The sequence below is a fragment of the Nicotiana tabacum genome, chromosome 20 (genome assembly GCF_000715075.1).
Source record: "Nicotiana tabacum cultivar K326 chromosome 20, ASM71507v2, whole genome shotgun sequence".
Classification (NCBI taxonomy): Eukaryota; Viridiplantae; Streptophyta; class Magnoliopsida; order Solanales; family Solanaceae; genus Nicotiana; species Nicotiana tabacum.
The window spans coordinates 66204984-66348460 of NC_134099.1; the positions used below are offsets into that span (position 1 = coordinate 66204984).

At 38.3% G+C, this 143477-nt stretch overlaps 4 protein-coding genes and 1 pseudogene across 4 annotated transcripts; 3 read left to right on the forward strand and 2 right to left on the reverse strand.

Moving 5' to 3' along the window:
• Nucleotides 1–13755: 13755 nt before the first annotated feature.
• Nucleotides 13756–63014, reverse strand: LOC107823120 (ABC transporter A family member 11-like). Its single transcript, XM_075241383.1, has 16 exons — nucleotides 62467–63014; nucleotides 60574–60808; nucleotides 60233–60450; nucleotides 59657–59842; nucleotides 59466–59561; nucleotides 59200–59385; nucleotides 58913–59072; nucleotides 58569–58822; nucleotides 16091–16208; nucleotides 15917–15993; nucleotides 15732–15821; nucleotides 15044–15187; nucleotides 14667–14969; nucleotides 14509–14586; nucleotides 14261–14437; nucleotides 13756–14140 (listed from the first exon to the last, which is right to left on the reverse strand). Exons 1-16 carry the CDS (start codon nucleotides 62842–62844, stop codon nucleotides 13973–13975), a joined length of 2868 nt encoding a protein of 955 aa, XP_075097484.1. The 5' UTR covers nucleotides 62845–63014; the 3' UTR covers nucleotides 13756–13972.
• A 2722-nt stretch (nucleotides 63015–65736) lies between these two features.
• Nucleotides 65737–82964, forward strand: LOC107826885 (ABC transporter A family member 8-like; annotated as a pseudogene).
• Nucleotides 82965–83573: 609 nt separating this feature from the next.
• LOC107826883 (vacuolar protein sorting-associated protein 29-like) lies at nucleotides 83574–85929 on the reverse strand. Its single transcript, XM_075241102.1, has 3 exons — nucleotides 84767–85929; nucleotides 84538–84675; nucleotides 83574–84081 (listed from the first exon to the last, which is right to left on the reverse strand). Exons 1-3 carry the CDS (start codon nucleotides 84782–84784, stop codon nucleotides 83791–83793), a joined length of 447 nt encoding a protein of 148 aa, XP_075097203.1. The 5' UTR covers nucleotides 84785–85929; the 3' UTR covers nucleotides 83574–83790.
• A 332-nt stretch (nucleotides 85930–86261) lies between these two features.
• LOC142174720 (uncharacterized) lies at nucleotides 86262–90013 on the forward strand. Its single transcript, XM_075240842.1, has 4 exons — nucleotides 86262–87284; nucleotides 87481–89231; nucleotides 89319–89437; nucleotides 89527–90013. Exons 2-4 carry the CDS (start codon nucleotides 88586–88588, stop codon nucleotides 89941–89943), a joined length of 1182 nt encoding a protein of 393 aa, XP_075096943.1. The 5' UTR covers nucleotides 86262–87284; nucleotides 87481–88585; the 3' UTR covers nucleotides 89944–90013.
• Nucleotides 87492–88583, forward strand: LOC107826884 (uncharacterized). The gene is made up of 2 exons (XM_075240181.1): nucleotides 87492–87879; nucleotides 88009–88583. The coding sequence occupies exons 1-2, from the start codon at nucleotides 87492–87494 to the stop codon at nucleotides 88581–88583; spliced, it is 963 nt and encodes a 320-aa protein (XP_075096282.1).
• Nucleotides 90014–143477: the final 53464 nt, after the last annotated feature.

The window sequence follows — 143477 nt, forward strand, 5'->3', positions numbered from 1 at the left end:
CGTACTTCTCATGCATCGCATTTATTTGTACATGTACATTGACCTATAACCAGACAGCATTATATATGTATATATATGTATATGGGATATGGAAAAAGATTACGGTGTTATATACGCACCACCACCTGATCAGCTGGTATACGTTGATGATTTGACCATAGTGACATGATATGATGGGATGCCCTTAGAGGCTTGATGATGTTATGAACACATGTACCTATGTACGACATGACATTCATACGTATATACATGAAATTGTAAGTATTTCATGATTTACAGAGTTATCCAAACTTACAGGTTGAGACATTTACTCGGTATTTCTTCCATGTCTATTATGTACTTATTTATGTTCCTTACATACTCTGTACATTATTCGTACTGATGCCCCTTTTGCCTGGGGACGCTGCGATTCATGCCTGCAGGTCCCGATAGACAGGTTGAGAGCCCTCCAAGTAGGCTATCAGCTCAGCGAATAATGTTGGTGCGCTGCATTTGCTTCAGAGTTTCTTGTTTGGTTAGTATGATTTAGACGTGTATTGTTTGGTATGACAGGACTCTGTCCCGATCTTTATGCAAATTATGTATTCTTAGAGGCTTGTAGACATATATCATATACGTAAAAGATTGTATGGGCTTATCGGCCTATGTTCAGTACACGAGTGATTATTTTGGTCTTATATGCACGTACTTCATATGTATAAGTTTGTGTTGCCTCATGCTTTACTCTGGTTCATTTACCTATGATAGAATGATATGAAAGATACGTTATGTTGGTACTCGGTTGAGTAAGGTACCAGGTGCCAATCGCGTCCCATCAGTTTGGATCATGATACAACTACGGGTCCAACCATACCAAAATTACTCAAATCCAATACCAAAATCTCGCTCAAATCCCCAAAATTCGGCCTAAGAAGTTTTCTCCATTTTTCCCAAATTTTCAACCCAAATCACTAATTAAATGATGAAATAAAAGATATAATCATGGAATTTAACCAAAATTAAGTAAGAATAACTTACCCCAATCACTTCCTTGAAAATCTATCTAAGAATCGCCCCCGACCAAGCTCCCAAAATCCAATTGTGAAATAACCTCAAACCCTCATTTTTGGGACTTTTAATTCTGTCCAGCTATTCTGTAAGGCCCCGTAAAATTTTACTTGAAAATTTGGAATTTCACGATGCCGAGTTAGGCTTATGTGTTAAAAATAGTAGAGATCTGTGGACTTTTTGGGCTGAGCAGTGTATTGGTGAGCTGAAGCAAATTTTCGGAAGTGTAGGGTATTTTGTGCGGCCAATTCTACGACCGTAAAACTGATATGCGGATTGTAGATCTGCCGCAGAGTGACGCAGATATTTGAGCTAATTTTTGGACCAAATATGCGGTCCATTATGCCGTCACATAATCTTTCTACGGTTCGTATAACCCATCGCAAATCCCCAAATAGAAATTCCCGAAGAGATGTTCTGTGGTGCATTATGTGACTGCAGAATAGGTCTGCGGACCACATACTAGTCGCAGACCGAAGCAGAAAATGATAGTTCCTGAAGGCCATTATGTGGCCCATTTTGCGGACCGCAGAAGCGTTATGCGGTCGCATATGCGATCGCAGATCCTAATTTTCTAATTTTTAAACCCAATCCTATTTATTTAAATCATATGTCATAGTCCATTTTGAGCTTCTTCTTGATACTTTTTAGAGTGAGAAAGAGTTCTTAGAGTGGGGGAGTAACCTTCAACCTAGTATCCAATAATTCTTGCTCAATCCTTGAAGATTATCAACTAAAGCTCACTAGGTCTTCATCCTAAGAGGTAAGAATCTATACCCTAGCCCTTCATTTTGAAAATGAACTAGAAATAGGTAATTAGTAAGATGGTTCATGGGTATGAAAGTTGTTTATTTTGCATGCATGTGTGATAAATGAGTGTAGGGAGATTGTGAGCTAAAAATGATGATAAATGGGTTGTGGGATGATGAAACCTTCCATGAAAAGGACCTTGAAACCTTAATACACACTTAGTGTTTTATAAAATGCTCAAGTGAGTCAGAACCATGATCATTTTCCTAATTTTTGGTTCAATTTGTTATATTGCTAAAATAGATTGAAGTGGCTAAGAGTTCCAGAATATTGTAGAGTTTAAGGAAGCTCAATTAAGGTGTGTATGGCTAAAACTCCCTCTTCTTAGAATTGAACCTGTTGGTGTTCATATAATCGGTGTAAGTCCCAAATTGATCGTTATAGAAATTGCTATTTCAAATGTGTTTGCATTGAAAAATATATGTGCAATATGTGTTCCCCCGCTTTCATAATGTTATCTTATCATTTGAGGATGTGTTAAAAATATGGAATATGTGCTACAAATGCCTAGACTTCAAGTCAAATTCGAATAAAGATTGTTACGCGAAATTGTGTGAAAAGCCTCTATGTACCTTAGATTCTAAATTGCTCATGTGTATATTCAAAGTATTGAATGAAAGCCCTTGTTGCTGTTGATATGATAATAATGCGGAATGTGGAAAAGAACTTGAATTATGAAATTTGGCCAAGTGCCAAGTATGATATGCCAATTGTGGCTACTAGTGCCAATAAACTAGAAGACTTGAAAGAGGTATGAAATGAGATGATTGATAGAAAATGGTAATGTCTTGGGTGAGACGGCCTAGCCTATCAGGTCGTGATCGGACACCATGTTGCACACGTGATGGTAATTGTGTTGTAAATTGAAACTAAAAATTGAGAATGAAATGGTGATTATGGTTGATGTCTCAAATGAGACGACCTAGCCAATCGAGTCGTGATCGGACTCCATGTAAGAATGCGGTGGTATTATGGATGATGGTGTATCAGTATTAAAGATGTCCTAACATAAATCTATGGAAATTTACTTGGAAACTTATGTGATTCTTAAATTGATGTTATGGTGTTGTTCAAAGCTTTTATCGATTTTATGAGTATTTCCTTCTTGTATTATTGTTCATTCTAATGAGATGGTGTTTAGTTATACATACTAGTACCATTCAACGGTACTAATGTCCCTTTTGCCGGGGGCACTGCGTCTTAAATGGATGCAGGTGGTTCTATAGCAGGTAGTATTGAACAGCGGTAGCAGTACATCCTCCTCCCAGCAGTCTTGGTGAGCCCCAATTCACTTCGAGGTCATGCATCTTTTGTTCTCTATGTATTGTACTTGAGGTATAGTCGGGGCCTTGTTGCTGGCACTTTTGAAGTACCCTTTTGTATCCGTTAGAGGCTCTGTAGACATAATGTGGGTTATATGTATATGGGTGCTGAGAAGTCAAACGAATTAGGTTATGTTTGAATTATGTATTCCACTTCATACTATGATATGGTGTGTATTTTGTGACATTAACTACTGAAGTAACTAAGGAAAATGACTTGGAATTGTATTCATGATCTCCTTAATAACTAATTAATGAAAAATGTGATTTTTCTTGATGCACGAGCGAGTTGGATAGAAAAAATCTAATAGGCTTGCTCAGTCGGGTTCACTCGTTTGAGCGTCGGTCACGCTCCTCGAGTTTGGGGCGTGATAACTACTTAAGAGGATTGATATGGAAAGTGCTAAAAAATTTGATACTCACATTGTTATTGTAACTAGGTTGGATATGAATGAATCTGGTAAACCTATTAATGAAAAGAAGTACATAGGTATGATTGGTTCCTTTCTCTGCTTGACTGCAAGTAGACCCGATATTGTGTACAATGTGAGGTTGTATGAGAGATTTCAGTATAGTCCAAAAGAATATCACTTGAAGTTTGTTAAAAGAATCTTGATATACCTCAAGGGTACTCAAGACCTGGTTCTTTGGTACCTAACTGGAGACTCCTTTGAATTGATTGGATATGTAGACGTTGACTATTCTCGGTACTTGGTGGACAGGAAAAGCACATCAAGAATAGTCCATTTTCTTGGATAATGTTTAATCTCATGGGCATCCAAGAAATAAAATTCTATGGCCTTATCAACTGTTGAAGCTGAGTATGTAGTGACTGTATCGTTCTGTGCTTAACTGCTATGATAAAGCAATAACTAGAAGACTATGAGGTCATGATTGAAAAGTTACTCATATTTTGTGACAATGCAAGTGCTATGAATATAGCCAGTAACCCGGTCCACCACAAGAGAAACAAACATATTGATGTAAGACACCACTTCTTGAGAGACAATGTTAAAAAAAGGTCACATCACTATGGAGTTTTGCAGGACAGATGACCAAATTGCTGACATTTTTACCAAATCTTTGAGAAGGGATCACTTTGAAAAGAACCCCTTGAATCTTGGTCTAATCAAGATGGATTAAGACACTCTTGACTTCTCTCAATGATTGGCTATACTTTAATAATTTGTTCAGTGAGTAAATGTGTTGACAAACGTCTAACTTAGTCTTATACTGTAACAGGTATATACATATGACATGGATTCTAGGGCATGGATGAGTAATTTGTTGACAAAACTTTGGACAAGAAAAGGTTTCACCTCCAAGATTAAGGAAATAAGCCAAAAAACTTAGTTGTTTGATACCCAGGTATGTAACCCCTATCCAACTGATTGTTGTACTTAATCATTAAACTTTCACATCATTTTAACTAGGTTCCCACCCATTTTGCTGTACTCCATGAATCAGTCTCTCTAACCCTAGGAAATCAAACTTGGATTAGGTTCCAAAACTATCAAGGCATTGCGTAATCATGATTAACTCTAGTCCATGTGCAATCAGGACCAGTTTCTGAAACTACCTGCATATGTCACCACCGCCAAATTAAATCACCTAACCACCAATTTTATAAATTTTAAAATTGTAATAGTTACCCATTCTCTCCTAATTAGAGCTGGATTAGGATCAATTAAGAGGAAAAATCAAGGCCGACAAGCTGTCAAATCACCCCTATAAATCCCTCTTTTTTCTCCATTTTCCCCCATTCTGATAAAAACTCGTAAAATCAAATTTCAATTTTTGAACAAAATAAGAAACCTTAGTTCTCGTTTTCCTGCAAAATCATAAAATTCCACTACAATATCAACTCACCTAGCAAGATTCCTTCTGAAACTACAACTGAAAATCCAAACCCTAACCCCACTACACTTGTTTCCATAACCACCAAATCCCAATCTAACCAAGAACCATCCTCTCTACCAAAAGGCCCAAAATCGTTCACCGGGTTAGTCGATTATTTTGACAAAGAAGAGAGTGAAGGATCTAATAGTGAAAATCGATGTTGTGGACGAGCCACAACTTGAGAGGGAAGCAAATATCGATTGTGTGCAAGCAGTTAGTGTTGAACAGATAGAAGTAGTTGCTAGTGAAAAAGCTAATGTGGAAGAGGGTGTTGGGATTTGGGAAGAAGTAGTGGTGGATACTGGGTTGGTCACAGAAAATGAGAGTGACAATATTGCTGATGATATGAGTAAGGAGACACCAGAGGAGGTACTGGGATAACCTGGGGAGAGTGTTAGTGCTGGAGTAGAAGTACCAGAAGCCCCTGCACAACAACTAGGTTCTTCTGTTGCTGGTGAGGGAGGACTCGTTGCAGTAGAAGATGTTGAACTTGTGACTGAACAAGAGGAAAGTCAGTTTCAAGAAACAGGTTCTTTGAATACTGACCCTAAAAAATCTAAGTCCCTTGACTGGACTAACACTGAGGAAGAAGAGGAAATTGAAGGAGAAGCAAAAGCTGGGAAAGAAAGTAGTGATAATAGTGATATTGAGGCCTTGGTGAATCTGATTGCTAGGTTGAGAGAGAAATTGCAAGCTAAGGAAAAATCTATCCCCAAAAAGGTGAAGGTTGTTGCAAAGAAAGTAGTATTGCCTCCCGCGTCTGTAAATTTAGGGGGCAGAACACATGTAACAAAAATAAAAAGTAAGGCATCACTTCAGAAGTGCTGGAGGAGAGCAAAAAAAAGAGAAGGGTTAAGACTACTTGATGATTCTGATGTAGAGGAAGTTGATTTGGTGAGCGGAGAAGAGTATGAAAAAGAAGAAGAAGAGGATGAGGAAGTCCCTCTTCAAAGAAAGGGAAAGAAGAAGGCTGAATCATCTCCAGCCTCCCAAGGAAAAATAAGCCAAAAGGAGAAAAGTTGCAGTCTCTAACCCAGAAGTGAAAGGAACCTGTATCAAACGCAAAAAAAAAAGACTTAGAGAAAAATTACTATTGTTGGCAGAGAGAAAGTGTTTGTTGGGTTGATGATGCTGAAGGATAGAGTGATTGCCCCTGCTGTAGTAACAATGTTTGGGATGAAGCAACTGCTAGAAAAGTTGGAAGTTCAGGGGTGGACACACTTGTTCCTTTTCCCACTCTATGTCATGTATTGTGAAGCAATGATTCAATTTTATATGAATTTCAAAGTACAGGAGAATGACATAGTGAGTACTAAAGTTAGGGGACTAAACCTGGTTCTTGATGCTAAGATACTGGGGGAAATTCTGAATGTATTAGTGGAAAGATTTGATACTTACGTGAAGCATGAGTGGCTTGAGTCGGGGGGAAAAGGAAGATTCCACTTGACCAACAAGCACACTCGGAAGAGGGAAAATTGACTGCTAGGAAGGTAGGAAAAGAGGAGATGGAGCCATTTTACAAACTACTATTTAAGTTAGTGAACAAATGTTTACTGTCTCATTCTAAAAGGAGGCATGAAGAAATCTACCGGGATTTGGCTGCAATGGAGGTCCTTGATCAGAACAGGCCAATCAGCCTACCATCTCTGATGTTGAAGCATATGGCAAGGCCTGCTGATCAGGAACTAGGTACTCATGTTTTGCCCTATGGGTTTGTTTGAGCACTTTAAGGTTCCCCTCAGAGGTACCAAAAATGGAATAAAGAAGGGCATGTTTGATGAGGAGATCCTAAGGGAATATGACTGTGTTTTCTGACCACCTAAAACCAAAAGAAAAATCATGGTCACTAACCTAGTTAAGGAATTGGCTGCTACCAATGAGGAAAAGGAGAAGCTGAAGGAAGAGATTGCCTCACTGAAAGAGGAAAACATAAGGTTGAAGGAGGAGAAGAAAGGGCAAAAAGCCTCTGCTGCTAAAATGGATAGGCTTATAGGGCTAATCCAAGGAGAACCCTCTTCCACCAAAGAACATGGTCCTCAGCCCTCTTAGATCCCCAGTTTACCGTTATTCAACCCCTTGTCCTACCCCCCCCCCCCCCCAATGACCAGTGTCAAATTTCTTTTTGTGTGTTTAATCTAGTTGGCAGTTTAACGAGTTTGTTCAATAGTCTTTTGGTTTGGGCATAATGTGGTACATGACTTAAGAAATGAAAATCTATAAAATGTCCTAACTTTTGGCTTATTTTATGTGTCTGGGCTGAATTTTTAATTGATCACTCATATATGCTCCTGATGACATGTACATGTTAGTGTAGCCATAATGGCCATGAGTTTGACATTACTACATTCTCTCATTGACTTTTTCTTTTTGATGATGCCTAAAGGGGGAAGTTAGGTGTGTGCTTAATATAAACCTGGTTCTTGAAAGTTGGTTGTACTAAGGAAAGAAGATACTCTTAAGTTGTCTATTTGCAAGTTTTATAATGAATCATTCCTAGCCATTTATAGGGTAGCGATGAATGAAAAGTGAGACTCTTACACTTGTGAAAACATGAACAAACTAAAGAACAGTACAGTGAAGGAAACTGGTTCGTGTGCTGAAGACTGATGAGTATTAAGCAAGATGTTGAGTGATTTGCACATGGATTTGCCATAATCAAAAAAGGGGAATTTGTTGAGCTGGGCAAGTATTACCTTTTGATGATTAACAAACTTTCTCTGAGAACCAAATTTCATGTTCCAGTTTTGCATACAGCTAGACTGTTGTGCAGATAAGAAAGATGAAAGTCAAGTGAACCACGTTTGCAGTAGGCCAACTGAAGAAAGCTAGTCAGACGCGAAAAGCCAGCATTCCCATACAAATAGGGATTCCTAGGAGATCTTATCCGTTTCAAAACGAATACGCATTTGAGTGAATTTCGTGTAATAAAAGGAATATATATACATGGAAAATACTCATGGGAAGCAAAAAAGGTTGCAAAGTTGGAATCAAATAAAGAAACTAATCCTAAATAAGAGAGGACTTCCTTAACCGAAATATTCTAGGTTTTGGAGCATTAATTGAAAAAGACTTTTGGCCAATCTTGCACCTATAAAATAAGATCTTTTCCATAATTCAAGACCATTTCTATTAAGAGAAATCGTGAGAATACTTCTGACAATAGCAAGCAAAGAAGTAAGTTACTTCTATAGATTAAACTCAATCAACTGAAGAATCAATTTTTGAAGCTGAAGCTATTCAAGTTCTTTAGTTGTTAGGTTGAGTCTAATGTTTTGAATTATAACCTATATGCTTTTATAGAAGTGTAATAATAGGGTATTGTTGAGACATTTTTTTTGTAAGATTTCTAGGCTAGAGTTAGTCTAGAAAGGGGTTGCTACAATTAGGTTGATTGTAGAGGTTAGGATACTAGAATTTGTTCCCGTGGATATTGAGTTGTAACCTAAAAATGTTCTTTGAAGTTAGTGGAAATTTAAGGAAAATGGCATTGGGTGTGTTGTGGTTTTTTACTCCCTTCAGCAAGGAGATTTTCCACGTAAAATATCTATATTGATTACTTTTCTGCAATTATTCTTGTTTGTGTCTGTTCAAATAGCTCAAAGAATCATGTTCTTTGGAAACGCAAAAATCAGGCAAGACACAATTCGACCCCCTTCTTGTATCTAAGAGTAGTCTAAAATAACATAAAACAACCTTGTAATTCTGCTTCAAATATTTATTAGGTAGACTCCTTCTAAATCAAGGCTAAAGAAGTAGTGTAATCCACGGGTTTTACCAACAAATTTCTGGTAATAAGTTGCAGTATCATTGACAAGGAGACCCAATAGAAAGTATAACCAATGTTGGAATGTAACGACCCGATAGATCGTTTTGAGTACTAACTCCTTTTCTGTGTTTCGAGACCTCTCATCTTATTTTAATGATATGACTTGGTGCATGGTCCGTGTCATTTTCGGAAAGCTATTATGTAAAATTTTAAATAAAATATGATTTTTGACTTAAAATGAGGCTTGAGATGACCACGGCAAACGTTCTTGGTAAACGACCTCGGATCGATGCTTTGACAATTCTGGTAGGTTTGTATGATGTCTTTGGACTTGTATGCATGTTCAGTTGGGATCCTAGGAGACCCGCGCATGTTTCATCGCATTATGTAACAATTGGCAAAAGTTTAGTTTCAAGCTGAAAATTTTGAGTCTTTATGATGGATTCTTGATGTTTGATGTTATTTTAGTAATTTGAGTTAGAGAGAGAGTTTGTATGATGTAATTCAATTTGTGTGAATGTTCGAATTGGATCCCAGCAAGGGAGGACTTGGGTGAGTTCCGAGTGAGTTTTAGTGTGATTTATTATAGCTAACTATCAGTTGTTGCTAGTGTGAGCCTGCAAATCTTGCATTTGTGAGGTCTAGCTCGCATCTGATAGTACCTTTTTTGTGATCAAGGAATCAAATTTGCGAAGAGGGCTGCGATTAAGGCACTTCGTATTTGCAAAGTAGGATCTGTATTTGCGAAGGCTGGGTCATCACAATTGCGGCTAGTGTGTTGCATTTGCGATGCTGGGCAGTTTCGCAAAAGTGAAGCTTAGTTCGCATATGTGCAGGAAGAGACATTCGTAAATGCGAAGGCTTTTTTGTATTTGCGATATTTCTTAGGCTCAGGAACTGATTGCAATTGCAGTGATTTGTATTTGTGGACATCGCACTTGGGAACAAGTATTCACAATTGCGATGCCTATAGCTGGGCAATAGTTAGAAAAATTGGGAATTAGCTATTATACACCATTTTTCAACCCTAGACTCCATAAAGGAGATTTCTTGAGAGTCATTTCTTCGCAAATTTGTTGATAATCAAATTTAATTTTTTTTCATGAATTTCTACATCAAATCAACAAATTTCAAGGTACAAAATAGGGGTTCTGGGTAGAGTTTAGGAATTTTGTAAAATCGAGGTTTAGACCTCGAATAGAGATTTAGACATCAAATAGATATCCATCCACATTGGATAGTGCACTGGGAGATTTAGAGAACTTTCTTTCACTCTTACTTTCTACTCTGTTAACGGTCAATTCAACCCCCCCCCCCCAAAATCCCGTTGTGACTTCACCTGCGACCCCCTCGCCTGTGTCACCGCCAGAGTAAGGCCGAAAATCAATAGTGAGTATTACCCTACCCTTTTCTCTCTCGATTTTCCCTCTTCACTTCCCTTTCTCCTCCTCCTACTCTTCTTCTCTCGTCACTATACCCCCATCAGCAGTCCCTCTTTATCCATCTCCTCTCTCTCTCTCTCTCTCTCTCTCTCTCTCTCTCTCTCTCTCTCTCTCTCTTTCCTTTCTTGCTCCTATTTCCCATTCCCTTCTCCCCCTCTTTCTCAGGCTACCTTTGCCAAGATCCGAATAGGGGTAGCACTTCAGCAGCATTTTCTAGTATTTGTCTCTTTTTATGGCCCAAGAGTCTGCCTTCTTTTGAGTATTTCAGGTACCTATCTACAAGAGGCTATCGGAGAAGGTGAGCGTGAGGCAAACATGCAGGCGGATGTTTGATTTGCAACTGATGGCAGTGAAAGTGGTGGCAGCGTGTGGAAGGTCAGAATTGATTTATTGGGTGCAACAGAGTAGCCCCAACATTGGTTGGTGTTTGAAAAAGGCCGGTGGGAGTTGGAAGGAAGAACCTCAAACTCTGCTACCTCAGATGCGCACAAGTTGAATTTTCAGGTTCTATTCTCAGGAGTTGGTACCTCCTGCTTTCCTATTTCTCTTTTTTGTGTTAGTTACATTGTTGTTATTTTAGTCCGCATTAGTTAATCTTACTATTAGCGTGCCTGTAGTAACAACTTGTTTTATTCTAGTTTGGTCTGTTGCTTTTTTTGTTAGTAGTTTTCCTTAGTCTGTCGTAGGTATAGTGGTTATGGTCTGGGATAGTAAAGTAAGGTCATGTCCTCGGGATGGGCGGGGGTGGGGTGGGTAGAGGACAGGGGGTGGGACGGGAGGCAAGGAGGGTAAAGGGAACAAGGGAACCTATAGGTTGAGAATTGGGTCTTGGATCATAGGTACATTGACGAGTAAGTCTATTGAGTTGGCAAAGATTCTCCAGAAAATGAAGGTCAATATAGCCTTTGTCCAAGAGACTAGTCTCCCCCTTTAAAATAGGTTTAAGCTTCTTTTTACACGAGTTGGGATCGTGTAGGGCCGTAAAAACTAAGTCCTGTGCAAAGTAGGAAAAGTCCCGCCTCAGTGTCCAGGGCAGCACGACGCGCTGGCCTTGCGTAGGTTGAGTGCCCGAAAGTTTTCGCTTCTGGTTTTTGCGTCGCGCTGCCTGAGGCAATTTTCTTCTTTTCTCTACTTTTTGCTTCAAATCGTACTCTTCCGTTCCACATTGTTTTCGGATGACTCTTACATACAAAAGACCATAAATTAACATAAATCAATCATTACACATATAATTTCACGAAATTCGAATAAAATGTGAGGCGACATATATGTAACTATACATACTTTAAGCGAAATATCAACTTTAAGCGAAATATCAACAATCTTGAGGCCTAGAGATCTTATGCGGCCAAACACCTCAATACGCAGAGCGGTGGCCCCTTATATGTTGTGAACTTTACGTCTTAAATTGTCTGTTTTATACGTTTCAGGAATGTTCTTACGCACCTTCCGCCTGCTACTCCACCCTTTGCGTTTCAAACACTTTTATGTTTAAAATTTATTTAAGTATCTGACTATAACTTATATGATATGTTTTATAATTAAGAAGTTCATGAGATAAAATATTATTGTGTAAATATATTATTACAAATGGATAGTCACGTCGATTTTTCTTCACGTATTGTTTTCTTTGAATCCTACACAACTTTGATTACATTTTTCTATAATTTCTTATATTTAATCTATTTTAAGTGCCTATTTTAGTCTATTATAAAAAATAAAAATAAAAACTTGGAACTTACACCTTGTGTCTTGGGGTTTTCTGTCGCATGATAAAAAATTGGTAAAAACTTACCTGCACCGAGTGTTTACACCCAATGTTGTTAAGTTAACCATATAAGATAAACTAAGGTCTTTTAGGAATTTTATTTAAAATAAGTTAATAAAAATTAAAAACTTAAGGTTGCTGTAAACTTCCTCGTTCTTCTTTCTTTTATTCCTAATCTTCTTCAAGTGTTTGGCTAAATTTCAAAGTACCGATTATTTCTGATCTTCTTCGAGCGTAAAGCATAATTCCGAAATAACAACATATGTAGTTGGGAATTAGATTAAGAGCCAAGCCATGAAGGTTTCCGTTCTTTTACTAGTATGTTGCTCGATTAGTCTTGCACTCTCAGACTTGGGAAGCATAGATTATGATAGTAATTTATACATTTTATTAATAAGTTAGATTCGATGCAAAATAATAAATGGTTTTCAATGGTGAAATTGATGGTATGAATTCGTATAATTTTAAATTTCTTGCGAGAAATAATGTTTGTCAAGAAATAGAGTTGAGAGATAAAGTAGTTTTTGCATAATTTTTGTGAAATTTGGGAATATATTATTTGGTAATGGCCTGTGATACCATAAAGACCATAGACTATATATTAAAATTTTCAATATTAGTATTATTAGTATCAATATAATTAAGTATTGATAATTATAGTTAAAAATACTGACATATGTCATTTGCTTATTGGTTGGGTGTAAACACCCCGGTGCGGGTAAGTTTTTTCCTAAAAAATGTGATCCACAGCTTGCCTCATTTGGACAATATTTGCTTGAAGTTGATTAAAAGGGTTTTTGGTATTAACATTTTATGAGTAAAAATTATTATTTCACTTGAACTAGTTTTCACATAAGTTTTTAAACTTCAAATTTTTTATTTTAAGTTGAAATTAAATTGTAAAAACAAAATTATACAATAATGATTCAATATTTGCCAATAATGTTTGATTTGAAGTTATGTCTCAATGCCTACTTCGTCTTTTCCACATGATGTTCTACGAAAAGTGAGGTATTAATTTAAACATTTTAAATCTTCACCCAAACTTATCACAGTGACAGAATTTGGAGCCAGCAATTTTCCCTTGCATTTTGGCACGTGGATTATGTCTTGGCAAAATGGAAGAAATATCGTAGTCTCCTTTAATTCGAGCATGCAAACTATAGTTTTGTTTAATTCATCACAAAATTCAGTTTTTAGATGTAGAATTTTTTTAAAAAAAATAATGTAGGAATTAGAAGAGGAAAGTTTGATAGCAGAGGTTCTAAATAATTTTGAAAGTGCAATATCATTTTTATAGGATAATTCTGAATTTTGATAGGTCATCAAAGCTTATCTTTTGGAAGTTGATATATTAAATTTTAGGGATAAACATTGCATTTATTTATCTAAAAGAAAATTATTACTTAGGAATAACGTTGCATTTATCAAATAGTTTAAGAACCTTTGGGGCCATTAACTCTAAACGGAGTTCTTCAGGAAAAAAATTGAGTGTAATTTAAAAAGAAATACCACTTGTTGTAGATGTCGATGCTTTTAAATGTCTGGAGGGGATAGAGAAACAGAAATGACATTAATGATATTTAAAATAATACAGGTGAAAAAACAACTAAGAATGATACATATTTAAATCGTGAAAACTTTGTTATGATATTAGCACAAAACGAATTACTATAAGTAGCTAGGGTGAAACAGACTTACTTTGCCAAAAGAAAAATATTTGTCTCCATGAATATCACTGTTGGAAACTTATAAATATAATTCATTCTCATTATAAGAAATCAAGATTTGTCTGCATGCACTGCTCATAATAACTAAAAATTGAACTCTTTTGTAATGAGGCTAGGATATATTATACAAAGCATTACGTTAACAGAAGCAATTCCTTAAAACTGGTATACAATACAACCTCTCTCTTTTAAGTTGTTAGTTGAAGACCTGGTGGAACTGGAATTTCATTAGAATGTCCCGAGATGCAGAGATTGCCATGATTATCCTGTTCCCAATAAACCTCAACCATAAGCCCTCGAGGGTTCTCTGAGGATGTTGTCCCTGGGATCTCTACATACTTCGATCCTAAGGGTACCTTCATTGCATTGTAAGGCCAATTAGTGACTTTGTTTTTGAAAATTTTCATCTTTTCTCAGAATGCTGTTTAGCCGGTTAACGATATAATCTTCATCCAAATTCAAATTGAAGCACTTACCTGGAGAGTGGTTCCGGATGCTAATGCCAGTGTCTTGATGCTTCCTTCAGATTTGGCTTCCTCTAGCTCTGCCTTCTTTGCAATGTTCATAAACACTTCTTCTAGCGTTGTAAGACCTATCTGGATATTTAGTATGCCAAATTCCGTTTTCCTGTTTTCTAGCTTGGAGAAAAATTTCTGATGCAGGTGCACCAATAATATCAGGATAAAGTTTGACTACTCGTACAAATGTTATAATAGTTACTTACTCCTAGTTGATTCTCCTTCTCGTGAGGAATAACAAAAGTCAAGGACTTATCTTCCTCTTTTGGTGTGGCATCCAGGTGCTGTAAAACAGATAACTTAAGTCGAGAGCATGAGTTTATTAGTTAAAGAAAATCTGAAAAAAGCGCTCCTACTAAAAGACCTGTCTGAAGTATTCTTTGACTGCCTCACGTTTCCTGTCTATCACATTAGCAGCTGCAGAATTCACATCTTCAGCAACTTTATTCAGACTAACTTTAGTAATAAAACCAGCTCCAAATTGAGACTTCAATGTGGTTGATGTCCCAAGGCAGCGAAGTCTTCCCTTTGCCATAATTCCAATTCGATCCGATAAAATATCAGCTTCCTCCATAGAATGTGTTGTCAGAATGATTGAACGTCCTTGCTTTGCAGCCTCAATTACACTCCAGATATGCCTCCGAGTTACAGGATCCATACCAGTTGTCTACAAGTTGAAGAAATTTACTTCAGGATATAGAAAATACACGCATATTATTAAAGTAGTAAAGATTCACATACTGGTTCATCCAAAAAGAGAAGCTTCGGATTTCCAATCAATGCTATTGTTAAACTAAGGCGACGTTTCATTCCACCACTATAGCCACTGACTCTCACTTTCGCTACATCATCAAGTTTTACATCAGCTAATAAGCTTTTAGCTTCCTGTCATTCAAGTAAATGAAGAAGATCTTAGAGACAGATATCATCTGGAATGGCTGCACGATCAAACAAATTCCAGCATGAATGCAATTTTGTGTTAAGCTACTTCATATAAATATATGACTGCAGAATATAATATAGAACTGATGAATATGTAGATATTACAAATGCCGGATGGCAAATTCTTCCTCCCAAATGAGAAGTATTGAAGCTAGAGGATGTAGAATATCTATTTTTTTTTCCAATGATAGATAGTAAGTTGACACATGATATTTATTTGTGGTAACTTAAAGATGTAAAGGGGAGGAATCTTCCCTTCTTAATTCTATTTTCCACTTAAGCAATTCCTTTATAAGGATCTCACGACGTATAGAATTAGACTTAATTCTAACTTTGCTTTTGAGAAGATAAGGTATTGTGTCCCCCTCCTTCAAGTATTTATGTCTTGGTTACCTGTATATTGTAGTTGTCTAGGCCAAATCCCTCCTCACTACCACCAACACAAGGTGCATTTTATTAAAATACAGAAAATGCTTCATGGGCTCACCAATCTTTTTGAAGTTGCAGATAATCCTTTGATGCTGGCGAAGAGTTCAAGGTGCTCTTGTCCAGACAATGCATCCCAAAGAGTGTCAAACTGCAATAGGGTATGCAAAAGTTACTTTATGCTTTCTAAAAGTAAGCACCACAGAACTTGAATTGACTAGTAAATGGATACGGAACTACGACTACCTGTGAGCAGACTCCAATTAGCTTTCTTATGTTTGAAATGCCAACCGCACTTCGGATAGAGTTTCCATATATTAATGCTGTTATAAAGAAAAATGTATCAGTTATACAATTCTTTTTTTTTTCACACTCAAACCATAAAAATCATTTGTAATGTTGAACTATTAAAGATATTACCATCTCCACGAGTCACTGGGATTATACCCGTTAAGCAACTAATTGCCGTCGTTTTGCCTGCTCCATTGGGTCCCAGGAGACAGAACAGTTGGTCCTTCTCAAGATTTAACCAAAGACCCTGAATTAAAAAGTGCACCTTTCATCACTAAACATATTCCATTACATGTTATGGTCAAATGCTGGAAGAAAGGACAAGAGTTTCCTGTGTTTGCTGGCTTTTGATATTGAAACTGGCACGCTATGTAGCAGGGGATCAGGCTCAGCCGAAAGGGGAAGTGCGTGATGGTAATCAATTCTAGATGGTGACGTCTATTATTTCGTGTGCCGATGCTATGTGATTAAATAGTTGTTAAAGACTTAGATTTTGTCAGAGAGTATTTCAATATTAGATTGTATGTTAGATTGTGTCTGATGGTATAGTCAAAGATTGTGGGTAAAAGCCATGATCTTAGGATACACTCTTGAAATTATGTCTCTAGCTTTGTGTATATATTCTAGGAGTAATCTATCTTTTGCAGTATGAAGTGAAATACACTTACATCATTCACATGGTATCAGAGCCTCTACGATCTCGGTAGAGACTCGAATACTTTTTCCAATTGCTTTTTCTGTCAGTCACTACTCCGGTGGATTTTTCCGACCACCTTTTCCGGTTGCTTTTTCCGACATCCACTTCTTCGGGACTTTTATTTCAGATACGTGAGGTCGACCATTTATTCCGGTCTTACCCATCACATTCTCTAAAATCTCCAAAGTAGTTTACGGTCAGATCTTGTTACTCTCTGACCCGACTCTATTAATAAGCTCCTTTCCCCGCCAGATCTTGTGATTTTGGTGAGAGGAAAAGAAAACTATTCTGTTAGATAGAGGGGATTTTTCGTTTGAAGCAGAAGAGTAAAACTTTGGTTTTGAAAAGCTTTTTCAAAAGTAAAGCTTTCTTTATTTCAAGTCATACTTTATTACTTTGTCTTTACATGTGGGGGTCATTCTTACAAGCTTTCTTGTCCAACAAAGTCTTCTATTTCATTACACAGTGCTCTTACTTTTGTCCTCTTTCCCATACTATTTTGTACCCTTGCCTTCTTGAAATTTAATATCAAAATGACAGGTGAGTCATCCACAACAGAAGAAGTCAAACCATTTTTCTCTTCAATTTCGAATCCTTCCACCATTACTACTGTTAAATTACAAGGTAGTAATAATTACTCACCATGGTCTTCTTCAGTTGAAATGTGGTTCATGGGACAAGGATATGAGAATCACTTAGTCAAAAATGCTAGTAAAATTGGCACTAGTGAAAAGACTAAGTGGACCCGAATTGATGCACAATTATGTAATTTTTTATGGAACTCTTTGGATCCTAAATTACTCAACTTGTTTCAATCTTGTAAAACTTGCTATAAAGTTTGGACTAAAGTTAAAGCTTTGTATACGAACGATATACAATGAATATACAAAGTAGTTTCAGATTTAGTCCAACTTCGGCAGAACAATCAAGATATGGCGAGTTATTTAGGACAAATAGATACCTTGAAAGATCAATTTAACTCACTCATGCCACTTACTGCAAGTGTCACCACCCAGGAGCAACAAAGAGATAAGTTTTTTATGGTTTTGGAACTGAAAGGACTTCGATCTGATCTCAGCCCTGTAAAGGATCAGATCTTGGCAAGCTCTGTAGTTCCTTAATTAGTTGAGGTTTCAGCTCGACTATTGCGTATTGGAACAGAAACACTTGATACTAATAAAGTGGAGACACCTGTATTAGCTGTGCAAAATGAAAATCCACAAGAACAAAATGTCTCTCAAAGAGGAAAAGGTAAAAGCACCAGACCCTACTGCAATTACTGCAACAAGCCAGGCCATACTCGACAAACTTGTTGGAAACTGCATGGTCGACCATACGTACAAACAATCGCAGTACAGCCCACATGGTTCAAAATGGTGGTGAAACAGATGATCAACATGCTAATTTTATTACTTTATCTGGAGTGGATTAGAGTGATTACCTACAGTATCAAGCGGCTAAACAACAATCACTCTCATCTGGCACCTCAAAAACTGGTAATTCCTTTGCTTTTCTGAGCAGGTCTTCACCCAATTGCTCGTGGATACTGGACTCGGGTGCATCTGATCATATCTCCGGTAATCAGAATCTTTTTTCAAACCTTATTCCTTTCTCAACCCTCCCTGCGGTTACCCTTGCTAATGGCTCGCGAACTGCAGTAAAAGGAATAGGAGAAGTGCAATTTCTTCCCTCTATCTCTATAAACTCAGTTTTATTTGCTCCAGAATGCCCATTCAATTTGATTTCCATTAGTAAATTAACCAAAAGTCTTAATTGTTCTGTCACTTTTTTTGCTAACTCTGTTGTTGTGCAGGACTGGAGAACGGGGAAGACGATTGGAACAGGATATGAGTCACAGGGACTATATCATATATCCAGATCACAACCACCAGTTGCCTTCACTTTCGTTGCGTCAGCTGATCTACTCCACGGCCGTTTAGGTCACCCGAGTCTTGCAAAGCTTCATAAATTAATTCCTAGTCTTTCCACATTGTCTTATTTTGAATGTGAATCTTGTCAGCTTGGGAAACACACCCGCACTTCATTTCATAAAAGAGTTAATAATAGGGCGGCATCTATGTTTGACATTGTTCACTCAGATGTTTGGGGTCCTAGTCGTGTTGTTTCAAGTTTAGGATTTCAATATTTTGTTGCCTTTATTGATGACTTCTCCCGTTGCACATGGGTATTTTTAATGAAAAATCGTTCTGAATTATTCTCTTTTTCAAAACTTTTGCGTTGAGGTAAATAATCAATTTGGTGTTTCAGTAAAGGTATTACTTAGTGACAATGCAAAAGAGTATTTATCATTCCCTTTCACTAGTTTCATGTCATCTCAAGGAATCACTCATCAGACCTCATGTGCATATACTCCTCAACAAAATGGAGTTGTCGAACATAAAATCGGGATCTCATTGAAACTGCTTGTACCTTACTTATCACGTTCCTCTTCGTTTTTGGGGAGATGTTGTTCTCACTGCTTGCTATCTGATCAATAGGATGCCTTCTTCTGTGTTGCAACATCAAAGTCCACACTCAATTCTCTTTCCAGGTCAAAATCCCTATCATTTACCTTTGAGAGTGTTTGGATGTACTTGCTTTGTTCATGATCACAGTCCTGGAAATGACAAACTCCAACCAAAGTCAATTAAGTGTGTCTTTCTTGGATATTCTCGTTACCAGAAAGGTTATAAATGCTATGATCCAAAAGCACATAAATATTTGATCTCTGTGGATGTAACCTTCTTTGAGACATCTCCCTATTTTTCACTAAACACTACAAACAGAAATTTGATACCTCAAGTTTTGCCAGTGCCTACATTTCCTATACCGCAGGTTAGTCTTACAGACAGACCTCAAAGCTCTCCTCCTCTCCAAGTATACTCCAGACGTGCCCGTCCTCTAGCTAATACTAATGATAGCACTACAACTGATTCGGATACATTGGTAGCTCCCGATGACTCATTTCTTGCTCCTAAGTCACCTGCTCCAGTCATGCCTTCATCAGATGCAGTAACTCCACCAATCGCCATACGCAAAGGTATACGCACTACTCAGTGTAAGCACGTGATTTTTGCCCTATATGAGAATTACTCCAAAAAAATTCAAAAAATAAAATAATTTTTCTTGGTGTGCAATTTTTGTGATATTTTGTGTAACTATTTGTATGTTTGTCTATACATGTTTATTTGTTAAATTAATAAAAAAATACAAAAATAGGCATCTTTTGCATTTTTAGCATTTAATGTCCAAATGAACAATTTTATGCTTAATTATTACTTAATTGTGCGTTAATTGTTATTGGAAGTTAATTTGCTCTTTTATAACTTAATTTAGTTCTTAATAATAATTTAAGTACTTTTATAATTTAGTTTTAGAAAAATAAAAGAAGAAAAGAGAACAAAAATACAAAGAAAAATCGGATTGGGCCACTTCTTCAATTTCAAACCACAGGCCCAAATAATTGCCCAACTTTCCCCATGACCCGGTCCGTTTCAAACCGGGTCGACCCGGTCCGCTCCATTAACCCAACACCCCATCTACATTTTTGTCCAACACAAAACAAAACCAAAAAAATAAAAAATAAAAGGTGAATTATCACTATTAATAGTTTTATTTTTTGTTTTTTTATATATAAAAAAAATCCGAAATTTTTTTATTTTTATTTTTTTATTTTTTTTAAAAAAACATATATAATAATTTCGGGAATGTTTTTTTTTAAAAAAAAAAGTAAAAGAATGTAGAAAATTTTTTTTAAAAAAAAAAAATTAAAAGTAAAAGAAGGTTGGAATTAAAAAATAAATATAAAGGTATCTGAAAATTTAAAAAAATTTAAAGTAATTGAAAGTAGCATTTTTAAAAGAAAAAGAAAAGATAGTGGTTTGTTTTTTAAAGAAAAGTTAAATAAAGTGAGATTCTCTTTTAAAAAAAATAAAAAGTGGGATTTTAAATAAGATAAAGTAATTAAAGTTGGAATTTTAAAAATAAAAGTAAATAAAGGTGGGATTTCTTTTTCTAAAAAAATAAAAGCAATTTGTAAGTGGGATTTCTTTTAATTAAAAAAATAATAAAATAATAAAAAAATAAATCTGAAAATTTCGAAAATTTTGCTATAAATAGAAGAGAAAATTTAGGAAGAAGGGTGGAAAAAAAGAGAGGAAAAACTAGATAGAGAGAAGAAAAAAAGAGGGGGCGGAGTGAGAAGTATACACCCGATATACATTCTGGATACACTGAATATACAGGGACAGAATTCATTTTGGAGAGTTTTGAAGTTGAAAAGAATAGTTACTGTTTCATTGCCTCGCTTAAGATCTGAAATAGTCAGAACCTTCCTGCCTTTTACTTCTTCTCTATACTTGGAGTCGTTTATAGTCTCCTGGGTTTACTACTATTCCTACTGTTACTGGTCTATTCCTGTGTTGCTGGACTGTCGTTGTTGTGCTACATTGTTACTACTGTTGCTGCTTCTCAGCTTCATCTTCTCTTGTTTTCCAATACCAGGTACATGTCTTTTAAATTTTAAGTTGGAAAGAGATTCAACATGACTCATCAATGAAGTTTGAATTGAAATTCTGTTTTCTATTTGTCCAAGTTCATCAATTTAAATTTCATTTTTGTTTTATGTTAGTTAATTAGTAGTGAATTCAATTTGATAGCTATGAGCTAATTGTCTTACTTTAAAAGTTCGTATAAAGATTTGTAATAATATTAGCTCATTATCTCATTAGTTTAATCATATTAAATTGTCAAAGTAGGGAATATGGCATGAATGTTGGTCATTATTTAATTTTGTTGTTAGCTAAGCAAGAAGTGATGTAGAAGTGCCAAGAAAATTACAGTAGTGATATTTATTGTTAAATAAGGTTAAGATGGTGTTGTTGGTATATTTTTATAAGATAATAGATGTGTGTATAAACGTTGGCGAAAGGTGATATGATGTAGCTTGTTACAATGTTAAAATGTTATGAATGTTTACGATATACAGTTAAGTTGCATGTAAGGTAATTTTATTGAATTAACTTGTATAATAATTCCTTTCTTATAAACTCGATACCTATATACCTTCATAAGACAAATTGATCAAATAATTAGGCTTATTAGATTAAAAGCGATTATATGAGAATGAAACGAGATGTATAAGTACCAATTGCAACACTTGATATCAATGGTAATTAGAAATAGAATTTGCATTAAGTAAATCATGAAAAAAAAATTTGGAAAATATTTCCTTCCTTTATGAATCATTCATTTTCAGTTTTATATGCAATTTATTCTTTGATATATATATATATATATGTCATATTTGTTTTTTTTTAAATAATATTAATCATATTTGTATTTATATATATATATATATATTCATTTTCAGTTTTATATGCAATTTATTCTTTGATATATATATATATATATGTCATATTTGTTTTTTTTTAAATAATATTAATCATATTTGTATTCTGTCCTTTGAAATTGAATAGTTGAAATGAATATAACTTATATTCGGAAAATATAATCAACGGTCAACATTTAATAAATTGTAAATTCTTTTCAAAGAATTTAAGGGCACCTTAAATGGGAATTTATCATGATTTTCACATAAAAATGTATAGATATAATAAACAATTTGTGGAAAATCCCTAATATCATTACGAATATTTTGCACAATTAGGGATACGTTCGCGTACCCTGATTATATTTTTAAAAGCAAAAATTCGGATTATGCGTACGCGCAATTTCGAACGAATATTTAATAAAAGGATTTTTCCAAAAGGCGTTAAATCAATTTCATAAAAACCCGAGATGTACGGTTCATTATTCAAGAAAAACAAATATTCTTGATCCAACACAATTTCGAAAAATGATTGCTTAATAAATATATTATAAAAAGTTATTGTGTACACGTACGCGTGACACAAGTCCGCAATTTTTTTAACACGAATATACGTACGCGTAATTCGATTCAAAGAAGGGTCATCAATAAGCGGTAGTAAAAACATGTAACATCAATGTATTTAATAAAATCAAGGTAATTAAGCCAATAATAAAAACAGTTAAGCGACCGTGCTAGAACCACGGAATCCGGAAATGCCTAACACCTTCTTCCGGATTAACAGAATTCCTTACTCAGGATTTCTGGTTCGCAGAATAATAAACAGAGTCATATTCTCATCGATTCAGGGATTATAATTGGTGACTTGGGACGCCTTAAAATTCCCAGGTGGCGACTCTAAAACAAATAAACAAATCCCGTTTCGACTGTCCTTCAATTGGAGAAAACTCCCCACGCGCCCCGCGGGCGCGGCGAAAAGGAGGTGCGACAGCTCTGGCGACTCTGCTGGGGACTTTGTGTTATCTTAACCCAGAACCGTTGGTTCAGGGTTTAAAGAATTCGAGCTTAAAATATCTGTTTTATTGGCTTACTTACTATATAATTTTCAACTGTTTATATGCTAATATGCTAAATGTTTTTTTTACCGCTTTAATATTATTTGAATTGTGAATATATACAACTGCTACGAAACCCCCTTCTTTCTGAGTCTTCTGAATTTATGGTGTACACGTGCGCGTGACCCACCTTTCTGTTAAAGTCATACCAAATAAGACGGAGTTGGGACAAGTAACTAGGCCGGGCAGACTTTCGTGCTCCCGGTACGTTGCCCCCGCTTCGGCTCAAACTGTCCGTTTGGGTAAGCCAGGTTTAGAACAATCAACCTAAGGTTTTACACTTAGAATAACTCAGCCATATACCGGATCCCTAGTAGGAACGAATATTTGCATCATATGCATTTGCCCTTGGAGACTCAACACAGGGGTTGGGTCTGTCTAGGACAGGCGAACCCAAAAATTAAAAGACTATCATGATGCATCCTACTTGCTACTTGTGCATTCATTTGCCTCGAACATGCTTGTTGACCAGTTTAAATAAAATCATGGTAAGAAGCAAGGAATAAAATGAGTTGCCTTAAAATTTTCGAAAAATATAGTTTTAATTTTTTTAAAAAAATAAAAGAAAAAATTTCGAAAATGATTTTAGTATAAATTTTGACTTTATTAAAATTAAATTTCAGATACAAAATGAGCACTACACAAAGCCCCTCATCCACAAGTACGGAGGAATTTTTATGTCAGCTTCAAATGTGGTGGTATGATTTAGGCGAAGACGGTCAAAAATGGGTCGTCAAGCATTTGGGAAATCTCACGGACATTATGAAAGTTAAGCCTCGGGATGATCTGATTACGGCATTAGTAACTTTCTGGGACCCTGTACACAATGTTTTTCGTTTCTCTGACTTTGAGCTTACTCCTACATTAGAGGAGGTAGCTGGCTATGTTGGTTTTGACGGAAGTTTAAGAAATCAAAGTTTGATATTCACAAAGGCTCCTTCAATACATCGATTCTTCGGTCTTCTGAACATCAGCAGTCAAATCAGGAAAAGCAATGTCATCAATGGATGTTGTTCCTTCAACTTTTTGTATTCCAGATTTGGAAAGTCAGATGGGTTCGAAATTCATGAGAAAGGCCTTACTAATAAGCAAAACAAAGACACTTGGCAGATACACCGACGATTTGCTTTCATGGTGGCTTTTCTAGGAGTCATGGTCTTCCCAAATAAAGAGCGAACAATTGATATTCGCACCGCAAAAATTGTGCAAATCCTCACCACTAAAGAAAATCACACCCTTGTCCCCATCGTTCTGTCAGATATTTATCGGGCTTTGACTTTATGCAAATCAGGGGCGAAGGTTTTCGAAGGATGCAAAATTTTGTTGCAAATGTGGGTGATTGAACATCTCCAACAACAACCCAAGATCATACAGTATGGGTCGAACAGAGCTAATTGCATCGAGAGCTATGAGGAAAGAACAAAAAATTACCAAGCTCCAGAAGGGATAGAAGCATGGGTATCTCATCTAAAGGCTTTAACGGCAAATCAAATTGAATGGACTCTGGGATGGCTCCCGATGAGAGAAGTAATACATATGTCAACCTCAAATAGTTATCTACTACTATTAGGATTGAGAAGCATTCAGCCATATGCACCACTAAGAGTCCTAAGACAACTAGGGAGATATCAAATAGTTCCTGATGAGGAAGATTTGAGTATGCAAGTAATCGAATTACACCCAGAAGCCACTATTCCCGAAGCTCTACTTCAGCAGATGTGGAATGGGTGCCGATACTTGAAAAGTGATACTCAAGTCCTAGACGCTACCAAGGGTGAGATAAATCCTGGATATGCAAGGTGGTTCGAAAAGCGGTCCCGCGTGGATGATGTACCGGAACCTGAGCTAAAAAGGCCAACAAAAAAACCCCATGTTCAAAATTTCAATGATAAAATCCGAGAACGGTTAATCTGGGGAGAAAAAGAAAAAGGGTACAAAGCCACTATCCATGCCCTAAAAGAAAATCTAAGAAGCCTCAGTTTGGAGAAAGATTTGCAAGAACAAGAAGCCAAAGGCGAGAAAAAGAGTCTAGCTTGTGAGAATGAAAATCTTCATGCTCGATTCCAAAAAATGAAAAGAATCTCTGAAACGCCAAAGAGAAGCTGGAAAGATCAAAAAACCATCGCCAATCTCTTCGAAAAAATGCAAGATTTTGACTCTATTCTTGCAGAAAACGAAAGGGCATTGAGCAAAGCAAAAGAAAGGATCCAACAATTAAATGAAGAAGCCAGATCTAACAAGGAACGCCAGGATAGGCAATCCGAAAAAGACAAGGCTCAATTCAAGAAGGAAAAAGACTATTGGATGCGATCAGAAGACCAGCTTCGTGCACAACTAGAAGAGGCAAGAAGATGCAACAGAGAATACCAACAAGCAGACCTCGATAGGGAAAGATCACAAGCAAGAATAGAGCAGGCCAGACTCCGAGCTCTATTAGAATCAGCTTTAGATCGTGAAAACCGTGTCAGAGACATAGCCACCACTCGTCAGCAGCAATTGCAGGACCAAGACCAACGTCTCCAAGGTTTCAGGGCACAAGTCCACGACTTGGCAGTCTTCACATCTCAAAGTTATGTAAACTGCCAAGGAATGGATTATGAAAGGTTTACAGAGCATGCGTCCACTTTTGCTCATCATCTAGCAATAGAGTTGGAAAGGATGTATCGTACGCTGGGAGGCCATCCAGGTCAAGCCCCACATTGAGCAGATAATCCAATATTAGAGAACAAAAGTGGAAAGTGGGGCATTTTGTGAGATGTTATAAATTGTATCTTTTATTCTGATTTAAGTGTGTGTGTTTCAAGCTATTTTCTTAAAGTTTTCGAATGTAATTCCATCTTTGTGTAATAAATAAACATGATTAACTTTGGTCCGAACTACACAAGGTCTGATTTATGTTTGACATAATACATAGGCAATCTCTAAGAGTCGACCACCACGATAAAGATATCTGTAATAAATAAAAGTGAATAACAATAAAAAAAAATTCAAAAGCTGGGACGATACAAGCAACCGAGCGAATGCATAATAGAAAGGGATTATTTGTCTAGGAGCATTGCATCTCAACGTGTGATTATATATGTGTTAAACTCTCGAAACTAACAAGTTTGTTCATTTTCAGAATTCAACCAGTTAGTTTTTCTAAAGAGTATACTGGCATATTATCACTATCACACAAGATCAAAAGGACCAATACCCGAAAGTATGTCTATCCCAGATGTTGACACAGGTATGGAGATAGAAGAGATGGATGTCGGGAAAATGAAAGAAGAGATGCTTAAGCTCAAGCAGCAAATGGCTGAAATGTACCAAGCTTGGTCTACAGGACAGTTACCCCCATCTTACCCAAATAACCCTGCTCCATCAATGATCCAAACTCAGGATAATATCACCACTGAATTATCCCCAAGTTTCCCCATTTATCAGCACTACCGAGGCACCACCTCTCAGACACCACAGTCTCCACCTCCAAAACCAGTTTCGTACCTTCCTCCACCTATGACTCCTGTTTTCGTAGCACCTCCCCCTGCTACATTTCACAAATCTCCTAGTGAGCCGACATTTCAGGCCCAAGACAACCAATATTACCCCCGGAGCCCACCTTCAAAGCCTCCGAAATCAATTCAACTGCTCCTCGGTTTGATCTCCCAACCGAAATTGACAAGCCAGCCAAAAATGCTGAACAAGAAGAGATGTTCAGGAAGGTCAAAAGTCTAGAACAGTCGTTCCGAGACATGCGGGGATTAGGTGGGCAAGTCAGTGTAGCATACAAAGATTTATGCTTATTCCCTAATGTACAATTGCCAGTTGGCTTCAAGATGCCCAAATTTGACCTATACAGCGGGCACGGCGACCCAGTAGCCCACTTAAGGGGTTTCTGTAGCAAGATGCGAGGAGCTGGGGGAAAGGATGAATTATTGATGGCTTACTTCAGTCAAAGTCTAAGTGGATCAGCTTTGGAGTGGTATACACGCCAGGACCATGGAAGATGGTACACCTGGGATGACCTGGCACAGGCATTCGCATACCATTTCCAATACAATCTGGAAATCATCCCAGATCGATTATCTTTGACCAAATTTGAGAAGAAACACAATGAAAGTTTCAGAGAGTATGGTTTTCGGTGGAGAGAACAGGCAGCAAGAGTGGATCCTCCTATGAAGGAGAGCGAAATGGTAGACTACTTCCTCCAAGCCTTGGAACCAACTTACTATGCCCACTTGGTTTCAGCAGTTGGAAAATCATTCAACGAGGTAGTGAAGATAGGAGGTATGGTGGAAGAAGGCCTCAAGACAAATAAAATCATGAGCTATTCAGCAATTAAGGCAACTACTCAAGCTATTCAAGGCGGGGTAGGAGGAATCGGAAGAAAGAAGAGGGAGGAGGCAACCGTAGTTGATTCAGGAATTTGGCCGGGACCTAGAGGTTCACCGCTTTACTATAATCAACAACGACCTCGCCAATCAGCTTACCACCATGATTCATCCCAACACTACTATCACTCTTCAGAGCCTCATTTTGCCATTAACCATGCTCAAGCATACAATCAGCCACCTGTTCACACCAATTGGCGTGCTCCTGTCACACCAAATACTTACCCACGAGCCTATCCCGGACCAGGTTTCAGGCCTAGGCCAGCATTCAGGGGAGAAAGGGAACAGAAAAAGAAAACTTACACTCCATTGGGAGAGTCTTACACTAGTCTGTTCCACAGGCTGAGACAGCTAGACATGCTGAGACCAATACAATCCAAACTACCCAATCCTCCTCCAAAGAATCTGGATTACACCATTAGCTGTGAATATTGCTCCGGTGCACCAGGCCATGATACAGAGAAATGTTGGCATTTGAAAAATGCAATACAAGAGCTGATTGATACTAATAAAATCGAGGTTCAAAACCCCGAAGCTCCAAATATCAATAGAAATCCAATGCCAGCCCATCAAGAGGCTAACATGATAGAAATCATACAAGCTAATGGGGAGACAAAGAAGCCGTCACAAACTGTCATGATGATCAAGTCTCATGAAACCAAGCCAGATAAGCAGTTAATGGAGGAAAAGCCGGTGTCTAAGCATAACAAGAATGGTGGTGAACCGTCTATGATAGTCGATGAGGGATCATCGAACAAAGTTGCCGCAAAACAAGAGAGGACAAAGGTGATAGTACCAGGGGTTGCTAACAAACCCGTCGTAATTGTGGAAGGAGCACGTACAGATCGAGTTATTATTGCACCTGTAATTCAGCTGCCAATCATCAACAACAAAGCCATCCCATGGAACTATGAACGGGTGACCATAATGTACAAAGGCAAAGAAATCAAGGAAGAAGTGTGTGAGGTACAAGGCTTGACTCGTTCGGGAAGATGTTTTACTCCCGAAGAGCTGAGAAAAACTAAAAACAAACCAATGCCAACAAAGAGAGCTGTGACGGAAGAAGAGGCGGAGGAGTTTTTAAGAAAAATGAAACTCCATGATTATTCTGTGGTGGATCAATTAAAGAAGACCCCCGCTCAAATTTCATTATTGTCCTTACTGATCCATTCAGAGGAACACCGTCTGGCGTTGATGAAAATCCTGAATGAAGCTCATGTTCCTGAAAAGATCTCTGTAAATCATTTGGAAAAAATAGCCAATAGAATCTTTGAGACAAACAGAATTACATTTGCCGATGATGAATTGCCTGCGGAAGGTACCAAGCATAATAGAGCTCTTTACCTCACCGTGAAATGTGAAAACTCCGTAGTAACCCGGGTATTGGTTGACAATGGGTCCAGTGCAAACATATGCCCTCTCTCCACTTTAAACAAATTAAAAATTAAAGAGGAGAGGATCCAAAAGAATAGTATCTGCGTACGAGGATTTGACGGTGGAAGCAGAGATTCATTTGGCGACATAGTATTGGAACTAACTATAGGGCCAGTTGAATTCACCATGGAATTTCAAGTGTTGGACATGACTGTTTCTTACAACTTGTTGTTGGGTCGACCATGGATCCATGCTGCTAAAGCAGTCCCATCAACACTACATCAGGCTGTCAAGTTTGAATGGGATCATCAAGAAGTAGTCGTGTATGGAGAAGAAAGTTTAAATGCTCACAACAACACCATTGTACCGGTCGAGAGAACAGAAATTGACCAAGGACCATGGGTATACCAAGTGTCCGACACGGTGTCGGTAGAGAAAATTCCAGAGGGGAAACACCTTTCGAATCCAAAGATATCCTCTGCATCAGTCATGGTAGCTTATGAAATGCTGAAGAATGGCTTTATACCCGGCAAAGGTCTGGGCTTATCTCTGCAAGGAATTGTACAACCAGTATCTCTCCCCGAGAACTGGGGAACATTCGGTTTAGGGTTCACACCTACCGCCAATGACGTGATAAGGGCCAGGAAGTTGAAACACCAAGCATGGTTTCTTCCAAAACCAGTACCACAGCTGTCGAAGTCTTTTGTCAAGACCGGTGCTAAAAATCGCCCGATAACAACAATTCCTAAATCCCAGGTCAATCCTGAGGAAGAATTAATTGAAAGGTTCGAGAAATTGTTTAGTGATGTGAATATGTTGGAAGGCGGAGAAGGGTGTAGCAACGCAGAAGTTCAATTCGTTGGACCAGAAACAAAGCTCAATAATTGGAAAGCCACTCCTCTCCCAATTCGAAAGGAGTCTTGGTAGTTTATTTTGATTTTTCTTTCAGTTTGTTTGGGTTATTTCAAGGTTGTAATCCCAAAGTTTATCTTACAGTTTGGTTGAAGTGTGCAAACCTTGTTATTTTTCATCATCCAATAAAAAGCAGTTTCCTTTTTATTATCGTTCCTGATAGTTTTCTTTTCTTTTTCTTCTTTCCTATACAGTTCCTTTTACGCTGGCTCTAGTGATATGGCATGCATGAGGAATCCTCAGCCCAGTCTTAAAAATCAATCTGGTTCCGAAATAATAATTCAAGAAATATATTGTGATTATGAATCAGAATATGATGAAGATGAGGTTTTTGAAGAGATTAGTAAAGAGTTAATTCACTTTGAGGAAAAAATCAAACCTAACTTGAGTGATACCGAGGACATCAATATAGGGGACACGAGTAATATCCGAGAAACTAAAATAAGTGTCCATCTGGAGCCAAAGATCCGAGAGGAGTTAATTAAAGCACTCATAGAATTCAAAGATGTTTTTGCCTGGTCGTATGACGACATGCCGGGCTTGAGCACTGATTTAGTGGTCCACAAATTGCCCACCGATCCAACAGTGCCTCCTGTCAAGCAGAGGCTGAGAAAATTCAAGCCTGAGATGAGTATGAGAATTAAGGAAGAAATCACCAAACAATTGGAAGCAAAGGTCATTCGAGTCACTCGATATCCTGTTTGGTTGGCTAATATCGTTCCTGTACCAAAGAAAGACGGCAAAATTAGAGTATGCGTCGACTATCGCAATCTCAACAAAGCAAGTCCAAAGGATAATTTCCCATTACCCAATATCCATATTTTGATCGACAATTGTGCCAAGCATGATATAGGGTCTTTCGTGGATTGTTATGCCGGATATCATCAAATTCTAATGGATGAAGAAGATGCAGAAAAGACGGCATTCATCACACCATGGGGAACTTATTGCTACCGGGTAATGCCATTCGGTTTAAAAAACGCCGGAGCAACCTATATGAGAGCAATGACCACAGTGTTTCATGATATGATACACAAGGAGATTGAGGTATACGTGGACGATGTGATCATAAAATCAAAGCATCAGGCCGACCACGTTGAGGATTTGAGGAAGTTCTTCTTAAGACTTCGCAGGTACAACCTCAAGCTTAACCCTGCCAAGTGCGCATTTGGAGTTCCATCCGGAAAGTTGCTGGGATTCATAGTCAGTCGACGAGGCATTGAGCTAGATCCGTCAAAGATCAAAGCCATCCAAGAACTGCCACCCCCAAGAAACAAAACTGAAGTAATGAGTTTGTTGGGAAGGTTAAATTATATCAGCAGGTTTATTGCTCAGCTCACAACAACCTGCGAGCCAATTTTCAAATTGTTAAAAAAGGATGTTGCAGTCAAATGGACCGATGAGTGTCAGGAAGCGTTCGATAAAATAAAAGGGTACTTATCAAACCCACCCGTGTTGGTCCCGCCAGAGCCAGGAAGACCTTTGATTCTTTACTTGACGGTTTTGGAAAATTCATTTGGTTGTGTATTGGGGCAGCATGACCTCACTGGCAGAAAAGAACAGGCCATCTACTACCTTAGCAAGAAGTTCACAGCTTATGAGGTTAAGTATACTCATCTGGAAAAGACATGTTGCGCCCTAACATGGGTAGCTCAAAAATTGAAACACTATTTGTCATCCTACACTACTTACCTCATTTCTCGTTTGGATCCCTTGAAATACATTTTTCAAAAGCCTATGCCAACGGGAAGACTTGCAAAGTGGCAGATATTGCTCACGGAATTCGACATCATCTATGTGACTAGAACTGCAATGAAGGCTCAAGCACTGGCCGGTCATTTAGCCGAAAACCCGGTCGATGAGGAATATGAGCCGTTGAAGACTTATTTTCCTGATGAAGAAACAATGCATATCGACGAGGTGGAACAAATCGAAAAACCTGGCTGGAAACTTTTCTTTGATGGAGCCGCCAACATGAAAGGAGTCAGAATAGGAGCTGTAATCATTTCTGAAACAGGGCGTCACTATCCTGTTACGGCTCAATTGCGATTTTATTGCACCAATAATATGGCTGAATATGAAGCTTGCATTTTGGGGTTAAGGCTAGCTGCAGACATAGGTATCCGAGAAATCTTAGTCATGGGAGATTCGGATCTTTTGGTACATCAAATTCAAGGAGAATGGGAAACCCGAGACTTGAAGCTCATACCATACCGACAATGTCTACATGATCTTTGTCAGCAGTTTCAATCAGTGGAATTCCGACATATTCCAAGAATCCATAATGAGGTAGCCGATGCATTGGCTACCCTGGCATCAATGTTGCACCATCCGGACAAAGCTTATGTAGATCCGATACATATTCAAGTCCACGATCAACACGCTTATTGCAATATGGTTGAAGAAGAATTTGATGGTGAACCATGGTTCCACGACATCAAGGAGTATATCAGAATGGGAATATATCCCGCACAAGCCACAAGAGATCAAAAGAGGACCATTAGGCGATTAGCAAATGGATTCTTCTTGAGCGGAGGAGTTTTGTATAAAAGAACACCAGATCTTGGATTGTTAAGATGCATAGATGCCAGACAAGCTACAACTGTCATGTCTGAAGTACATTCAGGAGTTTGCGGACCCCACATGAGTGGATATGTGTTGGCAAAGAAAATCCTCCGAGCTGGTTACTATTGGCTTACCATGGAGAGAGATTGTATCAGTTTTGTATGCAAGTGTCATCAATGCCAAATACACGGAGATTTGATTCATTCTCCACCATCCGAGTTGCACACAATGTCGGCACCATGGCCTTTCGTTGCTTGGGGCATGGATGTGATTGGTCCAATTGAGCCGGCAGCATCCAATGGACACAGATTCATTCTGGTAGCTATTGATTATTTTACCAAATGGGTTGAGGCCAAGACATTCAAATCAGTAACCAAGAAAGCTGTGGTCGATTTTGTCCACTCAAATATCATATGTCGATTCGGAATCCCGAAGGTGATCATCACAGATAACGGTGCTAATCTCAACAGCAACTTAATGAAAGAAGTATGTCAACAGTTTAAGATTACACATCGTAACTCTACCCCATATCGGCCCAAGGCTAATGGAGCAGTAGAAGCAGCCAACAAAAACATAAAGAAGATACTTCGGAAAATGGTAGAAGGTTCAAAACAATGGCATGAAAAATTACCATTTGCATTATTGGGATACCGCACTACTGTTCGCACTTCAGTAGGAGCAACTCCTTATTTGTTGGTATACGACACTGAAGCAGTAATTCCTGCAGAAATTGAGATTCCTTCCCTTCGGATCATCGCCGAAGCAAAGATTGATGATGATGAATGGGTCAAAACCCGTCTAGAACAGTTAAATTTGATTGACGAAAAACGATTGACCGCAGTATGCCATGGTCAATTATATCAAAGAAGAATAGAAAGAGCATACAACAAAAAGGTGCGTCCCCGGAAGTTTGAAGTAGGTCAGCATGTGCTGAAACGTATTCTTCCACATCAGGTTGAAGCAAGAGGCAAATTTGCTCCGAATTGGCAAGGACCATTCATTGTGACCAGAGTATTATCGAATGGTGCACTATGTTTAACAGATATTGAAGGCAAATGCATAGATATGGCGATCAATTCTGACGCGGTAAAGAGATATTATGCATAACTTTTTGAATGTTTGTATTTAGCACTATTTCGAAGATTGAAATGACAAAGGCAATTTATTCTGCTATCCAAACACTATACCATTTGCTTCCCCTTTGAGCCATACTTGTTTCTTTCCTACCCTCTCTTGGAATCAATAAAAAAAAGATCAAAATCTTCACTATTATGTAGTGAACTACGTTTGACCTGATTCCTCAAAGAAGGATACATAGGCGCCTCACGGCTCGGTCATAGGGTGCACAACATGCACAATGTGCACGGAAAAGAAATATTAAGAGACCCCAAGCAAGAAACTGGGGCAGGAATTGTATTGGAAATAAGAAAAGATTCCAAGAGTTGTAATTTTAAACCCATACCAAAGCTATTTAGCTTTTAATACCTTTTCCATTCCTAACCTTAATACCAAAAAGACCTTTTGATCAATCTTAGAAAAATGCTGAGGCAAGCAAATGAAGTGGTTCATAACACTCTGGTACAAACAAGGAAAGAAAGTAAAATGAGAGAGTCTTATAGGTGAAAACCCACACGGGCACCATAAGGCGACGGAGGTTGAGAGAAAAGTAAAATGAGAGAGTCTTATAGGTGAAAACCCACACAGGCACCATAAGGCGAAAAGGAAGTGAAGAAGTGAAAAACGAGGAAAATTTATCGGTGAAAACTCCTTGAGACAATTGAGAGGAGATGGATTAAAAGACTGGGTTGATTAATCCGAAATGCATACCCTGATCATTGGTGCCAGTAATTCCAATCAGATAAGTCCTTTATTCCTTTTCCAACAGTCATCCAAAAAATTGGATTTTTCTTTTCATTCTATAATTATCGAAATCAGCGTATTTCGTTACTAATAATCTTACTTTCTCCAAGTTTTGAGATAAGTTTTATTCCAAACAAATAAGAAGGAATGTCAAGGTATACTACCAAGATTCAAGGTTACAAAATACAGCCACGAAAGGTGGGAGATAAAATACGGGTGTAAGAAAGATGAAATCAAAAGTGGATCAGCAAAGTCAGAAGAGGCACATGATTACAGTTGAAAGGTTTTGAAGGAAAACACACAGAGGGGAATCCTATAGTCAAGGATCAATTACAAAGACAAAACAGTCTTTTCAATCATTCCAAGGCAATAAAGAGAGACGAAGAGAAACATCACCATCTGCAAGAATACCACAGCCAACCACCCTGCTTTAAACTAACGAAGTTTTCTTTGATTTAAAACAGGGGCAAAAACAATATTTGTGTCAGGAAATACCTGGTAAAGAAAAAGAAGAAGTCAGGCGTCCACCTGGAAAATGAGGATGAGAAAAAGAAGAAGTCAGGCGTCCACCTGGAGAATGAGGATGAGAATTAAAAGAAGTCAGGCGTCCACCTGGAGAATGAGGATGAGAATTAAAGAAGTCAGGCGTCCACCTGGAGAATGAGGATGAGAATTAAAAGAAGTCAGGCGTCCACCTGGAGAATGAGGATGAAGAATTAAAGAAATCAGGCGTCCACCTGGAGAATGAGGATGAGAATTAAAGAAATCAGGCGTCCACCTGGAGAATGAGGATGAGAAAAAAAAGAAGTCAGGCGTCCACCTGGAGAATGAGGATGAGAAAAGAAGAAGTCAGGCGTCCACCTGGAGAATGAGGATGAGAATTAAAGAAATCAGGCGTCCACCTGGAGAATGAGGATGAGAATTAAAGAAGTCAGACGTCCACCTGGAGAATGAGGATGAGAAAAAGAAGAAGTCAGGCGTCCACCTGGAGAATGAGGATGAGAATTAAAGAAGTCAGGCGTCCACCTGGAGAATGAGGATGAGAAAAGAAGAAATCAGGCGTCCACCTGGAGAATGAGGATGAGAATTAAAGAAGTCAGACGTCCACCTGGAGAATGAGGATGAGAAAAAGAAGAAGTCAGGCGTCCACCTGGAGAATGAGGATGAGAATTAAAAGAAGTCAGGCGTCCACCTGGAGAATGAGGATGAAGAATTAAAGAAATCAGGCGTCCACCTGGAGAATGAGGATGAGAATTAAAGAAATCAGGCGTCCACCTGGAGAATGAGGATGAGAAAAAAAAGAAGTCAGGCGTCCACCTGGAGAATGAGGATGAGAAAAGAAGAAGTCAGGCGTCCACCTGGAGAATGAGGATGAGAATTAAAGAAATCAGGCGTCCACCTGGAGAATGAGGATGAGAATTAAAGAAGTCAGACGTCCACCTGGAGAATGAGGATGAGAAAAAGAAGAAGTCAGGCGTCCACCTGGAGAATGAGGATGAGAATTAAAGAAGTCAGGCGTCCACCTGGAGAATGAGGATGAGAAAAGAAGAAATCAGGCGTCCACCTGGAGAATGAGGATGAGAATTAAAGAAGTCAGACGTCCACCTGGAGAATGAGGATGAGAAAAAGAAGAAGTCAGGCGTCCACCTGGAGAATGAGGATGAGAATTAAAAGAAGTCAGGCGTCCACCTGGAGAATGAGGATGAAGAATTAAAGAAATCAGGCGTCCACCTGGAGAATGAGGATGAGAATTAAAGAAATCAGGCGTCCACCTGGAGAATGAGGATGAGAAAAAAAAGAAGTCAGGCGTCCACCTGGAGAATGAGGATGAGAAAAGAAGAAGTCAGGCGTCCACCTGGAGAATGAGGATGAGAGAAGAAGAAGTCAGGCGTCCACCTGGAGAATGAGGATAAGAATTGAAGAAGTCAGGCGTCCACCTGGAGAATGAGGATGAGAATTAAAGAAGTCAGGCGTCCACCTGGAGAATGAGGATGAGAAAAAGAAGAAATCAGGCGTCCACCTGGAAAATGAGGATGAAGAAAGAAAAGAAGTAGTCGAGGCACCCACCTGAAGAACGAGGAAATGCAATTGAAGTGTTGAAATCAAAAGCCCGCTCATATGAAAAAGGAGCACACTTAGAATCAATAAAACAGAGGAGTCCAACAAGATCCCCAACAAGAAACAACAAGAGTTCCAAAAGGAATACGGAATAAGACCAATGCCCAAGAGTCACCAAGATATCAAGACAACAAGAAACGCGAGAGCATGATCTAGATAAGATTTTATAATTCATGTACCATAGTCTAGTTTAATTTTGTATTTCCTTTACAGTAAGGTGTAATAAGGAGGTCAGCAAGCAGTAAAAACAGCACGAAGCAGCAGTAACATCACAGTCCCACGGTAGTCCCAGCTACCAAAACTTCCCGAACTACATTGACCTGATTCCTGTTTAGCCCAGGATATGTAGGAAACCTTTGAAGCAAAGGTTCGGTCAAATCTTTTTCAAAAAAAAAATAAAAAAAATGCTTCACACTGAGTACTCGGATGGGCAAAAATCGCTCGCTTTATCTTTGCACGAAAACCCTTCGTGTCTTCGGGCAAAGAGGGGCAGTTGTAAGCACGTGATTTTTGCCCTATATGAGAATTACTCCAAAAAAATTCAAAAAATAAAATAATTTTTCTTGGTGTGCAATTTTTGTGATATTTTGTGTAACTATTTGTATGTTTGTCTATACATGTTTATTTGTTAAATTAATAAAAAAATACAAAAATAGGCATCTTTTGCATTTTTAGCATTTAATGTCCAAATGAACAATTTTATGCTTAATTATTACTTAATTGTGCGTTAATTGTTATTGGAAGTTAATTTGCTCTTTTATAACTTAATTTAGTTCTTAATAATAATTTAAGTACTTTTATAATTTAGTTTTAGAAAAATAAAAGAAGAAAAGAGAACAAAAATACAAAGAAAAATCGGATTGGGCCACTTCTTCAATTTCAAACCACAGGCCCAAATAATTGCCCAACTTTCCCCATGACCCGGTCCGTTTCAAACCGGGTCGACCCGGTCCGCTCCATTAACCCAACACCCCATCTTCATTTTTGTCCAACACAAAACAAAACCAAAAAAATAAAAAATAAAAGGTGAATTATCACTATTAATAGTTTTATTTTTTGTTTTTTTTATATATAAAAAAATCCGAAAATATTTTATTTTATTTTTTTATTTTTATTTTTTTATTTTTTTAAAAAAAACATATATAATAATTTCGGGAATGTTTTTTTTTAAAAAAAAAAAAGTAAAAGAATGTAGAAATTTTAAAAAAAAAAAATTAAAAGTAAAAGAAGGTTGGAATTAAAAAATAAATATAAAGGTATCTGAAAATTTAAAAAAATTTAAAGTAATTGAAAGTAGCATTTTTAAAAGAAAAAGAAAAGATAGTGGTTTGTTTTTTAAAGAAAAGTTAAATAAAGTGAGATTCTCTTTTAAAAAAAAATAAAAAGTGGGATTTTAAATAAGATAAAGTAATTAAAGTTGAAATTTTAAAAATAAAAGTAAATAAAGGTGGGATTTCTTTTTCTAAAAAAATAAAAGCAATTTGTAAGTGGGATTTCTTTTAATTAAAAAAATAATAAAATAATAAAAAAATAAATCTGAAAATTTCGAAAATTTTGCTATAAATAGAAGAGAAAATTTAGGAAGAAGGGTGGAAAAAAAAGAGAGGAAAAACTAGATAGAGAGAAGAAAAAAAGAGGGGGCGGAGTGAGAAGTATACACCCGATATACATTCTGGATACACTGAATATACAGGGACAGAATTCATTTTGGAGAGTTTTGAAGTTGAAAAGAATAGTTACTGTTTCATTGCCTCGCTTAAGATCTGAAATAGTCAGAACCTTCCTGCCTTTTACTTCTTCTCTATACTTGGAGTCGTTTATAGTCTCCTGGGTTTACTACTATTCCTACTGTTACTGGTCTATTCCTGTGTTGCTGGACTGTCGTTGTTGTGCTACATTGTTACTACTGTTGCTGCTTCTCAGCTTCATCTTCTCTTGTTTTCCAATACCAGGTACATGTCTTTTAAATTTTAAGTTGGAAAGAGATTCAACATGACTCATCAATGAAGTTTGAATTGAAATTCTGTTTTCTATTTGTCCAAGTTCATCAATTTAAATTTCATTTTTGTTTTATGTTAGTTAATTAGTAGTGAATTCAATTTGATAGCTATGAGCTAATTGTCTTACTTTAAAAGTTCGTATAAAGATTTGTAATAATATTAGCTCATTATCTCATTAGTTTAATCATATTAAATTGTCAAAGTAGGGAATATGGCATGAATGTTGGTCATTATTTAATTTTGTTGTTAGTTAAGCAAGAAGTGATGTAGAAGTGCCAAGAAAATTACAGTAGTGATATTTATTGTTAAATAAGGTTAAGATGGTGTTGTTGGTATATTTTTATAAGATAATAGATGTGTGTATAAACGTTGGCGAAAGGTGATATGATGTAGCTTGTTACAATGTTAAAATGTTATGAATGTTTACGATATACAGTTAAGTTGCATGTAAGGTAATTTTATTGAATTAACTTGTATAATAATTCCTTTCTTATAAACTCGATACCTATATACCTTCATAAGACAAATTGATCAAATAATTAGGCTTATTAGATTAAAAGCGATTATATGAGAATGAAACGAGATGTATAAGTACCAATTGCAACACTTGATATCAATGGTAATTAGAAATAGAATTTGCATTAAGTAAATCATGAAAAAAAAATTTGGAAAATATTTCCTTCCTTTATGAATCATTCATTTTCAGTTTTATATGCAATTTATTCTTTGATATATATATATATATATATATATATATTTATATGCAATTTATTCTTTGATATATATATATATATATGTCATATTTGTTTTTTTTTAAATAATATTAATCATATTTGTATTCTGTCCTTTGAAATTGAATAGTTGAAATGAATATAACTTATATTCGGAAAATATAATCAACGGTCAACATTTAATAAATTGTAAATTCTTTTCAAAGAATTTAAGGGCACCTTAAATGGGAATTTATCATGATTTTCACATAAAAATGTATAGATATAATAAACAATTTGTGGAAAATCCCTAATATCATTACGAATATTTTGCACAATTAGGGATACGTTCGCGTACCCTGATTATATTTTTAAAAGCAAAAATTCGGATTATGCGTACGCGCAATTTCGAACGAATATTTAATAAAAGGATTTTTCCAAAAGGCGTTAAATCAATTTCATAAAAACCCGAGATGTACGGTTCATTATTCAAGAAAAACAAATATTCTTGATCCAACACAATTTCGAAAAATGATTGCTTAATAAATATATTATAAAAAGTTATTGTGTACACGTACGCGTGACACAAGTCCGCAATTTTTTTAACACGAATATACGTACGCGTAATTCGATTCAAAGAAGGGTCATCAATAAGCGGTAGTAAAAACATGTAACATCAATGTATTTAATAAAATCAAGGTAATTAAGCCAATAATAAAAACAGTTAAGCGACCGTGCTAGAACCACGGAATCCGGAAATGCCTAACACCTTCTTCCGGATTAACAGAATTCCTTACTCAGGATTTCTGGTTCGCAGAATAATAAACAGAGTCATATTCTCATCGATTCAGGGATTATAATTGGTGACTTGGGACGCCTTAAAATTCCCAGGTGGCGACTCTAAAACAAATAAACAAATCCCGTTTCGACTGTCCTTCAATTGGAGAAAACTCCCCACGCGCCCCGCGGGCGCGGCGAAAAGGAGGTGCGACAGCTCTGGCGACTCTGCTGGGGACTTTGTGTTATCTTAACCCAGAACCGTTGGTTCAGGGTTTAAAGAATTCGAGCTTAAAATATCTGTTTTATTGGCTTACTTACTATATAATTTTCAACTGTTTATATGCTAATATGCTAAATGTTTTTTTTTACCGCTTTAATATTATTTGAATTGTGAATATATACAACTGCTACGAAACCCCCTTCTTTCTGAGTCTTCTGAATTTATGGTGTACACGTGCGCGTGACCCACCTTTCTGTTAAAGTCATACCAAATAAGACGGAGTTGGGACAAGTAACTAGGCCGGGCAGACTTTCGTGCTCCCGGTACGTTGCCCCCGCTTCGGCTCAAACTGTCCGTTTGGGTAAGCCAGGTTTAGAACAATCAACCTAAGGTTTTACACTTAGAATAACTCAGCCATATACCGGATCCCTAGTAGGAACGAATATTTGCATCATATGCATTTGCCCTTGGAGACTCAACACAGGGGTTGGGTCTGTCTAGGACAGGCGAACCCAAAAATTAAAAGACTATCATGATGCATCCTACTTGCTACTTGTGCATTCATTTGCCTCGAACATGCTTGTTGACCAGTTTAAATAAAATCATGGTAAGAAGCAAGGAATAAAATGAGTTGCCTTAAAATTTTCGAAAAATATAGTTTTAATTTTTTTAAAAAAATAAAAGAAAAAATTTCGAAAATGATTTTAGTATAAATTTTGACTTTATTAAAATTAAATTTCAGATACAAAATGAGCACTACACAAAGCCCCTCATCCACAAGTACGGAGGAATTTTTATGTCAGCTTCAAATGTGGTGGTATGATTTAGGCGAAGACGGTCAAAAATGGGTCGTCAAGCATTTGGGAAATCTCACGGACATTATGAAAGTTAAGCCTCGGGATGATCTGATTACGGCATTAGTAACTTTCTGGGACCCTGTACACAATGTTTTTCGTTTCTCTGACTTTGAGCTTACTCCTACATTAGAGGAGGTAGCTGGCTATGTTGGTTTTGACGGAAGTTTAAGAAATCAAAGTTTGATATTCACAAAGGCTCCTTCAATACATCGATTCTTCGGTCTTCTGAACATCAGCAGTCAAATCAGGAAAAGCAATGTCATCAATGGATGTTGTTCCTTCAACTTTTTGTATTCCAGATTTGGAAAGTCAGATGGGTTCGAAATTCATGAGAAAGGCCTTACTAATAAGCAAAACAAAGACACTTGGCAGATACACCGACGATTTGCTTTCATGGTGGCTTTTCTAGGAGTCATGGTCTTCCCAAATAAAGAGCGAACAATTGATATTCGCACCGCAAAAATTGTGCAAATCCTCACCACTAAAGAAAATCACACCCTTGTCCCCATCGTTCTGTCAGATATTTATCGGGCTTTGACTTTATGCAAATCAGGGGCGAAGGTTTTCGAAGGATGCAAAATTTTGTTGCAAATGTGGGTGATTGAACATCTCCAACAACAACCCAAGATCATACAGTATGGGTCGAACAGAGCTAATTGCATCGAGAGCTATGAGGAAAGAACAAAAAATTACCAAGCTCCAGAAGGGATAGAAGCATGGGTATCTCATCTAAAGGCTTTAACGGCAAATCAAATTGAATGGACTCTGGGATGGCTCCCGATGAGAGAAGTAATACATATGTCAACCTCAAATAGTTATCTACTACTATTAGGATTGAGAAGCATTCAGCCATATGCACCACTAAGAGTCCTAAGACAACTAGGGAGATATCAAATAGTTCCTGATGAGGAAGATTTGAGTATGCAAGTAATCGAATTACACCCAGAAGCCACTATTCCCGAAGCTCTACTTCAGCAGATGTGGAATGGGTGCCGATACTTGAAAAGTGATACTCAAGTCCTAGACGCTACCAAGGGTGAGATAAATCCTGGATATGCAAGGTGGTTCGAAAAGCGGTCCCGCGTGGATGATGTACCGGAACCTGAGCTAAAAAGGCCAACAAAAAAACCCCATGTTCAAAATTTCAATGATAAAATCCGAGAACGGTTAATCTGGGGAGAAAAAGAAAAAGGGTACAAAGCCACTATCCATGCCCTAAAAGAAAATCTAAGAAGCCTCAGTTTGGAGAAAGATTTGCAAGAACAAGAAGCCAAAGGCGAGAAAAAGAGTCTAGCTTGTGAGAATGAAAATCTTCATGCTCGATTCCAAAAAATGAAAAGAATCTCTGAAACGCCAAAGAGAAGCTGGAAAGATCAAAAAACCATCGCCAATCTCTTCGAAAAAATGCAAGATTTTGACTCTATTCTTGCAGAAAACGAAAGGGCATTGAGCAAAGCAAAAGAAAGGATCCAACAATTAAATGAAGAAGCCAGATCTAACAAGGAACGCCAGGATAGGCAATCCGAAAAAGACAAGGCTCAATTCAAGAAGGAAAAAGACTATTGGATGCGATCAGAAGACCAGCTTCGTGCACAACTAGAAGAGGCAAGAAGATGCAACAGAGAATACCAACAAGCAGACCTCGATAGGGAAAGATCACAAGCAAGAATAGAGCAGGCCAGACTCCGAGCTCTATTAGAATCAGCTTTAGATCGTGAAAACCGTGTCAGAGACATAGCCACCACTCGTCAGCAGCAATTGCAGGACCAAGACCAACGTCTCCAAGGTTTCAGGGCACAAGTCCACGACTTGGCAGTCTTCACATCTCAAAGTTATGTAAACTGCCAAGGAATGGATTATGAAAGGTTTACAGAGCATGCGCCCACTTTTGCTCGTCATCTAGCAATAGAGTTGGAAAGGATGTATCGTACGCTGGGAGGCCATCCAGGTCAAGCCCCACATTGAGCAGATAATCCAATATTAGAGAACAAAAGTGGAAAGTGGGGCATTTTGTGAGATGTTATAAATTGTATCTTTTATTCTGATTTAAGTGTGTGTGTTTCAAGCTATTTTCTTAAAGTTTTCGAATGTAATTCCATCTTTGTGTAATAAATAAACATGATTAACTTTGGTCCGAACTACACAAGGTCTGATTTATGTTTGACATAATACATAGGCAATCTCTAAGAGTCGACCACCACGATAAAGATATCTGTAATAAATAAAAGTGAATAACAATAAAAAAAAATTCAAAAGCTGGGACGATACAAGCAACCGAGCGAATGCATAATAGAAAGGGATTATTTGTCTAGGAGCATTGCATCTCAACGTGTGATTATATATGTGTTAAACTCTCGAAACTAACAAGTTTGTTCATTTTCAGAATTCAACCAGTTAGTTTTTCTAAAGAGTATACTGGCATATTATCACTATCACACAAGATCAAAAGGACCAATACCCGAAAGTATGTCTATCCCAGATGTTGACACAGGTATGGAGATAGAAGAGATGGATGTCGGGAAAATGAAAGAAGAGATGCTTAAGCTCAAGCAGCAAATGGCTGAAATGTACCAAGCTTGGTCTACAGGACAGTTACCCCCATCTTACCCAAATAACCCTGCTCCATCAATGATCCAAACTCAGGATAATATCACCACTGAATTATCCCCAAGTTTCCCCATTTATCAGCACTACCGAGGCACCACCTCTCAGACACCACAGTCTCCACCTCCAAAACCAGTTCCGTACCTTCCTCCACCTATGACTCCTGTTTTCGTAGCACCTCCCCCTGCTACATTTCACAAATCTCCTAGTGAGCCTACATTCCAGGCCCAAGACAACCAATATTACCCCCGGAGCCCACCTTCAAAGCCTCCGAAATCAATTCAACTGCTCCTCGGTTTGATCTCCCAACCGAAATTGACAAGCCAGCCAAAAATGCTGAACAAGAAGAGATGTTCAGGAAGGTCAAAAGTCTAGAACAGTCGTTCCGAGACATGCGGGGATTAGGTGGGCAAGTCAGTGTAGCATACAAAGATTTATGCTTATTCCCTAATGTACAATTGCCAGTTGGCTTCAAGATGCCCAAATTTGACCTATACAGCGGGCACGGCGACCCAGTAGCCCACTTAAGGGGTTTCTGTAGCAAGATGCGAGGAGCTGGGGGAAAGGATGAATTATTGATGGCTTACTTCAGTCAAAGTCTAAGTGGATCAGCTTTGGAGTGGTATACACGCCAGGACCATGGAAGATGGTACACCTGGGATGACCTGGCACAGGCATTCGCATACCATTTCCAATACAATCTGGAAATCATCCCAGATCGATTATCTTTGACCAAATTTGAGAAGAAACACAATGAAAGTTTCAGAGAGTATGGTTTTCGGTGGAGAGAACAGGCAGCAAGAGTGGATCCTCCTATGAAGGAGAGCGAAATGGTAGACTACTTCCTCCAAGCCTTGGAACCAACTTACTATGCCCACTTGGTTTCAGCAGTTGGAAAATCATTCAACGAGGTAGTGAAGATAGGAGGTATGGTGGAAGAAGGCCTCAAGACAAATAAAATCATGAGCTATTCAGCAATTAAGGCAACTACTCAAGCTATTCAAGGCGGGGTAGGAGGAATCGGAAGAAAGAAGAGGGAGGAGGCAACCGTAGTTGATTCAGGAATTTGGCCGGGACCTAGAGGTTCACCGCTTTACTATAATCAACAACGACCTCGCCAATCAGCTTACCACCATGATTCATCCCAACACTACTATCACTCTTCAGAGCCTCATTTTGCCATTAACCATGCTCAAGCATACAATCAGCCACCTGTTCACACCAATTGGCGTGCTCCTGTCACACCAAATACTTACCCACGAGCCTATCCCGGACCAGGTTTCAGGCCTAGGCCAGCATTCAGGGGAGAAAGGGAACAGAAAAAGAAAACTTACACTCCATTGGGAGAGTCTTACACTAGTCTGTTCCACAGGCTGAGACAGCTAGACATGCTGAGACCAATACAATCCAAACTACCCAATCCTCCTCCAAAGAATCTGGATTACACCATTAGCTGTGAATATTGCTCCGGTGCACCAGGCCATGATACAGAGAAATGTTGGCATTTGAAAAATGCAATACAAGAGCTGATTGATACTAATAAAATCGAGGTTCAAAACCCCGAAGCTCCAAATATCAATAGAAATCCAATGCCAGCCCATCAAGAGGCTAACATGATAGAAATCATACAAGCTAATGGGGAGACAAAGAAGCCGTCACAAACTGTCATGATGATCAAGTCTCATGAAACCAAGCCAGATAAGCAGTTAATGGAGGAAAAGCCGGTGTCTAAGCATAACAAGAATGGTGGTGAACCGTCTATGATAGTCGATGAGGGATCATCGAACAAAGTTGCCGCAAAACAAGAGAGGACAAAGGTGATAGTACCAGGGGTTGCTAACAAACCCGTCGTAATTGTGGAAGGAGCACGTACAGATCGAGTTATTATTGCACCTGTAATTCAGCTGCCAATCATCAACAACAAAGCCATCCCATGGAACTATGAACGGGTGACCATAATGTACAAAGGCAAAGAAATCAAGGAAGAAGTGTGTGAGGTACAAGGCTTGACTCGTTCGGGAAGATGTTTTACTCCCGAAGAGCTGAGAAAAACTAAAAACAAACCAATGCCAACAAAGAGAGCTGTGACGGAAGAAGAGGCGGAGGAGTTTTTAAGAAAAATGAAACTCCATGATTATTCTGTGGTGGATCAATTAAAGAAGACCCCCGCTCAAATTTCATTATTGTCCTTACTGATCCATTCAGAGGAACACCGTCTGGCGTTGATGAAAATCCTGAATGAAGCTCATGTTCCTGAAAAGATCTCTGTAAATCATTTGGAAAAAATAGCCAATAGAATCTTTGAGACAAACAGAATTACATTTGCCGATGATGAATTGCCTGCGGAAGGTACCAAGCATAATAGAGCTCTTTACCTCACCGTGAAATGTGAAAACTCCGTAGTAACCCGGGTATTGGTTGACAATGGGTCCAGTGCAAACATATGCCCTCTCTCCACTTTAAACAAATTAAAAATTAAAGAGGAGAGGATCCAAAAGAATAGTATCTGCGTACGAGGATTTGACGGTGGAAGCAGAGATTCATTTGGCGACATAGTATTGGAACTAACTATAGGGCCAGTTGAATTCACCATGGAATTTCAAGTGTTGGACATGACTGTTTCTTACAACTTGTTGTTGGGTCGACCATGGATCCATGCTGCTAAAGCAGTCCCATCAACACTACATCAGGCTGTCAAGTTTGAATGGGATCATCAAGAAGTAGTCGTGTATGGAGAAGAAAGTTTAAATGCTCACAACAACACCATTGTACCGGTCGAGAGAACAGAAATTGACCAAGGACCATGGGTATACCAAGTGTCCGACACGGTGTCGGTAGAGAAAATTCCAGAGGGAAACACCTTTCGAATCCAAAGATATCCTCTGCATCAGTCATGGTAGCTTATGAAATGCTGAAGAATGGCTTTATACCCGGCAAAGGTCTGGGCTTATCTCTGCAAGGAATTGTACAACCAGTATCTCTCCCCGAGAACTGGGGAACATTCGGTTTAGGGTTCACACCTACCGCCAATGACGTGATAAGGGCCAGGAAGTTGAAACACCAAGCATGGTTTCTTCCAAAACCAGTACCACAGCTGTCGAAGTCTTTTGTCAAGACCGGTGCTAAAAATCGCCCGATAACAACAATTCCTAAATCCCAGGTCAATCCTGAGGAAGAATTAATTGAAAGGTTCGAGAAATTGTTTAGTGATGTGAATATGTTGGAAGGCGGAGAAGGGTGTAGCAACGCAGAAGTTCAATTCGTTGGACCAGAAACAAAGCTCAATAATTGGAAAGCCACTCCTCTCCCAATTCGAAAGGAGTCTTGGTAGTTTATTTTGATTTTTCTTTCAGTTTGTTTGGGTTATTTCAAGGTTGTAATCCCAAAGTTTATCTTACAGTTTGGTTGAAGTGTGCAAACCTTGTTATTTTTCATCATCCAATAAAAAGCAGTTTCCTTTTTATTATCGTTCCTGATAGTTTTCTTTTCTTTTTCTTCTTTCCTATACAGTTCCTTTTACGCTGGCTCTAGTGATATGGCATGCATGAGGAATCCTCAGCCCAGTCTTAAAAATCAATCTGGTTCCGAAATAATAATTCAAGAAATATATTGTGATTATGAATCAGAATATGATGAAGATGAGGTTTTTGAAGAGATTAGTAAAGAGTTAATTCACTTTGAGGAAAAAATCAAACCTAACTTGAGTGATACCGAGGACATCAATATAGGGGACACGAGTAATATCCGAGAAACTAAAATAAGTGTCCATCTGGAGCCAAAGATCCGAGAGGAGTTAATTAAAGCACTCATAGAATTCAAAGATGTTTTTGCCTGGTCGTATGACGACATGCCGGGCTTGAGCACTGATTTAGTGGTCCACAAATTGCCCACCGATCCAACAGTGCCTCCTGTCAAGCAGAGGCTGAGAAAATTCAAGCCTGAGATGAGTATGAGAATTAAGGAAGAAATCACCAAACAATTGGAAGCAAAGGTCATTCGAGTCACTCGATATCCTGTTTGGTTGGCTAATATCGTTCCTGTACCAAAGAAAGACGGCAAAATTAGAGTATGCGTCGACTATCGCAATCTCAACAAAGCAAGTCCAAAGGATAATTTCCCATTACCCAATATCCATATTTTGATCGACAATTGTGCCAAGCATGATATAGGGTCTTTCGTGGATTGTTATGCCGGATATCATCAAATTCTAATGGATGAAGAAGATGCAGAAAAGACGGCATTCATCACACCATGGGGAACTTATTGCTACCGGGTAATGCCATTCGGTTTAAAAAACGCCGGAGCAACCTATATGAGAGCAATGACCACAGTGTTTCATGATATGATACACAAGGAGATTGAGGTATACGTGGACGATGTGATCATAAAATCAAAGCATCAGGCCGACCACGTTGAGGATTTGAGGAAGTTCTTCTTAAGACTTCGCAGGTACAACCTCAAGCTTAACCCTGCCAAGTGCGCATTTGGAGTTCCATCCGGAAAGTTGCTGGGATTCATAGTCAGTCGACGAGGCATTGAGCTAGATCCGTCAAAGATCAAAGCCATCCAAGAACTGCCACCCCCAAGAAACAAAACTGAAGTAATGAGTTTGTTGGGAAGGTTAAATTATATCAGCAGGTTTATTGCTCAGCTCACAACAACCTGCGAGCCAATTTTCAAATTGTTAAAAAAGGATGTTGCAGTCAAATGGACCGATGAGTGTCAGGAAGCGTTCGATAAAATAAAAGGGTACTTATCAAACCCACCCGTGTTGGTCCCGCCAGAGCCAGGAAGACCTTTGATTCTTTACTTGACGGTTTTGGAAAATTCATTTGGTTGTGTATTGGGGCAGCATGACCTCACTGGCAGAAAAGAACAGGCCATCTACTACCTTAGCAAGAAGTTCACAGCTTATGAGGTTAAGTATACTCATCTGGAAAAGACATGTTGCGCCCTAACATGGGTAGCTCAAAAATTGAAACACTATTTGTCATCCTACACTACTTACCTCATTTCTCGTTTGGATCCCTTGAAATACATTTTTCAAAAGCCTATGCCAACGGGAAGACTTGCAAAGTGGCAGATATTGCTCACGGAATTCGACATCATCTATGTGACTAGAACTGCAATGAAGGCTCAAGCACTGGCCGGTCATTTAGCCGAAAACCCGGTCGATGAGGAATATGAGCCGTTGAAGACTTATTTTCCTGATGAAGAAACAATGCATATCGACGAGGTGGAACAAATCGAAAAACCTGGCTGGAAACTTTTCTTTGATGGAGCCGCCAACATGAAAGGAGTCAGAATAGGAGCTGTAATCATTTCTGAAACAGGGCGTCACTATCCTGTTACGGCTCAATTGCGATTTTATTGCACCAATAATATGGCTGAATATGAAGCTTGCATTTTGGGGTTAAGGCTAGCTGCAGACATAGGTATCCGAGAAATCTTAGTCATGGGAGATTCGGATCTTTTGGTACATCAAATTCAAGGAGAATGGGAAACCCGAGACTTGAAGCTCATACCATACCGACAATGTCTACATGATCTTTGTCAGCAGTTTCAATCAGTGGAATTCCGACATATTCCAAGAATCCATAATGAGGTAGCCGATGCATTGGCTACCCTGGCATCAATGTTGCACCATCCGGACAAAGCTTATGTAGATCCGATACATATTCAAGTCCACGATCAACACGCTTATTGCAATATGGTTGAAGAAGAATTTGATGGTGAACCATGGTTCCACGACATCAAGGAGTATATCAGAATGGGAATATATCCCGCACAAGCCACAAGAGATCAAAAGAGGACCATTAGGCGATTAGCAAATGGATTCTTCTTGAGCGGAGGAGTTTTGTATAAAAGAACACCAGATCTTGGATTGTTAAGATGCATAGATGCCAGACAAGCTACAACTGTCATGTCTGAAGTACATTCAGGAGTTTGCGGACCCCACATGAGTGGATATGTGTTGGCAAAGAAAATCCTCCGAGCTGGTTACTATTGGCTTACCATGGAGAGAGATTGTATCAGTTTTGTATGCAAGTGTCATCAATGCCAAATACACGGAGATTTGATTCATTCTCCACCATCCGAGTTGCACACAATGTCGGCACCATGGCCTTTCGTTGCTTGGGGCATGGATGTGATTGGTCCAATTGAGCCGGCAGCATCCAATGGACACAGATTCATTCTGGTAGCTATTGATTATTTTACCAAATGGGTTGAGGCCAAGACATTCAAATCAGTAACCAAGAAAGCTGTGGTCGATTTTGTCCACTCAAATATCATATGTCGATTCGGAATCCCGAAGGTGATCATCACAGATAACGGTGCTAATCTCAACAGCAACTTAATGAAAGAAGTATGTCAACAGTTTAAGATTACACATCGTAACTCTACCCCATATCGGCCCAAGGCTAATGGAGCAGTAGAAGCAGCCAACAAAAACATAAAGAAGATACTTCGGAAAATGGTAGAAGGTTCAAAACAATGGCATGAAAAATTACCATTTGCATTATTGGGATACCGCACTACTGTTCGCACTTCAGTAGGAGCAACTCCTTATTTGTTGGTATACGACACTGAAGCAGTAATTCCTGCAGAAATTGAGATTCCTTCCCTTCGGATCATCGCCGAAGCAAAGATTGATGATGATGAATGGGTCAAAACCCGTCTAGAACAGTTAAATTTGATTGACGAAAAACGATTGACCGCAGTATGCCATGGTCAATTATATCAAAGAAGAATAGAAAGAGCATACAACAAAAAGGTGCGTCCCCGGAAGTTTGAAGTAGGTCAGCATGTGCTGAAACGTATTCTTCCACATCAGGTTGAAGCAAGAGGCAAATTTGCTCCGAATTGGCAAGGACCATTCATTGTGACCAGAGTATTATCGAATGGTGCACTATGTTTAACAGATATTGAAGGCAAATGCATAGATATGGCGATCAATTCTGACGCGGTAAAGAGATATTATGCATAACTTTTTGAATGTTTGTATTTAGCACTATTTCGAAGATTGAAATGACAAAGGCAATTTATTCTGCTATCCAAACACTATACCATTTGCTTCCCCTTTGAGCCATACTTGTTTCTTTCCTACCCTCTCTTGGAATCAATAAAAAAAAGATCAAAATCTTCACTATTATGTAGTGAACTACGTTTGACCTGATTCCTCAAAGAAGGATACGTAGGCGCCTCACGGCTCGGTCATAGGGTGCACAACATGCACAATGTGCACGGAAAAGAAATATTAAGAGACCCCAAGCAAGAAACTGGGGCAGGAATTGTATTGGAAATAAGAAAAGATTCCAAGAGTTGTAATTTTAAACCCATACCAAAGCTATTTAGCTTTTAATACCTTTTCCATTCCTAACCTTAATACCAAAAAGACCTTTTGATCAATCTTAGAAAAATGCTGAGGCAAGCAAATGAAGTGGTTCATAACACTCTGGTACAAACAAGGAAAGAAAGTAAAATGAGAGAGTCTTATAGGTGAAAACCCACACGGGCACCATAAGGCGACGGAGGTTGAGAGAAAAGTAAAATGAGAGAGTCTTATAGGTGAAAACCCACACAGGCACCATAAGGCGAAAAGGAAGTGAAGAAGTGAAAAACGAGGAAAATTTATCGGTGAAAACTCCTTGAGACAATTGAGAGGAGATGGATTAAAAGACTGGGTTGATTAATCCGAAATGCATACCCTGATCATTGGTGCCAGTAATTCCAATCAGATAAGTCCTTTATTCCTTTTCCAACAGTCATCCAAAAAATTGGATTTTTCTTTTCATTCTATAATTATCGAAATCAGCGTATTTCGTTACTAATAATCTTACTTTCTCCAAGTTTTGAGATAAGTTTTATTCCAAACAAATAAGAAGGAATGTCAAGGTATACTACCAAGATTCAAGGTTACAAAATACAGCCACGAAAGGTGGGAGATAAAATACGGGTGTAAGAAAGATGAAATCAAAAGTGGATCAGCAAAGTCAGAAGAGGCACATGATTACAGTTGAAAGGTTTTGAAGGAAAACACACAGAGGGGAATCCTATAGTCAAGGATCAATTACAAAGACAAAACAGTCTTTTCAATCATTCCAAGGCAATAAAGAGAGACGAAGAGAAACATCACCATCTGCAAGAATACCACAGCCAACCACCCTGCTTTAAACTAACGAAGTTTTCTTTGATTTAAAACAGGGGCAAAAACAATATTTGTGTCAGGAAATACCTGGTAAAGAAAAAGAAGAAGTCAGGCGTCCACCTGGAAAATGAGGATGAGAAAAAGAAGAAGTCAGGCGTCCACCTGGAGAATGAGGATGAGAATTAAAAGAAGTCAGGCGTCCACCTGGAGAATGAGGATGAGAATTAAAGAAGTCAGGCGTCCACCTGGAGAATGAGGATGAGAATTAAAAGAAGTCAGGCGTCCACCTGGAGAATGAGGATGAAGAATTAAAGAAATCAGGCGTCCACCTGGAGAATGAGGATGAGAATTAAAGAAATCAGGCGTCCACCTGGAGAATGAGGATGAGAAAAAAAAGAAGTCAGGCGTCCACCTGGAGAATGAGGATGAGAAAAGAAGAAGTAAGGCGTCCACCTGGAGAATGAGGATGAGAATTAAAGAAATCAGGCGTCCACCTGGAGAATGAGGATGAGAATTAAAGAAGTCAGACGTCCACCTGGAGAATGAGGATGAGAAAAAGAAGAAGTCAGGCGTCCACCTGGAGAATGAGGATGAGAATTAAAGAAGTCAGGCGTCCACCTGGAGAATGAGGATGAGAAAAGAAGAAATCAGGCGTCCACCTGGAGAATGAGGATGAGAATTAAAGAAGTCAGACGTCCACCTGGAGAATGAGGATGAGAAAAAGAAGAAGTCAGGCGTCCACCTGGAGAATGAGGATGAGAATTAAAAGAAGTCAGGCGTCCACCTGGAGAATGAGGATGAAGAATTAAAGAAATCAGGCGTCCACCTGGAGAATGAGGATGAGAATTAAAGAAATCAGGCGTCCACCTGGAGAATGAGGATGAGAAAAAAAAGAAGTCAGGCGTCCACCTGGAGAATGAGGATGAGAAAAGAAGAAGTCAGGCGTCCACCTGGAGAATGAGGATGAGAGAAGAAGAAGTCAGGCGTCCACCTGGAGAATGAGGATAAGAATTGAAGAAGTCAGGCGTCCACCTGGAGAATGAGGATGAGAATTAAAGAAGTCAGGCGTCCACCTGGAGAATGAGGATGAGAAAAAGAAGAAATCAGGCGTCCACCTGGAAAATGAGGATGAAGAAAGAAAAGAAGTAGTCGAGGCACCCACCTGAAGAACGAGGAAATGCAATTGAAGTGTTGAAATCAAAAGCCCGCTCATATGAAAAAGGAGCACACTTAGAATCAATAAAACAGAGGAGTCCAACAAGATCCCCAACAAGAAACAACAAGAGTTCCAAAAGGAATACGGAATAAGACCAATGCCCAAGAGTCACCAAGATATCAAGACAACAAGAAACGCGAGAGCATGATCTAGATAAGATTTTATAATTCATGTACCATAGTCTAGTTTAATTTTGTATTTCCTTTACAGTAAGGTGTAATAAGGAGGTCAGCAAGCAGTAAAAACAGCACGAAGCAGCAGTAACATCACAGTCCCACGGTAGTCCCAGCTACCAAAACTTCCCGAACTACATTGACCTGATTCCTGTTTAGCCCAGGATATGTAGGAAACCTTTGAAGCAAAGGTTCGGTCAAATCTTTTTCAAAAAAAAAATAAAAAAAATAAAAAAAATGCTTCACACTGAGTACTCGGATGGGCAAAAATCGCTCGCTTTATCTTTGCACGAAAACCCTTCGTGTCTTCGGGCAAAGAGGGGCAGTTGTAAGCACGTGATTTTTGCCCTATATGAGAATTACTCCAAAAAAATTCAAAAAATAAAATAATTTTTCTTGGTGTGCAATTTTTGTGATATTTTGTGTAACTATTTGTATGTTTGTCTATACATGTTTATTTGTTAAATTAATAAAAAAATACAAAAATAGGCATCTTTTGCATTTTTAGCATTTAATGTCCAAATGAACAATTTTATGCTTAATTATTACTTAATTGTGCGTTAATTGTTATTGGAAGTTAATTTGCTCTTTTATAACTTAATTTAGTTCTTAATAATAATTTAAGTACTTTTATAATTTAGTTTTAGAAAAATAAAAGAAGAAAAGAGAACAAAAATACAAAGAAAAATCGGATTGGGCCACTTCTTCAATTTCAAACCACAGGCCCAAATAATTGCCCAACTTTCCCCATGACCCGGTCCGTTTCAAACCGGGTCGACCCGGTCCGCTCCATTAACCCAACACCCCATCTTCATTTTTGTCCAACACAAAACAAAACCAAAAAAATAAAAAATAAAAGGTGAATTATCACTATTAATAGTTTTATTTTTTGTTTTTTTTATATATAAAAAAATCCGAAAATATTTTATTTTATTTTTTTATTTTTATTTTTTTATTTTTTTAAAAAAAACATATATAATAATTTCGGGAATGTTTTTTTTAAAAAAAAAAGTAAAAGAATGTAGAAAATTTAAAAAAAAAAAAATTAAAAGTAAAAGAAGGTTGGAATTAAAAAATAAATATAAAGGTATCTGAAAATTTAAAAAAATTTAAAGTAATTGAAAGTAGCATTTTTAAAAGAAAAAGAAAAGATAGTGGTTTGTTTTTTAAAGAAAAGTTAAATAAAGTGAGATTCTCTTTTAAAAAAAATAAAAAGTGGGATTTTAAATAAGATAAAGTAATTAAAGTTGAAATTTTAAAAATAAAAGTAAATAAAGGTGGGATTTCTTTTTCTAAAAAAATAAAAGCAATTTGTAAGTGGGATTTCTTTTAATTAAAAAAATAATAAAATAATAAAAAAATAAATCTGAAAATTTCGAAAATTTTGCTATAAATAGAAGAGAAAATTTAGGAAGAAGGGTGGAAAAAAAGAGAGGAAAAACTAGATAGAGAGAAGAAAAAAAGAGGGGGCGGAGTGAGAAGTATACACCCGATATACATTCTGGATACACTGAATATACAGGGACAGAATTCATTTTGGAGAGTTTTGAAGTTGAAAAGAATAGTTACTGTTTCATTGCCTCGCTTAAGATCTGAAATAGTCAGAACCTTCCTGCCTTTTACTTCTTCTCTATACTTGGAGTCGTTTATAGTCTCCTGGGTTTACTACTATTCCTACTGTTACTGGTCTATTCCTGTGTTGCTGGACTGTCGTTGTTGTGCTACATTGTTACTACTGTTGCTGCTTCTCAGCTTCATCTTCTCTTGTTTTCCAATACCAGGTACATGTCTTTTAAATTTTAAGTTGGAAAGAGATTCAACATGACTCATCAATGAAGTTTGAATTGAAATTCTGTTTTCTATTTGTCCAAGTTCATCAATTTAAATTTCATTTTTGTTTTATGTTAGTTAATTAGTAGTGAATTCAATTTGATAGCTATGAGCTAATTGTCTTACTTTAAAAGTTCGTATAAAGATTTGTAATAATATTAGCTCATTATCTCATTAGTTTAATCATATTAAATTGTCAAAGTAGGGAATATGGCATGAATGTTGGTCATTATTTAATTTTGTTGTTAGTTAAGCAAGAAGTGATGTAGAAGTGCCAAGAAAATTACAGTAGTGATATTTATTGTTAAATAAGGTTAAGATGGTGTTGTTGGTATATTTTTATAAGATAATAGATGTGTGTATAAACGTTGGCGAAAGGTGATATGATGTAGCTTGTTACAATGTTAAAATGTTATGAATGTTTACGATATACAGTTAAGTTGCATGTAAGGTAATTTTATTGAATTAACTTGTATAATAATTCCTTTCTTATAAACTCGATACCTATATACCTTCATAAGACAAATTGATCAAATAATTAGGCTTATTAGATTAAAAGCGATTATATGAGAATGAAACGAGATGTATAAGTACCAATTGCAACACTTGATATCAATGGTAATTAGAAATAGAATTTGCATTAAGTAAATCATGAAAAAAAAATTTGGAAAATATTTCCTTCCTTTATGAATCATTCATTTTCAGTTTTATATGCAATTTATTCTTTGATATATATATATATATATATATATATATATTTATATGCAATTTATTCTTTGATATATATATATATATATGTCATATTTGTTTTTTTTTAAATAATATTAATCATATTTGTATTCTGTCCTTTGAAATTGAATAGTTGAAATGAATATAACTTATATTCGGAAAATATAATCAACGGTCAACATTTAATAAATTGTAAATTCTTTTCAAAGAATTTAAGGGCACCTTAAATGGGAATTTATCATGATTTTCACATAAAAATGTATAGATATAATAAACAATTTGTGGAAAATCCCTAATATCATTACGAATATTTTACACAATTAGGGATACGTTCGCGTACCCTGATTATATTTTTAAAAGCAAAAATTCGGATTATGCGTACGCGCAATTTCGAACGAATATTTAATAAAAGGATTTTTCCAAAAGGCGTTAAATCAATTTCATAAAAACCCGAGATGTACGGTTCATTATTCAAGAAAAACAAATATTCTTGATCCAACACAATTTCGAAAAATGATTGCTTAATAAATATATTATAAAAAGTTATTGTGTACACGTACGCGTGACACAAGTCCGCAATTTTTTTTAACACGAATATACGTACTCGTAATTCGATTCAAAGAAGGGTCATCAATAAGCGGTAGTAAAAACATGTAACATCAATGTATTTAATAAAATCAAGGTAATTAAGCCAATAATAAAAACAGTTAAGCGACCGTGCTAGAACCACGGAATCCGGAAATGCCTAACACCTCCTTCCGGATTAACAGAATTCCTTACTCAGGATTTCTGGTTCGCAGAATAATAAACAGAGTCATATTCTCCTCGATTCAGGGATTATAATTGGTGACTTGGGACGCCTTAAAATTCCCAGGTGGCGACTCTAAAACAAATAAACAAATCCCGTTTCGACTGTCCTTCAATTGGAGAAAACTCCCCACGCGCCCCGCGGGCGCGGCGAAAAGGAGGTGCGACACTCAGAAACCAGTACGATTTAACTGCTTAAGTTATCATCGATTGTCCCCATTATATTATACCTTTGTATCTTCCTTATCTCATGTACCTATACCAAAGACTGTTGGTGAAGCATTGGAACATTCAGGGTGGAAAGGGGCTATGATCGAAGAAATGACTGCTCTAGAGACCAATAACACTTGGGAATTGGTCTAGTTACCGAAAGGAAAATCCATTGTTGGATGTCGGTGGATCTATACAATAAAGGTAGGTTCAGATGGAACAATTGATCGGCTGAAAGCTCGCCTTGTTGCTAAAGGATACACCCAGATTTATGGCCTTGATTATGGTGACACATTCTCTCCCGTTGCCAAAATTGCATCTGTCTGACTGCTTATCTTCTTAGCAGCAATGTGTTGTTGGCCGCTTCATCAACTAGATATAAAGAATGCCTTCTTACATGGTGAGCTTGCTGAGGAAGTTTATATGGAGCAACCTCCTGGGTTTGTTGCTCAGGGGGAGTCAAATTTAGTATGCCGTCTGAAACGTTCACTATATGGCCTTAAGCAATCTCCGAGAGCATGGTTTGGCAGATTTAGCTCTGTTGTCCAACAATTTGGGATGTCTCAAAGTGAAGCAGATCACTTCGTTTTCTATCGACATAATGGTCCAAAAAATAATATTTATCTGGTCGTTTATGTTGATGACATTGTCATAACTGGAAATGATCAAGAAGGAATATCTCAACTAAAGTAGCATCTATTTAGTCACTTTCAAACCAAGGACTTGGGGAAGTTAAAGTATTTCTTGGGAATCGAGGTAGCACAATCCAAGACCGGTATTGCTATCTCACAAAGAAAATATGCTTTGGACATACTAGAGGAAACATGCATGTTAAACTGCAAACCTATTGACGCTCCTATGGATCCAAATGTCAAACTCGTCCCTGGACAGGGGGAGCCATTGAATGATCCTGGCAGATATCGAAGACTGGTCGGTAAACTGAATTATCTTACTATCACATGACCTGATATTTCATTTGCAGTAAGTGTGGTTAGTCAGTTTCTCCAAGCTCCCTGTAAAGATCATTGGGACGCAGTAATTCGTATCCTAAGATACATCAAAAAAGCTCTGGGGCAAGGACTATTATATGAAGACAAAAGTCACACAGACATTGTTGGATATTCTGATGCTGATTGGGCAGGTTCTCCGTCAGATAGACGCTCTACTTCTGGGTACTGTATCATGAATGGGGGAAATCTAATCTCTTGGAAAAGCAATATGTTGTTGCTAGATCTAGTGCAGAAGCAGAATATCGAGCTATGGCCCTTGCCACATGCGAGCTTATTTGGTTGAAACAACTCCTCCAAGAGTTAAAATGTGTTGAGTTCAAACAGATGGAGCTTATATGCGACAATCAGGCTGCCCTTCATATTGCCTCTAATCCAGTTTTTCATGAAAGAACGAAACATATAGAGGTGGATTGTCATTTTATTACGCAGAAGATCGAGTCCGGATGCATTGCCACTAGCTTTGTCGGTTCAAATGACCAATTGGCAGATGTCCTTACTAAGTCCCTTAGAGGGGCTCGGATTGAATACATTTGTAGCAAGCTTGGAGCATATGACATTTACGCTCCAGCTTGAGGGGGAGTGTTAAGACTTAGATTTTGTCAGAGAGTATTTCAATATTAGATTGTATGTTAGATTGTGTCTGATGGTATAGTCAAAGATTGTGGGTAAAAGCCATGATCTTAGGGATACACTCTTGAATTATGTCTCTAACTTTGTGTATATATTCTAGGTGTAATCTATCTTTTGCAGTATGAAGTAAAATACACTTACATCATTCACAATAGTAAAATGGAAATTAGAGTTATTTCATTATGAAGAAAGGCAGCAGAGATAAATGATGGTTTCCACAAACTCAAGGTATAAACTAAATGTGAATACTTATTGCTGCAACAAAAAAAACTCCAGATTTGCGCCATTCAACTTTAGCCAAAAAGCTACTTTGTAGTGAGGGAGTATAGGGAAATTCACCTGGACAGCTCTGTAAGCTTTCTTAATCTTGCATGTACAGTAAAAACAGCATAGACAACAAGAGTGGCAACTTAAGCTCATTGTTCCAGAATATGTCTTGGAAAGGTCTCGTAGCTGAACAGCAACATTGGGATCAATAATGCCTCCCTTGACTTGTTGTTTCACCCTGTTTTCCTCGTCGAAAACACCCTCATTATCTTGGGAGAAACTGTCATTTGATAGTGCAGAACCAGAACCTAAAATGGGGGCATTTTCTGAAACAACAACCGAGAAAGAGCGTGGTTTTTAAATGAAATCAATAGGAAACTAATAAGGAAATGAGAGTTAATTTGAAATTCCAGTACCTTCCGGCTTCTCTTGACTTCGCCCTGTCCAATATCCAGGTTTTATAAAATAGAAAAGGGGTTTCCTTACACCTGCTGAGTTGGGTATGATATTGTCTAGGTAGATAGCCAAAACAAGCCACAAGAAGCAAGTTGATATAAGCCATCGATAATAGTGGAGCTGGCAAGACAAAAAAGTTCAGGAAATGGTTAATCGGCCTTATTTTGGAATAAATATGGTACTATAATACAGGATTGCATGATTCAAAAGGCTGAAAATCAAAAGAGAATTCAAAAGGCTACCATACCATTGAGTAGCATGATTCACCCAAATCACATCCTGATAACCTGCTCCAGCTGATCCCATCACTGTCTGATCCATTTTGTAACACATTTATGCCTCCAGCAAAAGGATTAGGTGGAAAAAAGGACCAAAGTATTCTTCTATATCTTGTTTTAATGTCTGTATCACCATAGAGGGCCGGTGAAAATGTCTGTATTATAATAAAAAGAAACCAATTACTATAAGTGACTTGAGATTTATTATGTTTTAGAATTCTGAAAATTGACTTGCCAGAGTCCCGACACCAATTACAAATATAGCAAAACCAGCAGATGTGGTCGAAGAGGACTTGCGGATGAAGTTTGACAGTAGGAAGGCAAAACCAACCTAGCACAACAAGATGCAACAAGTTATCAGTCCACAGATATTGCAAATGTGGCTTAACTTAAACATAGCTTTCTATTTTAAAGGAGGGAACTCACCATGTTGAATTGGAAAAGAAAGAATAAAAGTAGTACAATCGTAAAGCTGTTTCTCAAGAAAAGGTGAAGCTGAAACATCATGCCAAACAGGACTATAAGGAGTGAGGAAATGAATGCCTTAAGTCCCTCCCATATTAGCCACGAGCACCAATAGGAAGAGTCATAAAGTCCCATCACAGTCATTGCCTGAAAATCAAATGAGAAAAATGGGACAAAAAGTTGAAGTAATTCCATAAGTTAGTACACTCCAATAATTAACAAGATTTCATGGAACCAACTTTGTTCCAAGCAGCAACATACGTTTCTAATATCCACATCTGACATAAATGTCAAAAGACATGATACTTGTTACAAATTTTCATATTTTGCAAGCGATTTAAGTGCATTTCATAGTAATCTTGATTTTTCGTTTTATATAATCCTCTATGCAAAGATGAAACAGAATAAAATATAAGTATTCCTAGAAACTTCATAAGAGCATGACATCTATACATAGTGAAATAACTTTCTGATTAATGATTACAATATATGGGAAAGTGCACAAAATCTTTTCTACGATAACAATGCACTAATAACCTGTCGAAGTTTGAGCTCCTTCTCAAGAACCATTAAGCTAATCTGAAATACAAAACCAAACATAGAAATTGCATAGAAGAAGATTGGACTGAACATTTCAACCAATGGCATAGCATCCATTGGGGAGTTAGCGTTTAGTAATGTATAGCTCTCATCTGTATCTTCTAGTACAGGATGTGGATATTCCTCGAGACCCACATTCCAGCTGAACTTTGAATCTGTGAAAAGGGGATTGCAGTCTTATTGATCATAATGTTTATTGATGAGAAGCCATTAAGGTTTTTTATGCCTGTCAAATTTTAAACTGATGGTAATGAAGCTAAATTGTTATCTTATATTACCTCCAAGCAAAGACCTCGCGATTTCACGAGATGCAGCTAATTGAAGGGGAATTAGGAATTTGAAAGTAGGATCTTCAGGTTGCCTTGGAACCGGAATATATGTAGAAGTATTTGTTACTACACCATAGCTTATAACTGTGGCATTTCGTTCCACAAAATGCAAAGCTCCAGGGGTACGCATTGGATCATTGAGAAGCCATTTTGTCAATTCGTCTTTCGTGCTAAATGACTTAACCTGCAAATGAAAGAGTTTAAATCATGTGCAACACAGAAGCATCTTGTCCACATTGTATTAAAAATCAAGTAACTTGGTCAAAAGCAAAACTCTGTAACAATACTTTTACCTAACATGTTAAATTTGTAGAAAAAGATGAATTTTCAGCTGCAACTAGCAGACAGCAAATTTACTTAGTACTTGAAAAGTTGGAAAATGAGTGTCAAAGCATCTATTTTGCAAATTTTGATTCCTGAACTATTACGGAATAAATTCTACATTCAATAACTAATTACATAAAAGTACTATAAATCAGAATTTATTATTATGAAAAACATTTTCCATATTGAAAGTGACTCTCCGAATAGTAATAATGTTTCACAAAACAGGAGAAAGGAATCATTTACTAGTGTCCTTTAAAAGATAATTTTTAATTCAAAAAGCTTAAAATGAATAGCAGTGTTTCTACATTGTTAGGAGGACTCAGATTATTAACTGATGTTTCAAAACAAGATGGTCAAAACATCTAATTGTCCTCATAAATTCATACGTATATAAACTTCTTTAACATTGTTTTAAATAAAAATATCTATTAAAAATTACATAAATCAGAATCTTTTATAACAAAAGGTACTTAAAAAATTTTACAATATGGGCCACGCAAAATGAAGAGAAAAGGTCAAATTTTGCCCATGTACTCTGTACACTTTTGATTCACTCATACCCTTGCCATTAGCAAATTGTCTCGTATTTGTCTTTGCACGGAGCTCCAACATGAAATGGGTGAAATCCACGTGTCCAAATTCTTCAAGAAAAAAAGTTTCAATTTATCTTTCAACTTTCGAAAATTACCCCGAGGTTGGAGCTTTGCTAGGCGTCAAGATGTATGCGGTCAAAATCGAGGAGCATGATTTTTGAAGTCTTAAATTGAGCTGTGAATCCGAGCCCGAGCGACTCGAGGTAGAGGTCAGACCCGGGTGGGGAGCATACACCTCAAGGAAGCAGATCGAAGACCAGGCTCGACCTATATCGAGAGCAGTACATTCTTGGGGGCAATCAAGAAAGAGCGGGAATTTCTTTAGGACACGTGGACCTAGGCATTAATTATAGGATAAGGATTGTATGAAATGGTATAGGTCCGTACTAGGCCGTTATACACCTATACCAATAGAATTCTTTACCTTTATGAGCAATGTACTATAGTGGGGTTTTCTCCTCCTATATAAAGGGGACCCCAATCATTTTGTAAAAAGATCGTATCATTCAGTGCAATAGAGCATTCTTATTCTTCTCTTGTTTAACGTGCACAACAATTATTCTTGAGCTTTATTGCATTTACTTTATTATTCATACTTTGTTGGTCTTAGCTGACCTTGAGGTCCCTGAGTAGACGAACTCGAGACCCCCTACTGCCTCAACAACGTTGATCTGGTTCATTATTCCTTCTTATTAAAGTTCAATATTACTTGTATAATCGTTAGTATTAGAATAAATCACATATCTTTAAAACCACAAATTATCTTTAATTGTTACTCATATTTTTCGAGGTAAACACAAGAACTATAATGAGCCTTTTTGACGGAAAATTTTATTTAATTTGGGGTAGTGCAGGGCCAAATTTGATCATTTTTCCTAAAATGAAAGATCTCAACACACAAAGCATTAATGCTTGTAATTACCTTGGTAGGAGATATGGAGCGACCCGGATTATTAGCAAGAATTCCATTAACAATGGATTGAATTCTTGGATTACCACTTCCACTCCACACAAAATCATAACACGGACGTTTCATAAAGAACTTGTGCTCACATGGAGGTATTGATGGGTTCATCAGAGGCTTTGGATCAGTGACAGCTCCGATTGCTGACGGATGTTTTGCCTTATAATCCATGGCCTTTTGGATTCCAAACAAAAGAGCCATAAACAAGAGTGATGAGAACAGTTGAAGAAATGTTGCTCTTTTGCTTCTCATTGAGATAAACAAGTTTTTCTTCAGTAAAGCCGTTGTTTGTTGCCAAAACAAACGAAATCCCATCTGCAGCTCCATTTCAGCCATCACAAAATTTGATTGAGGTTTTAACACTTGAAGAAACAATTTATGGATATTGGGAGTGAAAAATGGAGGAGTTAATTACCACTTTAATTTGCATGGTATAATAATTTATAATGGGAAATTAAATGTGAAGTCTCTAGGACCTGTGGTACTGATATTATTTCTAATGTTCTATTTTTGCTGTCAAGTGTTTTAAATGCTGCTGACTAGATTTCCGCCAATTTTCCGTTACGTAATGGGGAAATGACTGATCTAACCCTTTACAGATGTGTTTTGCCGAAAAATCAAATTGGAAAACTCAAACAAACCTACGATTTTGTCGTTGTTGACGGACAAGACAAAAAGGAAAAACTGACTGACTGACTGAACGTAGGCAGTAGTAAGATCGGACTAGATCTGAAGTAAGATACTAAGATGTAAAAAGTTGACAGTGATAAGAAAAGTGGAAATATTTAGTTATTGCGTTATTTAAGATGTCATGTTTTAACAATTCACGACGGGACAGCCATGGAACATACTAACCAAAACCCATAATTAGTTCCATATTACTATCATTAGTATAAAACGTCCTGTTGGACCAATCAAATTATGTATCCAGACAACTATCATCGTAATTGAGGATAGAGGAACTCAATTATTATAATTGTAACTGACAGCGGTTAGACATTTTTGGGACCTAATTTTTCGCAGTATATTTTAAAAATATGTGTCTGTCAAATATATATATAAGTAGTGTGTAAATTGAAATGGTAATTGATAGCTCAGTATTACGATCTGTTGAATGATCAAAGTACAACCTTGGTGTTTATTTTTTATGTTAAGGTTGTGTCATTTTCAAGTATATATAAGATGAGTAAGAAGATAAGACTGACTCAATCTTTTACTACAATTTATATAAACTGAATATAATTTCGATTTATTGAATTCTTTTTTTTATTTGAGAATAGTTAGATAAATCATAAATATTACATAAGCTTTGATGATTTATGTCAGTTATTGAATATTAAAGTAAGTACTTCAAATACCATCACATGATCATTACTCTTAAGTATAGAAAAACTACTAGTAATGAATACACATTTATTTTCACCATTTTTGTTGCTAATAAGGGAAACGAATTTAAATGCATATTGTTTGTTTATTATGAAATCTGACCATGTGAAGCAAATAATAATACAAATTTAAACCATAGTCTTTATTTAATAACATCCATGTGAACGATTTAATAGATGGTACATTATATATCTTTTTAAAAATTTAGTGGCACAAATAGCAATGGTCCTACCATTAAACTACATTCAAATTGAGATCTTGTTTCGATATTAGGGAAAATAATAAATGAAGGGGAAGTTAAGAAGTTCCTTTTACCTTCATAAAACAAAGAAGAGGCATCCTTTTTGGAAAAAGATTAATGTGGGAGGAAAATAAATTCATAAATTTTCTTTTTACTCCAAAGGGAACAAAAGAAAGAAAATGATAGTTCTTTATAGCCTGTTTGGTTTAGCTTCTAAAATTAACTTATTTTGAGAAGTGATTTTTTTTTCAAAAGTGTTTTTTTAAAGTACTTTTGGTGAGAAACAATTTGTGCTTGGTTAATTAATTTGAAAAACACTTCTAAGGAAGAATTAGTGTTTGACTAAGTTTTTTAAAAAATGCTTCTTTTCTCAAATTTTCAAAAAGTATTTTTGTGGGAGAAACTACTCTTTTCTATTTCTCCAAAATTGTTTTTACTTCTACTCAAAAATTCTTTTTTTTAAAAAAAAAAAAAATCTTGGCCAAATTAAACACTTCAACTTTGAAAAAAAAAGTGTTTTTGACGAGAAGTTTAATTTTGTGTCTCATACAACTTACACTAGTTGTATGAGGCTCCTTTTTGTCTCACAAATTTGTGGACTCCAATCTTACATTTCTGGGTCCACAGAAATCTGGGTCCACAAAACTGTGAGACAAAAAAGTTGTCTCATACAGCTAGTATCAGTTGTATGTGACACAAAATAAAATTTTTCGTTTTTGACCATGAAGAAACTTGGCCAAACACGCTATTAAATCCTCTTCTATTTTTGTCATAAGTATTTTTTTAATATTTTAATTTTTACCGTTTTACACATTTAATGGAAGGTAGAAAAAATGCGGAATTTGTAACTTTTGTTACTACATTTAACTTTTAAGTTGTGTTCTCTTACAGCTTGTTTGGATGGTTGTTACGCATCGTTTCATAATGTATCGTATCGTACTATATTGTATTATATTGTATCGTTTGATAAATACAATGTTTGGATAGATTGTGTCGTTTGCCATCGTTTCATGATATCACGCACCAGCAATATGAAGAATAAACTTGCAATATTATAAAGAAAAGTTATGATACAAGGTAAAATTACTATATAAAAAAGTAGGGTAAATGATAAAATAAAATAATTTAATAATAATAAAGGGTGAGATTGAGAGAAAAAGACAAGGTAACGACGCAACCACACCAAATCGGTCGTTACATAAAGTGACACATTTCGTCGTTATGTAACGACGGATTTAACGATACGATACAATAAAATTTAAGTAACAATCAAAACAAATATTGTATTTAAAGTAACAATACGATATAATACAATGAGTAACAACCATCCAAACAAGTTGTTATTCATATAGCACTTATTTGACCTAAAAAAGAAGATAAAATAAAATAGATCAGAAAAGAGTGTTTACACTAATCCAGATATGGGACCCACAAGTAATATCCTAGTAATTAACGTTGGGATCTAGATTTGTTCCTAGTTTTATGGACATGCGAAATATGAAGGGAGGAGGGGCACTTTAGTCTTTCAACCAAGGGTAGTTTGGGCATAAAGAAACAGCTGTTCCTTCCGCTTGAAAATCCTTACAAATGGCTTCTCTTGCAAAAATCCAACATGCAGTTACAACTTTTTTGAGTACACAGAAATCGAAATGAAGTGAAAAAGAGGATATAATATATTTCACAGTTGTTTTATATATTCAGGAGTTGTAGTATTTATTCTTTGTTGTATATTGGCAAGTGACAGAGCTTGACGTTCATCAATGGCAAACTTTTGCACTCAAGCCAATGCTTTGTTCCGCAAGAACCTTACTTACCATGTCAGTTCAGTTCCCCCTTTTCATTTTTTCATAATCCATATTTATAGATTTAATTTTTCATTTCAATGTAACATGTTTGTAGTGAATTATGCAGTCTCTCGTATTATATGGAAGGACATACAAAAAATTGTTGGATCACTTCATAAAAAATTAATGTTTTTTCCTCCTATCTCTCTTTATCAGTGCCTGTACGCACGTGGCCACCCTTTAACAAAAATAGCTTCATAAGAAATGTTTTAGATTGGGTGCTTGGAATTTTGTTACATGCTTTTCATTTTAAGTCTGTTTAATGTGAACCCAAAATTGGGTTATAGAGAATATTGTTGTGTTATGTAGTGTAAGGAAAAGGTCCAAAATGGTGGATGCAGCTCTTTTAGGATTATTTTATCCTGAAACTGAAAGTTAGTCTTATTGTGTCTAATTTTGGTTTCAATTAAAGAAGCAAGCATCTGTTATGAAGTGATTCTTGAAATCATGAATCTGGCTGTGAATTTCAAAGTGATTTCTTAATTAGTCGGTATAACAGTTAGTATTGTTTTGTCTGAAAAAATATACTACTATATTTTTAATGTCATTTTCAGAAACGGCACTCAAGATCACACTTGAAGGTCATTTTGTTCCCAGCTATCCTCTTTGTGTTACTTGGTGGTATGCAAACCTACTTCAACAAGCAGGAAAGAGATTATTTTGAGGCCGATAATCCAAATGGATATCCTCCCTTGTTGCAAATCCCTTCTCCCAAATTCCGTGCTGTCGCCACGGATTCTATCCAATCTCCAGGCTTGCCTGATGCGTCATGCAGGTAAACTGATTCATGTCCAGTAACCATACTTATCACAGGGAGCAATAGAAGTCTTGCAGAAAGTAAATGTTTTTTTTTCCTCATGTCATTTGTTTTCATAATTGGGACCCTCATGACTTGCTCTTTCTTCTAAATGTAATTTGTGAATTTTTTGTAGGTGTGGCTGGAAAGATGTTCACAGATACTCCTGATCCAAAATCAACTTCTGATGTAGATACTATTGCAAATGGCAATTTTGTGAGTTCTCTTTTCTCTTCCTTCTGTTTTCTTCTTTTCTGGATTTTATTCCCAGGCAGTAGCAATCTTATTGTCTCTTTTATACTTATCATGTTTTGGGAGTACTCTATAACACTTGATTTTGGAATTATTACAGGGAAGAAATGATGGCCTGTCTAGTCCTCTCATTCATGTTCGGTTTCGATGCTCCAAAAACTCTTCATCAGAAGTAGCGGAATCCGGTAATGTCTTTATTGCCACTCATTACTGCTAATGTCTGTCCAACATACCTGAACTTATTTCTTTGCAGAAGCCTAACAATTGCTTTAGCCCACGCAATTACTCAAATCCAAATAAATTTGAATCCATTTAGTTTGACTCTTAGGCCGAGTCTATTTACTGGCTATCGCTTTTGCTTTGCACCTATTTTCTAGCTTTCATGATGTTGTTATCTTTTCTTATGGTATTTGTTGGTGGTACTGATATTGTCTCTTTTCTTTTCGTCTTCTTGAGCCGAGGGTCTTTCGGAAACAGCCTCTCTACTCCTCGGGGTAGGGGTAAGGTCTGCGTACACACTAGACCCTACTAGTGGGATTTTACTGGGCGTCGTTGTTGTTGTTGTTAGTTTGACTCTTAGAGTTTCTTTTATGCTGTTACACTGCTGTCAGGCATATTATATGTTCAACTACAATGGAGTGTTGTAATGTGAGTTACGTTCCTTTCATATTTAGATGTGATATGCGTCGAAGGTTTAAATTTGTGGCGTAATAGCTCTTTAGATATTAACACTGAGCTATTCAAAGGATTCAGAGAAGGAAATACAGGTGGAAAAATTAATGCATTTTTGGCAGGTTAGCCCCTATATATGATGTTTGGCATATAACTTCAGATCTCTAACTCCCTCTAGGGGGTATACTTCCTATTGATATTTCTCCATTCCCGCAGCTTACGATTTCTTGGATACAAGTGGAGAGCAGTTCAAGGTCATCATACAATACAATTCTACTAATGCGCCCACTCGGCGAGATCATGATCCTCTATTGTTAAAAATATCACGTGCTGAGAATGTGGTATGTCTTTTATCCTTCTTTATGGTCACAATAGAATGTTTGCCAGATTAAACAAAAGCTCTATCTAGCTTGGATGCTCTTAATTTCTTTTAGTTCAGGGGCTAGCTTGGTTACCAAAAGTTGCTCGTGAAGCTGAACTGATCTATGTTTTAATGCTTAGTGTGAAGATTTGTATTTCCTTCATCATGGTGCCAATGTTTTGCACCTCCTGATTTTTTCAAAATCTGGTGACATATATAGAGTATAGTCACTGAATGCTGGTCATAGTTAAAGAGTATTGACTGTTTCTTCTGTTTTCTGTAGGCATCAAATGGCTATATCCGATTTTTACGTGGTCCTGCCATTAGGATGAATCTTGAGTATGTAGCTGAGATGCCAATTTCCGCTGGAACGAAAAGCGGCTCGCCGGAAACGAACTGCAACAGAGCTCGCTTCTCTAAGATCCAACGCCACCCAGAGCTCGCCGGAAACGAACTGCAACAGCCCCATTTCCCAGCGACCATCCTTCATCGACACCAACAGCCGCTCAACCTTCAACCATCTCTATCCTGGGCGATTCTCGATACCACTGACGCCCACCGGAGTGTGGCTGGAAATTTTCAGATCCGGCAGTGAAGTGTTAAACGACGGTGAACCTTTTTTCTGTTTATCTTATCTTATAACCACCTGTGTTTAAAAAAACGGGAACTATTTTCATTCCCTCAAGGTGGTGATTCCGAGTTTCCGATCGTTGTTCAATTGTTCCGGCCGACATTTCGACTCCGTCCTTGATTCATTAATGCAAAGAGGTAGCGGTGATAGCTCCTTCTGGTTTTTTGGTCGTGGTATTTTCTGTATTTTCAGGAATTCTCGGAGTATTGGAGACAAGTTGGGCGCACGAGCACTGGCAAAGGAGAGCAACCTGGGCGAGTGTCAGCAAGTGGGCGGGAGCGTACAACTACATCGAGCACAGCAAATCAGCCACAGGTTTTGTTATCGGGAATTGGTACCTCCTGTTTTACTGTTTCCCTTTTGGTGTTAGCTAAATTACTGTTATTTTACTTCGCAATAGTTAAACCTTTGAACTAGGATACTAGCTACCACGTGTTTCCTTCAAGTTTGATTTGTGTACGTTGTACACTAGCGAGACTTCTCTAGATTGTTGTAGGTGTAGTGGCTGCAGTCTGGGATGATAGAATAAGGGCATGTCCTCGGGTGGGGCAGAGTGTGGGGTGGGGTTCAGGGGGTGGGTCGGGTAGCGGGTAGAAGGGGCAAGGGAGCATATAGGTTGAGAATCGGGTCATGGAACATAGGTTCACTAACGAGTAAATCCATAGAGTTGGCGAAAATCCTGCAGAAGAGGAAGATTAATATAGCGTGTGTCCAGGAAACTAAGTGGGTCGGATCGAGGGCGAAAAACGTGGATGGGTATAAGTTGTGGTACTCTGGTGTCCTGAGGGGTAAGAATGGAGTGGGTATCCTGGTAGATAGCCATCTTAGGGAGTCCGTGGTAGAGGTCAGGCGGGTGAATGATAGGCTAATGACTATAAAGTTGGTGGTGGGTGAGGGTACTTTAAATGTCGTTAGCGCGTACGCACCACAAGCAGGCTTGGATGAGGATATTAAAAGGCAATTTTGGGAGGGGTTGGATGAGATTGTTCGTAGTATACCGCCTTCTGAGAGGTTATTCATAGGAGGAGATTTCAATGGTCATATTGGGTTATCTGCAGGTGGGTACACTGAGGTGCATGGCGGATTTGGTTTCGGAGAGCGGAACGGAGGGGGCATTGCGATGTTGGACTTTGCCAAGGCTTTCGATCTAGTCATTGCAAACTCGAGTTTTACGAAGCGGGATGAACATTTGGTTACTTACCAAAGTTCGGTGGCGAAGACTCAGATTGACTATCTACTCCTCAGGAGATGCGACAGAAGGTTGTGCGAGGACTGCAAGGTTATCCCAGGTGAGACCCTCTCAACGCAGCATAGGCTTTTGGTGATGGACATTTGTATTAGGATAAGGAGGAAGAAGAGGTCAGTACAAGGACGCCCCAGGATTAGGTGGGGCGCCTTAACTAAGGATAAAGCTAAAGAGTTGGAAGGAAGGTTATCGGCAATGGGAGCTTGGAGAAGTAGTGGGGACGCAAACACAATGTGGTCAACGACTGCGGACTGTATAAGAAAGGCGGCGAGAGAGGTGTTAGGGATATCTACGGGACACTATGGTGGACACAAAGGAGATTGGTGGTGGAATGCAGTTGTCCAAGGTAAAGTGGAAGCAAAGAAGGCGGCTTACCTAAGGTTAGTAGGGAGCACTGACGAGGAGGAGAAGAGAGAGAACAGTCAAAGGTATAAGGTAGCTAGGAAGGAGGCGAAGATGGCAGTGACAGAGGCTAAAACGACAGCTTTTGCTCGTCTGTATGAGGAGCTAAGGAACAAAGGTGGGGAGAAGAAGTTATTCCGACTCGCTAAGGCGAGAGAGAGGACAACTCGGGATCTGGACCAAGTGAGGTGCATAAAAGATGATGACGGCAAAGTTTTGATGGGAGATGACCAGATTAAGAGGAGGTGGCAGACCTACTTTCATAAACTTCTAAGTGAAGAAGGGGATCAGGATATTATACTTGGGAATCAAGGAATGCCGACAGTCACCATGAAGTAAGTAATTGTAGGGACATTGAGATCGATGAAGTCATGGAGGCAATGCGTAAGATGAGAAGGGGCAGAGCTACTGGGCCAGACGAGATTCCGGTTGAACTGTGGAGGTGTGTGGGTCAAGCAGGCTTGGAATGGCTTACTGCATTGTTTAGTGTTATATTCAAGACTAATAGAATGCCTGAAGAGTGGAGGTGGAGTACAATGGTCCCGTTGTATAAGAACAAAGGTGATGTCCAGAGCTGTAACAACTATAGGGGCATCAAATTACTAAGTCATACCATGAAAGTTTGGGAGAGAGTGGTAGAAATGAGAGTGCGAAGGACGGTGTCTATTTCAGACAACCAGTTCGGGTTCATGCCGGGACGATCTACCACAGAAGCTATCCACCTTATTAGGAGGATGGTGGAACAGTACAGAGATAAGAAGAAGGATCTCCACATGGTGTTTATTGATCTGGAGAAAGCGTACGATAAGGTTCCTAGGAAGGTCTTATGGAGCTGCTTAAAAGATAAAGGGGTCCCGAGTAACTATATTAGGGTGATTAAAGACATGTATGATGGAGCTAAGACTCGGGTTAGGACAGTAGGAGGCGACTCTGAACACTTTCCAGTTATTACGGAATTGCACCAAGGGTCTGCGTTCAGCCCATTCCTATTTGCCCTAGTGATGGATGCACTGACTCATCATATTCAAGGGGAGGTTCCATGGTGCATGCTATTTGCTGATGACATTATTCTAATTGACGAGACAAGAGGCGGCGTCAACGAGAGGCTAGAGATTTGGAGACATGCTCTTGAGTCTAAAGGTTTCAAGTTGAGTAGGACGAAGACGGAATACCTCGAGTGCAAATTTGGAGTTGAGCCGACGGAAGCGGGAGTTGAAGTGAGGCTTGACTCTCAAGTCATTCCCAAGAAAGATAGTTTCAAGTACCTTGGATCGGTTATTCAGGGGATCGGGGAGATTGACGAGGATGTCACACACCGTATAGGGGTGGGGTGGATGAAGTGGAGGTTAGCGTCGGGAGTTTTGTGTGACAAGAAAGTGCCACCGTTACTAAAAGGTAAGTTTTATAGAGCAGTAGTTAGGCCTGCCATGTTGTATGGAACTGAATGTTGGCCGGTAAAGAACTCACACACCCAGAAGATGAAAGTAGCAGAGATGAGGATGTTGAGGTGGATGTGCGGGCATACAAGGATGGATAAGATTAGGAATGCAGATATTCGAGAGAAGGTGGGTGTGGCCCCCATGGAGGACAAGATGCGGGAAGTAAGACTCAGATGGTTTGGGCACATTCAGAGGAGGAGCACTGATGCACCGGTGAGGAGGTGTGAGCGACTGGCTGTAGTGGGCACGCGGAGAGGTAGAGGGAGACCTAAGAAGTATTGGGGAGAGGTGATCAGACAGGACATGACGCGACTTAGGATTACGGAGGACATGGCCCTTGATAGGGAATTATGGAGGTCGAGCATTAAGGTTGTAGGTTAGGGGAGAGGGTGAATATTTCTACAGCACAACTGAGAGAGACTATCTAGTTAGGAGTTAGACTAGGAATGTCAGTGGTCGTCTATTGATGCAGGGCTTTACCTTCTAGTTGTACTATACCAGCCATCTAATTCGTATTTCGTATTTCGTATCCTGTATTTCATATTTCGTATCTCTTATATATTGTTGTTATTTTATTACGCATTTTTATGGTACTAATATATTATCTCCTATTGCTTTTTTTGAGCCGAGGGTCTCCTGGAAACAGCCTCTCTACCCTTCGGGGTAGGGGTAAGGTCTGCGTACATATTACCCTCCCCAGACCCCACTTGTGGGATTATACTGGGTCGTTGTTGTTGTTGTTGTCTTTTTTACATGGGTCATTCTACAAATATTCCCGGTAACTATCTATTTGGTTTGTTAAGAGTGTCATAATTGAATGCTTATGGTGGAAGTTATTTGCAATTATCATCTACAAGTATCTACTTTCTTGATCGTTGGCTTTCATTCAAGTTTAGTTATTTTGGTCGTCCACATTATTGCTTACGAACATGAATAATCGCAAAAGATTTGATTCTAAATGTCTTGGTCATGTGCTATCATTCTCAGTTCTTACTTCTTACTAAGAAACTTCATTCAGTCATTTATAATCTGCAGATGAAAATACTCTTTCCTCAATATTACACGGTTAATCCACTTCACTTGGGTTGTTGCTAATGTTCCTAAATTGTGTCTACATTATTTGCTTTTCGCATATAATCTACCTATGGTGTATTTTTAAATACATGAAAAAGAAAATTCTGTCTCTCTATGGTGTATTTTTAAATTGTGTGAAGTGCCTCATCTAAAACTTTATTTTATTTATAATTTAGATCTGCAACACACGTACTCATGTGCAGGCCTAGTTTAGTTTTATTTTTATGAGTTAAGCACGTGGAGATAATTTGATGATAGGTTGTGTTGAGACTCGAAATTGGGACGTCCATCTGTTTAGATATCATCTTGATTTTGGTGAACTGCTTCATTTAAAAGCTTAAAGTGCAAGAAAGATGAAGCGTTTATTACTTATATTAGGTGTTTTCTACACTTTAGAACAGATTTACTTGCCTGACTATGAAGGTAAAACAATTTGAAGTTTCTTTTCCCATTTGGACTAAATAAGCATACACTCTAACCATTGTCCCACTTCTAAGCAATAAATTAAGACATATAATGCAACGGAATAGTTAAAGTCGTATTCTTTTCATCTTAATAATAGGATGTTGTTTTTACTGTAGGTTGTATTATCATCTCTTGTTTACGAGAGGCAACAGAAGTTACGGATCATGATGAAGATGCACGGACTTGGAGATGGCGCTTATTGGGTGACTTCTTACATATATTTTCTTGCTATATCTTTAATCTACATGTCCTGTTACTTTGTATTTGGAGTACTGACAGGTAAATACATACAAAACTAAGCTGCGGTCGTTCTCTCTCATTTAAACTAGCTGGTTCATTATGTTTTCTTGTTTTACAGGGTTAACAATATTCAACCTGAATTCTTATGGTGTCCAGTGCATCTTTTACTTTGTCTTCACAAATTTGCAAATATCTTTCGCCTTCCTGTTAGCTGCCTTATTTGCTAATTTAAAGACAGCATCAGGTCTGTATCAGTAAGAATCTCGTTACTAGGTCCTTTTTAATACATGAATATTCAACTCAAATAAGATGAATAACTACCATAATATTGAATGTTGCAGTTGTTGCTTATACAATTGTCTTCGGTACGGGGATCATGGCTTTTCTTCTTTTCCAGCCACTCGTAAATGATGCATCATTTCCTCGTAAGTAGGTTAAAAAGTTAATTTGAATTATCTTTTATGCTAATTTTAATGCATTCTTGATTTGAGCCGATAGTCTATCAGAAACAAACTCTCTACCTACACAAGGTAGGGGTAAGGAGTACGTACACACCACCCTCCCCAGACCCCAGTTGTGGGATTACACTGGGTATGTTGTCTGTTTTATTTGTTAGAGATCTGATACTTAATACATTATCAAGGAACTTAGGCTGCATCAGGTCTTGAATTATTGTTCTCTTTTACCCTTCCCTACACCTTATCCACTATGAAGAATTTCCCTAGGAACAAATCTTTCTCCTCTATTCCTTTTGGAATCAATGGCAACTAAGCACGGGAAATTTATTTTTAACCCTCTCAGTGAAAATAGAGAGCAAACTGTTTATTTTCTGGATCTTAATCATTTTCTCCATCCGCATGAACAATTTTACAAGCTATCAGCAAGGAGGCAACTAGAGTTGAAACCACTGATTTGTCAGTTTATCTTTTGGCAAAATATAAGGTTTAGTGCAACATGCTAAATAATTGATAGACTTGATTAGTTCAAGGTGATAGAGATGTTGAAGTTTGGCAAAATGCCAAAGTCCCACATTGGTTGGGAGTTAAGTTTGGGGGGGATTTTTCCTCTATAAAAGAAGGCCTAATGTTTAGGATTGAAACACACCTCTCATTTGCCTTCTCATCTGTTTAAGTCATTTGTATCTTCTCTCTTTAGTATTATTTCACTTGTATTTTTGGAGTGAAATAAAATATTGGTTGTGTCCGAGGAGTAGGCAAAATTAGCCGAACCTCGTAAATTCTGGTGTTCCCTTTATTGTTGTTTTATTGTCTTATTTATTATTTGGTGGCTGTCATAATTTTTGGTATAGTAGTTGTGACTTATTCACACTATATACATTTGGCTTCCGCAACAATTGGTATCAGAGCCAAGGTACTGTCTAAGTATGCTCTGTGGTTTCCACATCAGAAAAGATTTATCTTGGTAACTGAGTCAAGGTTCTGTCTGAGTATGCTCTGTAGTTGCAGCTTAGTCTGATCTTCTACATCAGAAAGGAAATAATCTTGATTTGTGTCGTCAGTTATTAAATAATATTTGTGTCAAATATGGGAGACAATAAACAAGAAGAATCTACATCAAGTGTCAACAATACGTCATCATTGGCATCTTCGCTTATGACAAGAATTGTGTCAAATGAGAAATTTGCGGTAGAAATTTTTGACGGGTTCGGACATTTTGGGATGTGGCAAGGCGAGGTTCTAGATGTCCTTTTTCAACAAGGGCTAGATCTGGCCATTGAAGAAAAGAAACCAGATGTTATTGGAGAAGAAGATTGGAGAATTATCAACCGTGTTGCTTGCGGTACCATTCGATCCTACCTTGCTAGAGAGCAGAAATATCCATACACAAAGGAAACTTCTGCAAGTAAATTATGGAAAGCACTGGAGGATAAATTTTTGAAGAAAAACAGTCAAAATAAATTGTACATGAAGAAGAGACTGTTTCACTTCACCTATGTTCCTGGTACCACGATGAATGAACATATCACCAGTTTCAATAAGTTGGTCACAGATTTGCAAAATATGGATACAACTTATGATGATGGTGACTTGGCCTTGATGTTGTTGGCGTCACTTCCTGATGAGTACGAGCACCTTGAAACTACTCTACTCCATGGAAATGACGAAATTTCTCTCAGAGAAGTTTGTTCGGCTTTGTACAGCTATGAACAAAGAAAGCGAGAAAAACAGAAGGGCGGAGAAGGAGAAGCACTGTTTGTAAGGGGTCGTCCTCAAAATCAAACGAGGACAAAGAAGGGAAGATCCAAGTCAAGATCCAGACCCAGCAAAGATGAATGTGCCTTTTGTCGAGAAAAGGGGCACTGGAAGAAAGATTGTCCGAAGTTGAAGAACAAGGCCAAACATAACAATGGAAAGGCCATTATGGATTCAAATGTAGCTGATTGTGATGATTCAGACTTCTCATTAGTTACAACAGAGTCATTAACATCATCAGACATATGGTTGATGGACTCGGCTTGTAGCTATCATATGTGTCCCAACAGGGACTGGTTTGTGGAATTTCAAGAAGGAGAATATGGAGTCATCCACACAGCGGATAACAGCCCTCTTACCTCATATGGCATTGGTTCAATACGATTAAGGAACCATGATGGAATGATCAGAACATTAACAGATGTTCGATATGTACCGGATTTGAAGAAGAATCTCATCTCTGTGGGAGCCCTGGAATCAAAAGGGTTCAAAATCATTGCAGAAAATGGAGTGATGAGAGTATGCTCCGGTGCACTAGTGGTAATGAAGGCTAATCGGAAGAATAATAATATGTACCGCTATCGTAGCAGTACAGTTATTGGGACAGCGACAGTGACATCCAGTGATGACAAAGAGGCAGAAGCAACCAAGCTATGGCACATGCGCTTGGGACATGCTGGAGGAAAATCCTTGAAAACTCTATTAGATCAAGGATTGTTAAAAGGAGTAAAAGCTTGCAACTTGGAATTTTTGTGAGCATTGTGTTAAAGGGAAACAGACAAGGGTTAAATTTGGTACAGCGATCCATAATACTAAAGGCATTTTGGATTATGTACACTCTGATGTTTGGGGTCCTTCCAAAACACCTTCATTGGGTGGGAAACACTATTTTGTAACCTTTGTTGATGATTTTTCCCGAAGAGTATGGGTGTATACAATGAAGAGCAAAGATAAAGTGTTGGGAATTTTTCTCAAATGGAAGACGATGGTGGAGAATCAGACAGGCAGGAGGATCAAGTGTATTCGCACAGACAATGGAGGTGAATACAAAAATGATCATTTCAATAAGGTCTGTGAAAATGATGGCATCGTCCGACACTTCACTGTTAGACATACACCACAACAGAATGGAGTGGCAGAACGTATGAACCGGACCTTGCTGGAGAAGGTACGGTGTATGGTGTCCAATGCTGGCTAGGGCAAAGAATTTTGGGCTGAGGCAATTACATATGCATGCCACCTCATTAATCGTCTACCATCTGCTGCTATTGATGGCAAGACACCATTTGAAAAATGGTATGGAAAACCTGCTGTAGATTATAACTCTTTGCACGTGTTTGGCTCAACTGCATATTATCATGTGACGGAGTCAAAATTGGATCCAAGGGCAAAGAAGGCTATTTTTATGGGAATTACTTCTGGAATCAAAGGATATCGTTTATGGTGTCCTATGACAAAGAAAGTAATATTCAGCAGAGATGTTACCTTTGATGAATCTGCTATGGTAAATAAGGTAACAGATGACACCAAACAAAATAAAGGTGCTTCTAAGCAGGTGGAGTTTGAGGGAAAATTTATTTTTCCTACACAAGAAGCAGAGGAGGAAACAAATGAAGATTACCCTCTGGAAGGAGAGCCAGTAGAGGAGATTCCAACTCAGGAACCTCAACAACAACTTGAATCAATAGCAACCAGCAGGCCAAAAAGAACAATAACGAAACCTGTTCGTCTCATTGAGACGGTTGCTTGTGCAACCTCAATTGTAGCTGATGATGTTCCTACCACTTATAAAGACGCTGTCCAAAGTTCAGAAGAAGATAAGTGGAGGATTGCCATGAATGATGAAATACAGTCCCTTCATCAGAATCATACATGGAGATTGGCCAATCTCCCGAAGGGAAAGAAGGCAATTGGGTGCAAATGGGTATTTGCAAAGAAGGAAGGATTTCCTAACCAAGTAGATGTTCGCTACAAAGCAAGATTGGTGGCCAAAGGATATGCTCAAAAGGAGGGAATTGATTACAATGAAGTGTTTTCTCCAGTTGTAAAACATTCCTCCATTAGAATTATGTTGGCTTTGGTAGCACAATTGGATTTGGAACTAGTTCAGATGGATGTAAAAACTGCGTTTTTACATGGAAACTTGGAGGAGGAAATCTACATGACTCAGCCAGAAGGATTCAAAGTTGCTGGAAAAGAAAATATGGTGTGCAAACTTGAAAAATCATTGTACGGATTGAAACAATCTTCTAGACAATGGTACAAGCGATTTGACGAGTTTATGTTACGGCAAGGGTACAAAAGAAGCAAATACGATCATTGTGTGTATTTGCACAAGCTTAAAGATGGTTCCTTTGTATATCTTCTCCTATATGTTGATGATATGTTGATAGCTTCCAAGAATTCGGAAGAAATTGATAAGTTGAAGATTCAACTGAAGAAGGAGTTCGAGATGAAGGATTTAGGTGAGGCAAAGAAAATTCTTGGCATAGAGATAATTAGAGATAGACGTTTAAAGAAACTCTGTTTATCTCACAAGGAATATTTGAAGAGAGTACTTCAACGTTTTGGCATAGATGACAAGACTAAGCCAGTTAGTACTCCACTTGCTTCCCATTTTAAGCTAAGTACTATTATGTCGCCAATGGATGAAGCTGAACGAGAGTATATGTCAAAGGTACCATACGCAAATGTTGTTGGTAGCTTGATGTATGCAATGGTTTGCACAAGGCCTGACATTTCACAAGCTGTTGGAGTTATTAGCAGATATATGCACAATCCAGGAAAGGAGCATTGGCAAGCTGTGAAGTGGATTCTATGGTATATTCATAATACTGTAGATGTCGGGTTAGTTTTTGAGCAGGAAGACAATCAGTCTGTAATTGGATATTGTGACTCAGATTTTGCGGGTGATATGGACAAACGAAGATCAACTACTGGTTATGTGTTTACTTTTGCAAAGGCACCAGTTAGTTGGAAGTCTACTTTGCAGTCAACAGTTGCTTTGTCTACAACAGAGGCAGAGTACATGGCTATTATAGAGGCTGTGAAGGAGACAATTTGGCTTCAAGGATTGCTAAAGGAGCTTGGTGTTGAACAAAAAGGTATCACAATTTTTTGTGATAGTCAAAGTGCTATTCAATTAGCGAAGAACCAAGTTTATCATGCAAGGACGAAGCATATTGATGTTCGGTATCATTTCGTACGAGAAATCATAGAAGAAAGAGGAGTCACAGTGAAGAAAATTCATACTACGGAGAATCCTGCTGATATGCTAATTAAGGTGGTGACTGCGATCAAGTTTCAACATTGTTTGGATTTGATCAACATTGTTGAACACTGAAGATTGAAGATGAAGACACAACCAAAATTTGTTATTGAGAAAGAATTGAAAATGTGGAATTTTGCCAAGGTGGAGATTTGTTGAAGTTTGGCAAAATGCCAAAGTCCCACATTGGTTGGGAGTTAAGTTTGGGGGGGGGATTTTTCCCCTATAAAAGAAGGCCTAATGTTTAGGATTGAAACACACCTCTCATTTGCCTTCTCATCTGTTTAAGGCATTTGTATCTTCTCTCTTTAGTATTATTTCACTTGTATTTTTGGAGTGAAATAAAATATTGGTTGTGTCCGAGGAGTAGGCAAAATTAGCCGAACCTCGTAAATTCTGGTGTTCCCTTTATTGTTGTTTTATTGTCTTATTTATTATTTGGTGGCTGTCATAATTTTTGGTATAGTAGTTGTGACTTATTCACACTATATACATTTGGCTTCCGCAACAAGAGATACAAATATTGAAGGTCAAAAGTTTGTACTACGAATTTTTTCTTCTCTGCGAGAGTGGTTCTTCTTTCTATTACACCACTTGTAACACATTGCAGCTGTCCGTTGATATCTCTTAGATAGATTATGGTTGTAGGAAGAAAAAACATAGACACTTGTGCAATATTTGTCACTTGGTGTGTCCTGGTTCTCACCAGAGAAACTTTTTATAGCTTACTTTCTGGAGTGATGGTGTAGTTCTGATTTATCATAGCATCATTTGTAAGTTCATTGGAAAACTATGTGGCGAAATGCTTCCATCTGAATTTGGCTGTCTGGATCATTATGATTGTCTCCCTGTTCTCATTGCATTTAAGTGGAATTAGAAATCCTCACGTTTTGATTACCCAAGCAGTTCTTTTGTGAGGAAATATTTATATCAATTTGTAATACTTGGAGATTCTACTTTTGCCATTTATCTGTGAGGGTCTTTCTATGCCCATGTACTTTTCGATTTTAATGATGTAACAAGTGTTTCTCTGGTTTAGGTGGTTGGCTTATTGTTTTGGAATTGTACCCTGGTTTTTCGCTGTATCGAGGGTTATATGAGCTGTCCAAATTTGCACAAGGGGCATTTAAAATAGGGACTTATGGAATGTATTGGGAGTACCTCAGTAGCAGCAGTAATGGCATGAGAGAGGTTCTAATTATTATGTCAGTGGAGTGGGTAGTATTTCTGATTGCTGCCTATTACTTGGATCAAGTTATATCATCTGAAACGGGGAACCGCAGGAGTCCTTTATTCTTCTTGCCGAGTTCTCAGAAGAAGCATTTAGCATCATTTCAGAAACCATCTTTTCAGAGCCAGGAATCTAGTGTTCAAATGGAAGACAATGATGTTCTCCGAGAGGTAACTCATATTGCCTTTTTCTCACTCAGCCTTTTCATGAAGAGGAGTCCTCAAATTGATACGTCACTTCGAGGACCATTGATTCAGGCATTATAGTACAAACTCTTGTTCAGATCCCTAACATTTCTTTGATCATATCTACATTTGCCATGATCAAGTAGCGGTCATTTGAATATACTTATTACTTCCCTGTTGTGTAGATCATTTCATTGTAGTTTCCTGGCTTGCTTTACAGAGGGAGAAGGTCGAGCAGTTGCTGAATCAGCCACACCCCAACTATTCTGCCATATGCTATAACCTCAAAAAGATGTATCCAGGGAAGGATGGGAACCCCAATAAAGTTGCTGTCAAAGAATTATCTCTTGCATTACCATGCGGAGAGTGCTTTGGAATGCTTGGTCCAAATGGTGCCGGCAAAACTACCTTCATTAGTATGGTTAGTAAAAATTTGATCAAATGATAATAAATATTTTACCATATCTGACATGGTTCCTTGTGCTCGGTCGAATTTTTTTATAGATTGTCATGTAATTGCATTTTCACAAGCATTTTCTAGACGTTGAAACTTATCAATAATTGTTCTTGAGTGATAGATGACTGGGCTCTTGGAGCCAAGCTCTGGAGCAGCATATATTGAAGGTTTAGATTTGAGGACTCAAATGAATGAAATATATGGCAGTATGGGTGTGTGTCCACAACATGAGTAAGTACATATACTTTCATTGTAGGCAAATGGAAGAACTTATGTATCCCCTTTGCATCTTAAAGTATTAACCTGTCTCATTTTCCATGTTTCTTATCAATCATAAAGCTTGCTTTGGGAGACCCTAACAGGAAGGGAACACTTATTATTTTATGGAAGATTAAAAAATCTCAAGGGTTCTGCGTTAAGCCAAGTACGTGAATATAACCCCTCAGTTTCTTATTAACGTATACTACATAGAAGTAAAACCTGAGACGTTGTTTGCACAGTTCCTCAATATTTTGATTTATTAACTTGTGCAACTTTGAATTTGAAAAAGGATGAAACTGTTCTCCAGCTTTTAGTATGCTCGCTCACTGTGTATGTGTGATGCGTATTTTTACAGAGTGTATACAAATTGAAGAAAAAGCTAATTAACTGGCTAATGCTGCTCTGAAATAATTTGTACATGTGATTATTTGGTAGATCGTAACAAATGAACTGATAAACCGGATGTGGACAATACGTTCCATCAAAGGTCCTTTGTATTCGTCGGTTTATTGACTATAATTTGCTGCCAGTATGTTTCTTACAAGGTTACCAGCAAAATAATTTCTATTCCTTGACAGAAAACTGTTTAGAGCATACTGAGTGATGGTTTGGTTGAATTGTGTTGGAAAAGGCAGTGAAGGAATCTCTCAAAAGTTTCAATCTTTTCCAAGGTGGAGTTGGTGACAAAGCAGCAGGAAAATATAGTGGAGGTATGAAGAGAAGACTCAGTGTGGCCATCTCATTGATCGGGGACCCTAAAGTATGCGTCTAAGTCTCTGTCCACTTGTATTATTTGTCCTAACATTGTGCATTCCTATTAGACAAAAGTTGATGGAGGCTCTTTTAAAATTTGAAGGTTATTTATATGGATGAGCCCAGCACAGGACTTGATCCTGCTTCAAGGAAAATGCTGTGGGATGTTGTGAAGTGTGCAAAACAAGATCGAGCAATCATTCTTACCGGTACTCCACTTCACTTCACTCTTTGTTATAAACAATTAGTATCAGTTTTCCTTTGTTACATTAATGGTAACTTGAATGATTGCTCGACGTCATAGCCTTGATGTCATATCATTCTATTTCTCTCAGCACACTCCATGGACGAGGCTGAATATCTTTGTGATAGGATAGGTATCTTTGTTGATGGAAACTTCCAGTGCTTGGGAACTATAGATGAGGTAATGCCTATTTTCTTAAACTCACAATTAAAATACTTGCAACATGACCATCACATAACAGAAGGGGAGCCTTGGCGTAATTGGTAAAGTTGTTGCCATGTGATCACGAGATCACGGGTTCAAGCCGTAGAAACAGTCTCTTGTAGAAATGCGGGGTAAGGATGCGTACAATAGACCCTTGTGGTCCGGCCCTTCCCTGGACCCCGCGCATAGCGGGAGCTTAGTGCATCGGGCTGCCCTTTATGACCATCACATAAAAGCTTGGATTGGATTTCTTTGATTTGTTCATGCGAATGACAGCTAAAGGCTAGGTACGGAGGATCGTACATGTTCACCATGACAACCTCACCAGAACATGAAAGAGATGTGGAGGTGTTAGTGAAACATCTATCTCCACATGCTAAGAAGACTTACCATTTGTATGGAACCCAGAAATTTGAGCTGCCAAAAGACGAGGCTAAAATTTTTGATGTATTTCTAACAGTTAAACTTGCAAAGCAGAAGTTTACTGTCCAATCTTGGGGTTTGGCTGACACATCTTTGGAGGATGTCTTCATTAAGGTGGCAACTGAGGCACAATGATTTTCTACTTATGTTGCTTTGTCTTACATGTAATTTTCAAGTATTCCTGTGAAGTCATCAAAATAGAAAAACCTCAGTTTAATGTATTAAGATTAACGGGCTTATTTTGTTTAGAAACCAAAGGTAGTGTATTTTCTGATACCAATTACTCTATTTTTTTTCAGTTTAGGCAACATATTATTTCATTTTGTAAAACATAACCAAATCCAGAAAATGGGGCTTTTCTGCAATGTTGCTCCCCCTTCATCCATTTTGTTTAAATCTGCCCTAATATTTATTCATAATCCTTTTTTATAAACCAAATTTTCCAAAGCTAAATCCGAATACTTGGTTTCAAAAAAATAAAAGAACCAAAACTAGTAGTTAACCATCTTAAAATTAGTCCTAAATCAACATTGAATTTCAATCCAAGTCACCTCTGGATAGAAAGAAATGAAATAAGATAACTTTTTTTAGCATTTCGCTAGTTACCTTTGGAGCATACACAAATATGAGTTACTATTTGAACATAACACCACATGAATATTGTACATTCTTTAGCATTGTTTTCACATATCAATCTAGGGACCTAATAATAATTAGAAGAGCCAAAGTTGATCAAGAAAAAGATGCGAACAACTTATTTTAGATCATAATGTACAATTGATCCCAAAAGAATCACAAAACCATTTAAAACAAAAACGGATGAAACTCGTTTTATCTTTAGTTTGATTTGGTTTATATATTAATCTAGCAGGCTTGAATAACTCAAACACAAACATACCAACAAGAAAACTATCCAAATAGGAGCAATGGCGTATTAACACTTGGGCCTTGATTGAAATCTGTAGCACACGAGTCTTCTTGTTCAATGAATATTCTATGTTGTTGATGTTTTCTTGAAATCGATCTTGTCAACTTTAACTTCTCCATCAATGAGTTCATAAACATAGACCACAACACGCAGGCCATCAATGTCCATGAGAACAAAGCTGGGGTTGACGTCATAAGTGATGCTGCGGTAGGCACCAGTGGCAGATCCTGGATTTATAACCACCCCTGCTTCGTGTTTGTATGCTGTGAACTGATGGGTGTGGCCAGTCACAAGTATGTCGACATCCAATTGCCTCTGGAGCATGGCTAGAGAGTCTAAGTCCTCCCACGGAACAACCTTCAGGACAAGAAACAAGAGGAGAGACTATTACCACCAAGGAAACGTATTTCTATCTTACAGGTGCAGCAAAATTAATTCTCCTCAGGGACAATATTCAATAAGTTCATTCATTCTCTTACAATACATAACATGCTTAGAAAAAGTTCCAAGGTCTTATCAAATTGGGTGATTCAATATCGGCACCTGTATATATAATGGTATATATGCCAGAAGGTGCATATAAAACACACACATAGTGCATGTTGACACATAGTAAAGATGACAAACATCATATGATTGAGCAAAGAGTACTTAGGTGTTAGGATTTATCCCAGACAACAATTAACAAGTAGCTACAGCAAATGCCACTCAGATCACTTGAATACCGCAGAGTTACCTCATAATTAAGGAATCATCAAGCTTATCATCAGTTCAAAATAGGACAAAGGAAAGAAGAAAGTTTAGTGTTCAGACCTGGTGCCCATGGCATAATCCAAGCTTGAACTGACCAATGGTCAGTGTTTTGGTTTCTGGGTAACGTGTCTCCTCATCATATTCCCCTCGACTAATATGCAAGTCAGGACAAAGAGTCTTCAAGTAATCATGAATTTCCTGCAGAAATAATTCAATGAGACAATGAATACTTTTTCATGAACAATACATTCACATTGAATGATATATTTTTGGGAGTACAGAACACTACATTGTTAAGGCAGTGCATTGCACAAGAATTGCCAGAAATGGTAATTATCAGGTGTACCACAGTTTCTATAGCGGAACATATCTCAAGGAAGCATGAACTATATCCTTCATGCCTAAACCAAATATTGAATGCTTTCTGAAGAAATGACAAGGCCAAGAAAGAAAAGACAAGACTGTAGTTCAAACTCCACCGATATAATTCTTGAATTTGCCTCCATCCTCTTTATCTCTCCCGCTTCTGATCAACCCAAAGAAATTTATTGGATAAATATTGGGGTTGGGTTGGGGGGGGGGGGGGAGAGCTGTTGTTCCTAATTTAGAAGGTTTAAATCTTTATTTGGCGTAACTCCATTTGCTGAGTGGTAAAGATCCAAACAGAAAACGCTTCTGCTCAACCATGTCAGATATGTGACCCACATGTGATAGAAAAGGTAATCGGCTCATTTATGCCAGGCCTGGAGCATAATTCTCCACAAAAGATTAGCTGTCAGGAAAGTAAGAATGTCCCGAAACAGTGTCATGTTTTGCACTTTCACGAAAGTTTGCTCCTATACAATTGGGGCACACAAATTAAACTGAATACTGAATAAAATTTTGACACACACACACACGAGAGGGAGAGAGAGGGAAAGAAGGAGAGATAGATGAAGAGATATTTTGGTTTATTACAAGGAAAGTAGAAGAGGAGGGTAGGTTGTCTTGGAGTAATGGTAAAGTTATCTCTCTGTGACCAATTCACAGATTCGAGTCGTGGAAGCAGCCACTAATGCTTGCATTATGGTAGGTTGTCTACATCGCACCCCAAGGGGTGCGGCCTTTCCCGGATCCTGCGTGAATGCAGGATGCTTTGTGCACCAGGCTGCCCTAAAGTAGAAGAGGAGGCAGGTATACTAAATCCATGGAGGTACTCAAGGGCCAAGAGTTCACCGCCAATGAGCTCCACTCCGCCAACTTTGCTATATCAAGTATCCAACTAACCTAACAAGGTTCTGATTTGTAATGCTAAAAAGCGAACCACCTTGTTGAGAATTCTTAAAATGAACGTCACCTTCACCTGATTTATTCAAAGGAATATGTCCATGATTATCAATTGAAAAGAAGCAGTTGTTGCCCATGAAAATACCGGTCTTTGACACTCCATAAGATAAGTTCAATTTTTTTTGGCCAAATACCTAGATAGCCACCTAAACTTGGAAGTTTTGTAAGATAGCCTTATAAACTATGGGGTGACCAGTTAGACACTTATACTTGACAGAGGTGTATTTTGTGAACACTTGTGTCCATAAAAGCAAGTGTGTGAAACCCACATGCGAATGGTGTGCAAAGTAAACCAACTACTAAAAAACATGTGGAACTTGAAAGAGAAAAATTTGTCAAGTATAACTAAAAATAGAATAAATGCAATTAAAAAAAAAAACCAAAGCCGCCCAGACCAATGCCTTTTCCCCACCCCTGGACCATATACTAGACCCTTCGTCCGTCCCCACTTCTTCTTCATGTCTCTGTTTCTTTTAGTTCTGTTCTTGATCAATTCTTTGTCTGAATTTGGACCTTTGCATTAAACAAATCGTTTGTAGACGGAGCAACTTTTCCGAAGCAAGCTCATCACCAAAAATAAGAACTTTTCTCGATTGGGTATACAAACAGACAAGTATTTTTAAGCTTTACGATCAGTAATTACTATAGTTCTTGGGTTGGTGTTGATTTTTGTTACAAATTGCAAAAGGCTTGAGGGGTTGCAATTCCTTGTGCTTCTATTTGGTTTGATTTTTAAGTTTTCGCTGAGAAAATCAATTTTGGGTTCAATTTTTATTTACTTGTTTCATTGGTGTGGATTACCTTCATGTTGAGGTCATTCGGGATATCCTCTCTCAGATTGAAGCAGCGAAGGATGTTATTGTATTGCCTGTGACGTCCACAAACTGGGGAGTGAGTTCACTGCCTACGACTTTTTTTTTTCTCTACTAGTTTGGGCAGGAGTGGCCATTTTTTCCGGTTAGGTACTCGTCGGAGATGGGAAGGAGACTAGCTGAAAATTTTAGGGAGTTTTTCAGATATAAAATGAGAAACAGATTAAAGAAAAAACACTCTCATGAGCTCAAAAGCGTCTTTGATACACGTAGTTTGCCATATCAGACACTTGTGTTCAGTGATTAAAAAAGCGCTCGCTTCGTCGCTTTAAGCGAGAAGCGAAGCGAGGCGTGAAGGGCAGCGCGTCAGGTCTTTGAAGCGACTCTGATACGAAAAAGTGATCGCTTCTCTGTAAAAAACGAGAAGCGGTGAAGCGAGAAGAAGCGAGAGAAGCGTCCGCTTCTGTGTTTAAAATTAACCCAAGCCCTATTTTATTAAAAAACGAGTTTGTAAACAGTAAACACTGTCTGGACTTCTTCAACAGCAGCGAGACTAGGGTTTTTCTTCAACAAGAGCCACGATTTCTTCTTTTCTTCTTCATCAACTTCAGATTTCTGAAATTATCTCAAAGCATCAAGGGTTGTTCTTCTTCTTCTTCAAGAGTACAGGTATGTTCTGCTTCTGCACTTTTAATTTTCATCTTCTTCTTCTTCTTCTTTTTCTTTTTATTTCTAAATGTCCAAAAAGCAACGAAATGCTTTGGCGAATTTTTTTTTACCTTCAGTTCTTTCTGCCCCCAATTTCTACCCAATTTTTTATATCCTTTATTCTTAGTTCTTATTGTCTTTCTTATGTGTTATGTAGTTGTTCTTTTAATGGCGCCAAAAGAAGATAGGAAAGACCCGACTTGGGCTTACTCTTCAAGAGTTAGCGAGACCAACAAAATGGCCATTAGATGCCTTTTTTGTGATAAGATTTCAAATGGGGGAGTCTATCGCCAAAATGCGCATCTAATCGGTGGTGATTCAAATGTCGCATCTTGCACTAAAGTTTCGGAGCATGTGAAGGAAGAATTGATAGCATACCTTCAAAAAAAGAAAGAGTTAAAGACTCAAATGATTCATGAACAAGAACTTTATAATCTTGATGATGATGATGATGATGATGAAACAGAACAAGGCGACGATGCTTCGTCGCCTTCACCAAAATCACAAAAGCGGGGAAGGATGCTTCCACCAATGTCTTCTAGTTGTGGATCTACTGGCAATGGATTGTTACTTCGCGCAAAAATCTGGAGATAAGGGAGGAAAAAGTGGTAATACTCAAATTGATGCCAAAGCGATTTTGAGGGATCGTGTAGTTACAATGTTTGTGCGGTGATGTATGATGCAGGCCTTCCTTTTAATTGTGTTAATTATACTTACATTTTTGCTGCTTTTATTGAGGCCGTAGACCAATATGGTCCAGGAATGAAGCCTCCAACTTATTATGAAGTTAAAGGGTCATATCTAAAGAAAGAGGTGGCAGAGGTGAACAAAATCGTGGAGGAGCACAAAGTAGAATGGAACAAGTTTGGTTGTTCCATTATGATGGATAAGTGGACGGCGAGAAATGGAAAAATGATCATCAATATCTTGGTGAATTCTCCTAAGGGAAGCCTGTTTCTTGAGTCCGTTGATGCAAGCGACTCTTCGACTGATTCAACCAAAATGTACTCCTTGTTCAAGAGTACAATAGACTCTATTGGAGCAGAAAATGTTGTTCAAGTTGTCACGGACAACGCCAGTGAAAATGTTAAAGCTAGCGATTTGATGTCTGTTGGGTACCCGTATATCTATTGGACTTCGTGTGCAGCACATTCCATTAATTCGATCTTCGGTGACATCTTCAAGGAAAGACCCTTCAGTACAGTCTTTAATCAGGCAATTAAGTGCATTCTTATATTGTTCAAAGGCCTTTGTTATTGAACATGATGAAGAAATTCACTAAACGAAGAAACTTGGTGAAACCTGCAAAGACAAGATTTGCTACTGCTTTCTTGGCTTCGCATAGGATGTATGAGCAAAAAAGCAATTTGAAGAAGTTGTTTGTTTCAGATGAGTACACTAACAGTGTCTATGGAAGGGAAGCTCGAGGGAGAGAATCTGCAGATATTATACTTTCTCCTTCATTCTGGAACAATGAGGTTCATGCATTGAAGATTGGTGGTCCTCTAGTTAAAGTGCTTCGTTTGGTGGATGGGGAGCAAAGGCCATCAATGGGCTACCTGTACGAAGCAATTGATAGGGCAAAGGAGGTTATTCAAGCCTCTTTTAGTGATCAAAGAAAATACAAAAGAGACTTTGAGATCATAGATAAAAGGTGGGATAGTAAGCTTCATAGCCCTTTGCATGCAGCTGGACTTGTTTTGAACCAGGAACTGTTTTATGACAATGAAGAGAGGATTCTAGGAGATGAACCTTTGTGGAATGGATTCTATGAATGTATTGAGAAGTTGATACCTGAAGAATTCATGCAACATAAAATAACAAAGCAATTTATTATTTATAGGAATGTTGGGCAACTTTTTGGAAAAAAAAACATGGCGATTAGACAAAGAAAGACGAAGTCACCAGGTGAGCGAGTGCTTATATGTTGTTTTATAGTTAATAAGTTATTTCTTTACCAATATTATGTTTTGAAAATTTGTTCTACTTCTACAGTTGAATGGTGGAAGCAATATGGTCATTCCACTCCAGATTTACAAAAGTTTTTCATCAAGGTTCTAAGTCTAACATGTAGCTCATCCGGGTGTGAAAGGAATTGGAGCGTGTTTGAGCATGTAAGAACTAAGAAGAAAGATTTAGTATATTGAGATAATTAAATTATATATCAATTGTCCTAATCTTACTAATTACTTATTATTTGCAGATTCATATCAAAAAGAGGAACAAACTAACCTTGAAGCGTCTCAATGATCTAGTCTTCATTAAGTACAATAGAACATTGAAGCGTCGTTACAACGCTCGCAATGTAATTGGTCCAATTAGTTTGGACAACATCGATGATGCAAATGAATGGCTAACTGGAGTCCTGGAAGATCATGCAGATGAAGAAGTATTTGAGGATACTTCTTATTTGACTTGGGGTGATGTTGCGGAGGCGCGTGGAATTGGGGAGAGGATTTATGGTTTGAGGGGGAGTACCTCAACTTCAAGTTCACAGAGGAAGGGAAAAGAGGCAGTTACTTTGTCCCTAGTTGATGAAGAAGAAGAAGTTGAAGAAGATGACGAGCAATATAATATTGATAGTGGAATACAAGAATTTGACAATCTTGTAGAAGAATAGGATGCTCATTTTGTGCTTTAATTGATGCTACTCTTTAGTTTTTTAATTGAAGTATTGAACATTTGCTTACAGTTACTTGTTTTGTCTATGCAGTATTTATTTTAATTTTTTTTTAAAATTCCGCTTCACTTAAAAAAAGCGAGCGCTTCGCTTCTCGCTTCTCGTGAAATGGGGTTGTCGCTTTTCCTCGCTTCACACTCTTCACAATACTGCTTGTGCTTCAAAAACACATCTGTCAAGGATAACTGTCTAACTGGTCACCCCATAAGTTTATAAGGCTATCTTGCAAAACGTGCCAATTTTAAGGGGCTATCTAGGTATTTGGCCTTTTATTATTATTATTATAAAAGCGGAGACGGGTGTAAAATGCCCCTGAACTATTGGGATTTGGTATAACATTGTCCTCCTTCCACCTATCGGGCTAAAAATACCCCCGACATTGAACTTTCGGCTCAAGTTTGCCCTTATTTCGAACGTTCCGTTATAGTCAGGGGCATTTTTAGCTTGATGAGCAGACGTAAGACAATATTGTACCTAATCACATAGTCCAGGGGCATTTTTGGCTCTTCTCCGTATTATATTTGACTATATTATTTGACATTTGCTTGAAATTTATCTCTTAATATTTTGTGGGCCTCTCTTGTAATGCAACGATATCTAATATTCATGTGGAATAGTTTTAGAAGAATTAGAGGAAAACCTTATAGATCGTAAAGCATTATGAGCTTTTAGTTGGTAAATATGGAATTGCATTGAGAGAGTATTTTTTCTTGACAGTAATACGTACCAATGCTGCATGACTTGAAATTCATTTGGCAGAAAAATCATCTCAATTATCGCTTTCCTTTTGTACTTTTGTGAGGCATGGATTTTGATATAAAAAAAGTGACTGTGCACCTATCTTTGGATAAGAAATTTTTTCTCTTTTTCTAAAGTCTTTTTTGGATTTTTTTTTAATTTTTCATTCTACAAACTCTATAAATATTCTTTTTTCTTTTTTTATACTTTCTCTTTCCGTCCTTTACATATTCCATATTAATCAAAGGAAGGTAGAAACTCTTTACCTCCCCCACGTTAGATTACTCCTCCCAGTTAAATGCTTAAAATGAATATGCAGTGTTTAGCTTTTTTTTCTTACATTAATCATTTAAAATATTTTTAGAAATATTAACTTTCATTGTTCATAATTATTTCCTCACACAGATCTCTCATTATCTTTAATTTGCAGGTGGTGATAGACATGGAGTAACTTAAATAACATAGACAAATGCAAGTAAACTATCCGTGAGATGCAGTACATGAGAATTAACAACTTGCTGGAATTAAACAGTAAGGATTTTTATGGAGGATAAGTATATAAAAGGTATTGTCTCAGTTCTCCTAATTAGTTCTCTGAGTGTATTCTTTTATCATTTAATTACGATGATAATTCTAATTTTTGCAACTATAGTTAAATAAATATTGATTTATTTCATGTTGTTGACCAATAGGTTAATGGACCTTAATTGGAGAGAATTATTACAAAAATAAGAGAAAATACTCTTAAACATCATCTTTTCTCCAGAAGAAGGCTAATGGAGCATTGCAAATATCAAAGGGAATGCATATTTAGTTGAAATTTATTTATTTTATGAAATAGAGAGAAGGGCCTACCTAAACTATGGGATTTGGTATTATATTTCCCTTTGTCTACAAATCGCGCAAAAAATGCCCCCGACCATAAGGGAACAGTTAGAAACAAGAACAAACTTGAGCCAAAAGGTTAACGTCAGGATATTTTAGCCCAATAGGTGAACAGAGGGTAATATTGTACCAAATCTAATGAGGAATTTTAGGCCCTTCTCCGTTAAAAAAATTCTCAAAAATTAACCACTAAGAACTCCTTGTCGAAACAAAAATTTGTTAAGCACTACCGGCTAAGCATGTGAACTTACCCACAAGCCATTAATAATATCAATAGTTGGTAATAACTTTTGACGCGAAAGGTAAAGGATTTTATTAAAATTCAGCAAGGAGCTACAAAGAGGTAAATAATAATGGACTTGTCTCCTTCTAAGTTTTTTTAGGATTCTAGCAAGTCCAATATAAGATATATGCCATTAACAGTTTTTTTTGTCCCACAAATATAGATTACTATAAGATCTATACTTAAGAATTAAGATAAATTTTCTTTTTTCCCTTCAAATATCTTGGATTTCGTTCTATCCAAATTGTCCATAATGCATACTGGAATTGTTCTGCAGCATCCCTTCCAATGCTTAGATTTTTGTTATACTTAGTGGTGAAGAGCTTGCTTCATGATGCATGGCATGACCCACTGGACACCAAAGATATTCAGGAATGTTATCCATATTGCCATGTCCATATGCAAAGTAGACAGAGATGATTAACTGATTCATTAGCTTCTTCACAGAGATGATTGACTGCAGAGACTGAATCCCCTTTCCATAAGCAGTCATGTGCCAAACATCTTTGCGTGATGCTACTTTAGGAGGTGCATTGGCTTTTGTGACAATCCAAAGGGGCATCACCGTAGTTCTTCCTTGCTCCGCGCTTCCGAGGCCTTGAAAACCTCGCTTTTAGTTGCCTCGATTTGCGTGCGCAGTTCGGGCGCATAGCCGGAAAGTTTTTATGTTAGAATATGTGAATTATGTGAAAAAAATATTTGATGGATTTTGATATTAATATGCATAATATTGACTTCGGTCAACATTTTGGGTAAACGGACCCGGACCTCTGATTCGACGGTCCCGGAGGGTCCGTAGAAAAATATGGGACTTGGGCGTGTGCCCGGAATTAAATTCCGAGGTCCCAAGCCCGAGAAATGAAATTTTGTGTGAAATTATTTTCTGAAATTAATTAAGGAAAATGAAGAAGGAAATTGATCAGAAAACTGTGGTATCGGGCTCATATTTTGGTTCCGACGCCCAGTACGAGTCTTAAATATGTTTTAAGCACTATCTGTAAAGTTTGGCTAAAAACGGACGTCATATGACGTGTTTCGGACTTAAAATGGGGAATTGGAGTTTTATGAAAGTTGAAAGAAAATCATGTGTTTTGAGGCTTGATTCTATGTATATGATGTTATTTTGGCAATTTGATCGCACAAATGAGACCGTAAGATGTTTTTAAGATCATATGTATGTTTGGTTTGGAGCCCCGAGGGCTTGGATGAGTTTTGAGTGGGGCCCGGGAGGTCTTAGACTTAAAAAAATGCAGGTTCAGGTGTTGCAGGCCCAGCGCGGCCGCGGCCATTTCCGCGCTGGCAGCCACGCAGCCGCAGTGCTTTTCTGTGCGGTCCGCGTGGTGGGGGTTCAGAGGGTCGGTAGCCAGGTCGACCAGCGCGGCCGCGCACCAAATCAGTGCGGTCCGCGCTGGGTGGGTTCAGAGAGCCCACTTCTTCCCTCCCTCGGCACGGCCGCGGTGCATTTCCGTGCGGTCCGCGCTGGCAGCCACGCGGCCGCGGTCTGTGCCAGCCCCCAGCATATACATATATTCGGGATTTTTAGTCATTTTATCCACTTTTCAAAAACCCAAAACCTAAGAGGCGATTTTCCAAACAACTTTTCTTCTCCAAAACGATTGGTAAGTGATTTCTAACTTAATTTCTTTATTCCTTGACATCTTTTAACATGATTTCAAATTCAAATCAAAGATTTTCATGGGGAAAATTGGGTGTTTTGGGTAGAACCTAGGTTTTCTACAAATTGAGAAGTTGGACCTCAATTTGAGGTTCGATTTCAAAACAAATCATATATTTGGATTCGTGGGAGAATGGGTAACCGGGTTTTGGTCTGAACCTCGAGTTTCGACCACGTGGGTCCGGGGGGTGTTTTTGACCATTTTGGGAAAAACCTTGTAAAATTTATTTTTCATGCATGGGAGTGATTCATTTAGTAATTATTGATGTGATTAAGTAACTTATGACTAGATTCGAGTGGATTGGTGGTGGAATCAAGAGGTAAAGCTATACTAGAAGCGTGAGTTGAGTTTGGAGCATTCGAGGTAAGTGCTTGTTCTAACTTTGGCTTGAGGGAATAGGATTAGGATGGTATCTGCTACTTGCTAATGTGGAGTACAGTGTATAGGCATGGTGATGGTTATCTATGCACCGGAGTCTAGCATGACCGCGAGTCTTAATTGCTTTTAATTCGAACAACGTGACACAATCTCCTTGTTTATTTGATGAGTTTCATATAATGTGAACGGTTGGGGTAAAATTGTGATTGGTGTACTTTTGGAGCGTTAGCTCGAACATGAATGTGTTAGTTGAGGAAGAAGGGATTTAAAAAGAGAATGTGTTGTGATTACTCCCTTGTCGGGATGTGTAGACCGATATATATACTCTCCCTTGTCGGGATATTTTGGGTTGTTAGTCGTACCCTTGTCGGGTTAGAGTGATATGTTGTTGATTTCCCCTAATGGGACTCTCCTTAAAAAATTAGATGTTTCGAATTATATTATGGGATCGTGTGGCACACCGTCCACTTATATAGGATATTATGGGATCGTGTGGCACGTCGTCCACTTATATATGATATTATGGGATCGTGTGGCACACCGTCCACTTATATATGATATTATGGGATCGTGTGGCACGCCGTCCACTTATATATGGTATTATGGGATCGTGTGGCACGCCGTCCACTTATATATGATATTATATATATGATATTATGGGATCGTGTGGCACGCCGTCCACTTATATATGATATTATGGAATCGTGTGGCACGCCGTCCACTTATTATATGATATTATGGGATCGTGTGGCACGCCGTCCACTATATATATATATCATGGGAACCGGAGTTTCTTCTGTTTATTTCCGATATTTTATTTTTATCTGTTACTCCCCGATAGCATGTCCCCTCCTAGCTTTACTTTGTATTATCTTGTTATTATTTTCTTGCACTTGTATATATATCTGTATAGGTCAATTGTGGTAGGTCCTGTTTAGCCTCATCACTACTTCGTCGGGGTTAGGCCAGGCACTTACCAGCACATGGGGTCGGTTGTGCTGATGCTACACTCTGTGCATTTTTGTGCACAGATCAGGGAGCAGCTTACGGACCACAACAGTAGGACTTTTGGGAGCTATTTTCAGACCAGGGACTCTCGAGGTAGCCTAGCTGGCGTTCGCAGGCCGAAGCCCCTTTCCATGTTTTTCGTTTGTTCATCTTGTATCCGACAAACATGATGTATTTCCTTTCAGACATTGTTTGTAGTATTCTGTAGTAGTCCGTGGGCTAGTGACACCAGACCTTGGGTAGTGATGTGTATTATACTTCCGCACTTTTGGTTTTCAGGTTTCCAGAGGGTTTCATAGCCACTCCAGTGCTTCAGGACGCTTTGGTTCGACTGGTAGGCTTTATGGAGGGCATTTCTAGAGCGGGTTTGCTTCCCGTAGCTCCAGCCACATCTCAGGCTGGGGGAGGAGTTCAGACTCTCGATACTCGTACTCCAGAGCCGGTAGCTCCTCAGGCTCAGGTTCCAGTAGTTCAGCCAGCCATTGCAGTTCAGCCAGTTGTGGCAGCCCAGCCAGGTATTGCGGCTCAGTCCAGTGATGGTGCGGCTATGTCCGCGGATGCTTTGTGGAGGCTTGATCGTTTCACCAAGCTCTTCACTACTACATATAGTGGCACTCCCTCAGAGGATGCTCAGGATTTCATATTCAGTTGCCATGAGGTTCTACGGACTATGGTCATTGTAGAGACCAATGGGGTCGACTTCGCCACTTTTCGCCTGGCAGGATCCGCCAAGACTTGGTGGAGGGATTTCTGTTTAGCCAGGCCAGCAGGGTCGCCATCATTGACCTGGGATCAGTTTTCAGAGTTATTTCTGGGGAAGTTTCTTCCAGTTACTCAGCGAGATGCTCTTCGCAGGCAGTTTGAGTGTCTCCAGCAGGGTCCTATGACGGTCACCCAATATGAGACCCGATTCATTAATCTCGCTCGTCATGCCATTGTGATACTCCCCACCGAGAGAGAGAGGGTGCGGAGGTTTGTTGATGGGTTGGCCCAGCTGATCCGTGTTCAGATGGCCATGAGTGCCGGTAGTGAGATTTCATTTCAGGAGGCGGCAGATGGTGCCCGCCGGATAGAGATGGCACTTGCTTAGGGAGGTGGTTATGGGTCTGATAAGAGGCCCCGTTATTCTGGTAGATTCAGTGGTACCTCGTCTGGATGTAGGGATTCTTATGGTAGAGGCCATCCTCCGAGGCCCTTTCAGTCAGCTCTCCAGGCTTCTCATGGCACACTAGGTGGTTGTGGTTCTCAGCTGAAGTATTTTGACCAGCAGCTCTTCAGTTCACCATCAGCACCTATCAGTGCACCACCATTTCGTTATTCTCAGTAGCCGAGGGCTTGTTATACTTGCGGCGATGTGAGTCACATTGCCAGATATTACCCTCGAGCTTCCATCAACTCGCAGCAGCAGGGTCCTCGCCCGATGATCCAGGCACCAATTGCCCCACAGCCTGCCCAGCTAGCTAGAGGCGGGGGTAGAGGACATAAAGGTGGAGGTGGAGGTCTTAGAGGTGGAGCTCAGACCGCTAGAGGTAGGGGTCAGCTAACAGCAGATCGTCCCAGGGATATGATTTAGGGAGGTAGGGCCCAGCCCCGTTGTTATGCCTTGCCAGCCAGGCCAGAGGCTGAGTCATCAGATGTTGTGATTACAGGTACTATTCTGGTCTGTGATAGGGATGCTTCTGTGTTATTTGATCCCGGATCTACGTATTCATATGTGTCGTCCTATTTTGCACCCTATTTGGTTATGCCTAGTGAGGCCTTGAGTATTCCTGTATATGTGTCTATGCCAGTGGGGAATTCTATAGTGGTGGACCGGGTTCATCGTTCATGTGTTGTGGTAATCAGGGGTCTTGAGACCCGTGTTGACTTGTTGCTCTTGGATATGGTGGATTTCGACGTCATAGTAGGGATGGATTGGTTATCCCCGTATCATGCGATCTTGGATTGTCATGCCAAGACCGTGACCTTAGACTTACCGGATTTGCCCCGTTTAGAATGGAGAGGGACTCCTGGTCATTCTTCTCACAGCGTTATTTCTTATGTGAAGGCTCGACGCATGGTCGGGAAGGGGTGTCTAGTTTATCTGGCTTATGTTCGCGACTCCAGTGCTGAGGTCCCGTCTATTGATTTTGTTCCTATTGTTCGGGAGTTTCCCAAGGTCTTCCCTTCAGACCTGTCGGGCATGCCGCCCGATAGAGATATTGATTTTTGTATTGATCTGGCTCCGGGAACTCAGCCCATTTCCATTCCGCCGTATCATATGGCGCCGCCAGAATTGAAAGAGTTAAAGGGTCAGCTTCAGGATTTGCTTGAGAAGGGTTTCATTAGACCCAGTGTTTCGCCTTGGGGCGCACCGGTGCTATTTGTGAAGAAAAAGGATGGTTCGATGAGGATATGCATTGATTACCGGCAATTGAACAAGGTGACGATTAAGAACAAGTACCCACTGACGATGATCGACGATTTATTCGACCAGCTTTAGGGTGCGAGGGTGTTTTCAAAGATAGATTTGAGATCTGGCTACCACCAGCTGAGGATTAGGGCGTCTAATGTCCCTAAGACAGCATTTCTCACTCGGTATGGGCAATATGAGTTTTTGGTCATGTCATTTGGATTGACTAATGCCCCAGCAGCGTTCATGGAGTTGATGAGCTGAGTGTTCAAACCTTATTTGGACTTGTTCGTGATAGTCTTCATTGACGATATTCTTATATACTCCCGCAGTCAGGAGGAGCATGAGCAGCACCTCAGAGCGGTTCTTCAGACCCTGAAGGGTAGTCAGTTGTATGTTAAGTTCTCGAAGTACGAGTTTTGGCTGAGTTCGGTCGCATTCCTGGGTCATGTCGTATCAGCAACAGGTATTCAGGTAGACCCGAAGAAGATAGAGGCAGTCAAGAACTGGCCTCGACCAGCTTCAGCTACGGAGATTCGGAGTTTCCTAGGGTTAACAAGTTACTACCGTCGGTTCGTGGAGGGGTTTTCATCCATTGCATCCCCTATGACAAGATTGACCCAGAAAGGTGCCTAGTTCAGATGGTCAGACGAGTGTGAGGCGAGCTTTCAGAGGCTCAAGGCAGCTCTGACCACGGCACCGGTGTTGGTTTTGCCCACAGGTTCAGAGCCTTATACAGTCTATTGTGATGCATCTCGTATTGGACTTGGTGCAGTGTTGATGCAGGATGGCAAGGTCATTGCCTATGCTTTGAGGCAGTTGAAGGTTCATGAGAAGAACTATCCAGTGCATGATTTGGAGTTGGCAGCCATTGTTCACGCATTGAAGATTTGGAGGCACTATCTGTATGGTGTGGCGTGTGAGGTGTTCACGGATCATAAGAGTCTTCAGTATTTGTTCAAGCAAAAGGAGTTGAATTTGAGGCAGAGGAGGTGGTTGGAATTGTTGAAAGATTATGACATCACTATTTTATATCACCCGGGAAAGGCCAATGTGGTGGTCGATGCCTTGAGTGGGAAGTCAGCCAGTATGGGCAGTCTTGCTTATATTCCGGTCGGTGAGAGACTGCTTGCTTTGGACGTTCACGCTTTGGCCAATCAGTTTGTGAGGTTGGACATTTCTGAGCCTAGTCGAGTATTAGCTTGCACGGTCGCTCGTTCTTCGTTATTGGAGCGTACCCGTGATCGGCAATTCGATGATCCCCATTTGTGTGTCTTGAGAGACACGGTGCAGCGTGGAGGTGCCAAGAAAGTAACCTTAGATGATGATGGCGTATTGAGATTGCAGGGGCGAGTTTGTGTGCCCAACGTTGATGGGATTCGAGAATTGATCTTAGCGGAGGCCCACAGTTCTCGGTATTCTATTCACTCGGGCGCCGCGAAGATGTATCAGGATCTGAGGCAGCACTATTGGTGGCGCAAGATGAAGAAAGACATCGTTGCGCATGTGGATCGGTATTTGAATTGTCAGCAGGTTAAGTACGAGCATTAAAGACCTGGTGGTTTATTTCAGAGGATTTCACTTCCCGAGTGGAAGTGGGATAGGATTACGATGGATTTCGTTATTGGGCTTCCGATGACTCGGAAGAAGTTTGATGCAGTTTGGGTTATTGTTGATAGGCTGACCAAGTCAGTGCATTTTGTTCCTGTTGCAGCCACCTATTCGTCTGAAAGGTTAGCCGAGATTTATATCAGGGAGATTGTTCGCCTTCATGGGGCGCCGCTATCTATCATTTCGGATCGGCGTACGCAGTTTACCTCACATTTCTGGAGAGCGGTTTAGCGAGAGTTGGGCACCCAGGTTGAGTTGAGTACACCATTTCATCCCCAGACGGACGGTCAGTCCGAAAGGACTATTCAGATTCTTGAGGACATACTCCGAGCCTGTGTCATTGATTTTGGAGGCTCGTGGGACCAGTTTTTGCCTTTAGCAGAGTTCGCCTACAATAACAGCTACCAGTCCAGCATTCAGATGGCTCCGTATGAGGCATTGTATGGTAGGCGATGTCGGTCTCCGGTTGGATGGTTTGAGCCAGGGGAGGCTCGATTATTGGGTACGGATCTGGTTCAGGAGGCCTTGGACAAGGTCAGGATTATTCAGGATAGACTTCGTACAGCTCAGTCTAGACAAAAGAGTTATGCAGACCGCAAGGTCAAAGATGTTGCTTTCATGGTTGGGGAGCGGGTATTGCTCCGTGTATCGCCTATGAAGGGCGTGATGAGATTTGGGAAGAAGGGCAAGCTCAGCCCTAGATTCATCGGTCCATTTGAGATTCTTGATCGTGTGGGAAAGGTGACTTATAGACTTGCCTTGCCACCTAGCTTGTCAACTGTACATTCCGTGTTTCATGTATCTATGCTCTGGAAGTATCGCGGAGATCCATCGCACGTGTTAGATTTCAGCATTGTCCAATTGGACAAGGATCTGTCATATGAGGAGGAGCCGGTGGCTATTCTAGATCGGCAGGTTCGACAGTTGAGGTCGAAGAGTTTTCCTTCGGTGCGTGTTCAGTGGAGAGGTCAGCCTCCTGAGGCATCGACCTGAGAGTCCGAGTCCGATATGCGGGGCCGTTATCCTCATCTATTTCCCGACTCAGGTACTTCTTTCTTTTGTCCGTTCGAGGACGAACGATTGTTTTAGATGTCGCACCTCCTTTTTACCGCGCCCGCGAGGGTGCGTGGGAGTTTTCTCCAATTGAAGGACAGTCGAAACGGGATTTATTTAATTATTTCAGAGTCGCCACCTGGGAATTTTAAGGCGTCCCAAGTCACCTGTTTTAATCCCTGAATCGAGGAGAATATTGACTCTGTTTATTATTCTGCGAACCAAAATCCTGAGTAAGGAATTCTGTTAATCCGGAAGAAGGTGTTAGGCATTTCCGAATTCCGTGGTTCTAGCACGGTCGCTTAACTGTTTTTATTATTGGCTTAATTATCTTGACTTTTACTAAATGCGTCCTTATTGCATGATTTTTACTACCGCTTTTATTTATACTGCTTGTGATTAAAGGCCCTTCTTTGAATCGAATCACGCGTACGTATATTCGTGTTATAAATTAAAAAAAATGCGGAATTGTGTCACGCGCACGTGTACACGATAATCTTGATAATATATTTATTAAAAAAAACAATGATTTTTCAAAATTGTGTCGAATCAAGAATATTCGTCTTTCTTAAATAGTGAACCGCACATCTCGGGTTTTATGAAATAAATTTAATATTTTTCAAAGAAATTCGTTTTTTATAAATATTCACTCGAAATTTCGCGTACGCATAATCCGAATTTTTGCTTTTAAAAATATAATCAGGGTGCGCAAACGCATCCCTGATTGCGTAAAATCTTTGTTAATAATATTATGGATTTTCCACAAAATTGTTTATTATATCTACACATTTTGTTTTTATGAAATTCCTGTAAAATTCATATTTTAGGGGATGCATTTAAATTCTTAAAAGAATTCACGATTTATTAAATATTGCCCGTTGACTATAATTTCCGAGTATTAATTATGTTCATCCCAAGACTATTCAAATTCAAAGTAAAATAAGAACATGATTAAAAAAATTAATACTATTCTTCACAAATACAACATATACATACACCAAAGGATGAATGCCATATGAAACTCACAAAAATAATTTATGAAGGAAAGAAGTATTTTTTTTTTGAACAGTTTTTATTTATCTTAATTAATGCAAATTCTACTTTTATTTACCATTGATATAAAGTGTTGCGATTTGTTCTTATACGTCTCATCTCATGTACTTGTTTTTAATCTAATAGGCGAAATTATTTTTTTTATTAAATTGTTTACGATGGCAGATAAGCACCAAATTGCTAAGAAAGGGAATTATTATGCAAATCGATTAATAATATTGCCTTACATGCAACATAGTTGAACGTTTGAAACATCCATAGCATTTTAACATCGTAATGAGCTATTCAACTCAATTCACCATCCATTAATGGTTCTATATATACCTGCTATCTTATACATGAAAATAATACCAACACCATTTACCTTATTTAACAATAGATATCACTACTGTAGTTTTCTTGATACTTCTACATCACTTCTTACTTAGCTAACAACAAAAATTAAATAATGACCAACATTCATGCCATATTCCCTACTTTGACAATTTAATTATATCTTCCGCTAATGAAAATTTAGAAATTAACCTTATTACAACATTTCAAGCAACTTCAAGAAATGACATTTAATTTACAGCCGTTACGTCAAAATATACTACTATTAAACCAACGCGAAACAAAGCTGAAATTTAAACTAATGAACTTGAGTGAATAGAAGACAGAATTACAATTCGAGCTTCATCTTTGTTATACTCAAGGCTCTTCACAACATGAGTTTTAAGAATATGTACCTGGAAACGAGGGAATAAGAAGTGAATTTCAGCAGTAATGACAGCAACAAAAATAGGCAGAAAATGCCAAATAACGCAGCTGATTTTGAGCACAATCAACGAGTCCCGTGAAACCAGACCAATAGTAACAGAGATTTGAGAAAAAATTTCAGATTTAAACCACACAGTATTAATAAACAAACACGGACAGATTACAGGAAAAATATGTTTCGGGTTTTTCTTTCCTTTTTCTATATTTGTTTCAGATTCACTGTGTGTGTGTGTGTGTGCGAATACTCTCTTTTGGTTTATTTTCTGTTTCTTCTTCTTCTTCAGATTCCAAGAGGAATCTGATTTTTCTGCTGGATTTTCTCTTTTATCTCACTCTAGGTGTATTTTTCTTAAATTCTCTTTCAAAATCTGATTTTTCCTCTTTCAAAATCTGTCTCTCTAAGCTCTCTTTGAAAACTGATCTCTCTTTCAAAATCTCTCTGAAAACTCCTCCAAACTTTTTCTTTTCTTTTCTGAAAAGCTCTTAAATCAGATTTTTTTTCTCTTTCAAATTCTCCTCCAGTCTGCCCTCAAGTCAGTCCCCATTCCCCCTTTTATACAGGTCTGCCCCCTCTTTTTAAGTGCTGCCTGGACCCCTTTTATCTTTTAAAAACAGAAAAATTCCATTAAAATCTGCTTTTACTACTTTAAATCCCATTAAGTTAACTTTTTCCTGATTTCTAGCAGCCCATTATCCCTTGTTCCCCATTAGTATCATTAACTAATAGCCATTAACACTCCATTATCAGCACACTATCACATTATTTCAATCCCAATAGTACCCCCCTGAAATCCTGATGTTATTACTGAAAAATCAGAACCTACTGCAAAACAGATTCTATAATCTGTATAAACTTAATTATCCTTCTGATTTACAGCTATAATCAATCCTATTAACCTCCTAACACAATTGTATTTGACCAACTTTTGTAAACTTGAATTCAAACTTGACATTACAACAATATTACACTGAGTTCAGCATAATAATTCAAACTGAACTTCAAATTGACTAAGATCAAACATACACAGGAGCATTGTCAATATACTGACAATGCCCTGTTCAGAAAACAACATATACAGCATACATTTGAATTCACTGATTCACAAACAAACATGATTTAATTGACGAGTATTAATCAGTTGACTATTTACAACATTTGTCCATAATCAGTCTAAAACAATAGAAGCAGTCAGCATTTTCAGAAATGAAAATTCGTAATATAACTAATCGACGAACTTAATCGAGTCGATTACACACATTGTAAACAATCACAACCAACAGAAATAATTCATGTTTGGATTAAGTAGACGGGTAGGAGACAAAGATGACAGAATTAATCAAAAAAAAATGAAAAATTAACAGGTTATTAAACAAACAAGAATACATGTAGAATACTCATAAGAAACAGAAAAAAATACCTTTGAATCCTTCAATTTTATTCCGACTTGGACTCAACTTGGATTCGGACTTTGTTTGAAATCAAACAGACCTTAGTCGAAGTATTTTCCACTGAAAATACTTCGACTAAGGTCGATTAAACCTCAATCTTTTAATCAATTTGGACAAAATCCAGATGTTTGATATTTCTAGGGTTTCTGAAGGTTCGATTTGGGACTTACTCATTTCTGGTTAGATTCGAGGGAAACCAAAGATGTTCTAGGCACAAGGGAGGTCAGGGGGGTAACTGTTGTGAGTTTGAAGTAGGTTGGGATAAGGTTAGGTTGTACTCGAATCTTCAAATGAAGATTCGAGTAGTTCCAGTATGATTCGAACCATGCAACTAACAGATCCTTGGTGAGGGAATTTAGGAGAAACTGTGGTGTTAATTTGAGAGCCATTGGAAAGGTTTAAGTTTTCAAACCCACCTTCGATTTAATATTCGAAGAGTTGGGGTCTGATTTGAAGGAAACTAAGGTCAGATCGGTGTGGAGGATGTTCAGGGGGTTCTAGGGTGTTATTTTGGTGACCGACAGCGTTGTTGCCGCCGGGTTTCAGGCGGTGGGATTCTAGGGCGGCTAGGGTTAGGGATGGGTCTGAGGAAGAGGATGATGAACAGTGGAGAGGGGGGTTTAGTTAGGGGGGCCGGGGTGAGGATTATGGGCTTATATAGGGACGGGGTGGGTTGATGCTGACCGTTAGATCTAATAGGATGAGTGGTCAGGATTTATTCACTTAACCAAACGACGTCGTTTGGCTTAAGTTTGGGGGAACGGGTTGAACCGGGTGTTGGATCGGGTAAGGATTGTGGGTTAGGGTGATGAGATCTCATCCGTTGATTGGATTTGATCGAACGGTCCATGATGAACCACGACCAAACGCTGTCGTTTTGACTCTTTTTGGACTGGACCGGACCTGGGCTGTTTGGATTGGGCTGTAGGGAGGGGTTAACTTGATTTGGGCCTGGATTTAAATCCAGGTCCGATTTTGTACATATATATATTTTTTTTCATTTTTTCTGGATTTTAATCCCGGCCCGATTTTGTGTATATATATATATTTCATTTTTTCTAATTTAAATTTCTAATTTTAATTATAAAACAATTTTAACTTCACAAAAATATATTAATTACTTTATAACATTTATTTAACACATAGACAAAACATCAATCACACAGTGGAATATTTAAAAAATAGAACTATTGCATATTTTTTGTGATTTTATTTAAATTATCTTTTAAATACATAATTAAATCCTATATGCATGCAACATGTATTTTATTTTAATTTTCAATTTATTATGACAAAGTAAACATTTACGGACATAACACAAATATTTAACACCACGCAAATTCAAGAATTACACAGTAAAAGAAATTTATTTTATTTTTTGATTTATTTGGAGTAGTTTTCGTAAGGCAAAAATCACGTGCTCACAGCTGCCCCTCTTTGTGCGAAAACTCGAAGAGTTTTCGTGCAAAGATAAAGTGAGCGGATACGAGCGATTTTTGCCCGTTCAAATACTCCGTGGGAAGCATTTTTTTTTTTGACAGATTTGACCGAACCCCTGCTTCAAAGGTTTTCTACATATCCTTGGCTATAAAGGAATCAGGTCAATGTAGTTCGGGAAGTTTTGGGTAGCTGGGACTACCGTGGGACCGTGATGTTACTGCTGCTTCGTGCTATTTTTACTACTTGCTGACCTCCTTATTACACCTTACGTCCAAGGTAATACAAAAAAGCTAAACTAGACTATGGTACATGAATTATAAAAATCTTATCTAGATCATGCCCTTGTGTTTTTTGTTGTCTTGATATCTTGGTGACTCTTGGGCATTTGGCTTATTCCGTATTCCTTTTCATTGTGTCCCGTATTTTATTTTGGGACTCTTGTTGTTTCTTGCTGTGGATTTTGTTGGACTTTTCTGCTTTATTGATTCTAAATGTGCTCCTTTATCATATGAGCGGGCTTTTGATTTCAACACTTCAATTGCATTCCCTCGTTCTTCAGGTGGGTGCCTTGACTGCTTCTTTTCTTTCTTCATCCTCATTCTCCAGGTGGACGCCTGACTTCTTTTTAACTTCTTCATCCTCGTTTTCCAGGTGGACGCCTGACTTCTTTTATTCTTATCCTCATTCTCCAGGTGGACGCCTGACTTCCTTTTAACTTCTTCATCCTCGTTCTCCAGGTGGACGCCTGACTTCTTTTATTCTTATCCTCATTCTCCAGGTGGACGCCTGACTTCTTTAATTCTCATCCTCATTCTCCAGGTGGACGCCTGACTTCTTTAATTCTCATCCTCATTCTCCAGGTGGACGCCTGACTTATTTTTCCCTTTGTCCTCATTCTCCAGGTGGACGCCTGACTTCTTTAATTCTCATCCTCATTCTCCAGGTGGACGCCTGACTTCTTCTTTTCTTCATCCTCATTCTCCAGGTGGACGCCTGACTTCTTCTTTTCTCATCCTCATTCTCCAGGTGGACGCCTGACTTCTTTAATTCTCATCCTCATTCTCCAGGTGGACGCCTGACTTCTTTTATTCTTATCCTCATTCTCCAGGTGGACGCCTGACTTCTTTAATTCTCATCCTCATTCTCCAGGTGGACGCCTGACTTCTTTAATTCCCATCCTCATTCTCCAGGTGGACGCCTGACTTCTTTAATTCTCATCCTCATTCTCCAGGTGGACGCCTGACTTCTTCTTTTCTTCATCCTCATTCTCCAGGTGGACGCCTGACTTCTTCTTTTCTCATCCTCATTCTCCAGGTGGACGCCTGACTTCTTTAATTCTCATCCTCATTCTCCAGGTGGACGCCTGACTTCTTTAATTCTCATCCTCATTCTCCAGGTGGACGCCTGACTTCTTCTTTTCTTCATCCTCATTCTCCAGGTGGACGCCTGACTTCTTCTTTTCTCATCCTCATTCTCCAGGTGGACGCCTGATTTCTTTAATTCTCATCCTCATTCTCCAGGTGGACGCCTGACTTCTTCTTTTCTTCATCCTCATTCTCCAGGTGGACGCCTGACTTCTTCTTTTCTCATCTTCATTCTCCAGGTGGACGCCTGACTTCTTTAATTCTCATCCTCATTCTCCAGGTGGACGCCTGATTTCTTTTATTCTTATCCTCATTCTCCAGGTGGACGCCTGACTTCTTCTTTTCTTCATCCTCATTCTCCAGGTGGATGCCTGACTTCTTTCTCTCATCCTCATTCTCCAGGTGGACGCCTGACTTCTTTTTCTTTACGAGGTATTTCTTGACACAAATATTGTATTTGCCCCTGTTTTAAATCAAAGAAAACTTCGTTAGTTTAAAGCAGGGTGGTTGACTGGGGTATTCTTGCCGATGGTGATGCTTCTCTTCGTCTCTCTTTATTGCCTTGGAATGGTTGAAAAGACTGTTTTGTCCTTGTAATTAATCCTTGACTATAGGATTCCCCTCTGTATGTTTTCCTTCAAACCCTTTTAACTGTAATCATATGCCCCTTCTGACTTTGCTGATCCACTTTTGATTTCACCTTTCTTACACCCATATCTTTTATCTCCCACCTTTCGTGGCCGTATTTTGTAACCTTGAATCTTGGTAGTATACTTTGACATTCCTTCTTATTTGTATGGAACAAAACTTATCTCAAAGCTTTTAGAAAAGTAAGATTATTAGTGACGAAACACGCTGATTTCGACAATTATAGAATGAAAAGAACAATCCAAGTTTGGATGACTGTTGGAGAAAGAATAAAAACTTATCTGATTGGAGTTACTGGCACCAATGATCAGGGTATGTATTTAGGATTAATCAACCCAGTCTTTTAATCAATCTCCTTTCAATTGTCTCATTTTTGTTTTCGCCAAAATTTCCATAATCCAACTTCATTTTTCATTTCACAGACCTGTTGGACTTGCAATATCTCAAAGAGTTTTCACCGATAAACCTTCCTCATTTGTTCATTTCTCACTTCCTTTTCGCCTTATGGTGCCTACGAAGGTTTTCACCAATAAGACCTTCTCATTTTACTTTTCTCTCAACTTCCGTCGCCTTATGGTGCCCGTGTGGGTTTTCACCTATAAGACTCTCTCATTTTTACTTTCTTTTCTTGTTTGTGCCAGAGTGTTATGAACCATCTTCATTTGCTTGACTCAACATTTTTCTAAGATTGATCGAAAGGTCTTTTTGGTATGGGGTTAGAAATGGAAAAGGTATTAAAAGCTAAATAGCTTTGGTATGGGTTTAAAATTACAACTCTTGGAATCTTTCTTATTTCCAATACAATTCCTGCCCCAGTCTCTTGATTGGGGTCTCTTAATGTTTCTTTTCGTGCACATTGTATATGTCGTGCACCCTATGACCGAGCCGTGAGGCACCTACGTATCCTTCTTTGAGGAATCAGGTCAAACGTAGTTCACTAAATAATAGTGATTTTTTTTATTTTCATTGTTTCCAAGAGGGGTAGGAAAGAAACAAGTATGGCTCAAAGGGGGAAACAAAGGGTATAGTATTTGGATAGCAGAATAAATTGCCTTTGTCATTTCAATCTTTTAAATAATGCTAAATACAAACATTCAAAAATTTTATGCATAATATCTCTTTACCGCGTCAGAATTGATCGCCATATCTATGCATTTGCCTTCAATATCTTTTAAACATAGTGCACCATTCGATAATACTCTGGTCACAATGAATGGTCCTTGCCAATTCGGGGCAAATTTGCCTTTTGCCTCGACCTGATGTGGAAGAATACATTTCAGCACATGCTGACCTACTTCAAACTTCTGGGGACGCACCTTTTTGTTGTATGCTCTTTCTATTCTTCTTTGATATAATTGACCATGACATACTGCGGCCAATCGTTTTTCATCAATCAAGTTTAACTGTTCCAGACGGGTTTTGACCCATTCATCATCATCAATCTTTGCTTCGGCGATGATCCGAAGGGAAGGAATCTCAACTTCTGCAGGAATTACTGCTTCAGTGCCATATACCAACAAATAAGGAGTTGCTCCTACTGAAGTGCGAACAGTAGTGCGGTATCCTAATAATGCAAATGGTAATTTTTCATGCCATTGTTTTGAACCTTCTACCATTTTTCGAAGTATCTTCTTTATGTTTTTGTTGGCTGTTTCTACTGCTCCATTCGCCTTGGGCCGATATGGGGTAGAGTTACGATGTGTAATCTTAAACTGTTGACTTACTTCCTTCATTAAGTTGCTGTTAAGATTAGCACCGTTATCTGTGATGATCACCTTCGGGATTCCGAATCGACATATGATATTTGAGTGGACAAAATCGACCACAACTTTCTTGGTCACTGATTTGAATGTTTTGGCCTCAACCCATTTGGTAATAATCAATAGCTACCAGAATGAACCTGTGCCCATTGGATGCTGCCGGCTCAATTGGTCCAATCACATCCATACCCTAGGCAATGAAGGGCCATGGTGCCGACATTGTGTGCAACTCGGATGGTGGAGAATAAATCAAATCTCCGTGTATTTGGCATTGATGACACTTGCGCACAAAACTGATACAATCTCGTTCCATGGTAAGCCAATAGTAACCAACTCGGAGGATTTTCTTTGCCAACACATATCCACTCATGTGGGGTCCGCAAACTCCTGAATGTACTTCAAACATGACAGCTGTAGCTTGTCTGGCATCTATGCATCTTAATAATCCAAGATCTGGTGTTCTTTTATACAAAACTCCTCCGCTTAAGAAGAATCCATTTGCCAATCGCCTAATGGTCCTCTTTTGATCTCTTGTGGCTTGTGCGGGATATATCCCCATCCTGATATACTCCTTGATGTCGTGGAACCATGGTTCACCATCAAATTCTTCTTCAACCATATTGCAATAAGCGTGCTGATCGCGGACTTGAATATGTATCGGATCTACATAAGCTTTGTCCGGATGGTGCAACATTGATGCCAGGGTAGCCAATGCGTCGGCAACCTCATTATGGATTCTTGGAATATGTTGGAATTCCACTGATTGAAACCGCTGACAAAGATCATGTAGACATTGTCGGTATGGTATGAACTTCAAGTCTCGGGTTTCCCATTCTCCTTGAATTTGATGTACCAAAAGATCTGAATCTCCCATGACTAAGATTTCTCGGATACCCATGTCGGCGGCTAGCCTTAACCCCAAAATACAAGCTTCATATTCAGCCATATTATTGGTGCAATAAAATCGCAATTGAGCTGTAACAGGATAGTGATGCCCTGTTTCAGAAATGATTACAGCTCCTATCCCGACTCCTTTCATGTTAGCGGCTCCACCAAAGAAAAGTTTCCAGCCAGGATTTTCAATTCGCTCCACCTCGTCGATATGCATTGTTTCTTCATCAGGAAAATAAGTTTTCAACGGCTCATATTCCTCATCGACCGGGTTTTCGGCTAAATGATCGGCCAGTGCTTGAGCCTTCATTGCAGTTCGAGTCACATAGATGATGTCGAATTCTGTGAGCAATATCTGCCACTTTGCAAGTTTTCCCGTTGGCATAGGCTTTTGAAAAATATATTTCAATGGATCCAACCAAGAAATGAGGTAAGTAGTGTAGGATGACAAATAGTGTTTCAATTTTTGAGCTACCCATGTTAGGGCGCAACATGTCTTTTCCAGATGAGTATACTTAACCTCATAAGCTGTGAACTTCTTGCTAAGGTAGTAGATGGCCTGTTCTTTTCTGCCAGTGAGGTCATGTTGCCCCAATACACAACCAAATGAATTTTCCAAAACCGTCAAGTAAAGAATCAAAGGTCTTCCTGGCTCTGGCGGGACCAACACGGGTGGGTTTGACAAGTACCCTTTTATTTTATCGAACGCTTCTTGACACTCATCGGTCCATTTGACCGCAGCATCCTTTTTTAACAATTTGAAAATTGGCTAACAGGTTGTTGTGAGCTGAGCAATAAACCTGCTGATGTAATTTAACCTTCCCAACAAACTCATTACTTCAGTTTTGTTTCTTGGAGGTGGCAGTTCTTGGATGGCTTTGATCTTTGATGGGTCTAGCTCGATGCCTCGTCGACTGACTATGAATCACAGCAATTTTCCAGATGGAACTCCAAATGCACACTTGGCAGGGTTAAGCTTGAGGTTGTACCTGCGAAGTCTTAAGAAGAACTTCCTCAAATCCCTAACGTGGTTGGCCTGATGCTTTGATTTTATGATCACATCATCCACGTATATCTCAATCTCCTTGTGTATCATATCATGAAACACTGTGGTCATTGCTCTCATGTAGGTTGCTCCGGCGTTCTTTAAACCGAATGGCATTACCCGGTAGCAATAAGTTCCCCATGGTGTGATGAATGCCGTCTTTTCTGCATCTTCTTCATCCATTAGAATTTGATGATACCCGGCATTACAATCCATGAAAGACCCTATATCATGCTTGGCACAATTGTCGATCAAAATATGGATATTGGGTAATGGGAAATTATCCTTTGGACTTGCTTTGTTGAGATTGCGATAGTCGACGCATACTCTAATTTTGCCGTCTTTCTTTGGTATAGGAACGATATTAGCCAACCAAACAGGATATCGAGTGACTCGAATGAACTTTGCTTCCAATTGTTTGGTGATTTCTTCCTTAATTCTCACACTCATGTCAGGCTTGAATTTTCTTAGCCTCTGCTTGACAGGAGGCACCGTTGGATCGGTGGGCAATTTGTGAACCACTAAATCAGTGCTCAGGCCCGGCATGTCGTCATACGACCATGCAAAAACATCTTTGAATTCTATGAGTGCTTTAATTAACTCCTCTCGGATCTTTATGTTCGAGATGGACACTTATTTTAGTTTCCCGGATATTACTCGTGTCCCCTATATTGATGTCCTCGATATCACTCAAGTTAGGTTTGATTTTTTCCTCAAAGTGAATTAACTCTTTACTAATCTCTTCAAAAACCTCATCTTCATCATATTCTGATTCATAATCACAATATATTTCTTGAATTATTACTTCGGAACCAGATTGATTTTTAAGACTGGGCCGAGGATTCCTCATGCATGCCATATCACTAGAGCCAGCGTAAAAGGAACTGTACAGGAAAGAAGAAAAAGAAAAGAAAACTATCAGGAATGATAATAATAAAAGGGAAACTGCTTTTTATTGGATGATGAAAGATAACAAGGTTTTGCACACTTCAAACAAACTGTAAGATAAGCTTTGGGATTACAACCCTGAAGTAACCCAAACACACTGAAAGAAAATCAAAATAAACTACCAAGACTCCTTTCGAATTGGGAGAGGAGTGGCTTTCCAATTACTGAGCTTTGTTTCTGGCCCAACGAATTGAACTTCTGTGTTGCTACAGCCTTCTCCGCTTTCCAACATATTCACATCACTAAACATTTTCTCGAATCTTTCAATTAATTCCTCCTCAGGATTGACCTGGGATTTAGGAATTGTTGTTATCGGGCGATTTTTAGCACCGGTCTTGACAAAAGACTTTGACAGATGTGGGACTGGTTTTGGAAGAACCCATGCTTGGTGTTTCAGCTTCCTAGCCCTTATCACGTCATTGGCAGTGGGTATGAACCCCAAACCGAATGTTCCCCAGTTCTCGGGGAGAGATACTGGTTGTATAATTCCTTGCAAAAATAAACCTAGACCTTTGCCGGGTATAAAGCCATTCTTTAACATTTCATAAGCTACCATGACTGATGCAGAGGATATCTTTGGATTTGGAAGGTATTTCCCCTCTGGAAATTTCTCTATCGACACTGTGTCGGTCACTTGGTATACCCATGGTCCCTGGTCATTTTCTGTTCCCTCGACCGGTACAATGGTACTGCTGTGAGCATTTAAACTTTCTTCTCCATGCACGACTACTTCTTGATGATCCCATTCAAACTTGACAGCCTGATGTAGTGTTGACGGGACTTCTTTAGCAGCATGGATCCATGGTCGACCCAACAACAAGTTGTAAGAAACAGTTATGTCCAACACTTGGAATTCCATTGTGAATTCAACTGGCCCTATAGTTAGTTCCAACACTATGTCGCCAAAAGAATCTCTGCTTCCACCGTCAAACCCTCGTACGCAGATACTATTCTTCTGGATCCTTTCCTCTTTAATTTTTAATTTGCTTAAAGTGGAGAGAGGGCATATGTTTGCACTTGACCCATTGTCAACCAATACCCGGGTTACTACGGAGTTTTCACATTTCACGGTGAGGTAAAGAGCTTTGTTGTGCTCGGTACCTTCCACAGGTAATTCATCATTAGCAAATGTAATTCTTTTTGTCTCAAAGATTCTGTTGGCTATTTTTCCCAAATGATTTACAAAGATCTTTTCAGGAACATGAGCCTCATTCAGGATTTTCATCAAAGCCAGACGGTGCTCCTCTGAATGGATCAGTAATGACAACAATGAAATTTGAGCGGGGGTCTTCTTTAATTGATCCACAACAGAATAATCATGGAGTTTCATTTTTCTTAAAAACTCCTCCGCCTCTTCTTCCGTCACAGCTCTCTTTGTTGGCGTTGGATTATTTTTAGTTTTTCTTAACTCTTCGGGAGTAAAACATCTTCCCGAACGAGTCAAGACTTGCACCTCACACACTTCTTCCTTGATTTCTTTTCCCTTGTACATTACAGTCACCCGTTCATAGTTCCATGGGATGGCTTTGTTATTGATGACCGGTAGCTGGATTACAGGTGCAATAATAACCCGATATGTACGGGCTCCTTCCACGAATACAATGGGTTTGTTAGCAACCCCTGGTACTATCACTTTCGGCCTTTCTTGTTTTGCGGCAACTTTGCTCGATGATCCCTCCTCGATTATCATAGATGGTCCATCACCATTTCTGTTCTGCTTAGGTACCGGCTTCTCTTCTGTTAACTGCTTCTCTGATTTAGCTTCATGAGACTTGATCATCATGACAGTTTGTGACGGCTTCTTTGTCTCCCCATCAGCTTGTATGATTTCTATCATATTAGCCTCTTGATGGGCTGGCATTGGATTTCTATTGATATTTGGGGCTTCGGGGGTTTGAACCTCGATTTTATTAGTATCAATCAGCTCTTGTATTGCATTTTTCAAATGCTAGCATTTCTCCATATCATGGCCTGGTGCACCGGAGCAATATTCACAGCTAATGGTGTAATCCAGATTCTTTGGAAGAGGATTGGGTAGCTTGGATTGTATTGGTCTCAGCATGTCTAGTTGTCTCAGCCTGTGGAACAGACTAGTGTAAGACTCTCCCAATGGAGTGTAAGTTTTCTTTTTCTGTTCCCTTTCTCCCCTGAATGCTGGCCTAGGCCTGAAACCTGGTCCGGGATAGGCTCGTGGGTAAGTATTTGGTGTGACAGGAGCACGCCAATTGGTGTGAACAGGTGGCTGATTGTATGCTTGAGCATGGTTAATGGAAAAATGAGGCTCTGAAGGGTGATAGTAGTGTTGGGATGAATCATGGTGGTAAGCTGATTGGCGAGGTCGTTGTTGATTATAGTAAAGCGGTGAACCTCTGGGTCCCGGCCAAATTCCTGAATCAACTACTGCTGCTTCCTCCCTCTTCTTTCTTCCGATTCCTCCTACCCCGCCTTGAATAGCTTGAGTAGTTGCCTTAATTGCTGAATAGCTCATGATTTTATTTGTCTTGAGGCCTTCTTCCACCATACCTCCCATCTTCACTACTTCGTTGAATGATTTCCCAACCGCTGAAACCAAATGGGCATAGTAAGTCGGTTCCAAGGCTTGGAGGAAGTAGTCTACCATTTCGCTCTCCTTCATAGGAGGATCCACTCTTGCTGCCTGTTCTCTCCACCGAAAACCATACTCTCTGAAACTTTCATTGTGTTTCTTCTCAAATTTTGTCAAAGATAATCGATCTGGGATGATTTCCATATTGTATTGGAAATGGTATGCGAATGCCTGTGCCAGGTCATCCCAGGTGTACCATCTCCCATGGTCCTGGCGTGTATACCACTCCAAAGCTGATCCGCTTAAACTTTGACTGAAGTAAGCCATCAATAATTCATCCTTTCCCCCAGCTCCTCGCATCTTGCTACAGAAACCCCTTAAGTGAGCTACTGGGTCGCCGTGCCCGCTGTATAGGTCAAATTTGGGCATCTTGAAACCAACTGGCAATTGTACATTGGGGAATAAGCATAAATCTTTGTATGCTACACTGACTTGCCCGCCTAATCCTTGCATGTCTCTGAACGATTGTTCTAGACTCTTGACCTTCCTGAACATCTCTTCTTGTTCAACATTTTTAACTGGCTTGTCAATTTCGGTTGGGAGATCAAAACGAGGAGTAGTTGAATGAATTTCGGAAGCTTTGAGGGTGGGTTCCGGGGGGAAATATTGGTTGTCCTGGGCCTGGAATGTAGGCTCACTGGGAGATTTGTGGAATGTAGCAAGGGGAGGTGCTACGAAAACATGAGTCATAGGTGGAGGAAAATATGGAACGGGTTTCGGAGGTGGAGACTGCGGTGTCTGAGAGGTGGTGCCTCGGTAGTGCTGGTAAATGGGGAAGTTTGGGGATAATTCAGTGGTAATATTATCCTTAGTTTGGGTCATTGATGGAGCAGGGTTATTTGGGTAAGATGGGGGTAACTTTCCTGTAGACCAGGCTTGGTACATCTCAGCCATTTGCTGCTTGAGCCTAAACATCTCTTCTTTCATTTTTCCGACATCCATCTCCTCTATCTCCATACCTGTGTCAACATCTGGGATAGACATACTTTCGGGTATTGGTCCTTTTGATCTTGTGTGATAGTGATAATATGCCAGTATACTCTTTAGAGAAACTAACTGCTTGAATTCTGAAAATGAACAAACTTGTTAGTTTTGAGAGTTTAACACATATATAATCACACGTTGAGATGCAATGCTCCTAGACAAATAATCCCTTTCTATTATGCATTTGCTCGACTGCTTGTGTCGTCCCAGCTTTCTTGAAATTTTTATTGTTATTCACTTTTATTTATTATATATATCTTTTATCGTGGTGGTCGAATTTTAGAGATTGCCTACGTATCATGCCTTACATGAATCAGACCTTGCGTAGTTCGGACTAAAGGCAATCACTTTTATTCATTACACAAAGATGGAATTACAATTGAAAACTTTAAGAAAATGGCTTGAAACACACACATTTAAATCAAAATAAAAGATACAATTCTTAACATCTCACAACGTGCCCCACTTTCCACTTGTGTTGTATATTATTAGACTATTTGTTCAATGTGGAGCTTGACCTGGATGTCCTCCCAGCGTACGATACATCCTTTCCAATTCCAATGCTAGATGACGGGCAAAAGTGGGTGCATGTTCTGTAAACCTTTCATAGTCCATTCCCTGACAGTTTACGTAACTCTGAGAAGTGTAGACTGCCAAGTCGTGGATTTGTGCCCTGAAATCTTGGAGACGTTGGTCTTGGTTTTGCAATTGCTGCTGACGAGTGGTGGCTATATCTCTGACACGATTTTCCCGATCTAGAGCTGATTCTAATAGAGCTCGGAGTCTGGCCGGCTCTAATCTTGCTTGTGCTCTTTCCCTATCGAGGTCTGCTTGTTGGTGTTCTCTGTTGCATCTTCTTGCCTCTTCTAGTTGTGCACGAAGCTGGTTTTCTGATTGCATCCAATAGTCTTTTTCCTTCTTAAATTGTGCCTTGTCTTTTTCGGATTGCCTATCTTGGCGTTCCTTGTTAGATCTGGCTTCTTCGTTTAATTGTTGGATCCTTTATTTTGCTTTTCTCAATGCCCTTTCGTTTTCCACAAGAATGGAATCATAATCTTGCATTCTTTCAAAGAGATTGGCGATGGTTTTTTGATCCTTCCAGCTCATCTTTGGCGTTTCAGAAACTCTTTTCATTTTTTGGAATCGGGCATGAAGACTTTCATTCTCACAAGCTAGACTCTTCTTCTCGCCTTCGGCTTCTTGTGCTTGCAGATCTTTCTCCAAACTGAGGCTTCTTAGATTTTCTTTTAGGGCATGGATAGTTGCTTTGTACCCTTTTTCCTTTTCTCCCCAGATCAACCGCTCTTGGATTTTATCATTGAAGTTTTGAACATGGGGTCTTTTTGTTGGCCTTCTTAGCTCAGGCTCTGGTACATCATCCACGCGAGACCGTTTTTCAAACCACCTTGCATATCCAGGATTTATCTCACCCTTTGTAGCTTCTGGGACTTGAGTATCACTTTTCAAGTATCGGCACCCATTCCACATCTGCTGAAGTAGAGCCTCGGGAATAGTGGCTTCTGGGTGTAATTCGATTACTTGCACACTCAAATCTTCATCATCAGGAACTATTTAATATCTCCCTAATTGCCTTAGGACTCTCAGTGGTGCATACGGCTGAATGCTTCTCAATCCCAATAGTAGTAGATAACTATTTGAGGTTGACATGTGTATTACTTCCCTCATCGGGAGCCATCCCAGAGTCCATTCAATTTGATTTGCCGTTAAAGTCTTTAGATGAGATACCCATGCTTCTATCCCTTCTGGAGCCTGATAATTTTTTGTTCTTTCCTCATAGCTCTCGATGCAATTATCATTGTTTGACCCATACTGTATGATCTTGGGCTGTTGTTGGAGATGTTCCATCACCCACATTTGCAACAAAATTTTGCATCCTTCGAAGACTTTTGCTCCTGATTTACATAAAGTCAAAGCCCGATAAATATCTGATAGAATGATGGGGATAAGGGTGTGATTTTCTTTGGTGGTGAGGATTTGCACAATTTTTGCGGTGCGAATATCAATTGTTCGCTCTTTGTTTGGAAAGACCATGACTCCTAGAAAAGCCACCATGAAAGCAAAGCGACGGTGAATCTGCCAAGTGTCTTTGTTTTGCTTATTGGTAATGCCTTTCTCATGAATTTCGAACCCATCTGACTTTCCGAACCTTGAATACAAAAAGTTGAAGAAACAACATCCATTGATGACATTGCTTTTCCTGATTTGACTGCTGATGTTCAGAAGACCGAAGAATCGATGTACCGAAGGAGCTTTTGTGAATATCAAGCTTTGATTTCTTAGACTTCCGTCAAAACCAGCATATCCAGCTATCTCCTCTAATGTAGGAGTAAGCTCGAAGTCAGAGAAACGAAAGACATTGTGAGCAGGGTCCCAAAAAGTTACTAACGCTGCAATCAGATCATCACGGGGTTTAACTTTCATAATGTCCGTGAGATTTCCCAAATGCTTGACGACCCATTTTTGACCATCTTCGCCTAAATCATACCACCACATTTGAAGTTAAAATAGAAATTCTTCTGTACTCGTGGATGAGGGGCTTTGTGTGGTGCTCATTTTGTATCTGAAATTTAATTTTAATAAAGTCAAAATTCATTTTGAAAATTTATATAAAAAAAATCATTTTCGAAATTTTTTTATTTATTAAATACCTTTATTTCAAGATTTAAAACTATTTTCTTTTTTTGAAATTTTTTTTTTAAAAAAACAACCCATTTTATTCTTCTCTTCTCACCATGATTTCATTTAAGCTGGTCAACAAGCATGTTCGAGGCAAATGAATGCACAAGTAGCAAGTAGGATGCATCATGATGGTCTTTTTATTTCGGGTTCACCTATCCTAGACAGACCCAACCCCTGTGTTGAGTCTCCAAGGCCAAATGTACATGATGCAAATATACGTTCCTACTAGGGATCCGGTACATGGCTGAGTTATTCTAAGTGAAAAACCTGAGGTTGATTGTTCTAAACCTGGCTTACCCAAACGGACAGTTTGAGCCGAAGCGGGGGCAACGTACCGGGAGCACGAAAGTCTGCCCGGCCTAGTTACTTGTCCCAACTCCGTCTTATTTGGTATGACTTTAACAGAAAGGTGGGTCACACGCACGTGTACACCATAAATTCAGAAGACTCAGAAAGAAGGGGGTTTCGTAGCAGTTGTATGTATTCACAATTCAAATAATATTAAAGCGGTAAAAAGCAACATTTAGCATATTAGCATATAAACAGTTGAAAATCATATAGTAAATAAAGCCAATTAACACAGATATTTTAAGCTCGAATTCTTTAAACCCTGAACCAATGGTTCTGGGTTACAGTAACACTTTTTTCCCCAGTAGAGTCGCCAGAGCTGTCGCACCTCCTTTTTACCGCGCCCGCGAGGGTGCGTGGGAGTTTTCTCCAATTGAAGGACAGTCGAAACGGGATTTATTTAATTATTTCAGAGTCGCCACCTGGGAATTTTAAGGCGTCCCAAGTCACCTGTTTTAATCCCTGAATCGAGGAGAATATTGACTCTGTTTATTATTCTGCGAACCAAAATCCTGAGTAAGGAATTCTGTTAATCCGGAAGAAGGTGTTAGGCATTTCCGAATTCCGTGGTTCTAGCACGGTCGCTTAACTGTTTTTATTATTGGCTTAATTATCTTGACTTTTACTAAATGCGTCCTTATTGCATGATTTTTACTACCGCTTTTATTTATACTGCTTGTGATTAAAGGCCCTTTTTTGAATCGAATCACGCGTACGTATATTCGTGTTATAAATTAAAAAAATGCGGAATTGTGTCACGCGCACGTGTACACGATAATCTTGATAATATATTTATTAAAAAAAACAATGATTTTTCAAAATTGTGTCGAATCAAGAATATTCGTCTTTCTTAAATAGTGAACCGCACATCTCGGGTTTTATGAAATAAATTTAATATTTTTCAAAGAAATTCGTTTTTTATTAAATATTCACTCGAAATTTCGCGTACGCATAATCCGAATTTTTGCTTTTAAAAATATAATCAGGGTGCGCGAACGCATCCCTGATTGCGTAAAATCTTTGTTAATAATATTATGGATTTTCCACAAAATTGTTTATTATATCTATACATTTTGTTTTTATGAAATTCCTGTAAAATTCATATTTTAGGGAATGCCTTTAAATTCTTAAAAGAATTCACGATTTATTAAATATTGCCCGTTGACTATAATTTCCGAGTATTAATTATGTTCATCCCAAGACTATTCAAATTCAAAGTAAAATAAGAACATGATTAAAAAAATTAATACTATTCTTCGCAAATACAACATATACATACACCAAAGGATGAATGCCATATGAAACTCACAAAAATAATTTATGAAGGAAAGAAGTATTTTTTTTTGAACAGTTTTTATTTATCTTAAATAATGCGAATTCTACTTTTATTTACCATTGATATAAAGTGTTGCGATTTGTTCTTATACGTCTCATCTCATGTACTTGTTTTTAATCTAATAGGCGAAATTATTATTTTTTATTAAATTGTTTACGATGGCAGATAAGCACCAAATTGCTAAGAAAGGGAATTATTATGCAAATCGATTAATAATATTGCCTTACATGCAACATAGTTGAACGTTTGAAACATCCATAGCATTTTAACATCGTAATGAGCTATTCAACTCAACTCACTATCCATTAATGGTTCTATATATACCTGCTATCTTATAAATGAAAATAATACCAACACCATTTACCTTATTTAACAATAGATATCACTACTGTAGTTTTCTTGATACTTCTACATCACTTCTTACTTAGCTAACAACAAAAATTAAATAATGACCAACATTCATGCCATATTCCCTACTTTGACAATTTAATTATATCTTCCGCTAATGAAAATTTAGAAATTAACCTTATTACAACATTTCAAGCAACTTCAAGAAATGACATTTAATTTACAGCTGTTACGTCAAAATATACTACTATTAAACCAACGCGAAACAAAGCTGAAATTTAAACTAATGAACTTGAGTGAATAGAAGACAGAATTACAATTCGAGCTTCATCTTTGTTATACTCAAGGCTCTTCACAACATGAGTTTTAAGAATATGTACCTGGAAACGAGGGAATAAGAAGTGAATTTCAGCAGTAATGACAGCAACAAAAATAGGCAGAAAATGCCAAATAACGCAGCTGATTTTGAGCACAATCAACGAGTCCCGTGAAACTAGACCAATAGTAACAGAGATTTGAGAAAAAATTTCAGATTTAAACCACACAGTATTAATAAACAAACACGGACAGATTCCAGGAAAAATATGTTTCGGGTTTTTCTTTCCTTTTTCTATATTTGTTTCAGATTCACTGTGTGTGTGTGTGTGTGCGAATACTCTCTTTTGGTTTCTTTTCTGTTTCTTCTTCCTCTTCAGATTCCAAGAGGAATCTGATTTTTCTGCTGGATTTTCTCTTTTATCTCACTCTAGGTGTATTTTTCTTAAATTCTCTTTCAAAATCTGATTTTTCCTCTTTCAAAATCTGTCTCTCTAAGCTCTCTTTGAAAACTGATCTCTCTTTCAAAATCTCTCTGAAAACTCCTCCAAACTTTTTTTTTCTTTTCTGAAAAGCTCTTAAATCAGATTTTTTTTCTCTTTCAAATTCTCCTCCAGTCTGCCCTCAAGTCAGTCCCCATTCCCCCTTTTATACAGGTCTGCCCCCCTCTTTTTAAGTGCTGCCTGGACCCCTTTTATCTTTTAAAAACAGAAAAATTCCATTAAAATCTGCTTTTACTACTTTAAATCCCATTAAGTTAACTTTTTCCTGATTTCTAGCAGCCCATTATCCCTTGTTCCCCATTAGTATCATTAACTAATAGTCATTAACACTCCATTATCAGCACACTATCACATTATTTCAATCCCAATAGTACCCCCCTGAAATCCTGATGTTATTACTGAAAAATCAGAACCTACTGCAAAACAGATTCTATAATCTGTATAAACTTAATTATCCTTCTGATTTACAGCTATAACCAATCCTATTAACCTTCTAACACAATTGTATTTGACCAACTTTTGTAAACTTGAATTCAAACTTGACATTACAACAATATTACACTGAGTTCAGTATAATAATTCAAACTGAACTTCAAATTGAACTAAGATCAAACATACACAGGAGCATTGTTAATATACTGACAATGCCCTGTTCAGAAAACAACATATACAGCATACATTTGAATTCACTGATTCACAAACAAACATGATTTAATTGACGAGTATTAATCAGTTGACTATTTACAACATTTGTCCATAATCAGTCTAAAACAATAGAAGCAGTCAGCATTTTCAGAAATGAAAATTCGTAATATAACTAATCGACGAACTTAATCGAGTCGATTACACACATTGTAAACAATCACAACCAACAGAAATAATTCATGTTTGGATTAAGTAGACGGGTAGGAGACAAAGATGACAGAATTAATCAAAAAAAATGAAAAATTAACAGGTTATTAAACAAACAAGAATACATGTAGAATACTCATAAGAAACAGGAAAAAAATACCTTTGAATCCTTCAATTTTATTCCAACTTGGACTCAACTTGGATTCGGACTTTGTTTGAAATCAAACAGACCTTAGTCGAAGTATTTTCCACTGAAAATACTTCGACTAAGGTCGATTAAACCTCAATCTTTTAATCAATTTGGACAAAATCCAGATGTTTGATATTTCTAGGGTTCCTGAAGGTTCGATTTGGGACTTACTCATTTCTGGTTAGATTCGAGGGAAACCAAAGATGTTCTAGGCACGAGGGAGGTCAGGGGGGTAACTGTTGTGAGTTTGAAGTAGGTTGGGATAAGGTCAGGTTGTACTCGAATCTTCAAATGAAGATTCGAGTAGTTCCAGCATGATTCGAACCATGCAACTAACAGATCCTTGGAGAGGGAATTTAGGAGAAGCTGTGGTGTTAATTTGAGAGCCATTGGAAAGGTTTAAGTTTTCAAACCCACCTTCGATTTAATATTCGAAGAGTTGAGGTCTGATTTGAAGGAAACTAAGGTCAGATCGGTGTAGAGGATGTTCAGGGGGTTCTAGGGTGTTATTTTGGTGACCGGCGGCGTTGTTGCCGCCGGGTTTCAGGCGGTGGGATTCTAGGGCGGCTAGGGTTAGGGATGGGTCTGAGGAAGAGGATGATGAACAGTGGAGAGGGGGGGTTTAGTTAGGGGACCGGGGTGAGGATTATGGGCTTATATAGGGACGGGGTGGGTTGATGCTGACCGTTAGATCTAATAGGATGAGTGGTCAGGATTTATTCACTTAACCAAACGACGTCGTTTGGCTTAAGTTTGGGGGAACGGGTTGAACCGGGTATTGGATCGGGGAAGGATTGTGGGTTAAGGTGATGAGATCTCATCCGTTGATTGGATTTGATCGAACGGTCCATGATGAACCACGACCAAACGCTGTTGTTTTGACTTTTTTTTGGACTGGACCGGACCTGGGCTGTTTGGATTGGGCTGTAGGGAGAGGTTAACTTGATTTGGGCCTGGATTTAAATCCAGGTCCGATTTTGTACATATATATATATATATTTTTTTTTTTCATTTTTTCTAATTTAAATTTCTAATTTTAATTATAAAACAATTTTAACTTCACAAAAATATATTAATTACTTTATAACAATTATTTAACACATAGACAAAACATCAATCACATAGTGGAATATTTAAAAAATAGAACTATTGCATATTATTTGTGATTTTATTTAAATTATCTTTTAAATACATAATTAAATCCTATATGCATGCAACATGTATTTTATTTTAATTTTCAATTTATTATGACAAAGTAAACATTTACGGACATAACACAAATATTTAACACCACGCAAATTCAAGAATTACACAGTAAAAGAAATTTATTTTATTTTTTGATTTATTTTGGAGTAGTTTTCATAAGGCAAAAATCACGTGCTCACATTAGAGGTGGAGAATGTGAGAACCCAAAGGGGCATCACCGCAGTTCTTCCTTGTTCCACGCTTCCGAGGCCTTAAAAACCTCGCTTTTAGTTGCCTCGATTTGCGTGCGTAGTTCGGGCGCATAGCCAGAAAGTTTTTATGTTAGAATATGTGAATTATGTGAAAAAAATATTTGATGGATTTTGATATTAATATGCATAATATTGACTTCGGTCAACATTTTGGGTAAACGGACCCGGACCTCTGATTCGACGATCTCGGAGGGTCCGTAGAAAAATATAGGACTTGGGCGTGTGCCCGGAATTAAATTCCGAGGTCCCAAGCCCGAGAAATGAAATTTTGTGTGAAATTGTTTTCTGAAATTAATTAAGGAAACTGATCAGAAAACTGTGGTATCGGGCTCGTATTTTGGTTCCGACGTGCGGTACGAGTCTTAAATATGTTTTAAGCACTATCTGTAAAGTTTGGCTAAAAACGGACGTCATATGACGTGTTTCGGACTTAAAATGGGGAATTGGAGTTTTATGAAAGTTGAAAGAAAATCATGTGTTTTGAGGCTTGATTCTATGTATATGATGTTATTTTGGCGATTTGATCGCACAAATGAGACCGTAAGATGTTTTTAAGATCATATGTATGTTTGGTTTGGAGCCCCGAGGGCTTGGGTGAGTTTTGAGTAGGGCCCGAGAGGTCTTAGACTTAAAAAAATGCAGGTTCAGGTGTTGCAGGCCCAGCGCGGCCGCGGCAGTTTCCGCGCGGTCCGCGCTGGCAGCCATGCGGCCGCAGTGCTTTTCTGTGCGGTCCGCGTGGCGGGGGTTTAGAGGGTCGGTAGCTAGGTCGACCAACGCGGCCGCGCACCAAATCAGTTCGGTCCGCGCTGGGTGGGTTCAAAGAGCCCACTTCTCCCCTCCCTCGGCACGGCCGCAGTGCATTTCCGCGCGGTCCGCGCTGGCAGCCACGCGACCGCGGTGCATTTCTGCGCGGTCCGCGCCAGCCCCCAGCATATATATATATTCGGGATTTTTAATCCTTTTATCCACTTTTCAAAAACCCAAAACCTAAGAGGCGATTTTCCAAACAACTTTTCTTCTCCAAAACGATTGGTAAGTGATTTCTAACTTAATTTCTTTATTCCTTGACATCTTTTAACATGATTTCAAATTTAAATCAAAGATTTTCATGGGGGAAATTGGGTGTTTTGGGTAGAACCTAGGTTTTCTACAAATTGAGAAGTTGGACCTCAATTTGAGGTCCGATTTCAAAACAAATCATATATTTGGATTCGTGGGAGAATGGGTAACCGGGTTTTGGTTCGAACCTCGAGTTTCGACCACGTGGGTCCGGGGGGGTGTTTTTTTGACCATTTTGGGAAAAACCTTGTAAAATTTATTTTTCATGCATGGGGAGTGATTCATTTAGTAATTATTGATGTGATTAAGTAACTTATGACTAGATTCGAGCGGATTGGTGGTGGAATCAAGAGGTAAAGCTATACTAGAAGCGTGAGTTGAGTTTGGAGCATTCGAGGTAAGTGCTTGTTCTAACTTTGACTTGAGGGAATAGGATTAGGATGTTATCTGCTACTTGCTAATGTGGAGTACGGTGTATAGGCATGGTGACGGTTATCTATGCACCGGAGTCTAGCATGACTGTGAGTCTTAATTGCTTTTAATTCGAACAACGTGACACAATCTCCTTGTTTATTTGATGAGTTTCATATAATGTGAACGGTTGGGGTAAAATTGTGATTGGTGTACTTTTGGAGCGTTAGCTCGAACATGAATGTGTTAGTTGAGGAAGAAGGGATTTAAAAAGAGAATGTGTTGTGATTACTCCCTTGTCGGGATGTGTAGACCGATATATATACTCTCCCTTGTCGGGATATTTTGGGTTGTTAGTCGTACCCTTGCCGGGTTAGAGTGATATGTTGTTGATTTACCCTAATGGGACTCTCCTTACAAAATTAGATGTTTCGAATTATATTATGGGATCGTGTGGCACGCCGTCCACTTATATATGATATTATGGGATCGTGTGGCACGCCGTCCACTTATATATGATATTATGGGATCGTGTGGCACGCCGTCCACTTATATATGATATTATGGGATCGTGTGGCACGCCGTCCACTTATATATGATATTATGGGATCGTGTGGCACGCCGTCCACTTATATATGATATTATGGGATCGTGTGGCACGCCGTCCACTTATATATGATATTATGGGATCGTGTGGCACGCCGTCCACTTATATATATATATATCATGTATATATATATATATATATATATATATATATATATATATATATATATATATATATATATATATATATATATATATATATATATATATATATATATATATATATCATGGGAACCAGAGTTTCTTCTGTTTATTTCCGATATTTCATTTTTATCTGTTACTCCCCGATAGCATGTCCCCTCCTAGCTTTACTTTGTATTATCTTGTTATTGTTTTCTTGCACTTGTATATATATCTGTATAGGTCAATTGTGGTAGGTCCTGTCTAGCCTCGTCACTACTTCGTCGGGGTTAGGCCAGGCACTCACCAGCACATGGGGTCGGTTGTGCTGATGTTACACTCTGTGCATTTTTGTGCACAGATCAAGGAGCAGCTTACTGACTACAGCAGTAGGACTTCTGGGAGCTATTTTCAGACCAGGGACTCTCGAGGTAGCCTAGCTGGCGTTCGCAGGCCGAAGCCCCTTTCCATGTTTTTCGTTTGTTCATCTTGTATCCGACAAACATGATGTATTTCCTTTCAGACATTGTTTGTAGTATTCTGTAGTAGTCCGTGGCTAGTGACACCAGACCTTGGGTAGTGATGTGTATTAAACTTCCGCACTTTTGGTTTTCAGTTGCTTTAGATTTAAAGTCTTCCGCTTAAATTTTGTCTCGTTTATTATATTGTTTGAAAGAAAGCAGGAAATGTGTTTTAAATATTTGGCTTGCCTAGCTCCGATAGTAGGCGCCATCACGACACCCGATGGTGGGAAATCCAGGTCGTGACAGCTTTCCAAATTATTCTCCCACAGGCAGTGGTCCTTTTCTTTAACTGATTGAGATGACATCATTCTGTAGCAAGATTTAACAGTAAATTTCCCATCCTTGCTGCCAGTCCAAACATGGAGTCGTAACATCATCTTAAAGTGTTGAATCTTCTAGCTTTTGCAGAAGGGATTTTATGTTTTCAATTTCCAACAGCACAGGTTTCTTCTAAGTTGTAAAGTCCACCACTGAGCAGTATAACAATCTACAGTGGGGCATTCTCTGTTGACAACAAGGCTGTAAATGGATGGAAAATGATCTTTTAAAGTCATATTCTCCAACCACTTTTCAGATCACATCTTGACTTTTGGTCCATTGGCCACCTCAGCCTTATTTTAATTTTTACGTTTTATAGGAAATGGAAGAGGTAACAATTGGTAATAACATCATTTGTCAACTATTTTATTCTTGGTAGCATAAAAGGGCATTTGCCATCTAGCATGACTTCTTGCGCTTCATCTGAAAGACGAATCCATTTCCTTAGACGTGAACTGCATACCCTTCGTACTCTCAGTATAATTACTTGATAGTTCAAAGACATTAACAACACTCTGGTAACCTTTCTCATCCAAGAAGTTCTTCCCAAGTGCACAACACATCCATCTCTTGCTAGAATAACCTATCTATCATTCCATTATGCTTTAAGTTTCACTATCTTTTACAATGTCCCCATACCTAATAGGAGTCAATACTTTCGATAAAACATTCTTGTTTAGAATGTAAGACAAGGACATGCGATCTGCATGCTCCAACAAAAATGGGAAAGCCAAACTTATTACAGTTGTGGGAGGAGAACCACTTGTCAAGAAGACAAACGTATCCTAAAAACAACAACAATGTTGCACATTGCACATACAAAAACATTGCTAAAAATCTGTTCTTTATTTGGTGGTGTCTGGGTTCCACCTAATTCCACCAGGTACCTATTACCTCCCACAAGCACAGAAATTACATAAAAACTATTGTCAAGCAGCTTATGCTTATGACCTTAAAGATCTATTAAATGCATTTGATTATCCCAAATACAAAAGTGATTCAAACGTCAAACTGCTCTTAAGGGGATTTTGATCTTATACCACATATTTTATGTAATTTCTGAATATGCAAATTTTGTTTCATAAAAAAGTAAGAACTCAATATCTGAATTCAGAAAAAGGAAAGTTAGATAACTTGACCTGGTCCTCCTAAACCTGCCATTCTTTTGGACAAAGGGAGTGACTGATAATGGACATAGTAAAAAAGAACACGGGAATTTAGCATTTCTTTTCATGACCAACTATCAATGTAAATTCATAAATAAATAAATAAAAGGAAAACTCACTTTAATGCAAAGATTACCAGTACAGATGACATGCTGGATCTTGCCAGGAACAAGCATAGACTTAAACTTAGGAGGAAGATCAGCTGCCCTATGTGGGATGTGCAGATCACCCAATGCTAATACCAGCACCATTCTCTTTTTCAACCCTTTGTTATTAACTGAGATGAACCTCACAACTTGCCCCAAGACGTGCCCATTGAAATTCGGTCTCTCTGATTTTGGTTTCGTTTTGGAAAAATAATTATAAGGAGTAAATTCAGTTTAGCCCTTTATACGAGGTTCCTTTCATGGGCATTTGCATAAATGGCCTTTTATGAAGAGAAAACTACACAGTATGGCTAAAATAGGAAAATTCAATTTAACACCACAATTTTTTTTTTTTTTTTGACGTTTAAAACTTGAGCAAATTATGCTATATACCTATAAAAGACAAAATATTTACCCGTATCTACCCATATTTATTTCTTTTACATTTTATACCTATGCAACACATTTATTTTACCCGCTTTACCCATTCTTATCTTTGCAATTGTTTAGCATGAAAGTTCATGTTCTCCGATTCATATGCACCTTTGTTGTATCTTTTAAATGCATTACATTTTCCTAATACGTTTTGCCATCTTATCATAATAATGCTAATTAAAAATAATATAATATAATATTTATTAAATAATATATAATATTATAAAAATATATGAACCTAGGGAGCACAAAAAGTTATTATTATTATTATTATTATTTTGAAAAGGTATCCATCAATGTTTGTGCTCACACATTAAATAGCATATTTAGAAAGTAAATTAGCTAACGCTGAATTTTATTTCAACGTATGTCGAGAATTATTTTTTAAGAAACTTTACCCCCCCCCCCCCCCAACTCTTCTTTTCTTTATTTATTTGTCCTTTGATTAGTTTATCTTTTCCTTTTTTGTTCTTTTGTTTTTCTTTTCAAAATCAAAAATAAAAATAAATATAGTATCTTATTATTTCTAGACTCATAAAATATAGAAATAAATAATTAGACTACAACAAAAGTAATTAAAAAATACTAAAATAACTAGCTTTTTTATTAAAACCTAATTAATAGAAAATATGTTTTTATAAATTTTCTTCTTCTTTTGTATATAAAAGTAATTTAATATCTAAAATATGAATCTATTTTTTTTTGTAATTTTTTGACAATTAAAATTTGTTAATGATGTTATAATAATTTAAAGAGTCAATTTGGTGGAGATTTTAGAGTAGATTATTAACATTTGGGTTGAATTGAGTTGAACTAGCAAAGAAGAAATATTTGTATTGTATACCAAAATATTATATTACATGATGCATTAGCATACAACAATTAATTCAAGAGTATATAATTAGTTATAACAGTATACTACCATATTTTGAAGGAATGAACCAATCCTATATATACTAAAATAACATACTATATACTATTCTGGTATATAGTATTTAATTCAATAGTGTATAATTTATTGCATTGAACTAGCGAAGAAGAATTTGTACTGTATACCATTTATTCTAATGATATACTATTATAGTATACTATATAATGTAACGGTATACTCTTATAATTAGGTCCTTTTAGAATTTTTATTGACAACTGATATTATTTCAGTTTAATAATTGAATTAAAAAATATTTTTAAATATTTTGCGTACAATTGTATACACTATTGGTATGGCTATATACTATACTAATATCATATGTTAATTGGAACATTTTTTGGTTGTATTAGCTACGTTTAATTGGTACACTATTTGATTTTTCTTTAGTAATAGTAGAATAGTACAGTGTGTTAAATTTTTTTAATTTTCCTTTATGCATGTGTTATGTAATTGTGATGACCCGACCAGTCGTCTCATGAGTTACCGCTTTGTTTTCCCCATTTATGCTTCTTATTGCTTTGTTTATCGGTTCTATGAGCGATCGGGTTGGTCGGCTCGGGTTCGAAAAGAATTTGGTAGGGTTTGAGACACTTAGTCTCTTTTGAGGAAGTTTAAGTTAGAAAAGTCAACCGGATGTTGACTTATGTGATAGAGGCCTCGGATATGAGTTCTGATGGTTAGGATAGCTTCGGGAGGTGACTTGGAGCTTAGGAGCGTGATCGCAATGTGTTTTGGAGGTCCGGAGTAGATTTAGGCTTAAATTGGCGAAATTGAATTTTTGGCGTTTTCCTGTTGGTAGGTGAGATTTTGATATAGGGGTTGGAATAGAATTTCGGGAGTTGCAGTAGTTCCGTTGGGTCATTTGGGATGTGTGTGTAAAATTTCAGGTCATTCGAACGTGGTTTGATATACTTTTTGATCAAAAGCGTAATTCAGAAGATTTTTGAAAACTTAGGCTTGAATCCGATGTGTTTTGGTTGATTCAATGTCGTTTGAGGTGTTTTGAAGATTGGTATAAGTTTGGATGGTGGTATATGATGTGTTTGTGCTTTTGGTTGAGGTTCCGGGGGCCTCAGGGTGATTTCGGATGGTTGGCGGAAAGATTTGGAGTTGGTTGTGACAGCTGAAGTTTCCCATTGTTGTCATAACCGCACATGCGCCTTGGGGACCGCAGGTGCGGTCTCGTTGAAGTGAGATTTGAATTGCAGAAGTGGACAGGGCCTGGGAAGGCAGAAACCGCAGAAGCTGTTGAAGAACCGCACCTGCAATGGTGCAGGTGCGGGTTGGGCATCGCAGATGCAATAGTGAAGGATTTAAGTGATGACCGCAGAAGCGGTATCGTAGAAGCGGTATCGTAGAAGCGGTAGAAGGGGTCGCAGATGCGAAATGCCTGGGCCAGAAGGTATAAATTATTTCCTTCGCGATTTTTGAGCTATTCCACCATTTCTAAGTCGGCTTTTGGAGCTTTTGGGCGATTTGAAGAAGGATTTCAAGGGGGTTTCATTGAGGTATGGATTTTGGACCTAAAACTCGTTTCTATGGCATTATTTTACGGATTAGAGCTGTAATTAATGGAATTTAAGGGTTAAAATTGAGGAAACTAGGGCTTGGTATTGAAGACCTAGACTTGAGGATTTAAGGGATCATTTGTGGTTGGATTTTGGTACTTTTGATATGTATGAACTCGTGGGGAGATAAGGAATCTATTGATGTAAATTTTATCGAATTCGGAGACGTGGGCCTGGGGGTCAGGTTTTGGTAATTTCGGCATTTATGTTGTAAATTAATTATTTTCGCATGGGCTTCGTTCCTTTAGCATATTTTGATGTCGTGATTCTGATTTTGGTTAGATTTGAAGCGAGTTGAGGCCGATTCGAGGGGCAAAGGCGTCGCGGGCTAGAGTTTGGACCGGATTGTAATTGTTGGTGGACTTCCTCTAGGTCATCGAAAACCTCAATGGCGGGGCAAACGGAAGTCCTTTCAGAAAGCTTATGTATTACGAATAAGGGTCAATAAATTGATTCTAAGTCATGTTGAAAGTTTGAAAGGAATAGAGGGAGAACTTTTACTTACCATAGTTTTTGCCTTTCCACCCAAATCTGGGGCCATTCTTTCCACCATTGAGAGTCCGGTGTGAAAATATCTAAAAAAACATTGTACCCACTAGGCCAGGTTTTTAACCGATGATGATTCTCAATGAGTAGCTGGAGTAGGAAAAATAAAGTTAGCAAAGAAGGAAATTCTCTTTAATGCGATAAGGAAAAGATATCCGAAGACTTACCAGTAAAATTCCAAGATTTAAGAATGGCAGGTGTTGTTGTCGGGAGAATATCTCTGGTAGCAATAATGACAAACCATTTTATCCATCCACGGTCGTTATCGTCATCAACGTTGGTAAGGATGGCGTAGTTTCCGCGTTTGTTGAGCTTTAGCAAACCTCTACTGAATATTTTTGGGGAGTAGAGGTTAATAAAATATGCAAGAGTTAGGGTTTCTCCGGTCTCGGAGCATAGCTTTCGAAGGCAAGCCACTGAACGCCATACTGATGGTCTTACTTGAGCCAAGCAGATTTGGTAACAATGACAGAACTCTAAAATTATAGGGTCAATTTCTTTACCCAACATCAAAGTAAAAGGATATGTATAAACATACATGAACCTTGGTTTACTAAAGGTGATCCTTTTCACCTCAAAGGGGGCGAAGATTTCGATGTTATTCTAGTCGCAATCTTCTTTTGCGACGGGAATACTAATAGAACATATAGAAGATGGATACCTGCGTACAAGCCAGTTTCTATCACTGCTGGGTTTGATTGTTTCCCTTTGGATTTGAAGGTCTAACTGGGGGTTAAGTTGAATAGGTATGATTGTATTAATAGTGGGAGGTTCAGGTTCGACATCGACTTCTTTCGTTTTATTCTTCTTAGGACCACTACTGAAGAGAAGGCCAAAGTATCAAAGGGCTAAAATAACAGAAGACATGATGGTAGAAAATCTGGATAAGAAACTTTTACTGAGAAAGAGATATTCTGCAGTAAGGTTCAAAGGAAATTCAAAGAAGAAGAAGAGTTTGTAAAAGCAATGAGTAAAAATAATGAGTAGTAGAGAAGTTTATAGACGACAAATTTCATGGTCATGATTACCTAGAAAACTGGCGAAAATATTTGCCTAATCACGGAATATGTTCGGGTCATTAAATGCGAGAAGACGTTTGTCCTTTCAAGTGTCAAAAACTGTTTAGGAACTTTCCCGCAAAGAAAAAGGGTCTTATCTACTTCCTGATAGCACAAAGTTTTTTCATCCGAAAGTAGGGAGACTATTTGCATGGGATAAAATTGGTTAGCGACATGTGGATAAATGACGAGATGACATGTGTAACTGGAGAAACGTAAGATATGAGTCAGCAAATAGTTGGCACTAGATGCAAATTTGTGATCAGTGCAGAATAAGTTCCGAAGGCATTGGAACCGGGAACAAAGATTTTAAAGGAAGACATCAGTTGGAAAAGACAACATTCAATGAGTAGTCATTATAGAGAATCTCTGTATTAATGTTCAACCGTTATGAAGCCATCAATAGGGTTTATTCTCATTCAAGAAGATCTTGATTTGGGGATCTTGTCTCCCTGAATTGAGCTATAAATAGGAAAATTGGTATCCATAATTAGAGACGAAATATTCTCTACTCAAAAGCTAAATCAGCTCTCATTCTATCAAATTGCAGTCTTTATTTTATTCTTAATATTGCTCTTGTTACTGCTATCGGAGAAGCTAAACTCATAGCTAGACTTGTATTTCCTTAAAGTTATTTTATAATCTTATTTGTATTCTTATTTCTTCATATTTTTGGATCAAGCTAATTCATGTGTCTATAAACCACGTTATAAATTCAACTATACTGTTTTACGGGTAAACAATAGATAGAGTACTTTTCTTTTCATTTCAACAAAATAAGTATTTTCTTTTCAAGATGTAGAAAAAGTATTATTTCAACAAAACGAGTACTTTCTTTTCATGATGTAGAAATAATAATTTTTTTATTTTAACAAAACGAGTACTTTCTTTTCATGATGTAAAATAAGTATTTCCTTTTATTTTAACAAAATAAATATTTTTTCATGATGTAGAAAAAATATTCTCTTTCATTTAAACAAAACAAGTATTTTATTTTAATTATATAGAGAAAATATTTTTTTCATTTCAACAAAATGAGTATTTTCTTTACATGATGTAGATAAAGTAATTTCTTTTATTTCAACAAAATAAGTACTTTCTTTTCATGTTGTAGAAAGAATACTTTATTTTTCAACAAAAAAAGTATTTTCTTTTTAGTTATGGAGCTCAATTTTTCTTATAGCTAATATACCACTAGGTAGGCTGCCTAGTGGCTAATATATAAATAATAATCCCAAAAACTGGGTCCAATATTACAATATGTTCAAAGAAATGTAGAAAATAACTGTTGCTACTAGCTAATGCTAACAAGAATGAAATTAATCTATCTATTACAAAGGAATTGGATATATGCCTCCATGTAGTAGTGTAAGTGAATCCAATGACCAAGGGCAAACCAAGTAGCACACCTCTAAGCTCTCACCAGGCGCCAGGTAATGCATTCCATAAGATATGATCCTAATGGACAAGGTAAATATGGACTCCAAACAATTACACCACTGTAATGAAGCTATCCAAGATTGAAAGAACCATGTGTAGCACTGCCTCATCACCTGGTGCTCCTTCTAACTTTAAAGCTGTCCTAGGAGTTAATGAATGCAGCAGAGAGACATAACTGCTTGCTTGAGCTATAGGGACAGTATAGTACATTTGCATCTCCAGATTGAGCATGCATGCACACTATAGAGCACTACACTGATTAGTACTAGAGCAGATCCAAGCAGCAGTTTCTGTAGCATTTCATGAGAATATACATACTCATTTTGACATGTCCACACTACCAAATTATAAACCTAGAGGCTGACATATGTGCAGCCTTATACTTATGTGAACAAATGTAGCAGCACCACAAAACACTTAGCAGAATACTCTTCCCATTTGAAATCATACTAGACCCCATGAGATGCCTGCTTGACTCCTTGAATCTGTGTAATGCTAAACCACCCCCAGACTGAGCATGGAAACATGCTAATACCACTGAGAAATAGCCTAAAACCACACACACATTATGCACAATAGAACAGAAGTCATTTTCAAGCCATATGTGAGCAAATATGATCATTAATCTGGAGCTTTCCTCTTTGCTACCCTCACCCTAAGATTAGGGATATGACCCTTGTCAAGATTGAGTAATCTCCTCCCTGTACTGGGCAATTCAGAGAATGAGTTAAAGTTTACTATACCTGCAAAAGAAAAAACTATGTTAGTTAAAAAGTCTGCCAGCATGTTGCCCTCTCTCAGCACATGCTGGAAAATCACATTGAGACTCTCCTTAACTCGTTTGATCCTTTTCACCTCTTTTCCAATATTCCATGGTGTTTTCCATTTACCTTTAATGTTTTTCTTCATTACTAGAGAATTAGTCTCTACAATTAGAGGATGAAGCTACTGTTCAACACAAAATGATAGCCCTTCAATAATTTCTTTAGCTTCTGCCACAATATTAGTTGTATCTCCAATCTGTTCTGACCTAGCAAACACCAAATCTCTTGCACTATTCCTCACATAAAATTCATAAGAACTTGGTCCTGGATTGCCCCTTGATGCACCCTCAGTGTTACATTTGAACCAGCCATCATATGGTGACTGCCAAGCCACTATCTTGGTTATAACATATGGTTTATACTCCTTAAAGAATTTGATCATGTGTGACCATAGTAATGGAATATTTTTCAACCAATGGTAACTTACCCTTGTTAAGTAATGCAATGTCTTATTCACTTTATGGATCACATGCTATATGACACTGCACCTTCATATTTCATAGTGTTTCTCCTCTTCCAAAGCCCCCATGTTATTACTGCTGGAGCTACCTGGAACAAATGTTTGAGCTTTGGGTAGCAATCAACATTCCACCACGCCCTTATAATTTGATGAACTTGGACAAGATTTTCTACTATACTTGTTGCTTGCATAAAAGTTCTCCACACCCTATCTGTAGTTGGACTTGTTAGAAAAAGATGTTGGAAGGAATACTCATGTTGTTGAATGCAACACCAATATTTTGAAACCACCATGTGCTCACTCCTTCTCCATATGTCATCATTAGGGACCTTACCTTTTCATAGCCTCCACAAAAAGAATGATATTTTGAAGGGCAACCCCTTAGTCCACAAGAGTTTGTATTCAAGGTTAACATGAGCTCTATGTCTCACAATTTGCCATGCGCTACTTACTGTGAACCTCCCTGAGGCTGTAGGCATCCACTTACGTGTGTCCCAATATTCATTATTGTCTTCACATAGAACTTCCTACCTAATATGATCTGCAATATCCATAGGAAAAGATTGTCCCAAGAGCTGCACATTCCAATTATCTCCCTCTCTCAACTCTGCCACCTCTTGAAGTCATTCATCAATGGGAAACTCTGGAGGGACAACATGATATAAAGCCCCTAAGCCAGTGCAATTCTCATGCCACACATTGGTCGACCCCTTATTCATTTCCCACAAAATTTCATGCTCAAGTTCTTCCCTTGCCTCCAACATTTTCCTCCAAACATGTGATCATCCCCTGAATTGAACTACAGTAGGTATTTCTTTTTACAATATTTGTTCCACATATAGTTTGACCATAGGGACTTGGAAGTCCTAAACCTCCACCACAACTTAGCAAATAAGGCTTTAGAAACATCAATCAAGGATCTAAAACCTACCCCCTCCTCCTTAGGAAGATATAGGTTGTCCCATTTTGTCCAATGTCTACTCCTACCTTCTTCCTTGTTGCTCCAGAAAAACCATACAAATGTTTTATGCAGGTGCTCAAGCATATTATTTGGTGGATCAAGGACAAAAAGTATGTATGTAGGCATACTTTGCAAAACACTAGTGATTAGTGTAGCTTTTCCCCCATAGGACAATAACTTCCCTTTCCAAGAATGTAGTTTTGCCTTCACCTTCTGAATCAAATCATTGTAATACTTTTTCCTCCTCCCTGTTTAAAAGATTGGGCATCCAAGATAAGTAAAAAGAAATTCACCCTTTGAGAAACTAGTGATGGTTCCTTATTCACCAAAGCTCCAACAACATTGTCATGCATATAGTATGAGCTATTTGCCTTGTTGATCAACTGGCCAGAAGTGTGTTCATATTGAGCCAAAACCTCAACAATTTTCTGTAAGGAGTATGGATCAGCAAAGGCAAAAATGATAGTGCCATCAGCATAAGCTAAGTGGTTCAATGGATCAGTCCACTTAGGCATGCCAAATCCTTTAAACTGCTTGTCTTCAAATAGTTTGTTCAATGATCTTGACAATATTTCTGCTAAAAGAATAAACAATGCTGGGGATCTTGTCTTCAAATCCCTTGCTTTATGTCCCTTGTTGAATGAAAGAAGCCTGAATCTTGTCCATTAATCATGACAGAATACCAATTGTTAGCAATCAAATTCTACACCATATTGATAAAACATTCTGCAAATCCCATTTTCCTTAACACATGCATCAAATACTTCCATAACATCCTATCATATGCCATTGCCATATCCAGATTTATAACAACATTGGCAGGTTTTCCCCTAAATCTTATATCTATAACAATCTCTTGTGTTAGCAAAATGTTCTAAAAAATTCTTCTTCCCTTGACAAAACTAGATTGGTTTGAAGTGATTAAGGAAGGCAGTATCTTCTCCAGCATGTCATGAACCACTCTTGAGAATACCTTGTTTATAAAATTACTCAGACTTATAGGTCTAAGATCAGAAAATGTTTGGACCCTTGTTTTTTAGGCAACAAGAAAAGGTTTGTGTGAGTTATTGACTTAGGAAAAGAGCTTCCTGCATAGAACAATGGCAACATATTACAAATATCTTCCCATACAATATCCCAGCATACTTGAAAGAATAGTCCAGAAAATCCATCTGGACCACTTGCACTCTCACTACTTAATGCAAAAACTGCTGTCTTCACCTCCTATATAGTAGGACTTCTACAAAGTTCTAAATTCTGCTCACTTGTCACCATTGAAGGCACATTGTTTAGAATTTCAAAGCTTGTAGGATCATCTTCTTTAGTGAATTGTTTCTAGAAAAAATCAACTGCAGCATCAGCCATCAAATCTTGTGATTCAATCCATACACCATCACCATTCTGGATCCTTTTCAAGTGAAGCTTATGTCTCTTACCATTGACATGGTTATGAAAGAATCTAGTATTTCTGTCCCCTTCTTCAAACTATTTCATGCCTTCTTTTTGCTTCCAATACTGCTCTTCAATGCTCATGTACTTTTTCAACTCAGCTTGAGCTTGTTGAAGTACTATTCTATTCTCCACTGTTGGTGTTTCTTCAAATAGCATCTCCTTCATTCTCACCACATCTTCCCTAATAGCCAACTGCTTGAATATATCTGTCACACCTCCTTTTTCCGCACCCGAGGGGGCGCAGCGGAGTTTTTTCCAGTTAAAGGACAATCGAAACGGGATTTGTTTATTTATTTCAGAGTCGTCACTTGGGAGATTTAGGGTGTCCCAAATCACCAATTTTAATCCCGAATCGAGAAAAATAATGACTCTATATTATAGTCTGCGTACCAGAAATCCGGATAAGGAATTCTGTTAACCCGGGAGAAGGTGTTAGGCATTCCCGAGTTCCGTGGTTCTAGCACGGTCGCTCAATTGTTATATTCGGCTTGATTATCTGATTTTATACAAGTATGAACTTATGTGCAAATTTTAACTTTTAACCACTTTATTATTATTGTTTTTACAAGAATGTGAACATCGCTTAAAACATATCTTTGGACTGTGTCACATGAAATGCACCCACAATCCGGAACATATTTTATTTGATGTTTTAGGATTTGGATTTGGGTCGCATGAAATGCACACCCGAGTTTAAGAAAGTAATTTAATTAAATCGCGTCTAAAGAGGCTAACGCGTTATTATCTTTAGGGAAGGCAGTGAAATTCACTAAACGGTCCATCCCAAATTCTAAGTATTTATTATGACTAATTATTGAGGGCCCCGCAATTTGCATTTTTGTTTGGCGAGGCTCGTCTCATTCATTATTAAAAAAAAAAGGAATTTGCAACGTCATGGAAATGCATCTCATACCACGTCACAGTCAATGTACCCATGATTAAAGACACATTTCGATTTCGTCGAGATTTGTATTTGGGTCACATAAATATGCACCCGAGTTTAGGGAGATAACATTATTAAAGGCGCGCCTAAAGCAACTAGCGCATTATTATTTTGGGGTAGGGCCGTGAGATTTGCTAAAACGACCCGTCCCGGAATCTAAGTATTTCATACATATATTTTGTGAGGGACTTCGCAATCTGTACATTTTTATTTGGCGAAACTCGTCTCATTTTTATTATTTGAGGGCAAACTTAAGGCAACTACGATTTTTTACCAATGAAATCATCCGAGGTTAAACAAAAAAAATAACGATTCTAACAGGTAATAATATCCAGGGTAAAAATGAAAAATAGAATAACCTCATTTATATGCTCACATTTACTTTAAGCATGCAATAACTAAACATAGAATAAACATTTTTAACACAACAACAAAAATTGCATTGTTGACATTCATAAATATCGAATATTCTCATTTATTGCCTTGAACCATAATATGCAAAATGAATGAAATGAAACAAAGGACGAAGAATACCAACCTTCGAACCTCGACAATCCTAGAACGACAAACAGTGCTTCCTACGGAACTCGAACCGGACCTCACTCGACGAGGAATAATGATGAAACCTCGGACAAACACCTCGACGTACCGGACCTCGACGACCCAAAGTCGACCTCGACGGAAAACAGAAAACTCATCAAGGCAGGATCGCGGCAACCCACAACTGCTCACGAAAGACGGAACAACGTCGACAGCAGTAAGGTCGATGCGGGGAGGGGGGGCTACTGACGGACCTGTTTGGTGGTGGGATTACTGGTTGACGGGGGGGTGTTTAGTGGTGTTGTTTGGACGATAGGGAGTAGGAGCTCGTAGGATTTCGGGTGGTTTGTTGCCGGTGGTGATGGAGTAGGGTTTGTTAGGGCTGGGGGGTGCGACTAGTTATGGCATGGGGTCGACGGGTAGGTACGGGTGAAGCAGGAGGCGGAAGCAGTTGCGACGGGCAGCTGGGACGGCGGTGCAACAGCTGGGGTCGCCGGATTTAATGGAGGATTGACGGATTGGTTCATGTGAGAAGGATGAAGCGCAATGGGGTTTGAGCCACCATTTTCGTGTGGATGGAGCTGGTTTTACGACTAGTTTGAGGGAACTAAGAAGAGGATGAGTGCTGGTGGTTTAGCGTCGGGGGAGTGGTGGCTTTTTGGTAGGTTTCCGCTAGGGTTCCGGTCTTCTTCCAAACGAGGAAGAAGATGAACAGTGATGACGAGGGGGAGGGGGACTGGTGGTGATGGGAGCTGAAGGTTTTTTGTTCATCCGTAGGGTTTTTTTAGCTCTTCTTCCTTTATTAGGAAGAAGATGAGTGAACAGTACCTTCTTTCTCCAAAAAAATTCAAAAGTCCTCCTTTCTTCCAAGTCTTTGTCCGTGTTTTGTAATGGGTTTGTCAAGAAAAATGAGCCCCACGCGTGGTGGGGTTCAAGGTTTGTGTCCCCCACGCGTGGTGGGGTTCAAGGTTTGTGTCCCCCACGCGTGGTGGGGTTCCCCATGTGTCCTGGACACGGTTTATTATGGGTTAGGTCTGAAATTAGGCCTAAAATCGGGTAGTTTGAACCCGAATATTATTCTTTTGCCCGGACCCGAGAAATAGGAACACGTTGCTTAACTAGTCCTATGTAAGCAAAATAACTACCAAAAATAAGACTAGTATTTAAACAAAACTATATATATTTTTTTAAATATTTTTTCAAGATTTAAAATAGCTACAAAATATTAATAAAACTATTTTTTGTAATTTTCGTTTTTAAATATTAAGATAAAATATGAGGTAATATTTTTGTATTTTTCAAAGTTAAAAATGACTATAAAACCTTAATAGAACTATATTTTTTGTAATTTTCGAAATTATATAAAGTACAAAAATAAAGTGCAATTTTTGTATTTTTCAAGTTTATGAGAGATACATAAACTAAAATTTATATATATATTTTTTGAAATTTTTCTTTTTGCAACGAAATAAAGTAAAAATAGTTAAAATAGCTATACTAGACCCAATTTCACATATTCACGCTAAAAATGTGAAAATTCTCGGGGAGGGTCAAAAATCACGTGCTTACAGCTGCCCTCTTTGACTGGAAACACGAAGAGTTTTCCGACAAAGAACGACTAGACGTGTTTTTGACCCGACCATTACTTGGACGGACTACACTTAAGGAAAGGGAGGGAATGTGACCGAGCCCTGGTATCTGAGCTGCCTACATATCCTTGGTTATACAGGAATCAGGCCACGTGTAGTTCGGGATGAGAGAGATAGTGAAGTGTATCGAGGTGAAGAGCCGATCGAGGTGCCGTTCCGTTTGAGGTTCCGGTCCGCGATCCTGTCATTACAACAAAAATGAAAACTGAAAAAGACTAACTAAGCCTATCAGCTACTAGTTACAAGGATTCCTATCTCTTAAGTCTTCTGAAACTTGGTCTTGAGTCTTGCATGGTGCTTCATACAGACTTTGGATTTGAACCTTGATACTTGCTAGTTGTAGGTGTTAGTTCTTGAGCAGACCACATCTGTTCTCCACTTCCGTATTTTTCTCTTTTTTGTTTTTCTCTTTTCTTGTTCTTCTTCTTTTTTTCTTGTTTTTTTTTGTTTTTTTTTTGTTTTTGTGACCAGCTTCTGTTGATCATCCCAGACTATTGATTCGCGTTCTTGAGGCGAGCTTCTATCTTGGATTGAATGCTGGGGATTTCTGTTGTAATCCTTCTGCTTTCCAGTGGGTCACTGCTTGATCTTTGACAGGCAGACTCCTGACTTCTTTGATCTTTGACATACCACAAACTCCGTTCTACAGGCGGGACCCTGACAATCAAAACAAACAAAACAAACAAAATTTCCTAACCCAGTTTGCACTGGGGAGGTTTGTGAGTCGTTAGCAAAATTGTAGCCCACTGATACTACTGATGCAGTGCTGAGAGTGAACTAAACACTAGACTAGGATGTATTCCCTTGTTATACAGGTGGGCGCCTAACTTCAATGCTTGAAATGTAAGGACTGAAATGTATTCCTCTGTTCTATGGGCGGGCTCCCAACTTCAACACTTGTAATGAAAAAGACTGAAATGTATTCCTCTCGTTATACAGGTGGGAGCCTGGCAAGAAATTTAAAGATTGGAATGTATGCCTCTGTTCTATGGGCGGGCTCCCAATTTCAACACTTGAAAGTAAAAACCGAATGTATGCCTCTGTTATTATGGGCGGGCTCCCAATTTCAATACTTGAAAGTAAAAACTGAATGTATGCCTCTGTTATTATGGGCGGGCTCCCAATTTCAACACTTGAAAGTAAAGACTGAAATGTATTCCTCTCGTTATACAGGTGGTCGCCTGGCAAGAAATTTAAAGATTGGAATGTATGCCTCTGTTCTATGGGCGGGCTCCCAATTTCAACACTTGAAAGTAAAAACTGAATGTATGCCTCTGTTATTATGGGCGGGCTCCCAATTTCAATACTTGAAAGTAAAAACTGAATGTATGCCTCTGTTATTATGGGCGGGCTCCCAATTTCAACACTTGAAAGTAAAGACTGAAATGTATTCCTCTCGTTATACAGGTGGGCGCCTGGGTTTAGGAAAATGACTCTTTTTTTCAAACGTTTTTCTTTTCTTTTTTTTTTTTTTTTTTTGTTTTTTTTTTAGCATCTTAGGAGAAAGATTCATCAGACTAAGATTTTGATCCTAGGAGAAGGTTCGTCAGACTAGGTCTCTATCTTAGGAGAAAAATTCATCAGACTAAGATTTTGATCATAGGAGAAGGTTCATCAGACTAGGTCTCTATCTTAGGAGAAAAATTCGTCAGACTAAGATTTTGATCCTAGGAGAAGGTTCATCATACTAGGTCTTTTATTTTTGGTATCTTAGGAGAAAGATTCATCAGACTAAGATTTTGATCCTAGGAGAAGGTTCGTCAGACTAGGTCTCTATCTTAGGAGAAAAATTCGTCAGACTAAGATTTTGATCCTAGGAGAAGGTTCGTCAGACTAGGTCTTGTTGTTTTTTGGTATCTTAGGAGAAAGATTCATCAGACTAAGATTTTGATCCTAGGAGAAGGTTCGTCAGACTAGGTCTCTATCTTAGGAGAAAAATTCATCGGACTAAGATTTTGATCCTAGGGGAAGGTTCATCAGACTAGGTCTTGTTGTTTTTTGGTATCTTAGGAGAAAGATTCATCAGACTAAGATTTTGATCCTAGGAGAAGGTTCGTCAGACTAGGTCTCTATCTTAGGAGAAAAATTCGTCAGACTAAGATTTTGATCCTAGGAGAAGGTTCGTCAGACTAGGTCTTGTTGTTTTTTGGTATCTTAGGAGAAAGATTCATCAGACTAAGATTTTGATCCTAGGAGAAGGTTCATCAGACTAGGTCTCTATCTTAGGAGAAAAATTCGTCAGACTAAGATTTTGATCCTAGGAGAAGGTTCATCAGACTAGGTCTTTTCTTTTTGGTATCTTAGGAGAAAGATTCATCAGACTAAGATTTTGATCCTAGGAGAAGGTTCGTCAGACTAGGTCTCTATCTTAGGAGAAAAATTCATCGGACTAAGATTTTGATCCCAGGAGAAGGTTCATCAGACTAGGTCTTGTTGTTTTTTGGTATCTTAGGAGAAAGATTCATCAGACTAAGATTTTGATTTTGTTTTTTTTTTGTTTTTTATCTTTAACAACCACTTAGGAGGAAATGCATCTCCTACGGGTGAAACTAAAACTTAAACTTAGGAGGAAATGCGTCTCCTATGGGTAAAACTTAAACTTAGGAGGAAATGCGTCTCCTATGGGTAAAACTTAAACTTAGGAGGAAGTGCATCTCCTATGGGTGAAACTAAAACAAACCTAGGAGGAAATGCATCTCCTATGGGTAAAACTAAAACAACCTTAGGAGGAAATGCATCTCCTATGGGGTGAAACTAAAACACACTTAGGAGGAAATGCATCTCCTATGAGGCGAAACTAAAACAATCTTAGGAGGAAATGCATCTCCTATGGGTAAAACTAAAACTTAGGAGGAAATGCATCTCCTATGGGTGAAACTAAAACGAACTTAGGAGGAAATGCATCTCCTATGGGTAGAACTCTAACGATTTCAAACTAGGAAGTGCGTCTCCTATTAATGAAACCTTCGCTTTCTCTTTTTTTTTTTTTTGAATTATTTACTTACCTGTGTTGTCTTCCCTCGAAACTGTTGGGGATTATTTAGACGGGGATGACTTTCCTTTTCTTTTTCTTTTGTTTTTTTATCTTTTTATTCTTTTTGTTTTTCTTTTTATTATTCTTTTTTTTCCTTTTTTGTTTTGTTTTTGCATAGCTTTATCCTTCAAAGACTACCTCCCTTGATTTACTTACCTGTTGGGGGGGTAAAATGTTATCAGCTGGGGGTACCTGACTTCCAGAAAATTTTCTAAATGGAAGGAAAATTTTCTGCCCCAGTTTGATAATATCCCTTGTGGCATG

Coding starts and splice junctions, on each gene's coding strand:
- LOC107823120 (XM_075241383.1), bottom strand. CDS start 62,844: ATGGCTGAAATGGAGCTGCAGATGGGATTTCGTTTGTTTTGGCAACAA. Junction 59,386..59,465: donor TAATTGGTGTCGGGACTCTG/GCAAGTCAATTT, acceptor ATTATAATACAG/ACATTTTCACCGGCCCTCTA. Junction 59,073..59,199: donor GTGAATCATGCTACTCAATG/GTATGGTAGCCT, acceptor TTGTCTTGCCAG/CTCCACTATTATCGATGGCT.
- LOC107826883 (XM_075241102.1), bottom strand. Junction 84,082..84,537: donor GATTATGCCATGGGCACCAG/GTCTGAACACTA, acceptor CTTGTCCTGAAG/GTTGTTCCGTGGGAGGACTT.
- LOC142174720 (XM_075240842.1), top strand. CDS start 88,586: ATGATGAAGAAATTCACTAAACGAAGAAACTTGGTGAAACCTGCAAAG. Junction 89,232..89,318: donor AAGAAAGACGAAGTCACCAG/GTGAGCGAGTGC, acceptor CTACTTCTACAG/TTGAATGGTGGAAGCAATAT. Junction 89,438..89,526: donor ATTGGAGCGTGTTTGAGCAT/GTAAGAACTAAG, acceptor TATTATTTGCAG/ATTCATATCAAAAAGAGGAA.
- LOC107826884 (XM_075240181.1), top strand. CDS start 87,492: ATGGCGCCAAAAGAAGATAGGAAAGACCCGACTTGGGCTTACTCTTCA. Junction 87,880..88,008: donor TTCTAGTTGTGGATCTACTG/GCAATGGATTGT, acceptor TGTATGATGCAG/GCCTTCCTTTTAATTGTGTT.